The following is a 127,201-nucleotide window of genomic DNA, read 5'->3' as shown; positions in this document are numbered from 1 at the left end:
GTATGTTCTGGGGTGAGGTGGGACTGAATCCCAAGGCCAAAGGAGAAGCTTCTGAGGAACCCAGGCAGGCACAGCCCACATGGGCCGATACCACAGGAGCTGTGGTCCACGTGGTTGTCTTACTGTAACTTTTTACAATATTAACTAACAAAAAGCACAATTCCACATGCACACTGTCTAGAAGGCACCTCCAGACAGACTACTTAGGGCACTCTGAGTCCAAAAGAGGACCCAGGCTTCTTTCTTTCTTGTTTAACATGTTCGCTGTTGCCGCTGAAGTTTCTACACTGTGGGGTGGGAGGGGGCGCCGAGAGCTGCTGACACCACTCCTGACCCCCTGATGGCTCATCAGTGTGGACTCAGGGCCTGGACTCGAGCCCATGGAGCTGCTCCAGTACCTTCAGGCACCCCAAGCATGGCCTAGCACCCAGCTGGTCTCTTGTGCATAGAGGAAACGCAATGAGATCTCTATACTGACCTGGCCCAAAACCTTATTCTCCTTTTTCTCAGCCTCTCCCTGCCTCCCTTCCTCCCTAGGAACGCTCCCCTTTGCTTTACAAATCATTTTCTATGCTGTGTTCTCTCAGGAGGGGCTTAGAGCATGTGGGGCAAGCCTGCAGAATTTCCTAAACAATACATTTATTTTTCTGAGCAGCACTCTGAGACAGGACTTGAAGGGTGTTTAAACTAACGATGAATAAAATGCAGCCTGCCACCCCTTTGAGCTGTTTGCTTTCTGTCTGTCAGAGCCGCCTGCCTCCCCATCTCCTTGCTCATACCACCTCTCAGGAGGCCCCAGATTTCAGCTTCGGGATTGGGCCTGGGGAGCAGCTTCCCAGGGGAGTTACTCTGCACAACAAGAGTGACATCCTTCTGTGTTGGGGCATCACTGGACCTGGCATGTAGCTTGGCCAGACTGGGCCAAGGCCAGTTTCTGAGAGTCAGGACCATCAGGAAGAAGGCAGGAGGAAGGCAGGGGTGTGGAGGAAATCTGCCCTGGAAGATGGTCCCAGCTGTGGCCGAGGTTTCCAATCTGGCCATGCAGCAGATTCTCCCAACAGGAGCTTTAAGGGGTACTGATGCCAGCCCAGCACTCCCTCCCGACTCTGTCCTGATTTCAGTGGTCTGAGGAGGAGCGCAGAGAGGCACCGGAATAGTTCAGGAAGCTGCCCAGTTGGTTCTAATGGGGAGCAGAGTCTTGAAACTGGGCATCCACATTGCTCAGGTAGGGAAAGAAGCTACAAGTCTGAGTTTGAGTTCTGCATCTGCCAGCCATTCTATTTGCTCAGATCATCCATTTTCCCATCACTAAGATGAGATAATGGTTTTCTCCCCTCCCCCCACTTCCTAGAGTCTTACTTGACCATCCTTTTCCTTCGGGTAGCCAGAGAGATGAGAAGTGATTGACAGGTGCCTCAAGACAGACCTGGCCACCTCAAGTTACAAAATCACTCCCTAGCTTACCCCCTAACCCCAAAGTCTTCATATAACCGCAATGTTCGCGCAATGTGCTACTTTCCATTCCAATTGTTTCGTTTTAATGCTCAGTACAGCTATTAAATTGATTTCATGATCTACCTATGAATCACACCAAACTGTATAGAAAACACTGGCCTACAGTGTTTCTAGAAAGAGAACTTCCTATTACTCTGCTTCTGGCGGAAAAACCATTAGCTAGCTGGAGGGTAGAGAGAAGGAGTAGGAGGGGGAGGAAGGGTTTGCAAGAGATTTGCATATTTATCTCATTTAATCCCCTACCAACCCTGGCAATTTAGTTTTCCACTCCCCCCCCCCCATTTTGTCTTGGACCCAGAGAGGTTAAGTAATGTGTCTAGGTTGGGGCCAGGTGTGCGCGTACGCACACGCACACACACACCCCCACACACACCCCCCACTCCTTCCCCACTCCTCTGCCCCATAGTGCGAGGGGCTGGAGAGAAGTACAGCCTTCACTCCAGGCTGGCGGGAGGCTGACAGGAGACCACTGTCCTGCAGGTAGGGAGCTCTGGGTCATGGTGCAGTCCAGGCCAACAAGCTCACAAGAGCTGGAGGGGACTGTGTGGAGCTCCCAGGACTAGTCCTGCTGCTCTCCTGATAAAGAGAGTCTGAGCAAAGAAAAGCACACTCCTGGTCTCTTCATCCGACACTCTGAAGGAAATGTTCCCTGAAGGCGTGCTCGTGGAAATCACTAAGGAAAGGCGTGCCCCAAAGGCACCGAGCTTGGGCCATGACCGCTCACTGGGCCTGGCTTCTGCCCCTCTGGCTGATGGAGCCCGTTCTTGCCTTCACTAAGGCTCCTTTTTCTAGTTAACGAAAAATGAGGGGCTGGCCTTTGGGCTCTGCCACTGTAGGGTTTGGGAGGGGGAGGAAGGAGGAGAGAAATGTATAAGACCACAGGATTGTTGTTAAGCACATCTGCCAAGTGCTTGAACTAGCTTGGACACTTTTTTTTTTTTTTTTTTTTTTTTTTATAGAGGCATGTTTTATTTATTTATTTGTTTGTTTGTTCGTTTGTTTCGTTTATACATGCACTGGGTACAGTCAGAAGCGCGGGAGGGTGAGAGAATTCACCAGAGCCAGAGCGGGGAGCAGAGCAGGCAGAAGGACTGAAGTACACTGCTGAGGGGAGCAGCGGGTGGCAGGAGAGGTCTGCACACCATGTGGGACCCTCCTCTGGTGGCCGGGGAGCAGCCGGGAATCGAACCGGCGCTGCAGAGGCTGCGGGCAGCTTCGCAACCCAGCGTTCAACCGCTGCGCCACCGGGGAGGCCCCTAGCTTGGACACTTTGATCTAGTTCTTTCTCCATGGACTGGGCTGACTAGAACCAGTTATCTGAATGCAAGATGGAAGGACATAGGCCCCTCTGAGGATTGGCCAGCGTCCTGCTCAAAGCTGCGATTTCCACACATACATCCTGTGCTGTGAGAATCTTTATGAGTGAGCCCCAGTCACTGTTTTCATTGGTCTCTGCTTCCTCTAGGACAATGAAGTTCCACAGTCTAGAGTTGTGATGTCCAGTGGAGTAACCATTGGCCACACACAGCTCTTTAAATGTAAATAAATTTAAGTCAAATGAAATTTAAAATTCAGCTCTTCAATTGCACTAATCAGAATTTAAGTGCTCAATGACTACAGGCCAGTTACCATGTTGGGCAGCCAGACAGAGAACATTCTGTCAGTGCAGCCAGGTCTGTTACGTAGTCCTGCCATAGAGAGCACTGTGGTCAGAAAGCTTCAACTCCTGAGTGTGTGGAACCCCTTCACCTAGGAGTTCATAAGCTCAAGAAAGAATAAGGGGGCCTCCCTGGTGGCGTAAGGGGTTAAGCACTGCCTTATGAAGCAATCCACAGCCTCTGTAGCACGAGTTCAATCCCCGGCCGACCAAGGAGCAGCCCACATGGCACAGCAAACCTCTCCCATCTCACCCACTGCTCCCCTCAGCAGTGTATTTCGTCAGTCTGCCTGTTCTGTTCCCCACTCTGTCTCTGGTGAGTCCTCTCACCCCCCACATCTCTGGCCTATGCCCCAGCTCTTGTATGCATAAAGAAATAAATCTTTTAAAAAAAAAAAAAAGAAAGAACAAGGAGCAAGTTTTCCCTCTTACCATTTACTTAGACAAGTCACAACCTGTTGAGGATTGCTTTTCTCACATATAAAGTGGAGTCTAAAATGTTAGCACATACCTCATAGGGGTTTGTGAGAATTAAAAGGAATATTGGAAACAGCACACTTGTTAAGTATAAAATTTCTCCATCATCAACGACCGCCCCCCAGTCCCATCTGCTTCAATGCCCATGTTGGGTCAAGCCCTGGCTGGTGCTTGCTCACTTCTAGCCAAGAATAAAGCAACCAGCACACTGACTCAAAGACTTACACCCAGGAGGCACCGAAAGAAAACCAACAAGCACCCAGGCAAGCTGGAAGCTGCCTAAGAAAGAAGATTTCACCAGCAGCACCACCAGAAGGAAACAATCCTTTCCACCAGCTTCTTGGTGCTAAAAAATTGGTAAGAGAGCCTGCTGGAGAATCCTTGAGTCAAACCTAAGAGTCGGGTCCAGGCACTTGTTCCTGGGGTTCCCCAAGGCCATCTCCACTTCAAAGATTGCCTAGAATGACTTACAGAACTCAAAAAGCTGTTATATTCACAGTTGTGGCTCATTGCTGTGAAAGGAAACAGACACAAACAAGCAAAGGGAAAAAGAACATAGAGCAGAGCCCTGAGCGCTGCATCCACTTGTCTCCTCCCAGTGGAATCACATCCCAGTAATAATGTGTGACAACACACAAAGCTTGGCCAACAGGAGGCACTCCCTGAGCCTTGGTTTGGAGGTCTGTCACACAGGCTCCACGGACCCACCTGACTGACCTTCGCTGCTCATTCTTCAAACCCCTCCAGAGGTCAAATTATTACAGCATTGCCCACGCCCCAAGGACTGGTGTTCACCACCTATTTTATATTGTCAGCATGAACTACCCAAGCTCAGGTTCTCAGGTGCACAAAGATACTCTTGTGAGGCAGGACATTTCTCAGAAGCAGGGCAAATGTGCAGGGTGTGAGCCTCCAGCCTGCTGAGTTCACCCTCTACTGCACACACCTGCGCTTGGGGCTCGGTTCTCCGTTGGTAGGCAACCGCTGCCTACCCAGCTCATGCCACAGAAGCCAGTGGCCTAAAGGAGCAAGAAGAGCAGAGGAGGCCACAGCTGGTCTCAGCTCCATGCTCCCTCCCAGCAGAACCAGCACCAGACTAGCCCGCAGCCCCAAAGACCTCCTTCTCCTCTAACAGGGATCTGAGTGGCGGACGTGTTCTCTTCTTGGCTGTTAAAATTGTCTTGCTGTCCTTCTTGGCTGTTAAAATTGTCCATCAGTGGTGACCTTCATGACATACCTGTAGAAGCCTCATCACATCTTTTGGCTTCTACCTCCTGGCTCTCTGAGGCGACAGGGAAGGGCCCTGACGTGGTCCTGTCACCAACACTGTGGATGTCACTCCATTTACCTCCTTCAGGCACACCTCATCTCCTGCTTTTTTTTAGGGGTAAGGGGTCTCTCTCTACTAATGTTACATCCCTTAACAGTGTCCCCCAAAAAAGGCCTGACTTTTTCTTTTTCCTATAGCCTTCTTACTAAAGGAGCCAGGGGCAACCTGGGTCAAAGGGCATTCATGCAGGGATGCTATCAAATGGATTTGTAATAAGTAAATGTTTCTATGTAAATAACATCATAAAAATCAACTTTTAGGTGTTGACTTTGTGCTGGGTGGACTTTTAGAAGGCAATATTTTTTTCCATTCAGACTGATCTCTGAGTCTCATTAACGCAAATTCTTAATTTTTCTGACCATCACTTTCAACATCCTGAAAGGAAAACAAACCTACCTTATTGCATTGGTGTGAGGTTTAACTGAAATGATGCTTATGAAGTGCCAACAGGGCCTCCCTGGTGGCACAAGGTGTTAAGCACAGCACTATGAAGCTACCCACAGCCTCTGCAGCACCAGTTTGATCCCTGGCCACCAGGAAGTTAACCCACATGGTGCAGCAGACCCCTCCTCTCTCACCTGCTACTCCCCTCAATAGTGTATTTCAGTCAGTCTGCCTGTTCTGTTCCCCACTCTGTGGTGAATCCCCTCTGCCCCTGCCCCCTGGCCTTACACCTCTGGCCTGTATCCCAGTTCCTGTATGCATAAATTAAAATAAATCTTTACAAATTAAAAAAAAAGTGCCAGGGCCTCCCTGGTGGTGCAGCAGTTGTGCGCTGGGCTGCGAAGCTGCCTGCAGCCTCTGCAGCACCAGTTCGATCCCTGGCCACCAGGCGAGCGTCCCATGTGGCGCGCAGACCTCTCCTGCCGCCCGCTGCTCCCCTCAGCAGTGTATTTCATCAGTCTGCCTGTTCTGCTTCCCGCTCTGTCTCTGGTGAATCCTCTCACCTTCCCGTGCATCTGGCCTGTACCCCAGTTCTTGTATAAATAAATAAATCTTTAAAAAAAAGCGCCAGTGTCTGACAGAGACATTCAATGATTATAATTCACCTTTCCTTCCTCCCCCACCCCCATCAATCCACAAGTTCTATTTTTCTGTGCCAGCCAATTTATCAGGGGCCATCCATAGACCTATCATCCTACCCACCCACATTTCTGTACAAACATCCACCCATTCACCCACCCACCACTCCAGCCGACCACCTACCCACTCATTGACCCACTCATCCGTCCAGCCACCCACACCCGCATCCCTCCATCCAACCATTTACCCACCCTCTCGCCAACCCACCTGTGCACCCATCTCCATCTAGCCTGTATTTATATTACATCTTTCATGGATCACCTTCTATGAACAAGCCACTTCTATGAACAAGGAACATACAATCTAGAAGCAAAAATTAAATATCAAGCCAGGGTATAAATAACTTGGCAGAAAGCAAAAAGTGTCACAAGAGGGGTACAGAAAAAGTGGTGGGAGATTAAACACTCCCAGGCCTCTCTTCAAGCTCCAGGAGAAGGCAATTGCCAGGACTACATTGTATTTGATAAAACATTTCTCTTCCTCTAATGGAGACCACCAGGACATTTTTCCCTTTTACAGAGGAAAAAACCTCAAACACTAATTTCCTAACCTGGGTGATGATTATGCCTGCCTTTCATTTTACTGTGTTCAGACTTAGTTACTCCACTGAGAACAATGTACAGAGCCCAGATTTCTTTCAAAATTTTAATTGGACCATCCGTGAGGGATTTTGAAACCAACAAAATGAGCCAAATGAGGAGATAACAGATGCATTAAAGACATCTGCTGGGCCAGGCATTCCCTACACAACAGTGTGCAGGTGAGTTTCTGAGCTAGGGCTTTGCAGCGTCAGCAGCCAGCCTCCACGCTCTTAAATTCCTCTCCCCGTCACCCGAGTTCTGCCCACAATTGAGTCAAACCCAGGAAAAATGAGGGGGAAAATACCTCCCCATGAAAGTATCTGATGAACTGTGTGGAGCTGCATTTCTCAGGAATGAGAGGAAGAGCTCACAAATTTTGTTGCCACAGCGAGAAACAAAGTTCCATCAACATGACAAATGAAACCTGCCATCACTCACCTCTGCAGGAGGAATTTGACTGCCAAGACACGTTGTCATTGAGTTGTTTGGTACCGTGGGTGTAGACAAAAGATGAGCTCCACCACGTAGCAGCCTTGTGAGTGGGACAAGGCCTCTGAATCTCTGAGATTACAAGTCTCCGTGTAAGGAAACTGCCTTGCCTGTATCCCCTGGCTCCTCAGATGGTGACGGTGCCCTCTGAGCCACTTCCAGGAGGTGGTGGCATGGTGGGAAGCCAGTCCTTCCACCACTCAATAGTTCTGAGACTTTGAATGAGGAACTTCCCTTTCCTGAGTGTAACGGCAGGAGGACACAAGGCAGGATCTCTATGACCCGAGCTGGTGGGGTAAGGAGAAAAGTGTCCTGGAGTCCTCAGTTGCTTTTGCAGGCTTTTATTGGGATTTACCAGGCACATGGCAAGCAGGGGTGCTGGGGGCCCAGGATTCTGGTAGGCCTCCCAGCCCCCAGCAAGTCTTCACTCTTTCTGGGCTCTCCAGCATTCTCTCATGGCCTCTGCTGCTCTGCTCTGCTTCTCCTGTGGTTCTTCTGGCTTCCCCGTGACGCCACCCTTATAAGCCCAGCCTTAGCCCAGGTGCACCCACTTACGCATGCCCACACCCCACTCCAGGTGCCCACCATCAGGCATGCATTCAGGACCACAAGGATCCATCATTAATCCTAATGGCAGGAGGGCAGAAAAGCCTGATACTTTACTTATCCTACACTGAGCCTCCATTTCAGCATTGCTATAAATTGCAGGTTTGTGTGCTGATTGAGACAGTGTGCAGAGTGCATGGAGTCACCTAGGTTCCTAGTAGATTTTAGTTCCCTCACCTCTAGACCTTGGCTGCCCACACTTAGCAGAGCTCCACCAGCGTGGACAGGAGCTCAGGGTCTGCTGGGATCCCCAAGCCAAGGCCAGCAGTGTAACCTGGTGCTCACTTCCTTGAGTAACTTCTGTGAGGCCTCAGGTTGATTTCCACTTGGAAACCAATTCAGGATGAGTAGCTTCTGGATCCTACAAAACAATTTTCCAAAATCCTTCCTTACTTCACCATACACCAGCCACAGATTCACACTCCAATTCAGCATGCCTTGACAATGCTAAAGTATCATTTCCCCAGCTCTGGCCTTTGTAAGCTCCAGTATGTCCGGTACGTTAGCTCTTTACACCTCAGAAGAAAGAGATCCTCTTCTTCCTAGGGGCCATCGCTCACTCATACAGAGCCTTGTGGGAATTAGAACAGGCACCCCCCCCCCCCCCGAGCAAAGCTGAGGCCAGGGTATGCAGCAGAGTGAGGGCAGGCCACCTCGCACCAGGCACAGAGGACCCCACATTTCTGCTCCTGTTCCTGCCACGTTCTTCTCCTCTTCACCGCCAACCCCACTGGCATTTTAGCAGCAGCTGACACATAATGAAGGCTTGCAAAGCACCAGACACCGGCTCAGTTTTCCCTGCACCTCTCTTTTCTGATCATCACGAGTCTCCTAAAGATGTGGACATGTGCTGTTTTCCTCAGCCCAGGACTCCATCTTCATTTCTTTGATAATGGGACTCCCCATTACCTCCAGGGAATCTTTTGTCCCCCCTTTTGCATGATCTGGCCCCTGAAGAGAGAGGCCCTCTCTTCAGAGTGAGGGTTGTAAGGATTTGACAGCAGTGCTGTCTGTTGGTGGCCATGCCCCTTTCACATGCAGGAACCCAAGGTCAAGGGTAGTACAGAAACAGGCCAGGAGGAAAGAGGGATAGCAAGGCCATACCACACTGCTCCTGCTCCAGGTCTGAATTCAGCATGGGCCTGAGATCAGCGTGGGCCTGAGATCAGCAGCCCCCACCCCAAACAGTACTTTGATTAGTATGAGTTGACTTTCTCTCACCTGAAAGCAAAAGAGTTCGGATTATTAGTATACAGATAAGTAAATTAGACAGATTCTATTATTATCCTCATTTTACAGATGTGGAGACTGAAGTTAAGGGTCCAGAAGCAGAAGAGTCACTCTTGCGTGAATATATTTCATTCCTCTAGGGTGTCCAGTGTGGCCATCTATCGGAGGCACTACAAATAGAACACCGTCCAAGTGGCTGTTCCTTGCTAGAAGTAACAATCCAGAAAAGAGGTGCAGGCAAATATTACTGACATAGCCCCACTTGAATCAGATCCCTGTGCGCAAAGCCATATTTATCATTTGCATGATGCTACAAATCAACTCATATCAGAATTGCCTTAAAGCGTGGATGCCCTTGGTGTACTTGGAATCTGAGTAATTCACAGACATGAGTCTCCTATGTCTTTTCAAACCCACAAGGAGTGGGTTGTCATGGGTTTTCATCCTGGCTCAGTCAGTACATGAATCATCTGGGGACACATTGGTCACAAGCAACAGAAACTGCACTCAAAGTGGCTTAAACCCAAAGGGAATTGGTTGGCTTGGTGACTCAGAAATTCAGTGATGTATGTGGCCTCAGAAACCCCAGGGACTCCAAGAACACGGTCAACTCTTGTTTGCATATTTCCCTCATCAACATTGCATAGCTCTCCTGTCTCTGTGTGTTGACTCATACCGGGCTGGGTGGAGGTAGATGGAGGGAGGTAAGGGGCACAGACACTTCCAGGGAAACAGCCCAATTTAACAATCTTGGAGGAAGGAGAACTGCTCATTCTCAAAATCTGCATATACATACTCTGCGGTGGCACAGCTTGGCTCATTGCCCGCTCTGTGACTGCGACAGTGGGCCCTTTGACTGGCAGCCCCTTCAGAACTGCACCGAGGAATTTCATCAAGGTGGGGAGGGGATCAGATGTCACCTATCAGGTTTTAAAGAGTGTTCTACTCCCAGCTACCCCAGACACGCAGGGCTGGGACCACACAACTGCTTATCATCTCCATTCTTGGTAATCTGCTTCAGCCCACCTGTGTGACTTTGGACCCTTTGCTTCCTTATATCTAAAGCAAGAGTTTGAAATTGATTGAGTCATCTGATGACCACTGCCCCCATCACCCTAGCTCTGATCAACTAAGAACTATTACAGGTAGAAGAAATGGAGCCCTCTGGGAAGGGGTGCCCTGCCACAGCTTGAGCCCCAACATGTGTAGGAGTTGTTACTGAAGTAGGGACCGAACAGAAGCCGACAGAGGAAAGGTCTTGGGCCAGGACAGAAGGCCAGCCCACCCAGAACTAAGATCAGGAAGCCACTAGGCCCATGCATAACTGGAAGATCAAATTGCTTGTGGACGAGGAAGAACTGGCGTCAAACTATTTGAAGTGGTGACCATGCTGTATATAGGAACTTGGACCTCAGGTTGCGTGGGATATGGGGGAGAAATGGGGCCAGGAAGGCAGATCTGGAAGTTCCATTAGTGGAAACAGGAAGAAAACCCTGTATACGGAGTGGAAGCAACTCAGCTTTAGGTCAAAGGGTAAGAATTTTCTCAGCTGCTGGTCTGGCATGGCCCTGGTAGGATGTAGGAGACAGTCTTTAATGTAAATAGCTGAGACCCCAGCTCTCTCTAAGCTGTCACCAGCAGCTCTGGTGACCACAGAACCTGGGCAGGGCTCAATCTTCTCTAATTTTGAAAGTTAAAACTTAAGTCATACTCAATTCTGAAGGATGCAGTCTGCTTTAGTTCCTTAACCCTACTAAAATGGGCTCTCCCCCAAAACCAGACTTAAGTGCATAGAGCCAGAAGAGGTTTAGAAGTACCGCTTTGGTCTCTGTACCCTGCCTTACCTTCCTCCTTATCTACTTGGAATTTATCAGGTCTTTTTTTTTCTCCATTTGATTCTAGTGAAGGGGAAAGCATCATCAACAAATACTCCTAAGCCTCAATATAGTTGGATACCAAGATCACAGATAATAAAAAACAAAGTGGCAATGTGATCTGTTAGAATTATGAGGTAGGTTTATTAGCACTTAGAAGTGGTTGGGGGAACAAGGGCAGAAACCACCAAAGAATGGCTACTTGGATGCTGGCTGACTAACTGCAGCAATGTAAAAAATTATTTTATATAATCATGAAATGGTAGAGCCTATCCCAGAGGGTACAAATGGTGGCTTCTGGACAGTCAGACATGCATATTTTCCTGGCCAGTGATGTTTTTATTTTTTTATTATTTTTAAGATTTATTTATTTATACATGAGAACCGGGGTACAGGCCAGATGTGCGGGAGGGTGAGAGGATTCACCAGAGACATAGTGTGGAACAGAACAGGCAGACTGACTGAAATACACTGCTGAGGGGCGCAGTGGGTGAGACAGGAGAGGTCTGCTTGCCATGTGGGTATTTCCCCAGCTGGCCAGGATTGAACCTGCACTGCAGAGCCTGCGGACAGCTTCACAGCACTGTGCTCAACCATCTGCGCCACCAGGGAGGCCCACCAGTGATGTTTTTAAATGTTTGAATGCTTTTAACATTTGGTTGGCCGTTAAGCCCTTTGATCTGTACCCTGTACCTACCTGGACTTGAAGCTATGGCATTTGAAAGTCCTAAAAACCCAACTCCTTCAAAAAAGGGGCAGTTCAGTCACACAGCTAAGGGAGCAAAGCAAGGACTAATCCAACTCAAAATTGCCTTCCTGCTACACCATCTCACTGCTCACTTTAAAGTCACCTGTCCAGCTTGCACACTTGCTCCTGGTTTATAAGCACCTATCAGACCAGAGTGATAGGAAGATCTCCAGGGTTGCCCCCTGTGGGTTCGCTAAAACATTTGTGGTTCAAGACCTAACCTCCAAGACAAATGGTCAGATTTGAGTGGACCAATTTCAACATCTTGCTCCAAACACTGCTGATGTTCAGCTCTTAACTCCTCACTGTCCAGGCTTCTGGACATCATCTCTGGCCACTTCTCATTTGTACATAACCATTTGTGCAAACAGGGTGCAGTGCAGTCACTTGATTAGATGTCAGCACTTGGTGACTGGTGAACTGAGAGGATGGAGTGTCTCAGATGCCTGGTTTCCACGGGGCAAACAAGTCCCAGAGAGTGGCCTTGTATCCGGGACCCAGGAGGGTCTACTGACAGAATTTTCCCTTCCTTCTAAATTTTGCCATTTGTGAGTTTATTTATCTAACTCTGAGGTGAACCAAAGGTAGCAGCAGTGTGGTCTTTGACTTGCCAAGTCTAGAAATAAGATCAGGGTGTCCAGTGGAGGCCTCCCAACAGTCCACACGGCCACATAGTCCGCACCACTGCTGAATTTCCCACACAGCTGACGAAAGACGAGTGTGGGCACTTCTATTTGGACAAACCACATGCCAAAGCAAAAATATGCTAACATACATTGAATTTGGATCTTGTTCTGAATGTTGTCTGACACCATGGAACACTGCTTCCAAGGAGGTGGGGAAACCGCTGTGGCAGAGATGAGGATTCTACAGTCGTCCTTCTACTGCCATCCCTGAGAATGTTCCCGAGAATAAGAGGCAGCTTACTAGCAACAGGATGCCGGCTGCAGGGCACTGCTTCCTCCGCAGAACCCTGGCACTGCTTCCTCTGCAGAACCCTAGCACTGCCCCAGGATGTGCAGACACCTGAAAACTGGCCAAATAGCTAAGTTCTGAAACAGAAACAGAACAAGAGGAAAGCAGGAGCTTTATTGAGGGAAGTGGGATGGGGAGAACATCAGGCAGAAAACTTTTGTGGTGGGCTCCACTTCTAAGCATTGGTCTGTGTTATCATTCTGGGCATTTTCATCACATTCTGCAGCTTCTAGCTCCTTAACCCAGAGTCTAGGAAAGCAGTAACAGATTTCCTTTGTATATGAAAATTCTCTGATTTGTTCCTCCCCATAAGCTAATTAACATTGATTTGTTTCAGACCAGGGACTGGTTTTCTTCTAACTATTCATTTTAATCAACAGAATGTAACTAACAAGCTTAAAGAATCACTCAGTACTGAATCAGCAGCTCATACCATATGCTGTGGGTAAAAACATACTTCCCCAAAAAGCTAAATGCAGAAAGACCAAGGATAGAAGGTGCATTTAATACTCAAAAAGTCTAACAGGATGTGCCTAGTATATGGAACATTGAGATTCTTAAGGGGAAAAAGTTATTCTTTAAATATATCTACCCTAAAACATCTTTCTTCTGCTTTGTCACAATTTTTACCCTTGAAACAGTATGGTAAGGGGAAAAAAACCCAATGAATTACAAAAACAACTGTATCTTGGATGGATTCTTTGTGCTTTTTAAAAAAGAAAAAAAAATCATATATTTTCTCAGAAACATGGTTACGTGGCCAACAGATTTCATGGTAACAGTATGGCTGAGTTCTAAATCTTACATAATATTTATGTAGTTGGCTTTACTCTGGCATTACCCAAGTTCTTCTTTGAATGGAGAAGAAAAACCAAACCACATTACAATTAGAACTGTAAAATGCAACTGTCTTTGACAGGTCAGAAATTAGTTTATTTTTGCTTTAGATATATCCACTATTCCAAAAGGAAATTAAATGAAGAGCCTGGCTGTTCCATTATCATATTCATGTAATAAGCACAGCTTAAGTCAGAGACATCTTAAACAGGTTTATTACTTCCCCCCCCATTGTCAAAAACAGAATTTTTTTTTTTTAGAAAAATGAATGCAGTCTGATTAGCAATGGCTTTTAATGAAAAGAAATTATTAATTTCAGTATAATAAGTCTGTCAAACTTTAAGATGGTATCTATGACTTAAGAAACTGTTCCTAAGCTGAGGTCATAAAAATAATTTCCTACATTATCTTCTACAGAACTATAAATCTAAACATGAAAAGCTTCATATACTCTCTGATATATTTAGGTTGAAAATTCACTGGATATATTTTTTACATGACATGGAGTAGGGATCCCATTTCATTTTGTTCCTATTGGATATCCCATCATTATCCCCCCACCATTTATTGAAAAGATTATTTCTCTCCTCTCCCACCTGACTCCACATTTGGCAGGGCCAGCCACCAACTCTTAACTGTTCCACCTCTTTCCTATAACTCAGAGAGGTAGACTAAATCAGTGTTCCCAGTCTGAAAAAGTTTTGCTAAAATCCGGATTTCAAAGTCTCACCAGGAGTAGGAGAATGGTAGACAAGGTGGAGGGTCACATCAGGATGCTAGATTTACAATAAATACTTGGACTAATATACTTGCAGTCAACCTGGGTCCTGCTGTCAGACAGACACTCTGGGAAATCACCTGGGGCGATTTCCATGGTTCCTTCTAGCTTTAAGACAATATCTTTGCAAAGTCTCTACCTACTTCATTCTTCCATATTGCTTAATAAATATGTATAAAATACCTATTTCAAATAAACACAAATCAAATTAGCCAAATTTCACAAACTACATGATTTTATTTATTAGTCACTGTTGCCCATATCCATTTAAGTATTTCTCAGTTACAGTTCTCCTATTTCAAAATAAAGATCTTTAAAAATGTAGTAGGTAGAGCAAAGCATTACTAAATATTTTATTAAGTGGATTCCCCCTTGGGCATCTATTGCCAACACTAAGAAAAAAGGTTAATAAAAAACAATACAAAAGCATTAGATAATAGTTTGTCAATATTATCGTCAGTCTTCTCACGTAGTAACCTTTATTCGTGAAATGATTTCATTTACAAAACTATTATTTTTTGCTACCACCTCAGCTTTCAGTTGTCTTAACTTTACTGTGATGTTTTCCTTCGACATTTCAGTAAACGGCATTTGTTTCACCTTAGATAGAAACTCTTGGATAATTTTTTCACCTTCCTGAAAGACATAAAAACATTCCATTAGTCTTAAAAGTGTGTATCCTAAAAGTCACATTAGAGATAATAAATTATTTCATTAAATTTCGACCAAAAAGTACCATCTAGTATTTAAAGAACATCTGTACTATTTAAATATGCACTGTTTGTAATATATAAGCAAAGCCCTTAGTTGACCATATTTCTTCACTTCCATGTCATTAAAAGGATATTTATAATTTCAGCAGCTAATGACAAAGAGGCTGACTATTTGAGTAGTTCCCTAAATTCCTCAGCTTCTGTAATTGATATATAAACTTAACTTTCTGGGGAAAAAATGAATTCAAAGATACAAATACTATCAGGCATAACAGTTACTGAATATTTAATACACACCAAAGAGGTATCTCTTTGTTGTTTATTTTACTGCCCAATTATTGTTGTTCTGAAAAACATGGTCATTACTTGCCATATAACCCTTGGCAAATCCCTTAACCCACGTTCCTCATCCACAAAGTGGATATAATATTACCGGCCTCATAAGACTACTGTAAGAATTAAAGAGTTAATGTGTAAAGTGGTTAGAATAGCACCTAGCAAAGAGTAGCATTAAATATATATTTACTACTGCATTATGAAGGAGAACTAGAAGTCTGCTTTTCACACAGGGAATTAGTTGGTAATAAATACTTTAAAGGTGAAAGGTAGAAATCCAAATGATAAGATGAAGAATAATTACTACCCTATTAAATAGAAAGTACACTTTTTTCAAACAAAGATTAAAATCTAGAGTAAATGATACATTTGTCTCCTTAAGCTGTAAAAAATTTCAAAATACATTGTAATTAATATTAGCAAAAAAGAATTTTTTAATCAGAATATTAGAGATGACATTAAAAAAAAAAGTCTGCTAATTTCAGATCACTGAGAGGTGTGGCTGATACCAAGACTACTTATTCGGGTTGGCAATCTTCCATGCTTAAAACTATTAATAAATTATAATACCTTTCTCTTGCCTGTAGGTAGAATAGGTAAAATTCCATACCTTTTAAGCTCAACAAACCATATATAACATCTATTATTTTAACATCTATCCTTCAAGTAAGAACAGTGACAGAAAAAAACCTCACTGGGTAAAAGTTAATGGAACAGGAAGATGTCACAATGTGTAATACAGTAAATGTTGCCAGGACCCAGCAGTGAATTTTAATTTTCATTATTATGAGAACTAATAATCCTGCTAGTCATTGCTTCCTTTCTGTGTGATCACTACAATTCTCCTATCACTCATAGAGGGTCCAAGTTAAGATTCACTTCTCCCATGAGAACTAAAATATCCTGCCCACAAAAAACTTCCCCAAATATTTGTCATATGCCACTTTATTTTCTATGATATTTTCATTATTCTTACATCAGAGTTTAAACAACTGAAGGGCAGGAGCTATGCTTATTTTATTTGTTATTTTAACTAAGCACTAAGTATGCAATTTAACTGGACTTGATCTATTTATTCATGAAAGTATCAAAAAAGTGCTTCGGAAATCTATAGCTCCTCTGAATTATTTTAAACCTAAACTAATATTCCTTTCCTTCTTTTAAATCTGGTACTTGATCATGCAGACATATGTAGTACAAAAATGATGCAGATGTATCTAGTACAGAAATTTAAATCATACAGGATTCTTTGCTAGGCAAGTAAATGTAATGATGAAACAATGAATGATGAAAAAGTAAACACCACAATTATATAGGGAAAAATAATATTTTGGCCACTTGATATATGTAATGATACAGAAATGAAGTAACTACAAAAACTAGCTGACTAACCTCTCTTTCCAGATAGCACCTCTTTGCTGCGGGTTCCATTTCATCATATTGTGACTCTCCAAAATTCTGAAACTCCTCCAATTCCAGGGCTTTTTGTTTAGCACATTCTATCACATGTCGAGGGAAATTAGCAAGCTCTGCAACGTGAATCCCAAAACTTTGATCGCAGATACCTACAAGAATTTTAGTGGGCATGAGGGGCAAAAGTAGAAAGACACTATTTATGTAAATGGAACATATCCTTCTTACCATCATTAAGAAACTTGATTTTGTATTACTTCAAATACATCAGCCAAATGTTTCAGAGCAATTTAATGGAATTTTAATTAAGTTTCCAATGAAAAGCAATTAGGACTAGGTACCATGTTTTATCCTTGACAAATGAAGGAGGAAAAATACAAATAGTGGAGGAAAAACTTGATAATCCTCAAAAAGCTAGACAAATATCTGAATCTGAAAAAAAATTAACTCAATATTTCTCTGAGGTTTGCTTATTTCATAAGGTAGGTACTAAAGTATTAAGAAAAAAAAGTGCAAGTATCACTAATTAGAAACATTTAATATCCTTTCCTATAATCATTTTCTAGAGATGGGTATCTCAAAAACTGGTTGGATAAACATTTATTAAAAAATGAATGGGGGGCACTTAGTTATATATCCCATCATTCTGGAGATGGATACCTTGCACAACTAAAAGAAACAAATAAAGCAAATGTTTGCTGAACATCCATAGTGAAAATGAACTTGTTCTTCTCTGTACTTCATTTGGCCTTTTTTTCACAACCCTGAACCTATTTCTATTATCACACAAAACAGTGACTTAAAAAAGCAAAATCTCAAATTCATGCTAAATGCCAGGTTTAACTAAAAAGTATCTAAATTCCGTTATCAACAATAATTACATAAATGCAGTAACTCAGGATTCCCACTGAAGCGTAAGTAACAAAGGCTAGAAGACCCAAAAATAATCATCTCATTTACCTGCAAACCAACTGATGCAGAAAAATGAGTTCACTGAAAAGCAAAAAGTCATCTGAAAGTTCTCATGGGTGAAATGTTTAAGTAATCAAAACTTTATAGCACATTAATCTCATCAACTCAGTAATATGATTAGTTACCAAACTTGCAAATGACAAACTTTTCAGAAAGTATGAAATGTCAACAAGTATGTCATTCCATATGTGATAACGACTAACAATTTCAGGATTTCTGGAAACCTGTTTTAAACAAACCAGTTTATTAACATTCCTTAAAAATACAATCAAATAATTATAATAATTTATCCATAATAACGGAAAGAGCCTAGAAACCTCAAGTTTACTGTTAGTACCTAGCAGCTAAATTGATCAGAAAACATACTTCCATGAGAGGTAGTACCAAATTCCTTTGAGATGATGTTTACAACACAGACTCAAGAGTATAGATTATTCTTTCTGTGACTGTCTTAAAATGAGTGGTACTAGGGAGACAGAGACATATAGATAATGGGCATATAGATTTCCCTGCCTCTAGACTATGAATTAAGAGGTAAATGTATCTTCTAAAAACAATTCAAACTAACTTAGATGAAATGGGCAGTTACTGATGATCCAGGGTAGGGCATGTCCTATTGCCACAGTCTGGCTGTGCAGTACATCAGTGGTACATGCTCACCTTTCTTCACCTGATAAAGCATGGTCAAGGTCTCCTCAGTGGTCAGTGCTGTGACATGTAGATTATTAACAGTTGGTATCTGATTAGCCAAGGCAGTAAGTTCATGAAAATGAGTTGCAAACATGCAAAAAGCCCCAATCTTGGTTGCAATGTACTCTGATATTGCCCATGCTAATCCAAATCCATCGTAGGTAGAGGTTCCTCTTCCCAACTCATCTATGATTATTAAAGAATCTTTGGTTGCAGACCTGAAACACATAATTACATGAAAATTTCCCATGACATATTAATGTGATAGTGCAAATAAAAAGGGAGAGAAGGGACAACAAATATACCAGATTATTTTAACACTGAAAAATTCAATGAAGTTGATAATTAGCACTAAAACTTCAGAAGAATGGGCACACACACAAACAACTGATGGAAGAGAAAACAAATGCGAAGATATTTTTTAAATTATCAATCTCACCACTAGTAATTAAATAATTTCTAAATAATGTAACTATTCATTTCCTGGCAATCAAGATTTGAAAAAAAAGTAACACCATGTAAAGATTGGACAGGGGGCAATGAAACAAGTCTTACACATGGCTGGGGGTGATGTAAATTTGTGTGCCTACCAATACTAAGAAAGTTATCAGCATTCTTTTCTCATCTTTAACCAAATACACTTTATGACTAGAGAGTCTGATAGTTCTTCACGTCCTACTGATGGATATCTTATGCTTATTTCTTTAACCTCTTAAAGCAGTGAGTATTAACTTGTTGACTAATTACTAAACCAAACATTTTATTGCTTTTAAAACTCTCCCAAATCAAACAATAAATACATGCTTTACGAAGCATCTACTAGATGCAAAATACTTTAGAAAATACCAAGAAAAAGGCATCAAAGCTCCTGAGAAGTGAAATAAAGTCAAAAGATTTCAATAACTTCTAAAATAAAAACCTAATAAACTACATGCATGACTAGAACAGAAGAAGAAATATCCATGATCTTAGGCACATGTGAAAAGAAGCAGATTTTCCAGCATTAGGTTTTTCAAGATTAGAAAAGACTTGGGGAAAGAGCATAGAAGGGCCATTCCAGGTTGTGTGAACAATGCAAGCAAAAGTATGGGGGTGTGGGGGGAGCAGATTTATAAGGTGAACACCAAACAGAAACCTAAAGGAGACTTTAAAAAAATCAAAGCAGCTCTCCTGATCAATTTTTAACATCATCTAAAGTTCATGGGAAAACTATTTAACTAGATAAAAGTTCTCAGATGTTTTATAGATGGGTCAGCAAGTGGACTTCTCACAGCACAGAGTCATTCATTTCCATTCAGGGACTGGAAATGCACTCACCTGAGAATAGCAGCCGTTTCTAACATTTCAGCCATGAATGTGGAGACTCCTTTCAACTGACTGTCACCAGCCCCAACCCGGGCCAGGATGCAGTCCACAATGGATACTTCTGCTGACTCGCAGGGCACAAAACACCCAATTTGGGCCATGAGAACTATCACCCCAGTTTGGCGGATATATGTTGATTTACCTCCCATATTGGGACCTAGACAACACATTATGTCAAAAGGCAAGATTATTAATTTATTTCTTCTACTAGTAAACTGACTATTTCTAAATTGCACATTAGTGACTAGACACCTGGGTCATATGATAGGGGATACATGGCCTATCATTATGGCTTAGAAACACCATACATACACAGTTCTCCACAGCTCACAGAGCTACCTATCTGCAGGATAATTTCATGACATCCCCAAAAAATGACTAATGAACTAATCATTACTCAGTAATAAGTAGGGCTAGTATTAAATGGATCCATATACTCAAATCCTTCCTATCACTTCAACTCCACACTAAAGCCTCAAGGCTTGACCCTACTTTGGAAAATATGCAATTTATTTACCTAGGTTAGATTCTAAGAACATCTTGAAAACCCATTTGGGGAAATAAAATACAATCAAATTCATAACCCAAAGACTCCTTACCCTACCCCTAGTCCCTTTTTTTTCTGGATGTGAGTTAAGATCTCTCAAAACACGTTAGTTTTAGACACATTACATTAGTCTATAAGCAAGTCTAATTTTTTCAAGTTTCACATGAATGTAGAGCCATATCTTTACAACACTTACTATCCTTAGTTGAGGTCACTCCAGCAGCCAATACTGCTTGACCTTCAATGACCTGATTATTTAAAGATCTGACTCAAGCATCTAACTCAAAAGGTAAGCTTTGAGAATAAAGGACTATACATTGTAAAAATGCACCAAACCCCTGGATAAGAAATTTCACATAAATCCATTATAAGCTTCCTCCAGTTTCAAATCTTCCCTCTAATTCAAATGTGAATATATTACTAGTATGAGTAACACATTCTTTTTCTAATGTCAAAGACTAGGATTTTCATTATCAATTTTGAAAATTCTTCCACTCCATTAAAAAGAGGGAAACACACCTGCCTAACCCCCAATCTACCAATAGGTGATTGTTGTTGTTGTTGTTGTTTTTTTTACCAGTAATGATGTGGAACATCTGTTTATCTTTTTCGAAATGAACATCATTAGGAATAAAGGCAACTTCATCCTGAACTTCAACACAAGCATGTCTGGATGCTTTCAATGTAATTCTTCCTCGTCCTTTCTCTAAGATGACTGGTCGTACATATGGGACAGGTGCTGCATTGGACACATGAGCAAAGCTGACAACGGCATCTAGCTGAGCCAACACATCATTGAGTGTTTGCATTGGTTCGACATATCCTGTACAGAAACAGAGAATGTAAACAGGAAACATATTAAATAATAAAAAAATAAAGTCCATTTCTTAGTTTATTTGCTTTTAAAAAAATTAAGAGAACTCTGTCACAACTAAACTTGAAATAACTGAAACTCAGTGTGAGATTAAAACAGTGTGCTACATCTTACACTACAAACAGATTTCACAGGGTGTGATGCCCTCCATTACCAAAATCCATTAAAACATAAATGTACCTAGTTGCTTATGAAGAAATGAGATGCTGTTTTTAAAAAAACTTAGTAAGGAAAAGTTTTCACAATACATCCATAAGATAAGAAAGAAAATGCAGGGTGTGTGCAGTATCTGAGGCACACTCTCAATTTTAAAATATACTAGTTTCTAAATTTTAAGAGTCTAAAATGTAGAACTTCACAATTATCTTAAGAAACATGCAAACATCAGATGTTAAGATAGAATGTGACTGTAAGGCCTGTTCATATCTAAATCTGATTGTGTTACTTGAGCTTTACTTTTTCCCATCAGTATCACATGCAGTTGAATTTCAGCATAAATTTAGATCTATAATTGTCACTTAAAATACTTCCAATAAGACCTACTTTGCTGGAACATTAAAACTAAAAGCTATTATGTACATTAAAAAGTTCTTGACACATGCTTCTAGGCAATAAAAATGGTCAAAATTTTCAGAATAGATTCCAAAATTTTAATAGGTTGGAGGGGTTAATGTAACAGGCCACATGTTATGTTGAACTATCACACCAAAATCAATGTGTCAAAACTTTCAAAGGACATTCATGAGATGTGTTTTAGAAAAACACTAATATATGAGTTTAATCAATGGCAGGAAATTTGCCTTATCTTGATTTCCTTGATCCCTGAATATTTTAAAAATAAAAACTAACTCGGGAATGCTCAAATACAAATAATTCATTTACTCTGTCTTAGCACTATTAAATTTGTTCCTGCTTTACCTAACATGTACATTTTCTAAAGGAAGACAGTGTTATATTATCCTATCATGTAGCAACCTATAAAAACTACTTAAACATTAGTGGAATATTTGTTTTAAGTACTTTAAAATTCATAAAATTTCTAATACGTCAACAAGAATAGGTTAGCGGTAAAAAGAAAACCAAATTAATTAAAAGTCTATAATTGTTATCTCACATTATCAAACTCTGAATAGCATTACCTTTTCTGGTTTAAAAGCAAGAGAGAAAGCCACAACAATCATCTATCGTATTTCAAAGTAAAGATAATTTATAATATCTGTATTAGATAAAGAAGAGGTTTTGTTTAAATGCAAGGTGACTCAAATATAAAAGCTTCAATTTGATGGTTAAAATCTTGTAGTTTTAACCTACCAACAATTTAATTTAATAAATATGAGTTAGTGCTTTTTTTTTTTTTTAGGAATATGTATGCTTTTCACCCTTAAGTAATTCAGGATGCCCAAGAAAAAGGACACCCTGCTACTTAATCACAATATATATCCAAGAAATCTGACATGGATGCCATATTGCCTCATCTTAATGAATCTTGTTAAATTGTCCCAACAGTCCTTCACCGTTTTGCCAAGTTCACCCTAATTCCGGATCCAATCAAGGGTTGTCTGCTGCCATTTGATTATCCTTTCTCTTTAAGTGCTATTTAACAGAGATTCTGCTCATTTCTTTCTTGCTTCCACAACACTGACATTTTAAAAGAGTTCAGTCCCAGTCTGAATTTACCTTTTCCTTCTCGTTTATAATTAGGTTAAACATTTTTGTTAGGAACACTACACAGCTAAGTGATTTTGTGTCCTTTCTTCTGCATCATGATGGGAAGCATTTAATGTCATCTGTCCCCTTATTAGTGATAAGTAACTTTGACCAACTGGCTAAAGTAGTTATTTTTGAAAGGCACTATGAGGTTAGAGTCAATATACACAGGATGACAAGCAAAGTCTTTCAGCTTAACATATGTAACCACTATGCTGTGCTAAAAAACACACATTCACTCCATGCTAAGGGCAACACCACAATGCCAAGCCATGCTGCCCCTTTCGTTGTAAGACAGTGATCTCAAACAGAGGCTCTAGAATGGAATGCAAAAATCTATGAAATGGCACATGTAACTCAAAAAAGTTTGCCTCATGCAGAATTTCTATTTGCTTTTCAATGGATTTATTTCCACCACTTAGTGTCTATAGATAACACAAAATATTAGTGCCTGTAGCCCTTTTTGCTTCCTTTCCTTGTTTAAACTATAGTATAAGTTTTGTACTTTTCTGCATACCTGTGCTCTTTAGGGTATTCCCATTCCTTAGCCACACCAGCTTATCTTTCTATGCACAAGAGTAATTTCCAGTTATTGTTCTATCACAATATAGCATGCATTATATTATAGGTAGTCTCAGGTAAATATTCATTATGTATAATGGCATTAAAAACAGTCTTCAAGCATCCTGATATTTTTTCTATTACCAAAACCCAGGTAATATTCAAAACATTTAGTGTACTGGTTCTATTAAATTTACCTGAAGAAATATTCACAATTTCTTTAACAATGGCATTCTGGGCTTCCTCATACTCAGATTTATTTTTGGTATACTCTTCATTGAGAGAAGTCAATTTACTGCAAATCAAGATAATGATATTATTAAAAATACTAAAACATCTACTGGTGGTAATACATATTACATAAAATTATCAGACCATATACCATATAAAGCATCAAAACAATAATTAAAATGGAAATATCAGCCAAGTCAGTCCAATCTTTTTTGTATATAACTAATCAATGAGTGATTGATAATGATTTAAAATACCCCTGGGCCTCCCCTGGTGGCGCAGCGGTTGAGCACTGGGCTGCGAGGCTGCCTGCAGCCTCTACAGCACCAGTTCGTTTTCGGCCGCTGGTGAGGTCCCATAAAAAAAAAAATAAAATAAAATACCCCTAAAGTTCTGTCTCATCATTTAGCCAAAATATATGTATTTCTTGAATCAGGGATATAGTGTGCTAGATAAATAACTATTAAATTTGGCAACAAAGACAGACTTAAGAATCTAGCATTATTAGCTATCTAAAGCTTGGGAACTGGAGTTCGAGCTTCTTCACCCAAAAATGAGAAGTACAAATTAAACAGACTGCTTTCATTACTGAAGCGTTTAAACAACTAGAATATGTCTGCATGTAACAAACACTCAAATACTTCTTAAATAAATTGATGGAATGGGATTGCACATATAAACAAAAGCTAGTGAGACTGGGAATACGAGGAGGGTGGAAGTAAGACTGCCGTAAGTTCTACTCCAGTATAGAAGGAGAAAGGGTAACTGATAGGACCCCACCACCACCCCGGTCACAGATTTATTTTTAAATCTTTTTTTTTTTTTTTAATCTATGAATAATCAGTCTCAGGAACTTTCTGGTACCAGTGAAGGAAAAGACAGAAAATGCTGATGATATTTTTGTCAACAAGGAACATGATTTTTTAAAAGTTGTAATTTATGAGGGTCCTCAACAAGGCTAGTACACATCCCCCAAACTAATCTTTATATCCAACCAACATAAGGAAAGGACACTTCAGACAATGAAAAGATAGTTTAACAAGTGGTATTAGGATACCTGACTAGCCTCTTCTAAGAAAATAGTTTCAACCTTACCCTGTACCTTACATAAATTAACAATAAATATGGTAAAACTCCTTACCATACAACATTTACATTTCACCAGAGAATTTACTTCCACGGAACTATTTAAGGTTTATCAACATAACATAGGCTTACAAACCTGTTGGTAAATTTAACACCATTCTTCTGGATATCTACTGTACTGAAGTTTTTATTGTTACGAAGGACTTTTTCTTCCTTGCAGGTTACACGAAAGTAATATCCAAACTGTGCACTAGAATCAAGTTTAATCTGTTTACCAGGATCCAAGCCTTCATGGTAAGGAAAAAAGAAAAAGTAACATATGCAGATAGTTTACAATGTAAATATTTTAAAACGGTAAAATCTAAATACTAAAAAAAACATTTTTATTATATGACAGCCTACTGGAAATTATTATTAACTAGCTGGGAAAGATAGTATTTCAATTATATTTATACTTCACTCAAAAACAACATAAGATATTGATAAAACCTTAAACTCCCTTATTTTATGTAAACTTCAAGTGGAAGCACCTTCTGGGTAAACCAATCCGAGGCTGCAAAGTGCCAATGGTGGGTAGCACAGGGGTTCTTGCCCCTGACGCGTTTTACGAAAGCGTTCTTCAGTTAACCAGAGCATTTCTCCAGAAATAATACAGAATATAATTAAAGTGAACAAATATACTTCCCAAACAAAAACTTAACTATGACAGTGCAACTCTCAGAAAACAAGACATATATTTCCTGTTAACTATAGGAAACTCACAAAGCAAGCAATGACTGACTCGCTAGGCTTCATGCAGCACCCAAGACTTTGGGGGTTTTTAAAGTCTCTTTTTCATAATCCCATTTATCAATATGATTTTTTTAAAAGATTTATTTATTTATGCATACAAGAGCTGCGGTGCAGGCCAGAGGTGCGGGATGGTGGTGGTGGTGAGAGGCTTCACCAGAGACAGAGTGGGGAACAGAAAGGCAGATTGACTGAAATACACTGCTGAGGGGAGCAGCAGGCAAGACAGGAGAGGTCTGCTGCACCATGTGGGTCAGCTCCCTGGCGGGGATTGAATTCATGCCACAGTGGCTGCCAATAGTTTCATAGTGCTGAGAATTAACCCCTGCACCACCAGGAAGGCCCCTCAATATGATCTTTAAACCACAAACCAGGAGCACGGACACCAACTGTTAGTAGTAGCAAACAACTAAAGACAGGTCTCACTTGATCAGGGAGGAAAGGGACTGTAAAGATCCACTCAGAAATAAAACCAGATTTTGAATAAAGGAATCTTTCAAAACCTTCAAAGGGAAAAAGACAATTTCACAATGGAAGACTGCATCAATCAGTTATCAAAGTCTCAATCTATCTCATGAGTATGTGATGCAGTTTGCTACTCATGTGTTTCAATATAGTATTAACAAGCAGCAGCTTCCCTACACATGAGAAACAAAGGTATTTATAGGATAAATACTGCATTTATTTAACACTAGCATATTCAGAATTTCATGAGGTTTACAACTTAATTTAAAATGAAGTTCATGCCCTCAAAGAGTTCTGAGGACAAGGTATGCAAGGCTAAGGACCAAAGCACTAAATCCAACCTGTTAGTTTTACAAATGACTATACTGACAATCAGAAAAATTAAATTATCTATAGAAGTTTTACAAAGCTGAAACTAGAGCTTCAATTTCCCAATTCCAAGCCTAATGCTTCTTGTACTACCCTTATACTTTGTACTATCATTACACTTTTCAGTTTGGTTTCAATGATGTCCACATGGTTTCTTTATAAAGCAAAGTAATTTAAAATGGAACTGAATTTTAACTGCAAAACACAGGAATCTGTAGATACATTAACTTTCTACTAAGTCAATAATCAGTAAGAAAACATTAATTTTAACTCTGTATAGCTAAACTCTTCAAACCTCAATTAATATCCTTAGCTACAAAATAATGGTAGATTTCGATATCCTTTAAAACAAAGCTTCTTAACCAAGGATCTAGTCCATATATGCACCCTCCATGGAAAGTATTGACAATGCTTTTGGTACATGTAGGTATGGGTTTATTTCTGGGAAGAGGATCTGTAACTTTTATCAGTTTCCAAAAATTTAATTAGTACTTCTCCAAGGGGTCCTCTAGTTCAAACAGAAGATTCACTCACTCATTCAAATACATATGTGAAATGCTTAGAAGAAAGGTTTAAAAATTCAAAACAAAACAGTGTGAAGAGTATTAGACTAATTAGGGAATTCATAATCTATCATGGAAGGCAGACTTTTTTTTTAAAGCTGATATTAATGAAGTGTTCAGAAACCTCATAGCCAAATTAATGAACCATTCCTAGGAGAGTTAGGATTACAAGAGGAAGCGACATTTTAAAATGTCTTATTTAAATGCATGTAAAAGCCATCATGATTTGTTTGGCAGAAGTAGGGTCATCTAGGGGCTGGAAAAGTTATTAAGAGATGAGTCTGGAAAGGGGAGGTTAGACTTAGAATATAAAGAATGCTGTATGTCATCTTTAAGTATTTGTAATTTTATTCTGTAAAGAAAGGGGCTGGCACAAAGATGACTTCTAGAAAAGTAATTCTGCTATACACACACACACACACAGAATTATTGACCTTGACTTCCGATGGGGTTACACTCCAATAAACCCATCATAAGTTGAAAATATCTAAGAGTAAAAATGCATGTACCTACCCTAGGTCCATAAAGGACCTAGCTTCATTTAGCCACCTTAAATGTGATCAGACCATGTACATTATCCTACAATCAGGCAAAACCATCTAATATATAATAAACTTTTGACTATCTCACATAGCCCATTGAATACCCCATGCCATAGAGTATTGGTTGTTCACCCTCAGGGTAACACCCCATGGCTGACGCATCACTGCTACTGCCCAAGATCATGACAGAATATTGCACAGCATATCACTAGCCTGGGAAACAACTTATTCAAGCCTCCAAGTAGAAGGTCTACTGGGTGCATATTGGTTTTGCACCATCATAAAGTTGAAAACCCTTAAGTAGGGGACTGCATGTTTTCAAACCTCCAATGACCCATTCTTACCTAGATCTCTAGCTGCACTAACTAATGTTGACTGCATCTTCTTTTCCAAGTCATCCATTAGTTCTCTTAATTCACTCAGATTAGGATCAAACGAAGGTTTTACAAGGAATTCATGGTTTTCCACCTACAGACAGAACAAAGAGTAGTTAAAATTTATAAACGATGGGTAAAGATGTCATTATGAAGCAAGTATGTTCTTTTGTTAACTTAAATTTAATATTTTGGTTAAGTGATTTGCTATCCTTAAGTTACTCAGTCAGAACTGCAGGGAATTTCATTTACCAGAGAGATAAAGTTCCATTCACTAGGAGCTTAGAGTTCTAGAGGTACAAAAATTACTCATATAATCACTATCCATTCTATTGGAACACACTGCTTTCATATACCAAAAGTACTGTCACAAAGAATAAGAATTAAGAAAAAAGAGTCAGCCAAAAAAAAAAAAAAAAAAAAGACATTCAAATAACTTTCTCAATTTTAAACAAGATAATAAGATTTATATAAAAAAATAACATTTAATTTCTTAATAAGCCCATTTTATGAAAGACCAAGAGATTCACAAAAATACTTTTGCAAAATCTGAAACTTCAGTATAAAAGCTAACATTTTCTTCTGTAAGGACATTTTGTTCACATGCATCAAGGTCAAGTTAAAATGGACAAGTTGAAAAAAAAAAAACACCACCACCACCAATCACAGATGAGAAAATTAGTAAACTAACATATAGGAAAATGCTAAAGCGCTGTAACAGAAGACAGGAAATCAATCTACGTAAATAACGTAAAGCAAAACAACACAGAAATGAAAAAAAAAATCTCTGCAGATTTATCTATTATAGCAAAATCCAGAAATAAAACATCTTAATATTTACACAATAGTATATCAACAGATTAGAGTATTATACAGCTATCTAACTAGATAATGAAGATTATCTAGAAACCAAGAGGGGAGGAGAGAAGGGATGGAAATGGAAACAATTTCCAATGGTCCTTGATTTAACCAATCATGACTGTGGAGGAGGCTCCATAAAAATCCAAACTTAAACAGCACCACACAAAACTGATTGAGGTAACCACTAACCAATTCTTTCATTTAAGAAAATTCTAGTATTATAACCAAACACTATAAAGAATAAACCGTCACAGGGCCTCCCCGGTGGCACAGCGGTTGAGCGCTGGGATGCGAAGCTGCCCTCAGCCTCTGCAGCGCTGGTTCAATCCCTGGCTGCTCCCCGGCCACCAGAGGAGGGTCCCGCATGGCGCGCAGACCTCTCCTGCCGCCCGCTGCTCCCCTCAGCAGTGTACTTCGGTCCTTCTGCCTGCTCTGCTCCCTGCTCTGGCTCTGGTGAATTCTCTCACCCTCCCGAGCTTCTGACTGTACCCAGTGCTTGTATAAATAAATAAATAAATCTTTAAAAAAAAAAAAAGAATAAACCATCACAGCCTTCTCACTACATAAGGTGCTTTGTCACAAAGTACCCTGAGTTTTGTCACAATATTCCCTGTTCTGGTTTGAGTATTCCCAGGTTTTTAGAATGTGTATACAATACATTTAATAACTACTACCTTGGTGATTCGTTGGTTTCATTTCAACCATTACTGACCTTCTGATTTAAAAATTGTAGGACACCCAGCTCTGTCATATGAATTGTTGAATGTGAGTGGGAATACCCCCTCTAGACTGGAGATTTGGTCTTAGCACCTCAAAAGACCACTTCCCACTCATGAGAATGGCTATTAAAACAAGCAAAATCGGGCCTCCCCAGTGGCGCAGTGGTTGAATGCTGGGTTGTGAAGCTGTCTGCAGCCTCTGCAGCGCCGGTTCGATCCCCGGCCACCGGGTGAGGGTCCCACATGGCACGCAGACCTCTCCTGCTGCCCGCTGCTCCCCTCAGCAGTGTATTTCATCAGTCTGTCTGTTCAGCTCCCCGCTCTGTCTCTGGTGAATTCTCTCACCCTCCCACACTTCTGACTGTACCCAGTGCTTGCATAAATAAATAACTAAATCTTTAAAAATAAATAAATAAAACAAGCAAAATCAAAAAATAAGTATTTGCAACAATGTAGAGAAACTGGAAGCCTCAATATATTGCTGGTGGGAATGTTAAATGATGCAGCCACTTTGTAAAAGTTTAGTGATTACTCAAAAAGTTAAATACAAAATCACCCAATGAGCCAGCAAGTCTACTCCTAGGTATACCACTCAAATAAAAATGAAAACAGGAGTTCAAGTACTCCTACATGACTATTCATAGGAATACAATTCATAATAGCCGTAAGGCAGAAACAACCTAAATTTGATCAAAAATTAAACAAAAGGAAATAGGGCAGTGGGGTGCCTGCTAAAGGGGGTGGGTATGAAGAGGGATGTTCAGGCCGAGTAAACTAACTCCATCTGGGTTCTGACATCCACCTAATGGAACTTTTTAACTCTGAACGAGTATACTCACTGAGTCTCTCTGCCATCCACCTGCATGGCCATAATGGTGGGCAATTTGAATGTCCTGACTTGATGCTCTCACCAACAATGAAAAGAGAAGCAAACGCCAGGAGCTTATTAGGCTGTGCTCCAAAGTCATCACCTGGTTTCTAACTGTGATGATGAAAGATAGTTACACTGGTAAATTTGAAATTAGGATCATAGAACTGGGAAAATTTGCAGTGAACTTCACAGGCAAGTTAAACAAGTGTGAAATGATCAGCCCCTGATTTGAGGTGCAACTCAAAGATCCAGAAAAATGGCAGAATCATCATCTCCTGTCCTAACAGTTTGGTTTCAGCTGTACTGACCACCTCAGCTAGACCTGATTTTGAAGAAGGAAGATAAAATGCAAGCGGGAAAAATCCTTAATATTTTTAAAGGGGGGATGTTGTAGATATGTGCAAATACTATTCCTCAGTGAACTAAATAAATCAATCAATCACTGACTGGCTAGAACTGGTTTCCCACTATAATAGGCCTTTCTCAGAACTTTGCAAAGAACATTTCCCCCTCTCATTGAGTAAAAACCAATGAATTTAAGAAATGTGATCTATAACCAATCAGTCTTTGCAATTCTATACTTCTCCCTTCTCCCCCATTTTTCCCCTTAAAATCCCCTTAAACAAAACCCCCAAATTAGAAACAATTTGGACTGATACCTGAGTTTGTGGTTCCCCAACTTGAAAGACAACATTGAAATGATGTAGATTCTAAATTAATCTTTAGAAGCAATTTCAACCAAAACATTAAGACAATATTATCTATGTTATTTAGAAATAATACTATTTTTTTGGAGTGTTGGGACCTGACTTTTTAGCAAGGCTGCAGTGGTAGCTACTCCCTACCCTCAAGATAGAAGAAAAAGACCCAGTAAATAAATCTGGTACACCCTCAAAGTTTAACAAAGCCGTAATTACAATACTCAATATCAAGATTTGTTAGAGAATAAATTCAAAAACCAGATATTATCAAACATGAAATAATTCAAATACTATAAAACCCTCCCCAAAATTTCTTTTGAAAAACAAAAAAATCCCCCAAAAACCCATAATACCTGAAAAATGAAACCAGCCAAATAAAACTGTAATTAAACCATTTAAACCCAGGAACGAGGCAGCCATGGTTACAAAACCGACTGAGCACTGAATCCATTTACATATAAACATTGTAGGAGAGAAAAACTTGCCACCCCAAAATGGTACAGGGATTATTTTAGGATAAATATTTTTAAAGAAACAGCAAACTCAGGAAGTTTTTATTTCGTCCTTAAATGCTTAAAAGAATTTAGATAGAGGGCTGGGGCAGCAAGAAAGCCACTGCCAGAGACTCCCAGAAGCAACTATAAAGTGTATGAGCTATAGTAATGGGGGGAGAAAGGGGGATTCGCAGGACATTTCTGTGTTCCTTTGTCCCTTCCAAGGTATGGCAAATACTTGTTTACCAAACATTTGCTCTTTCCATCCTCCTGTGAATTATCTTCCTGTCATCTGAAGTCCCAGGCCCCTTCCCTCCTCTACTTACTTCTCCCTAGCTCAGTTTCCTACCTTTGTGGCTACTTTATGGAGGAAATTAATTTTTTTTTTCCCTGTTAATCTGTCTTTATTATCGGGAATGTCTCAATCAAGAACCTAGAAAGATAGAAGGAATCTTACTTTCTTCCCCTACAACATGAACATTAAGCAACCCTGGAAATTGGGATTAAGGCTATATAGACACTTTGTATATATTTTAGACCTAGATAATATGAAAATATAGCTATGAAAAACTAAGAGGTATGAGGAAAGGTAGAAACACATAAAGTGTTCAACTTTCAAGGCAAGGAATTTAATGTCCAAAATTAAATCACTCAAAGAAATATCGAATCTCTTCATACTTTTTCTAATTTAGTTTCTTAAACAACTCTTATTTCCCACCTCTCATGGTGAAAAATAATTCATTTGAAGTCCAACAATTCCTTCCATAATTTTGTTACACTAAAATAACATTAAGTTGAAATCCCTTTAAGATGAACATCAACAGTAAGAGCCGATCCATGCATCTGTCTACATATAACCATAAAAAGACTATTCACAATCTGTCTCTCCAGAGGGACACTACTCCTACCTAGCATTTTGAGTGGGACAATACTTTGTTGTAACGGACTAAAACACAAAATTTCAACACCTATCCACAAAACCTTCCATACTACCCACACTTGAGAACAGACTAAAATGTTAATGAGGATTATTTCTGGGTGGTAGATGTAGTGGATATTATTAACTTTCATTTCTCTACCTTTTTGCATTGTTTACATTCTTTATATAGGTAGGTACCAGCTGTAAAACAACAGTATTTTGTTGTTGTTTTAGAAGATTACGTAAGAAAAATGTCAACATGTTTTAAGAGTTAATTCTAGGTAGGAGAATATGACTACTTCCCACTCTATTTTTTTTGCCTCCAAGAAGAAAAATTTTTAAGCATTTATACACTAACTATGTAACTTAAATATACTCATGTAAATGCTGTTGTATCAAAGATTGTAAGAGAAACATCTCGTAACCAGTGGGTTAAGGCTCAAAGGCAACTGGATGCCAAAAAGTGGGGCTTTCCAGACTCCACCCTGATTTCCTGAACAGGGGCTGCTAGGAACTAGGGGCAGATTGGAGCTGCCATGGGAACGTTTAAAAAGAGCACAAGAGGACAGCTCTGTTTTGGCTGGTTTCCAATTGGACCCTAGCCTCTGCTCAGCAGATACTATACACGGACAGGACAGGTGGTGTCCGGCCACAGTAAGTTTTCTTCTCCTCTTTCCTAGCTCTCTCTTTCCTTGCTGCATATGTAAATAAATCCCTTTTCTTATTATCCATGTAACTAACTTTGGGTCTTTCCCCATATTCCTAAACACTGGTGAGGATTCACAAACGAAATCATCCCCTTTTCCCTTGGGCTCATACAATTGTGGCTTAAAAAAAAAAAAAGATTTAATTTTTTTCTGTCTCACAATCTTCACTAAAAATGTATCTAGAGTTACTGTTTTTTCCAATGGTTGATGAAATAGCAAAAACAAGTGTATGTAAAAATTAATATTCAAAGACATTCAAATCTCACTCAAAGACAAAAATGGTTCAAATACAGTACCAAAAGGTTAAAAAAATTCAGACAGCTCATCCAATATTATGGCAGTTTTGATCTACATTTACTTAGAAAATCTTTCTATAAGATTTACAGAAAGCAGTCACAAAAACACCTGAAGCATTATATACAAAGCCAGTGGGTGGGTGGGCTGGAGAGACCAACGCAACTACTTGTGTAAATGACTGCTCCTTTCATCACATGAATTCCTAAGGGCATAGCTAGAAAACATGAGCTAAACTTTCAGAATTCATACATGAAACAATTGATATCCTCTTGAGGTTCTCTCAAAGTGGCTGAGTCATGTAATTTAAATGCTTAATTTCATTAGAAACATCTACAATGACAATGAAGAGTTGAATTCACCTTATAACCCGAGACAAGTTTAAAGGTGTGTAATGAGAGTAACTCCCTAGAGAATCAAGTGCAGATTTTAACAAAGACTCTGATTTATCTAAAAGACAGTATTATACTGTTAATCGAAAAATAAAGTTTCAAGAATAGTTAGACAAAGCGTTTATAAGAATACTAATGCAGGGAAGCAGCCCACCAGATTCCACTCTATGAGAACTGTTCTGATAAACTTTGGAATTTAGTTTATACAGCCAGAAACCGTGAGTCATGGACACCAAGAACATAACTGTCCCAGACAGATTCTTCTAATTCTATAGGCTCTAAAATGTCCAGATCCATAGATACGCTGATGCTAGAGGAAGGCAATGCAGGACCCAACTTCCTTTCCTCAGAAGAATGCAAAGGCTGGATGCTCACTGCTCAATCCCTTTTTTTATCTGAAAGACAGAATTACACCTTTAGATTTCTGCATACAAGATGGAGCTTTTGAAGCTCAGTTTTGCCTTCCAGACCAGGGGGTGTCCCCAGAAAATTTTACATTATGCTTACAAACCTATAAATAAGGAAAACCTATTATTACAGGGCAATATGTTAGTAGATACTGGTAGTTAACATAAGTCATTCTCCTTCCCAATAGTGTTTTTGTATATCTCCCACCATGGATAGTCCATCCCTGGTTACTAATACCAAGGTATTCTATTTCCATGGCTACCACTGTTTAAATGATCCAAAGAAGGCAAACTGCAGGGCTCTTTACTTGGAATATAGCAGTAGCTACAGATAGGTAGCCACCCTAGGACCAAAGGAGGAAGAATCTTAGATAGAAATCAAAAATCACAAAAGGTAGAAAAGATCAAGGATTTAGGTGCTTTGAATAACCTCACTGTGATACTGCATCAAGCAAGTTTGAATAAAGTCTACCCTATCCAATTTTCAAGCTCAGGATTTAAAGTGTACTGAGTTTTAGTTTACTTGGAAAACAAAGTTCTAACTGATATTAAGATTAACCTCAAAGAGTCTACTCACAAAAGGGAACCCATAACTCACATCTTAAGGCACAGTACTTAGCACTGAAGGATCCAGAATATGCCACTGTGGCACAAAAAATTATTTTGAGATGAAAGCATTTAAGAATAGACATTTCTGAACCCTCATCTCTCTAAATTTAAGCAGAGCCTCCTGAAAGAACACAAGTGTCACAAATCCCTTGTTAGGAAGTCAAAATGAGTGTATCTCCCATCTGGTCTCCAAAGGGCTCATTTATCTTGCCTAAAAGTCATCTGTTTCCTCGCGGGTGCCTTTCTCCACCTCCCCTTCCTCTATTAAGATAATTTATAAGCCCCAAATTCGAACACCCTGAAGGAACTTTATGCCTGAGCCTATGAGATCTCAGGTGTTGATGACAACACCCAGCATGCCATGAACCTGACTTTCTGAACAGGGGCCACTGGGAAACAAGGGCAGAGTTAAAGAGCCTTATATCTGAATGACATAGCTGCTCTTGCTTTTTTGGCTGAATTGCATCCTTGTACTGCTGGAAGGAAACAGAGGAGAGAAATGCAGGCAAGGGGTACTAGGAGAGCCTCGTGGGCGAGACGCTTAGGGAGGCTGTTCCTGGTCTTGTGCAGAGACAATGGCAGCAGTTATGTGGTATATATTGAATTTTGAGCCTCTCCTTCTGCCCTGGCTCTCTGGGATGTGTCTAATCCCTTTCTTGTAGTTCCCTGCCAGAAGGTACCTTAGACCTCTGTCAAGTTTTTGGGCCAAGCCTGTTTGGGCATTTGCCCATAAAAGGATGGATGATTTTTGGAGTTTTATTGGGAAACTTATTTGAACTCTTTCCTTCTCTCTAGGCACACCAATTCTATTAAAAATCTTTCACACTAAGAGCATGATTTCTTTCTCTTTGTGTGCATGGATGGCCAGGTCCCTTTTAGAGCGTGCACCCCTTAACAGTTTGGGGTCGCTGGGTACCCCTTAGTCATTTACTAACAGCTCTAACAGCATGTGTTGACATTTATAAATAGAAAAGCTTCAAATAAAAAAAGACAACTTTAAAATTTATGTTCTCACATTGTGAATATTACTGATGCTGTGGCCCATCCAACATTAACAGAACAGTCGAGCATGGTTAACTATGTTGCTTGCTACAAGTAATAGAGCTCTGATGTGAGCATATAGCCCACATGTGCAGAAGTAACTGACCTTAAATCAGCTTCCCTAACCAAGAGACCACTAACACAGAACCAGAAAGACCAGAAATAGGGAATACCTACGCCACATTAAAGAAGAGAGGGATCTATTCACCAGGAAAGATCTGGTTTTTTGAAAAGCACTTGTCTCAGTATGGGCTGATTTGTAACTGTCCAGTGAACTCCAGTCAAGTCCACATTCCTTTGTCACTAGCTATCCCTTAGTCAAATTTTAACTCCTTTGTTCTCAACCCCACACCCACGAAATCAATATAAACCCTGTCCGGTTTCTTAGGCAGGGAGAATGAATTTGAGCTTGGCTTCTGTCTCTTTGCTAATGGACTTGCAATATAAACCCTTTTCTTCTCTCAAAATGCTGGTGTCCTGTCACTGGCTTTTATGCAGTCAGGCATCAAGCCCAGTGGCTATGTTATCATCATTTTGAGAAGTGACCCACAAACACACTAAATGAAAACAATAAACAGGAGGCCATTCAGTCACTAATGGTACATCATTTGTGATGGAATGTTTTGGCATGTTTGCTGTCAAACAGATACAGATCCCAAGGGCTTGAACAGTGCATTCAAAACTATTACATAAAATGAAGGGAGGGAGGGAAAGCCATAATATAATGTACAAGTATCCAAGATTTTATGATTCTACTGCCTTTTGTAATTATCTGGTAGCACTTAATACCCTGTGCATAATGAAAATAAACTGCTTATTACAGTTTTTACTGTCCAAAAGTGGAAGGGGGGGGGGAGGAGGGAAGATCTAAGATAAGGATTTCTGCATCTGCTCAATGTGTAAATTTGACAGCCCATTTAGAAAGACAGCTGAGCTGTAGGGGGTTCTTTAATAGAGAGGATCTGTACATTGATAAGAAGGACTACATATGTTAAGAAACTCAAACACTCTCAATTATGCAAGCTAATTTTTAGCAAGGTATTCCAAGAGTGCAGTGTTCCAGGCAGGCAGACTATAAATTATTGTGGGGGAGGGGAGGAAATAACTCTCATTCTCTTTGAGCTATGATTACACTAATTTATTAAGCAAATAGTTCTCACTGTGGGGTCCCCAGACAAACAGGATCATCAGTGTACGTAGGTCTCCCCAAAAATGGTCAGAAAGACTTTTTCTAAGATGTCCAAAGCAGGCTTTCTCCACTACATATCACCTTGGTATGCAGAAGTCAAGGTCTCATGTGACTTAGGAAAAACTGTTAGCATAACCTTAAAGGATGCATATTACCTAGACTTAAGGTCATCTGCAGATTGGAGTAACTTATTTTAAGGCTGGGCAAACACCTAGATATTGTCATATGAGATCTCCTCTCTTCTTGAGGTCCCAGTTCCCTCTTCCATCCTTTACCTCAGTATTTAAACCTTCAGTTTGTCCCATTTACTTTAGTATTTATAACTATACAGATCCAGCCATATATAATTAAAGTGGGTCTTTTTATCCTACTAGTCTGTCTAATGTTAATTTGTTTGCTCATTCAGCTTGAAAAGAATTCAGAAACTGTAGAAATACAAATTCACCAGTCCTACCTCAGACCTAAAGAATCTAATTCTGGGAATGGAGCCCAGGAAACTGTTCTGACAAGCCCACCAGATGAATGTTTTTGGTTGCTTAACAAACAAGTAAATGGAAAAAATTGTGCAATCAATAATAAAATATTATCAGGAAAGAGAAGCAATATACCTACCTCTATAGACAGACAGAGTAAATGGATTTTAACATCATTAAGCCTGTTAATGATCTAGTAAAAACAAATCAACATCACACAGGACAAATGTTAACTCAAATCCAGTTTTTAAGAATCCAAAGACCCTAACAACTATTAAACCAAATGATTAACTTGGTCTGAGTAAAATGAGTGCATAATCCCTGCATAATCATTTTTACCAGGAAATTTAGTACAGAAAAATTTCAACATCTCTAAACCCACATAATTTAAAATCACTACATCTGACAGCCCAATCATACAGAATTCTATAACAAACTTTTAATACAAAGCAAACCTTTACAATTTCATAAATTTTGTTCTCAAATCCATTTTCATAAGGATATTTTCAACATCATATCTATAAATTATTAAAGACCAAAGGAAATAGATCACTTAAACCCTATATATTCTTCTCAACTTACACAAAATTAAAGCCAAACAATATTTAAAGTTAACATTTTAGTAAGATTAAACAACTACTTGAGAGATATCTGTATATACTATAACCTTCCCTTAAAGACCTTCCATATGTGATAAATAACCAAAAAGAACTATCCTCTCTTACTTTCTACATTCACCTTTATCCTTTTCCCTTTTTCAGTGACTATGATTTTCCTTCTCTCTTGGAATTAAACAAAACAAAATTCAATTTGCATGTGCAATCTTTTATGTATGAGTTTTTTGTTAACCAGGCCAGTCATTTATTTCCCGTTAAGCTTCTTAATTTTCATCCATTGAAACAACTACTATTCAAAAAACCAAAAACTACTTTTTACTTATGTTATCAATATATCCGATGTCTCAAAGGTGTCCTGCCAAAGTGCACAAACATTAAAAAGAGAAATCTTAAAAGTTTTCTGATGTGCCTTTGCTTTAAAAAAATATTCTGCTGCTTGAATTAAAAATTATGTATTGCATACCTGTTCCATATCTAAAGTTGTTTCAATCATCTCCTGGAACTTGGAGAAATCAGAACGAAGATCAATAAAAGGAGTCACAAAAATTGCCAACAACAATGCCTGGTGTTTTCCTAAAAGAAAACAGAAAGAAAAATATATGAAAAGATCCTCCTATTTAAAATAAGTGACTACAGATCATAAACATTTCATTGAGATAAGATGCAAATTTTGAACCAAAGATCAGGTCTCCAAAGTTGCTATTCAAATGTATTTAGTACTTCATTTTATAGAAAGGGAATAATCTGAAATTCAAAATTCCCTGTGAAAGGGAATAATCTGGCTTTCAAAATTCCGTACTAATAAAAGTGTCTTCTCCACCGGTCAATAATCACCTCTGTATGTACTGAAGATGCAGAAACATGACATTGATTATAACCAAATGAAATTGCATTTCTTTGCAGATTTTAATAACCCAATGTCAAAATCATTAAAATAACTCTAGCTTACCTTTCCCCCTAATTGCTATTAATAACACAATGCTCGCAGAGATTAAATTAAGTCAAGTACTGGGCCACCGTGGTGGCATAGAGCTTAAAGTCTCAGCGTTATCAAGCTATTGCCAGCCACTTAGGCATGAGTTCGATCCCTCACATGACACAGCAGACTTCTGTCTTCTCCTGGGTCACCTGCTGCTCCCTTCAGTAGTGTTTCTTAGTAGATCTGCCTGTTCTGTTTCCCACTCTGTCTCTGGTGAATCCTCTTAGCCCCCAGGACCTCTGGCCCACACTGAGTTTTTGTATACATAAATAAAAATAAATCTTAAAAAAAATCATCAAGCCAAGTACTCATACACCAGAACCTAACTTGATGTTATTTAAGAGGATATGCTGGGGGGCCTCCCCTGGTGGCCCAAGGGTTGAGAACTGGGCTGCGAAGCTGCCCACAGCCTCTGCAGCACCGGTTCAATCCCTGGCCACCGGCAAGGGTCCCACATGGCAGTGTATTTCGTCAGTCTGCCTGTTCTGCTCCCTGTTCTGGCTCTTGTGAATTCTCTCACCCTCCCGCGCTTCTGACTGTACCTAGTGCTTGTATAAATAAATCTTAAAAAAAAAAAAAAAAAAAAGAGGATATGCTGGGGAATTGTGAGGAATAAGTGAAGAATGTCCAGTGTGAAAGGCATGAGTACAGACTTGGAGCCATTTTTCCTTGTCTAGTACAATGAAAATAACAACTACCCAGAAGATGAATAAATGATAACGCCACACAACATTCAGGACAGTACTTGAGGCTCAATAGAAGCTCAGCAACAGTTACCACGTTTTATTATTGTGATAACCCAAGGACTTTTTCCCCTGGTCTCCAATAAATTCCCTTGGAAAATTCAGCAAGTAATTATTAGCACACTAACTTTCACTTCAAAGCAACAGATTCCCCACCTTTTCCAGAAATATCAGTAGCTTTTGATTGAGAAAATGATGAAAAGCTACCATGAAGTCAGCAAAATTGTTAAAAGATTATTAATCACAACAGCATCTACACATATTTAGAAAATAGTACATATGTGTGAAACATTATTTAGACAGTCTATAAACAACACTTTGCCCACATAATGTCTGTTGTGCTACAAAGCCTGGTTCTTTATTCCAAATGAGCTCTTACACTATTGGTAAATAGGGGAATGATGGGAGGAAAACTCAAAGGTGGCATTGGTTCACCAATGTTATTTTCCCCCAATCCATTAATGTCTTGAAGCAAGCAAGGGCAAGCTTTCATACAATTAAAGAGGAAAGTTAGTAATATATGAAGACTTCAGAGTATCTGGTTTAGTACAATTATACTTTCTACTATGTTAACATATATGGAAAAGCTACATGTAGACCAATAGTACAAAATCATATGCTAGCGTTTTAAAACTCTAATTGAATTTATATCCTAGTTCAGATTTTTAACTTTGATGAAACTGACCTTTAATAGAAACAAAATGCCTTGGAAGGACATCTCAAAGGAGGACATAAGTCCCGGAGTTTAAGGCTACAAAGAGGCACTGAAGCTGGTGCTAGGTGCAAATGCAACGGTGATTTACATTGGCTGTTCTTATTAAAATTTGGTAATACTTTTCTTAAGAATCATTAAAAAATTTCACATAATTAACCCTATTTTTTCTATCAGTTCTGTTATATTTTGTAGCATAACTTTGAAGAAGGTAAACATGTTCTCTGGTACCTCAAACACATAGGCCCACCTTGGTGCAGTTCTTTCCAGAGCTTATAAAGCCCCTCCTGAGCTCATCTGCTCTACCCTAATAGCTTTCACTGGCACCTTGAATTATTTCTCTTACTTCAATTTGGACTGAGCTTCCATTACCTATTTTCAGCTGGGTTTTCTTTTTTCCCAATCAGTTACGGTTTAATTATGCTTTATTGCCATATAATTCACATGCCAAACAATTCTCTATTTTAAAGTTAATAATTCAAAAGTTTTTAATATATGTGCAGATTTCTGCAACTATTACTGCAATTTTGAACAATTATTGGTCTCAAAACAAACAAAGAATCCTGTACTACTAACAGTAACTTTCCACGTCCCTCCAACCTCCTGACCCCTCCCCACTCCAAACCTAGGCCACTTTCTGTATCTGCAGATTTGCATATTCTGAACATCTCCTAGAAATGATTAATGATATTGTGATTGCTTTCTTTGACTTAGCATGTTTTCAGGGTTCAATCACACTATTTGTGCATTACACTGATACTTCATTCCTTTTTTTTTTTTAAATAGAGGCATGTTTATTTATTTGTTTGTTTGTTTGTTTTGTTTATACATGCACTGGGTACAGTCAGAAGCGCGGGAGGGTGAGAGAATTCACCAGAGCCAGAGCGGGGAGCAGAGCAGGCAGAAGGACCGAAGCACACTGCTGAAAGGGAGCAGCGGGCGGCAGGAAAGGTCTGCGCGCCATGCGGGACCCTCCTCCGGTGGCCGGGGAGCAGCCGGGGATGGAACCAGCGCTGCAGAGGCTGCGGGCAGCTTCGCAACCCAGCGCTCAACCACTGCGCCACCGGGGAGGCCCCTTCATTCCTTTTTATTGACAGTAATATTGCAGTCTATGGGTGTACTACATTTTATTTACCCATTCATCAACTGATGGGCACAACTGGATTTTGATAAACTCCATTCTCCACCAGTTTCCACAGCCTAAAAGTCCTATAGGACCTCAACCCAAAGAACCAGGGTCTAAACCCAAGGACCACAGACCCTTGAATTCAGGATAACATATTAAAAATAGGAGTAAATTCCATCTCTATTTTCTCTAATCTCTACTTGGAACATAACATTTCCTTCCATTACAAATGTAGGTAATACATTACCAGTATCTGTATGTCCATGTTTATCAATCAAAATTCCAGATAGTTTTCAAAGTATTGTTTTTGGAAATAACTTGAAGTATCATTTAAACTATATATAGTTCAAAATTAAGAAGTTAGAACTTTATTCAGATCATGTTATTCAATGCATAAATAAAAACATCAGGAATTTGTCCTATATTTTGGTAAGCATATTTCAATATAACTGGTTTCTTTTGTAAGTATGTGTTTTGTTTTATGCATTTAAAAACACCATTCTGAGAAGGGGATCACTAGAAACTTTTATTAGAAAACGTTATTAGAAACTGAAAAGGGTTCAGAGTGTATACACACACACACACACACACACACACACACACACACACACACACACACAACTCAGATGGGGTCAGAGTATAAGAGGTCTTCCAGTCCTGGGAAGATTCTTCAGTCACAATGTCAACCAATATGGATGCTTATCTTTCTTCAGAAGATTAAGGTCAGTGATCTAAAATTTATCCCAAAAGCTAAAGAGGCATCACTTGTCCCCACTGAAGTGGTAGGTTTTGCATTAATTGTTGCTTATGGATTAGACAAATTGAAGAGCAGAGGAAATACTAAAATGTCTACTTGATCCACATGCATATAGCAGCCCAAGGTTTTACTGGGGGAGCAATGACTCTTGGTATCAGGAATTATGGTCAAACACTAAACCTTAGAAGAAATGCTGCCTTAGTCTTGGTAGTACTTTATTTTTTTTTTAAGATTTATTTATTTATGCATATAAGAACCGGGATATAGGCCAGATGTGAAGGAGGGGGAGAGGATTCACCAGAGACAGAGTGTGGAACAGAATAGGCAGACTGAAATACACTACTGAGGGGAGCAGCGGGCGAGGCAGGAGAGATTTGCTGTGCCATGTGGGTATCTCCAAGGCCGGCCGGGATCGAACCAGCACTACAGAGGCTGCAGACAGCTTCACAGCGCTGCACTCAACTGCCTGCACCACCAGAAAGGCCAAGTCTTGGTGGTACTTTAGTTAGACATCTTATATTGAGATTATGTTTGTGTTAAAAATAAATTATCTGGAAAAAAAAAAAAAAGTGGGGCAAAAAAAATCCCTCATGCCTCACCTCTCTGGCCTCATCTTCCAACTTCACCAGCCTTAGGCATTTGCCAATAGTTTGTCTCACTAATCTCTCCCCAGATCTTAACAGCTGGATCCTCATCATTCAAATGTCTTCCTAGTCTCTTTGAGAGGCCATCCTTGCCTACTGGACCTACTGAATCTCAGGTCGCCAGTCAAGTTACTCTACCATATCAACACATCCCCCTTTCTTTATTGTACTTATTACTACCTGAAATTTTAGTTCATTTGCCTATTGTCTGTCTCCCTCCATTCCAATATTGATGAGCCTCTGTAAGAACACAGATCTATCTATCATACCTACTCCTGTGCCTCCTAGAAAAATGCCTGGTGCAAAGTAGCAATTGATAACTATTTGATTGAATAACTTAGTAAGAAAGGGAGTAAGGGACCAATGAAACTATTAGTCACTGGTCATTAGTTTTGATACACACAACATTAACTTACCAAGGATTCCAAAGATCAGAGGGAGACAATTATTAGTTTCTTAAATTTGTAATCTCTAAGTAGTCAGGAAATAATCTTTGTAAGATCTCCAGATTGACAGTCCCTAAAGACTCATTTACCACTCCTTGAAAACTACTTTCAAGAATGTTTCTGAGCTCCTTATAAACTGTTACTATGTTTAGGTCAACAAATATTAAGTGTTTACATTTCTCTAACAACCTAAAGCTTAATTTAATCACTATTAAGCATTTATCATTGCTTACAATAAAAATTGTAACCAATTGAAAGCTGTAAGTCTATCAGGTGAAAATTATTCATTCAGATATATTTTAGGCCAGCTTCTAAATTTAAACCTTATGTGGTATTTCAACACAAATTCTGAGTCTTATTTTCTCCATCTTGCCAATGTTTGTATAGTATTGAAAGCAATACTATACAGTCTCCTGACAAAATGTACTTTGCTTTCCTAGCTCTTTTTATCCTGGCTCCACTGATTATTTATGGGTACAATTTTACACTTGTGTTAGTACCAATTTCATTAGATTACTTTCTCCATCTCACCCATCACTTCTTTTTTTTTTTTTTTCTTCTTATAGAGGCATGTTTTATTTATTTATTTGTTTGTTCGTTTGTTTTTGTTTATACATGCACTGGGTACAGTCAGAAGCGCGGGAGGGTGAGAGAATTCACCAGAGCAGGGAGCAGAGCAGGCAGAAGGACCGAAGTACACTGCTGAGGGGAGCAGCGGGCGGCAGGAGAGGTCTGCGCACCATGTGGGACCCTCCTCCGGTGGCCGGGGAGCAGCCGGGAATCGAACCGGCGCCGCAGAGGCCGCGGGCAGCCTCGCAACCCAGCGCTCAACCGCTGCGCCACCGGGGAGGCCCCTCACCCATCACTTCTTACAGTAATTTTCTCATCTTATCTTTTGGTAGCACATTATTTAAATGCCTTCATTACTCTTTGTTACTACTTAGATCATCACCTTCACAATCTTCACCTTCAAAGACAAAAGCTGTCGCATTACAATTAAGTTCTTGGGCCAGTAGTTTTATTAAACCTGTGTCTCTCCATTCAAATTACCCTGTACACCCATATACCATTAAACATTTCCAGTAAAATGAATTAATCACCATAATAAAAACCAAACAATCATTATTGTTGAGAATGCAAAGTTTTTCTTGTACACTTTACTATTAGACCTCTAAGTTAGTACAACCTTCCTGGAAAAGTAATTTGTCAGTATATAATAGCCATTAATATACAGACCAGAGGGGAAAAATCTAAAGGATAAAAGAAAAACTCAAAACAATTATTTTTCTTCTAGAATTAAACTGCTGACATTTTAAAATTATTTTCATTATTAAAAGAGAAAATCCACACAAATTCTTTTTTTTTGTTTGTTTGTTTTTTTTTTAAGATTTATTTATTTATTTATACAAGCACTGGGTACAGTCAGAAGCGCGGGAGGGTGAGAGAATTCACCAGAGCCAGAGCGGGGAGCAGAGCAGGCAGAAGGACCGAAGTACACTGCTGAGGGGAGCAGCGGGCGGCAGGAGAGGTCTGCGCGCCATGCGGGACCCTCCTCCAGTGGCCGGGGAGCAGCCGGGGATCGAACCCGCGCTGCAGAGGCTGCGGGCAGCTTTGTAACCCAGTGCTCAACCGCTGCGCCACCGGGGAGGCCCCACACAAATTCTAATTTCAGGAATTTACTAGCAAACAAAAATAAAAATGACAGAAGGGTGTACAACCCTTTGAAGTTTCTATATAGTAATTCCCTAGAACTTTAAAATAATAATAGATATCAGCTAAATATAAACTATAGTGACTAATTAAACAAAGGAACAGACAAAACTAAATTAAGACAAATCCAAGAAATCTGACTATAGAATTGAGGCTATTTAGAGTGGGAGGGTAGAAGGGGCCCAATTGGTTGGGGCTTATGCGTTACTGTGAAATGGTTAAGAGCTGTCTGAAATGGAGTGCAAAGTCATAATGCCAGATGTGTGTATGTATGTGTGTCTGTAGGTTGTGTGTGTTTCTACAGAGCTCAAAATTCAGCTGGGTGCAATTTTCTACATTCACCTCAGGTTTTCCAAGGACAAAATTGTACATAAGCACATTATGCTCAAACTGTCTCCTAAAATATCAACCACCTTGAAGAAATCTATATTTCAAAACAAGTGTTACATAGCAGAATTGACTGTATATAATTCTGCTTAAAGACTGAAACAATATACCAAAATATTGGTAATACTTATGTCTGGATTAGGATAATTGCATATGAAGAATTCACATTGCGTTTATAAGCTGATAAAGATGAAATTTAAAGAAAATATCTCCAAATTAAAAAATCCAACCAAATCCTAGGTTAAAGTTTTTAAAGTATTAAATTAGTAAAGCAAACTCCTTTCCAGAAATTCCAAATAAACTGCATTTAGTCTTAGCCCCCATCTAGAAGAAAATTAATCAAGATAAACAAATGTCATTATTTATTACTCACTTATGTTATTTAGGCTTAAAAGGCAATGGAAAACAAAACAAAAAAGACAATGGAGAGAAGCACAAGTTGCTATGGAAACCAAAGAAACCACTTATCTCTGTATAAACAAGGCCAAAGGCTTCATAGAAAGACAAACATTAGAGTTCAATCTGGAGATATTAGTAGGGGTTCATTACACAGAGGAGAAAGTAAAAGGGCAGTTAAGACTGGAAACGCATAAAGGACACAGCAGGTGTGGAGAGGAACCACTGCACCGAGACAGGGAAGTAACTGCTAAGACAAAGGAAGGAGACTTTTCCCTATAGATTATGGGAGGCAATTCATGTGTTCCAAGCTCCAGGGGAAGAAATGACATGATCAGATGTGCTAAGATTAATACCGGGTTCAATGAGGAGGATACACAGATCCAGGAAGGGAAAATAGGCATGTGGGGTATTTACTAAGTATATCTAAACAGAAGTGTATCTAAACAGAAACAGACGATTAACTGCATATGGGGAAAGGGGAAGATACCTCAGGTATGACAGACACGACAATAAAATTATCAATAAAACAATCTGAGAGAAGGTGTTTTAAACAATAAAGAAATTTGCACTAAATACAGAATACTATTATTTTTAGGTTTTGTTTTCAATGTTACATGCCTGGTTGTGTTTTTTTATTCTTATTATTTTAGGTTTTACCTCCACTTTTTTATTTTAAAGGATACAGGGAATAATGGGGGCCAAGTGTATTTTTCAAATAGCTTTTCTTACAGGAGATAGATATTTAGAGAAGAGGTTTTATCACTCAACGCAAATCTTTCTATACTATTGCTGCCCTCTGCTGTCTCTGACTGTGCTTTATTTTCAGGAATAACATTAGGATAACCCAGAATTAATCAAAAACATCAAAAGATGATAGGAGAACATACTCAAATTAATGCGATAACACCTAAGATATTTTTTTTAAAAACTTGTCACAATATACTTTTAAAGATAGTGCATTTGGTTTATTTCCTTCATAAATTATCCTCAGTTTTGGCTTTCTCCCTGAAATCAGTAGAGTAAGGAGCTATGCTGCACCCTGCAAAATGCCATTCTATTATTTCTATTAAAACTCAGAGAAGCCAGTCAGGTTGCCAATGACTAAGGTGCACCTATAATCTCCATATTCCACATTATAGGAAACAACACAGTTTTTAGCACTATGATACTTGGGACAATTTTTTTCCTCCAATATTTTCTAGGCCAGTTGACTTCAAGGACCTGAACTGGTCACCAGTTGCCAAACCAACAATGTGAAGCATTTGACTTATATAAGTACTTTATGATTGCTCACAGGTCTATATAACTTAAGTGCATGGAATTAGAACATTAAGTGACACAAGCACAGGGACACTGAGGAAGAGCCAACCCATTCTTAATTTCAATTCCTAATTTTCGTATGTGTCTCAGGGAATGAGACAGATTCCCCTAAAAATATGCAAAGCAGTATTTCTTACCCTTTTTTTGGGAGGTGGAAGGGAAGGATGCAGGGGATGTTTACATGTACTTTTAAATATTTGATGATGAAAGTTATAGATCCTTTCCCCAGAAAAAAAAAAACACATAAAACACAAAATTCTGCATAAAATTTCAGGACGCTGCCAAGAACTCATTCATGAATCCTAGCTTTAAAGTTCTTGGTACTGGGCCTCCCCAGTGGCGCAGCGGTTGAGCACTGGGTTGCGAAGCTGCCCGCGGCCGGTTCGATCCCCGGCTGCTCCCCGGCCACTGGAGGAGGGTCCCGCATGGCTCGCAGACCTCTCCTGCCGCCCGCTGCTCCCCTCAGCAGTGTACTTCGGTCCTTCTGCCTGCTCTGCTCCCCGCTCTGGCTCTGGTGAATTCTCTCACCCTCCCGCGCTTCTGACTGTACCCAGTGCATGTATAAACAAAACAAACAAACAAACCAGCAAACAAATAAATAAAGCATGCCTCTATAAAAAAAAAAAAATAAAAAAATAAAAATAAAAAAAATAAATAAAGTTCTTGGTACTGAGGAAAAAAGAAGGCCAATAATAGAACTGGGTGGGGGTACCACTTAAGAGGGAAGAAAAAAAAAAATAGAAGGATCCAGCAATTGCACTTCTGGGTATACATCCAAAGGAAATAAAATCATTATCTCAAAGAGATACCTACACCCCCAAGCTCACTACAGCGTTATTTACAACAGTCAAGACACAGAAATAGCCTGTGTCCACTGACTGATGAATGGATAACAAATTATCCAGGCATTAAAAAATCAAAAACAAGGAGATACTGCTATTCGCAACAACATGGATGAACCGTCATGTTAGACGCTTTGTCAAGTCAAACAGACAAAACCAAGTAATACATCAGATGGTGGCGGCAGGCAGCAGGGGAAATGGGTGAAAGCTGTCAAAATGCACAAACTTCCAGCCAGTTCAAAGCAAAGTGCATGCTGGGGATGTAACTGTATGGTGACTACAGTTAATACTGTATTGTATATTTCAAAGTTGCTAAGAGATTAAATCTGAAAAGCCCCATCACAAAAAAAAAAGCAACTGTAATATGGATGTTAACATATTGTGATCATTTTGTAATATAAACAAACATCAAATTATTATGTTTGTTATACATATATATATATGTATCAATTACAGCTCAATAAAACAAAGAGAAAAAAAGATCATCAAACTCAATAGCTAAACCCGGTAAGACAGGGGTTGCATTTAGGCAACAAGCAAGTTAGTTAGCACTGAATGCCATTTCAGGAGTATGGTTGGGACTGAAAGTGAAATGAAAGTTTTGAGAATATTGACTGGGAATGGAAATGTAAGAGAGGGAAGGAGAGAAACAATAAAACAAAGATAAAGATTTACTATATGAAGGAAGAGAAGCATGAGAAGAGAAAAAAGGTTCAAAATAGCTCTTGTGAAGTGCTCCCAAAGGCCACTTCCTATCTGATTTTTCCCAGTAAACAGGCAAGCAATAATAAGGTCTCTCACAAGCATCCAGTTGACTTTTTCTTCCTATACAAACAAGCAAGCTACCAGTGCGAGGCTGGGGTATGCTTGTCTTAACATTTCATAGCATCTTCTGTGTCAAAGAGAAATGTCAAAGTTCTCAGTATGAAAAATCTGAGATCAAATGTTGAGGTAAGAAAAGTCCTATAGGGGCCTTCCTAGTGGCGCAAAGGGTTAAGACGCAACCGATGAAACTATCCACAGCCACTGCAGCACCAGTTCGATCCCCCACCAGGGAGCTACCTACATGGCACAGCAGACCTCTCCTGACTCGCCCACTCCACTGCTCCCCTCAGCAGTGTATTTCAGTGGATCTGCCTGTTCTGTTCCCCGCTCTGTCTCTGGTGAATCCTCTCACCGCCCCCTTCCCCCACACCTCTGGCCTGCACACCAGATCTTGTATGCATAAATAAGTCTTTAAAAAAAAGTGCTATACACCCAACAGCAAACCTCTGCACCCCCCCCCAATAAAACAAATGGATAAAAAATGCTGGCTGTATATGCCTTTATGACATTTCCTTGGTCCTCCAATAAAACCATTTATGTATAAATTAAACAACTACAAATAGTAAAAATGTCTTGCCAAACAAATCAAACAATAAAATGAAACAGCCTTTGTAAGTGGTAAGAGTGAATTGTTTAAAAGTCTATCTTCATGATTAATCCCTAATTCTGGTGAATCCCCTGCGTTTGCAGTTAATCCCATTGGAATAGAGCCAGAGTACAGAAAAGCATAGTAGTAGAAGATTATCATTTAGAGGAAATTGAGACACAGAGTAAATGTGTATTTAAGCCACACTAAAGAAATGTGGAAACAAAAGTTAAAAGACTCATTTTCTTTAATTCCATTTTGGTGGAACTAAATGCAAGGGCATTTAAGTCTCATCAGTTTAATGAGGAGCCTGACTAGAATGGGAAGGTTTTTAAATACAATGGTACTTTCAAAAGGTAGTCAGGTAGCTATTTTTCACACTTTGCTAGACAACTAAGGAAAAAGGTTACCATAAAATTGCATCAAATCCATAGTTATTCTTTATCCTGTCATCACAAAGCTGAGTTTCTTTTTTAGTCTACCTACAAAATAAAGCTCATTGGACTAGCTGCTGGGGAGGAGACCATGAAGGCAATGTCCTCTGGGGAGCTGCTGAAGAGGTGCCCTGCTGAGACTGAGGAGGAAGAAGGGGAGGGACACGCCTGGTGTGGAGGTCAAGGAGTAGGTGGCACTAAAGAGGGACATGTAGTTCTAAGACAGACAAAAACATCTTTGTGCTCTTCTCTGCTAGAAAAATATTCTGGCTCTACACTCATAACTGGTATAGAAAATAATGCAGGAGCATTTTGTCATGAATTCCAGAGTCTGGGAAGACACTAGTTATGCTAAGTTCTGGAATGAATGTAGCAGAACCACAGATCCTACACCTATGTTCCCTACAGAGGCTTGTGTGTTTTATCATTTCAAATGAAATTCACCAGTTTTCCTTTTTCAGGGCAGTTGCTGTATAGTATCAGTGCCTGGCTGCTGCCCAAATAAGAGCATGCAAGTACCCATTCTCGAATGTCCACGTTATCAACCATAAAACATCAAAATCTAAGGGCCTCCCTGGTGGCAAAAGGGGTTAAGACACAACCTATGAAACTGTCTGCAGCCACTGCAGCATGAGTTCGATCCCCTGGCCAGGGAGCAACTCACATGGCACAGCAGACCTCTCCTGACTCGCCCGCTGCTCCCCTCAGCAGTGTACTTCAGTCAATCTGCCTGTACCCCAGCTATTGTATAAATAAAAAAAAAAATAAAGCTTTTAAAAAAAATAAATCTAAAACAAAACAAGCAAAAAAACACTGTAAAATCTAGTAGCAGCGTTCATTCACCTTTCCTGAAAGCCCTGAAAACACAGAATTTCAAAGACCCTCCATGTTGTTCAATGCTAGAACAACCGAATATTGTCCACATTCTTCCTGCAGTAGTTTTGAGTTACTGTCAAGTGCAGAAATTTCCTGCAGTACTATACTTGTGTTATACCGATGTGCTAAAATCAGACCTCATTACACTTAGATGCTTTTAAGCCTATATTTTCGTCCAGAAGCTTGAAAGGCTTGGTTAAGAATATCCCCAAGAGCACAGAGATAATGAAGAAATTGATGACCACAAATGAGATTCAGAGTAACATTTATACATGATTCCAAAGATTATTTTGTAAAGGGTGTTACCCATCCATTCCTTTAACGGGAGCCATGTGCACTGTTTTGAAGCTTAGTTTTTTTCAAGAGGGTATTCTGAAGTTGTTAAAAATATAATTTATTTTAAATACCAAAAAAAAAAAAGGAATAAAATTCATAATATTGAATTGTTCTAGGGGACAGTGATTTTTAGCTAAAATTTAAAATGCTTCATGTATTACACAGATTTATAATTATGAAAACATTTATTATATAAACATTCACTTAAAAACTGTTTGTCTGAGCAAGTAATCAATAATACATTAACTAATATGTGACTTTATTCTGGTACCTTCACTTTGATTTCAAATGTTTGAAAGCACCAAGACCCTGCAGTTTTCTTAAAGTTCCCACACAGCAAGGTATAAAACATAAAGTGTGCTATTTTGCAAGCAGGGGTCCCAGAATACTCAGGATAGTTTGTTCAGCTTGTCAGCACGGCATATTGTGACAGATGACTTTGCATCTGGTCTCAGTGAGTCCTCCCAGAGGACTCTGATGTAGAGCCTAACTATGAAGCAGAAATAAGCCCACGAGACCCATAAAATATTACAATATCCAGCCAAGACTCCATCTCAGGCTTCCTGGTCTCAAGGTGCTCAGCACACACTGGTGGTTCCTGAGCTGAAATAGTGCATCTCACCAAGGACCTTTCAAAAGGAAGGAAAACAGGAACCCACACCCAACCTCCCTGGCCCCCCTGCTGTACAGTCCTTGGCTGTGAATCATATCCTTACTTTAGTGCTTCTAGGTTGTATCCTTTTCGAGTAATAAACTACATATTTTAAGTACAGTCATTTGGGTCCTGTGAATCTTCTTTAGCAAGTGAACCCTTTTCAAGTACTACTTTTAGTGCAATAGTCCTATTAATAAACTCAGTAACCCTAACATTCATTTCTGAAAAGCAAAAATTCTAAATTGTCTCATGAATCATGGCCTTCTGTCATGTAAACTACAGAGTGATAAGCACCTAATACTAGAGAACTTATTTGTAAGGATAGCACATTTCCTAAAGTACAGTATTAAGAGTGAAGGAAAACAAACAAAATCACTGTTACCTTCATACTTTTCCAGAGCCTGAATAACATTAGGCAGTTGATTTATACCCTGATAGAGTCGGTAGCAATCTTGTAAGTTTGCTGCTTGTCTTTGAAATTTCTTAGCAAGTCGGTTAAGATCTGGGAAACGACGAAGTAAATCTTCTTGTAAAGTCTGCCTCAACTCTGCATCTTCAACAAAAGCTTCCACTAAATTTAATCTGAAATAAATTGCACTAGAATTAATCTTAAAATGTTTTAGTATAAAATTTAAAATCTATTAATTAGGCATGTGAGTCTCAACTAAATGAACTCAAATATCCCATGTAAGAAGTTTATATCTATTCTGAAATGTTAGATTTATAAGGATGGAAAGCTGCAGAAGATTGTGATGCAGTTGCTGATTAGCTAACCAAATTAATGTTTAGTTAAATAGTACGCTAAGCTACTGAAAAGTAACCAATTTTGTTTGACTTTCATCAAACTAACATTTCTTAAATTGAAGAATTTCAATGAGGCAGAAATTCTTGAATGTTGCCAAATGTAATACTTACTCTATCAGATCTTAAAATTTTTCACAATGCATTCTAAAATTACCAAGACAAATACAAATCTAAGATTTTCTAATTAAAAAATGATTTTATTGTCTCCCAAAGTCAATAAAATCTCAGTTTTAAGAATTATAAAACATGCAAGAAACTAAAACCAAAGACAAAAAAAAAAAAAACCTTGAAAATAACAAAAAAAATTTATAAAACACGCAGCTCATATTGCTTTTGTAATTTATTGGAAATTAGTGACTTTCCCCCCCATTATAATCCACAGAATGGAAATGTTTTTAATCCCAGCACATGTATGCCGAATATATTTGTAGGGGACAGAATATGCCACTTCAAAATGTGCCACTATGGCACTGGGTTATTTTGAGCTGAAGACAATTGAGTAGATGCAGAAAGAAAAATTCTCTGCCCTCCTCCTCTTATTTGCATAAAAGCGGGAAATAAATTTATAATGGTTTCATTCCTTCCTTCTTTACTAGGAAGAACAAGAGTCAATCAAACTTAAGAACCTTCTGAAAATGGCTCCAGAAGAACAGCTACCATTAGAGTTTCATACTTTGCAGCCCTAGGAATATAGTTGTTTCCCCCTTGTCTTGACACTACTCTAAAAGTGCATAGGTTCTTTACTATAATGCTACATAAACCAAAGTTCTAACCAACCCCAGGGTTACTCATGTGAGTGTTCCCCAATGTAAGCATAAACTTGTTTTTATTCTTGCTAATCTTTTATTAGTATAATGTATAGACCACAGCTTGAGAACCTAGGAGGGTAGTAGCAAAAATAAATTTTACTCCCCTACAAAATAAAAATAGATGTCATAAAATACTCTTACTATATGTGTGAGACACTGTCATTTTTCTATTATATTTAACTTTTTCCAAAATGCTGATTATCACCATTAAACCAATTTCACAAACTACTGGCATACACCCTGCTGTCTGAAAAACAAAGGCTGGTAAAATGGTCATGGATATAACTTATGATCCAAGAATCAAAAGGCTGGGCCTCCCCCGGTGGCGCAGCGGTTGAGCGCTGGGTTGCGAAGCTGCTCGCGGCCTCTGCGGCGCCGGTTTGATCCCCGGCTGCTCCCCGGCCACCAGAGGAGGGTCCCACATGGCGCGCAGACCTCTCCTGCCGCCCGCTGCTCCCCTCAGCAGTGTACTTCGGTCCTTCTGCCTGCTCTGCTCCCCGCTCTGGCTCTGGTGAATTCTCTCACCCTCCCGCGCTTCTGACTGTACCCAGTGCATGTATAAACAAAACAAACAAACAAATAAATAAATAAATAAAACATGCCTCTATTAAAAAAAAAAAAATCTAAAAAAAAAAAAAAGAATCAAAAGGCTATCATTCTCCTATACTGAAAGCAAATTCAGTCCTTTCTAGTTAAGCCTCTCCTTCTAAATTGCATGTCTTCAAAAATGGTCAAAAGGCACCAGCATCAAAATCACTTGAAGGTGTATAATATTACAGAAGCCCCATAGCTGGGGCTGAGCTTGAAATTTCTATGAACTCCTTGATACACAACTCTTATTTACACAACAGTTGGAGAAACTAAGTTGCTAGTTGGAATCTTGACAATCACAATAAAACCCTGGTTCTCATGATAGCTGGAGAGAGGTGTAACAGGCTGAGTAAAAGATGAAAAAACCTGAAGCTGGCTGACCTTTCACCTTTCTTTTTTCCTTCTTTCCCTCACACTCATAAACTTTGGTCAATTGCAGGTAAATGGAAAGAATCCAGGGAAGATAGTTCTGATAAAGAAATCTTCCTATACTTCTTCCCTGTTTGAAATATCACTGTTTCCTCCCAATCTAATGGGAGTAAATCATAAATAATCAATATTCTTCAAGAGCACAAAGTTCTAATAAGAGTATTAAGTAAAACAGGAATGAAATAGCTTGTAAAACACAAAGCACAAAGTAGCATAAATTAGCACCCTCAGTCTTTGGTCTGTATAACAGACTAGGAGCCTAATAAATTGCTAGTTTCACAAGTCAATTCAGTGTGCTATCTCAGAAATAATTATAGTGTCAGTTTATGTTCTGGCTAACAGAAATTTTTTTTTTTTTAAAGACTGCTGTGCTGTTTCCATGACAATGCCACTTTCAACTCACAATTTTAAAAATACCAAAGTTACTGTTGGCATAACAGTATACTGTCAATCTTACCCAATAAAATTACTCAGTTGTACAAAGCTTGATAGATAAATCTGCAAGTTGACTGGAACACAAGACAATTTTTCAGGGTCAGTTAATCTCTAAAGCTCCAACAATATAAATCATGAAATTAATCATGATATGTTTGGTTACTTTAAAAATAAACATTCTGTCCTTTTTTAAAAACAGCATTTCTGATCTCATTGTAAGAGCTGACTAAATTTTCATAACCGTATACTGATAGGGCTGAGGATAAATGTGGTACCCAAAGAAGTGCAGTTACAAGTTTTTAATTCTCTTCTTTATTCTTCAAGTCAGAACCATTCATTTGATACATTAAGCAGCAGATGCTCTGCAAGGAGTGAGAAGATTCTAAAATGGAGTATGGCATGATACGAAAGAAAGGAACAAGCTTTTAAGGAATATTCAATCCAGTAGAAAAGGACATGTATCATCTTACAGTTAGGGCCAGGTAACAACTGAGATACAAAATAAAATTGGAATGTGACATGGACCCAAAAAAAAAAAAAAAAAAAAAACTAACAAGAAATTGCTATAGGAGCTGAGAAATTTCACTTTGTCTCTATCCTGAACAGTTGTAATTTATAGAAATAGGACTCTGGGGAGACTATTTGGGAGGGAGAGGGTAGCAGCAATAGCAGGGAGTTTAAGGAAAAATGCAGGATAACTAAGAAAATTGAAGCAGAAAACAAACAGGAAAAATCTATAACCAGAGGTAAAAATGGGAAGGTTAACTTTGGAAAAGAAAAAGCACTATTTTCTTCTGAGAGATAGGGAGTGAAAGAATGAAGATACAGATACATTTTGAGATAGTAGGAATTAAGGAGGAGATCATCTGTTTGAGGGAGGAGGAAACCGAAGGCTTTCAGAGAAAGTAAAAAATTTTGTAACAAGTTAAGAGATAATATATTAGGTAATAATAATGAAAATGAAATAGCTTGAAAGTACCGTGGGTCTAATCAGCACTGGTGATCTTCTCCAGCAATATTTAACTGAAGAGGAAAACTAAACAGAGAGAGGTCAGTATGACACAGGGGCAGTGGGACAAGGAATTGTCTGGTCCTGGTGAAAGCACTGGATAAACAGTTGCTGTTCTACAGAGAGCAGGAGTTGCAACAGTCCCCACCTGAGACAGGGTCTGTAACAGCCTGACTGATGAACCAGGACCAGAACGCAAGGAACACACAAATCCAGGCTGGCAGCAGAAGCTGAAATAGAAGAACCTGTCAGTAAAGCAAGAGACAGCCTGACTGAAAAGGTGGCACAGAAGGTCATGTCCAAACTGGGTCTTCAACAGGTTACAGGGGTTACTAGAATCACTACCTGGAAATCTATTATAACAATATCCTCTTTGTCATGACTAAAATAGATACCTGCAAAGAGCCCAGCTTCATATCCCACAAAGTTTTGGGGAGGCAAAGATTGAGAATTTATCTCGGCAAGCACAGCTGGCAGCTGCCGAGAAATTCACAGTTCAAGGTGAAACTGTCTCAAACATTCAAGAAAACACACAGACTCCAACCGTGCAAGAAAAGAGTGAAGAGGAAGAGGTTGATGAAACATGCGTGGAAGTTAGTATACAGAATGGGTCATGTCACAAGTAAATGTGTCAAGTAGAGGCAGTGAGAGCCTGAAAAACAGTAATAATACTGCAAATGCTATTGTAAAATTAACACTGTACATCTAAAAATGGACAATTTTGTATATGTTTGAAATGAGTGACTGAAGCTTGGTTTGAAATCTGCACTGTTTCTACCATTAAGAGTTATGGTTTCTTGTTTGAGGAGGAAATGGGGGTGGGGGTGGGTCCTAAGACATCAGCCCAGAGACCAGAATGAAAGATTTACAAGTGAAGAAAATAGAGGTGGGAAAGCAATGTCCTTCTATTCTCCCTCAAAGACTAGAATAATGCTTTGCTGTTGTAAATAAACTGCACTCACCATGTAACCTCCAGACCTGTTTCCACACAATATGGGTATCATTGCACAAAAGGATAATATCACGGAGAGAAGTCTAGGATCCCCAGGTGTATGAAGCCTTATAAAGCACTATATATCATCCATAAGCACCACCACCATTTCTCGATTCACTGGAGCCATACTTTATTTGGAAACTTATGTTTCTAACCAGACTGCTACATCATCATATTGAATTTTATATGATATATTTAATTTTAAGCTAAAAGGCAGTAAGAACGCCAAATTCAACAGATGCAAATCATTTATTTCCTTAGCAATTTTATAAGAGTGAACATTTCACATACTAATATATAGTCAATGTTCTTTGGAACTTTGAAAAATGTGGGGAAATTATTAGGGTTTCAAATGAATCTATGAAACAACAACAAAAAAACACTAAAAGATTAAAAGCGATAGTCCTAATATATTGCTAAGGGCTCTTGGTACCTATCAGAAAGTATGTAAAAAACAAAAAGGACAGTGTTATTATAATTTCTAATTTGTTAGATAAATTACAAAAAGAAATATCTAGAAACTCACAATAATAGATTTGCATCGGAGGGCAAAGTATCTAACCCATTAGCTAAAAAGTGCACAGTTTTAGTGCAAATAGATTTTAGTGAATGGAGAGACAAGCAATACAATGAAGTGAGTCCACTGATACAAAACTTAAATGAAAACCAAAATAATATATCTCATTTCTGATATAATACAATTTGAATCAAATAAAATACAACTGATAGAAGCAATAAATGCAGTACAGTAATTAAGGGTGTGGGCTCTGGAGTGAGTCTGGCCTGGCTTTAAATCTAGTCTCCACCACATTAAAACTAAGTGATAATGAGGTGCTCAGCAAAGTCAGGAACAAAGTAGATACCAGTCTTATCACTCTCCTCCTCCTAGTTCTGACAATAAAAGTAATCCTGCCTTCAGTATTACTGATCCTGCCAAAGGCCCACCTGGACAATATGTATGCACCAAAGACAAAGATCCATTCACATCCGTCCCTATGTCTGCTCTTAAAAAAGGGAAATTTTTGCTTTCCTTAACGGGGTTCACCCCTTGTTTAATAGCTCATGAGAGCAAAAGGAGATTAATCCCAAATGCTTAGAAAGGATGATAACAGATTTGCCCTGAGAACCCTGAGGAGGAGTAAACTAGGAAGCATGTGGTCCACAACTAATATCTTATCAAGGCAGCAGAAATGCACAACTTTTTACTTTATTTCCTCAATTTTAAAGATTTCCTGAAGTGTATTATACCTTAAATCTTTTTTAAAAAGAAGAGTTAAGTGCTTCCTATGTGTCAGACCTTGCTCAAAGTACTTTATACATACTAAATCATCTAATCTTAACAATCCTATCAAGTAATTGTGCTTATTTACTGCCATCTTAAAAAGGAAGAAACTGGGACACAGAGATTAAGTAATTTGTTGAAGATAACGCAACCAGTAAGTGGTAGAACCAAAATGTGAACCAAGTTATTGTGGCTCCAAAGTTCATGCTCTAAAAACCATCCACAACAGCTTCCTAATAAAATTTTTACATTTTTATAGTGAAAAAATGTAATTAGAAAGTAAGTTACTGATATATCACCAATATACAACTAATTACAAAATTATTTTAAATCAGTATGAATCAATACCACTCTTAGTAGTTTCCTGGACTAGATGCTAACATACAGGTGCAATATTGCATTATCAGAGTAAGTAGTATAAGCATGGAGTAACTGCAAGTTACTATAGGATTACAAGGCATAACTAGAAAATATACCTCTCTTCTATTCTGTTCTTGTCCATGAGTGGCTGCTTAATCCACTGATTAACCAGTCTTTGTCCTTGTGGGGTTTTGCACTTATTTAGCAATGCAACTAGAGACTGAGAGCCAGAGGTATCTTCTACAGAACCCTAGTAAACAAAAAATAAGATAGAAACGATGACACATTCATTAAATAAAAACCTTTGTATACCACAAAAAATTAAATGATTTTGGGTATAAGAACCTATTCAACTAATTAAATGATTAATTAACTATTAAATGAAAAATTGGCACAAAATTTCCTCTTTTGAAGATCAAACTTTTAACTAGTTAATCTGTACCGTCTGCTATATATATTCCCCAAATCAAAACCATTTTATATTACTGCAGTTTATACATAAAACTTCTTAGAATGTAATTTTTAAAAACTGTGTTAACATACAAAGTGATTCATAAAGTCAGGACAAATACTATTTATATCATTTGCATACTACAAAAATAAAGTACACAACAAAGTAATTCAAAACTATGTATATTCTTTAAAAGTATAATGTTTCAAAGTATTTAAACTCCTAAATAAGATTTTTCAGGGACTTCCTGGTGGCGCAGGTGGTTGAGTGCAGCGCTGTGAGGCTGTCTACAGCCTCTACAGTGTGGGTTCAATCCTGGCCAGCCAGGGAGATACCCACATGGTGCGGCAGACCTCTCCTATCTCACCCACTGCTCCCCTCAGCAGTGTATTTCAGTCAGTCTGCATGTTCTGTTCCCCGCTCTGTCTCTGGTGTATCCTTTCACACTCCCGCACATCTGGCCTGTACCCCGGTTCTTGTATGCATGAATAAATAAATCTTAAAAAAAAAAAAAGATTTTTCAGTGTATATCAAAGGAAACATTTTTTAAAAAATAATTATTTTTGTAGAACTGGGACACAGGCCACAGATGTGGGGGTAAAAGGATTCACCAGGGCCTCCCCGGTGGCGCAGCAGTTGAGCGCTGGGTTGCGAAGCTGCCTGCAGCCTCTGCGGCGCTGGTTCGATCCCCGGCTGCTCCCCGGCCACGGGAGGAGGGTCCCACATGGCGCGCAGACCTCTCCTGCCGCCCGCTGCTCCCCTCAGCAGTGTACTTCGGTCCTTCTGCCTGCTCCGCTCCCCGCTCTGGCTCTAGTGAATTCTCTCACCCTCCCGCGCTTCTGACTGTACCCAATGCATGTATAAACAAACAAACAAACAAAAAATAAATAAATAAAACATGCCTCTATTAAAAAAAAAAATTAAAAAAATAATAATAAAAGGATTCACCAGAGATAAAGTAGGAAGCAGAACAGGCAGATTTACTGAAATACACTGCCGAGGGGAGCACCAGGTGAAACAGGAGAGGTCTGCTGCATCACATGGGGGTTAGCAACTTGGCTGGGGATAGAACTCAAGCCATGGTGGAAACAGTGCTGAGATTTAACCCCTAGGCCACAAAGGAGGCCCTTTTAACCATTGTTTTTAACCCAATTTTTTTTTTTTTTTACCTGGAAAAGATTAAGAGCTCTGACTGCTGCAATATCCAATCTCATGTACTGGCCGAAGTCAAACGTAGTCAGTTCAAATTGTCCAAAGTTTGAGTCATCTGATAAGATGTCTAAAAACTTGATTACTGCAGACAATGATGAAACTGCAACCTGAAGTTAAAAATTTTAAAGAGATTGCAATCTAACTAGAACTAAAAAAAACAAATGGCAAAATGAAAAATTACAAACAATAGCATTTTCCTTAATGTTCCTCCCCAATCAAACCCAAGAAAACAGATGAAGTTTAAATAATTTTCTCACGACTAGTAAAAAATATTCTGTGAAAATTCAGTCACAGCAGTACTATTTACAGTAGCCAGTCAGGTGTCTGAGAATTCAACTCAATTCTGACAATAAAATCAAATCCATGTTTCTTGTTTGATGTTCGTATTCGACCTTATATAAAGCCTATCTGATATTTATGTTTTAGGGACAGTGACAAAGCTCAGAGCATTCATACTCATTTTATAATTTCCAGATTGCTATTAAACTGTGATTTTTAAAACCACATGCTAAGGAGCATTAAATGCTCAAAGCATTTTACCATTACAATGTGGTTAAAATGGTCAAAGTATACACATATAATTTGCTCACATTTTTTCTTTATTCTTAAAAATAACTAAAAGGAAGATAATTGCCTTAAATGCCAAATACCAATCATTCTCCTTCGAGGCCTTATGTCCCACTCTATTCTTAGAAACTTCAACTCTATACTGACAAACTAGATCTTTTACAAAAAATTAAATATTGCTTGTCAGTGTGGGGAAGCCTATCCACACCCTCATGGGAACTAGTTTGCCAGGGCACATCAGTTACGAACTTTGTCACACACATGAAAAGTAAAACAGGCAAACTTACTTTAAAAGGATTGAGTTATTAATATGATAAATAATCATTGCAAAATCATCATAGTAACTACTGTCTCAGTTTATTTTAATTCAAAATCTACCTTGAAAATGTTATAAATTAAGTTCTAAAGTTTATCCTTATTTAAATATATCATTTATCAGTAACCCACATACACCCTTGTCAATGTTTCCAATATTTTACCATAAAAATAATTCTCCAGTCACTTCTACCTCACAGATATAAATAAATTCTGTATTTAAATACTCAGTTTCTACCACTGAACACACAAGACCAGTACCAATTATGAGTCACTGTTTAAATGTAATATTTATTATGCAATTATTATATGCTATGTATACTTTCATGCTTACTACTTCCTAATCTCCACAACAATCCAAAACAGGTTTTTTTTAACCTTATTTAACAGATGATGAAAATGTTTCTCAGGAAGTTGAAATAATTTATTAAAGACCCCATAGTTTGCGCATTATAAAGCTCTGTTAGGATTTTTTCCAGTAGAGTCACTATGCTGTCACATCTACTTAAGTGATAGAAATCAGGCTCTTTCACACAAAATCAACAATACTCTTTTTTGCCCTAGGGATAGCCATAATATAAATATAATAAATTTATATTTAATGTTAAGTTTGAATTTTCTAGTCATTTCCTCAAGTTTTTCACAAGTTTTATCATCGATAAAATAAGCTCAGCGACTCACAATTTAGTTCTGAGATACATGTGACAGAAGTAATCAAAAAGCCACTATAATTTAAGAATAAGGTCACATTTGTAATCCACATACCTGATTCTCCATTTCTGGCAAGACAGCACTGTTCACCTCTTCTCCTTTTTTGCCTTTCAACAACCGGTTGAGATCCTGATAAATATCTTTTGTGGAAAAGTCAGCTCTTTTTCTTTCTGTGATCAGAATTCCTCCTCTCTGGATAACCTATTTTTATAGGAAATACTTTAGATTATTATTAGAACACCAATAAGAAAAGAAAAATATTTATATATAAAACTACAACACCTTAACAAATTATAAACCTACATTAAATGTTCATAAAAGGCGCAAGAAATTGGTGACATTATGTATTAACACATTTTTTGATTTTTTTTTTTTTTAAAGGTTTATTTATACATAGAACTGGGCTGTAGGCTAGAGGTGCGGGGGTAGGCTTTGAAAGGATTCACCAGAGACAGAATGGGGAGCAGAGCAGGCAAGTTTACTGAAATACACTGCTAAGGGGAGCAGCGGGCGAGACAGGAGAGGTCTGCTGTGCCATATGTGGGTCAGCTCCCTGGCCAGGGATCTAACTCAGGCCAGAGCAGATGAGACTTAACCCCTAGGCCACCTTAGCACATTTTTAAATCTATAATTTTCATGTAGATCTAAAATTATGTTCACATAAAGTTTTAAAAAGGTCACAATAGTAAAAACTTAACAGAAAAATATTGGTGGAAAGTTGCTTATAAACCACCTATGCTAAAAAGACCCATCGTAGATTTCCTATCTCTCAAGAAGTTCTCAGGTATTTGAGGCCCACAAAAAAGAATCTTCAGGGAGTATATAAATAATGAACCACAATACTTATATAAATGGCACAAACAAAATTTTGTTAAATCAGTGAAATAAGAGGCTAACGTTCAACTTGAACTACCAAAAAATAATTCTGAAAAATTTATTTGATAAATCCATGTTAAATACAGTATTTTTTTTTTAGTATAAATAGTATAAATTCCCGTATATTTATATACGGGACCGTTTTTCTTCAGTCCTGAAGGACTTAGCTTCTTTACATGAGCTTTGGTAGAGATAATAGCGCAGCACCCACAGGTCTAAATTAGACTGGAGGATCAGAAGGACCAATCCCTCCCAGCTTCATGAGAACGATTCCTGGCTACCTGGTTGTAAATGGCATAGTTCACGAAGTAAGCAATTTCACACAAGGCTTGGGAAGGCATCAGAGATGCTTGCTTTGAATATGTCCCCATGACTGCGGCCTCCACTAGAGAATGATGACCTCCTTAATGGCCTTGCGCTTGGGCAGGCAGTGAGTGCCACTGGTGCAGCCAACAACCTGCAAATGGCTAAAGCCCTTTTTAGCTCAAACGGTATTCCTTCTTTTCTTGGTCATCTTGGGAGCAAAGACTCCATGAATAGGTGGTTTTAATGACCCTAAGTCATCTCCTTTTCTCCCTGAACTGTGAAAGCATGCTTGCTTTTTTCCCCCTCCCTCCCCCCCCATTTTATTAAAGATTTATTTATTTATTTATACAAGCACTGGGTACAGTCAGAAGTGCGCGAGGGTGAGAGAATTCACCAGAGCCAGAGCGGGGAACAGAACAGGCAGACTGATGAAGTACACTGCTGAGGGGAGCAGCAGGCGCGGCAGGAGAGGTCTACGCACCATGTGGGATCCTCACCCAGTGGCCGGGGATTAAACCTGCAGAGGCTGCGGGCAGCTTTGCAGCCCAGCGCTCAACCACTGGGCCACCAGGGGAGGCCCCCTTTCTTTCCAATTAGGATCACTTTGAGGTTGACATTCTACAACTCTTTGCAAAGGAGGAAGAGAGGGAGGGAAGGAAGATACGAGGCAGAATACAAAAGTTTGTTCTGAATTCTATTAAAGATACAAAATTTCTGTCAAAGATAAGGCAGTCCTCCAAAAAAGTATTACTGTAATTAGATATAACAAATATTGATATTTTAGTTATTTTTGCTCCATAACCAAAGCCCTGGCAAGTTAAGTCTTTCCTAGGTTTAGATTCACCTCTATCACCAGACTTGATTCCCTTACCTGCCTCAGTTTTCCCATGTCTCCTGAAGTCTCTCCTCCTGGTAAAACACATTCCTTTGGTCCAATCTGAATCAGCAGAGCCTCCAGATTGGAGAACTGGTCATTATCAGGGAACTCACATAGTCCTAACTTCCTCTGTGTGGAGTCAACATACCCAACTCCAACCTGTCTTTGGCCGTCAACCGTAGACATTTTAACACCCACAACACCAATGGATGCTGATGTATCATTGTTACCAAAGAGAATGTCTTCAAACTGAGAAAGATTACCTGGCGAGGCCTAAGAAAAAATAAAAAGTTAAAAAATTATTTAACATACTTTAAAATTTACTAGCCAGCACTAATTATCCAACCCTAATGAATTAAGAAAATGTTTTCTTACCAAAAACTGCTTTTAACCATATATTCCAAAGATTATTACCACATTTTCTACAAAGTATACTCCCTATATCTCCAAATATCTTCAGAACACTTGGGCACAGCTATAAAAAATTTTATCAAAAGTGATTGCTAGTTTGGAATTTGCAGTTGGGTTTACACACACACAATCAACAAGATGACTACAGTGATAATCCCTTTCATGTGCTTAAATCTCTACATTCTGCTGTCTACCTATTGGTTGCACCTATCAGTATTTTTACTGAGTTACTATCCCACATAGCAGAACAGTACTATCAAGCTTATACATGGACCTTGAAAAGTCATCTCCATATCAATATATTTATTTGTAAAATGCAGTGATTGTTCTAGATCAGCAATTACCAAATAAAGGGTCTGTGAACTATTGTCATATTTCAAAAAAGCTGGAAATTTCTAAGGCTATGTAAGCTAACTAAAAGGACAAGTTCGCTTTTGATGAACTTATGTCAAGTTAGTGGGTGACAATTCTATAGACTTCAACCTGATCAGAAGCTGGTAAATTGCTGCTAATATGAGGGACTTCTGGGGCAAATGGTGGACCAGGGTATGAAACATAAGACAGTAACAAATGGGCCAAAAGAGCATAGTGACAGCCAAATTTAAGCAACTAATAGCCACAAATGCCATGATTATGATTATCATTTCTTTTCCTGATATGGTTCTGAATCCCTTGTAACTATGAATAAAATCTAGACTAAATCTAGATCTAAACTAAAATCTAGACCTAAAACGAAAAATGTGTTATCTGATATTCAAGTAAAAACAGCGCTGATTCAATCACAAGCATAAGCACTGTAACTGCCTAAAAGATAGAGTTGAAAGACATGATGGAATAGATGATAGGATGACAAGCATGTATTCATTAAACTTATGATTGCACATGTTGCTGTTGTTACTAATTGATTTTTGTGGAAAATTAACATCACTTTGTGAACAATTTTCAATTATAATCTTCCAGGACAAAGGCTAAAACTCTAAGTAAAATTCTACTTTTCTCAGTATAATAGGAAAATAAAAATTCCTAGGAAACCCTATAATGTAGAATGCTAAATTCTCCCAAATATAATCTTTAGTAAATGTCTATATTTACAGGGGCTGGGAGCAAAATGGAGCAAAGATTGAACAGTATTATATCTCAAGCTGCACCAACATCAAACGTTTAAATATTATATTCAATCTCACAAGAAAAAAACTTACAGGACTTTCAAGACAGAAAGCGTCTTAATTTTCTAATTTTACTGGTTATGGAGAAACATATACAGAAGATTGGAAAATTTGCCAAGCTTCACCCAGAGAAGAGGAGAAAAGAAATGCAATGTGCTGACTACAAGTCCAAAGCACTGTCCCCCTTATCTCACATTTGCTCCCTTTAATAATAAATCTCATCATCCCAACATTTTAACTATTCGTTTATTCTAGTATTTATTTAGAACCTATCCTGTAAAAGTGTTGTGTAAATAAATAAAAACACGACTTTATAGAGTAGTAAGGAAGACAGTCATTAAATACATTTTTAAAAAATAGCACTACTATGTTCTTGAAGGCCTCAGACACATGCATGTCAATAAGCCTTTCTAGGTATACCAAGGAAAAAAATGAGCATTAAACAAAGATATAGACTTATAAAAAGTACAAGCTAGTGGGACAGAATGGCACATACAAAGGACAAATGTGTATGAAAGGGACTTGGGGGGACATTATAAATTTGTCCTTGTTTAATGCTGGTATTCAATCTTATATAAAGGCTATTTGTATTTCAGAGACAGTGACAATGTTCAGAGTACTCATACTCATATAATTTCTGAATTGCTATTAAACTAATTTTAAAAACCACATGTTAAAGAACATTAAAGTCTCAAAGCATTTTAAAATTTAAAAACACACACACAGAATTATCTCACTTTAACTCTTAAAAAATAACTAAATTTAAAAAATATGATTACCTTAAATGCCAAATACCAATCATTCTCTTTGGAGGCCTTATTTCCAGCTTTATTTTTATAAACTTCAACTCTATACTGACGAACTAGAAGAAGATCTTTTACAAAAGATTCAAAATTCATTTTACTAAGCACAACACTCTCCAGAGTCTTTGCTCCTAAAGAAAAATATTAAAAATACATGTTACAGATTTGAGGATTTAAAAAAAGGTATTTAAAAAATACCTAATTCCACAAGGAACACTGTTCTCTCAGTAATTCATTCATTCATTCAATTAACTGTTTAGCAAGTACCTATTATATGTCCTGGGAACTTTTGTAAATAAAGGGCAAAAAATGGTGAAGAGACAGCCTCCTGCTCCTGTGGGGTTAACACATTAAAACAAAAAAATCTTGAGAGGAGACAGATAAAAGAGTAAACATATACATAGGTAATCTTACTTTCTTATATTTATTTTTCACAGGTTTAAATTAAAAGTCTTAATAACTACATAGTGTTTATATGGAATTAATTTTTTTCCAAAAGGGAATATATTCCCAAACATAGTCTATGCACACACAATAAAAAGCATTACTTTTTGCTTTTAATGAATAGTTGTATATATGCTTCATCTTACTGGGTTTTAATATATTTTGGAGACTTCCATCAGTAATTAATCAGTTTCTTCCTGTTAATAGGTACAAACATTCCAATGACTCTATGTTCTATAATTTAGGCTCTTGTTGATGTACCTAGTGGTTCATCCTAGTGGTTCCAGTCTTTGCCATTAAAACAATGTTGCATAAAGAACCCTGTACATGATTCATTCTCCAAAGATGAGAATATCTGTAAAATCCTAAAATGACTTCATCAAAGGGTTTTATGATTTTAATAAATATTGCCAGATTGACCACCTGGTTGGCTGTGCCACCTAACACTACCATCCATACAGTATGAGTGTATTTCCCCTATCCAGTCAACAAAGTTCTCAAATTTTCAGGTCTTCATCTTATATCACGACTCTTAACTGAGAGAGACTTTGCTCCTCCCTGAGCAGATATTTGGGTTGTCACAACTGACAGGGATATGTTAAGCACTTACAGGCCAGTCCTTCACAATGGTCATTCCGCTCAAAATGTCTATAGTGCTGACCCTGAAAACCCACCTTAGTGGAAAAGAGTCTCACCGTAGTTTTGATTTACAAATCACATTGTTAAATCCTTGGTTACAATTCCCTTTGGACAGTGAAAGCTCGAAGAAACCAGTCCTGGGAAACTGTGGTATATTTGTGGCTTTGAGCCCCTTCCTTTTTTAGATGTTTCTAGTCATTTCAGCAATTTTTAATAACAAGTTACCCAACTTTTGAGGCTCCCTGGTGGCACAAGGGGTTAAGTATTACCCATCTTTTAATTATACTAGCTAAAAAAATAAGAGAATGAGTGAGAATGGTCCAGGTGGGTGGGATGGGATGATGGAAGCTTTTATACTGTGCTGAGATGTTGATATTTTATACTGTAGGCAATGAGAAGTCTAAGCACAAGTACAGTTCTGGGTGGTATGTTGGAGTACTTTGGCTGTAGTGTGGAGGATGGGTTAGAAGGTAGAGGTATTGGGGACATTATTATACTATCTAAAAAAAAATTAGGACAGTCTTTTACTTAAAAAAGTAAAGTATTATGCCTTTGGTATAAATGTCTTAGGTAAAAAATTGATACTTGGAAAGAACTCACATTTAACTGCCAATCTCTGCAAAGTTAAATTCACCTTTAAACACATTCTCAATTATAATTAAGATGGAGTGACTATCGATTATTCTTAGAAATTTCCTTGGTAAATACTCATATTTTGACCCTCAAAGGCAACAAAAGGGAAAACAGTGTGTGTGTGTATTTTTAAATCTACACCCTTTCTACTTCCTCCAAAAATCTACACTCAAAATATAAGATTCCTGGTTGTCCATATTAAATTTCCTTCCCAATAAAAAGATGTAATGCTTAGCATCCAGTATTCCTTTCACAATTTAAACAGAAAAACAAGTGTTAGAACAGGTACTTAGAAAAACCAATGATCCAATTTACCAATAACCAAGTATGTTCAGAACTTTTTACATCATTTCAAACGCTTTAAATTAAGTAAATGCTTAAATTTTTATAAAATGCATAATACAAGGATATGAGGAATTAAGTGCACCAGCCTTGAATAATCAGGGTCATAATTCCTGTAAAACTGGAAAACTTTGACCATTACTAACTATGAAAACAATGAGTATCTTTGCCTGGTCTTAACTGGTCCCCAATACCTTTACCTTCTAACCCATCCTCCACACTACAGCCAAAGTACTCCAACATTCCACCCAGAACTGTACTTGTGTTTAGACCTCTCCTTGCCTGCAATATAAAATATCAACATCTCAGCACAGTATATAAGCTTCCATCATCCCATCCCACTCACCTGGACCATTCTCCTCACTCATTTTCTGCTCCAATTAAAATACCAACATTCAGGCTTTCTCCCCAGCAAACTCCTAGACCCCACAACTCCTTATTCCCCCTACGATTCTCCTATCATGTTTCTCTTATCATGATCACAATGTAGCCAAGAGGGAAAAGAGATCACAAGTTAAACAATTCCATCCAGGGTGAAAAGAGATGACGGTGGAGAGAAGGGACTGAATTCTGAGCTGCAACAGACAGCTCACAGGACCAGCCCAAGGTAACACACCTAGCAAGTGCAACAGCCAGGACATGATTCCATGCAACCTGGCTGAAGTCCCAGGTCCTGAGCACTCGCCCTACTGCCTTTGCACATATCACAGGCGCCGTGCAGCTCAGCAGTATAAATGAAGTGTGGGCAAAACGACGCTGGTGACATAAAATGGTCTCCCCCTTTCATGCTGAACCTCACTCCCGGCCTGGCGTTTGTCCTTAAAGATGATGGGCGACATTTCTGATGCGATCCAAAGGGCCAGGGCGAGAGACCCACGCGACGGATGGAAAATTAAACAGAAAAACGTATGAAAACGCCTGGCAGACGGTGAACACTTCTCCCTACGTGCTCGTTGGCAGCTGACTAGAGGGGCGGCCGGGGGTGGGGGGGACACACTCGGGGCGGAGGCAGCACAGGACCGAGCGGCCTGGGGCAGCAGGTACCCCACTTGCCCGGCGGGGGCCTGAGCAAGCCTCTTCCCACGAGGCCCCAATGTCCCCCGCCCCCTTCCCGAGCGGCGCCCGCCTCACCTGCGGGGCCCAGGTACTTGACCACCCCCTGGGTCTTGAACACCTCCCGCGCGGCCAGCAGCGCGTCCTCGCCGTGCGCCGTGTAGAAGTCGCCCCGGTCAAAGAGGCGCACAGTCGTGGCCGGCTTCTCCGGCATGCCCTGGAAGAAGCGCACGAAGCCGGCCTCGGTCGCGCTCTCCAGCTGCAGCGTGTCCTTCGGCTGGACCGCCATTTCGGAGCCTCCCCGCGGCCCGACCCGGAGAACTGCACGACCCGCGCCCGCCGGGCTGTTTCCCGCCTCCCCTCCCTCTCCCCCGGCGGCGTCAGGCCGCCACCGCGACAGCCAATCAGCAGCCAGCCCTGCGCTTCGGTAGGTGGGACTTCACCTCAGCAGCCAATCATAAGCGGGCGCGGCGCAGCTTCCCGCGCACGCTGGAGTCTCTCTACTGCGCATGCTTGAACCTAAATCGCGGCCGACCCTGGAGAAACCTCTGTTTAAAGGATTTAAGTTCTCCGGGTGTTGTCGCCTGCGTGGCCTGCAGCCGGGGTGGAAGCTTAGTTAAAGCTGGACAGCTGCTGGGATGGTCTGGCGGGTTTTGAATTCGTACCCGGAAGCAGGAGAGTGAAATCAGAAAGAAACTTGAAAACAAAGAACAACTGGTCTTCCTCTCGAGGCCGGTGTTTGTTGTTGTTTTTTTTAATCTGCTCCCTTCGCAGCCCACTGTCTCTTTTTTCCTTCTTAAACTGCAAGCATCAAATGCAGGTTTATTCTCCTCAAACTTATTAATGCTCACTTCTAGCCAATTTTTTTCCCAGTTTGCCCATTCCTTGATTGAGTCATGCAAAAATGTATTTATATAACCTGCCACGTGCTTCTAAGATCTGAAGTTCACTAGCAAAGAAAAAGACCACTGCCAACGTTAAGCTCATATTCCAACGAGTGGCTGCAGAAACTATAGTAAATAAGCTTATAGTAAGTACAGTTGTTCTTTGGCATGCACCTGGGGACTGATTTCAGAAGCCTCTCGGTTGTCAAAATCCCCCCATGCTCAATTCACATATAAAATAGAGCAATATTTTCATAAAACATGCGCACAGCCACTAGCTATACTTTCGGTCCTCTCCGTATTGTTTTTAATACTTAGTGAGCTATGTAAATAGTTGTCTTATGGTACCATTTAGGAAATAATGATAAGGACAAAGTTTGTACACGTTCAGGACAATCATCCTAGGCCAAACTACATGGTACAGTCTATTTTTAATCAAGGATTGGTTAAGTAGACGGATGTGGATACAGATGTAGAGGAATGAAATCCTCCAAATAAAACTTGAGTGTTTAGGAAAAAATAAAGATGAGGGGTTGAAAAAGTTTTTTTTTTAATACAACATGCACATTTTTTATTAATTTTTTATTTTTTAAGATTTATTTTTTTTTTATTTTTGCGTACAAGAACTGGGATGTAGGCCAGAGGTGCAGGGGTGGGGTGGGATGAGAGGATTCAACAGAGAGGGGAGCAGCACAGGCAGATCTACTGAAGAACACTGCTGAGGGGAGCAGCAGGTGAGACAGGAGGTAACTGCGCCAAGTGGGTTAGCTCCTCAGGCCACAGTGGCTAGTGATAGCTTGATAGTGTGAGACTTAATCCCTGTGCCACCAGAGAGAGCTGAAAGTTTGTTTTTTTTAATGCTAAGCAAAGACCTGAAGGAGGTTCTAGCTTTCAAAAGATTTGTGCTCACCCTTCCCCCATGGAATCAGGCTTCAAACCTTGATTTAGCAGCAATTTACCCCCTGCGGTTTTTTCAACAGTAATCTCAATCTCTGGACCCCACCCTTCTGAAGGTGAAGTCTTGTGTCTTTTTTTAAAGCTCCCTCTGTACTATTATTTTGTTCAGAAACTACTGATCTAAAGGCTAAAATTTAAATACATTCAGAAACTGGGCCTCCTGGCCCAAGGGGTTAAGACGCAACCTATGAAGCAATCGGCAACCACTGCAGCATGAATTCCATCCCCCACCAGGGAGCCACCCACAGGGCACAGCAGGCCTCCCCTGACTTGCCCGATGCTCCCCTCAGCAGATATTTCAGTCGATCTGCCTGTTCTGTTCCCCACTCTGTCTCTGGCGAACCCTCTCACCCCCCACACACACACACACCTCTGGCCTGTACCCCAGTTCTTACATGCATAAATAAATAAATATTTAAAAATAAATAAATAAATACATTCAGAAACTAAGTTTAGATCATGAGTCCACATCACCTACAGTTGGAAGTGCTTCTTTTTCTCAACCAGACTCTATGATCTGATGCAATAAATTCTCCCTTAAACACGTGTTTTTACAACACAACCATGTCCATCTGTCGGGGAATGGTACTTTCCTGCTCTTCGTATAGCAAACTCCTAGTCATTCTCTGGTCCTCAAATGTTTCCTCAGCAAGTCTTGCTCATTCTTCCCAGGAGTAATTAGTTGCGTTATCATCTGTACTCATACCTTATTCATATCTCTATTTTATAGTTATTGCATTAAAACATAAATCTGTTCACCTGTCTCTCTTACTAAAACCGTGGGAAGGAAAGAAGGTATTTGTAGTTCTTCATAGAAAATAATAATGGCTAACGTTCATCAGCATTTATTGACTGTCAGGTATTTTCTTTATTTTGACATGTGTTTACTGTTTAAGCTAAGTATTAGTGTTACAGGGCAGGAAGAGGGGCACCCCAGACCCTGCAAACCTGCCTGTTACATTAGGAATTATTGCTGTTCTTATATTACAATGAGAAAACTGAAAGTTGAATTTGTGAAGAATTTCCTTAAGAGCAGAGGTGTTGGGCCTCCCCGGTGGCGCAGCGGTTGAGCGCTGGGTTGCGAAACTGCCCGCAGCCTCTGCAGCGCCGGTTCGATCCCCGGCTGCTCCTCGGCCACCGGAGGAGGGTCCCACATGGCGCGCAGACCTCTCCTGCCGCCCACTGCTCCCCTCAGCAGTGTACTTCGCTCCTTCTGCCTGCTCTGCTCCCCGCTCTGGCTCTGGTGAATTCTCTCACCCTCCCGCGCTTCTGACTGTACCCAGTGCATGTATAAACAAAACAAACAAACAAACAAATAAATAAATAAAACATGCCTCTATTAAAAAAAAAAAAGAGCAGAGGTGTTATCCGTATCTGCCTTTAAAACTAAAAGAGTAGAGGGGGTGAGGAAAGGAGAGATTGGGGTCAGAATAAGGGGGTTGCAATTGTATGGGGAATATAAAAATAAAAAAAAAACCCACAAATAAAAAAAAAGAAAATAAATAAATAAATATAACTAAAAGAGTAAAAGGAACCCACAACAGGGCCAGATAGCGAAAAGCCTAGTATGCCCTTTTGAGGAAAGGGTAGAATTTTTGTTGTATAAGAATGTTATAAGACAAAGAAAGACAAACATCACATGACTTCACTTATATGTAGCACATAAAGAAAATTTAAAAATGAACTAAATAAAACAAAAAAACCTTTTGGACTATTAAGACTGAGTGGTTACCAGAAGGGAAGAATGAAGAGGGGTGGGCAAATTGTGTAAATGGAGTCAATTGTATGGTGAAGGAGAGAATTAGACCTTTAGTGGCGAACATAATGTAATATATACAGGTGTTGATTATATACAGGTGATTATTTTTTATTTTTTAAATTTTTTTTAAGATTTATTTTTATTTATTATGCATATAAGAACTGGGGTGTAGGCCAGAGGTGTGGGGAATGAGAGGATTCACCAGAAACAGAGCAGGGAGCAGAATAGGTAGATTGACTGAAACACACTGCTGAGGGCAGCAGCAGGAAACACAGGAGAGGTCTGCTGCCATATGGAGAGCTCCCAGGCTGGAGACTGAACTCATGCCTCATGCCTCAGTGGCTGGCGATAGCTTGATAGTGCTGAGACTTTAACCCTTGGGCCACCAGGGAGGCCCCTACAGGTGTTGATTTATAATGATGCAAACCTGTAGCCTATGTGTTGTACTTCAATGTTACTTCAATAAAATTTTTGTGTTTTAAGTGCTATGATCAGCTTTAGGCAAATCATTCTGGGAGTAATGTAGAGTTTTACTGAGAGAGGGAATAGTAAGAAGGCCTGTTAAATTTGGCGGCACATTTATTCCTGAGCTAGAATTACAGGGCCTGGTGACCAAAGAGAGAAGGTGACAATGCCATTAACTCTGATTCTAAGAATATAAGAGGTGAACTAGGTTTGTGAAAGAAGATGATGAGATTGTTCAAGGCTAAGTTAAGTAAAACATAGACAATTCAGTGTTGAGCTCAGGGTGAGAGATAGTAATAGAAATGGTATTTATCATCTAGGCTTAGATGGCAATCAAGGCAAAGAAGTGATGAAATCCTCCAGGAAATCCAAAATTAAGAATACATCTTGGAAACAGTATTTTGGGGTCAGTAGAAGAGGAAAATAACTAGGGGAGACTAATACCAGAGAAGCCAGAGAAAATTTCTATAACCAACATCTTGGGATAGGAAGTAGGGCAGTCATGGTGAAAAAGCGTGAAGAAATCAAACGATTACACACTGGGGAAAGAGTCCATTGGAAATTAGTAATTCAGTATTAACTTTAGCAAGAGTAGCTTCAGCAGACCAGAGATAGGACAGAAATCAGAGAACACTAGGTTAAAGTGCCACTAAACTTCAAATTAGCCTTTACTTGCTATGTAAAAAAGTGAATTTGAAGCTGTCAGCAGAGGGAGCTAGAGAGACACTGCAAGAAAAAAGGGTATTGTTTTCCTTGCAGTACCGAGGCTTCGCCATCACCTGGTTCTCTTCCCTAGCACCCTGATGCTCCAGCAGCAGCTAATAGCTCCCTAGCACCTCACCCACACACCAATTATAGAAGGCAACTTTATAGAGTGCCTTTGGTATGGAATGAGACATCTCCCTATAAACAGCTTTCACCCTAGTACTCTAGAGCAGAGGTCAGCAAACTTTTATGTCAAGGACCACAGAAAATATTTTAGGCTTTGCTAGCCATTCGAGTTTGTCAGAACTACTCAACTTCTGCTGATGTAGTTCAAAACAGCCACACACCTTATATAAATGAGTGTATATGTACTCCAATAAAACCTTTATGGACACTAACATTTTCTCATAATGTTCTTGTATCATGAAATTTTTTTTTCCAACCATTTATAAATGCAAAAACCATTCTTAGCCCTATGCTGTATTGAAACAGGTTCTGGGATAGCCTACCTAGGCTGTAGTTGATGACTCTTGCTCTAGAAGGCATTTCCAGGGCCTCCCTGGTGGTGCGGGTGGTTGAGTGCCGCACTGTGAGGCTGTCCGCAGCCTCTGCAGCATGGGTTCATTCCCGGCCAGTCAGCGAGAATCCCACATGGCGAAGCAGCTCTCTTCTGACTCGCCCACTCTTCCCCTCAGCAGTGTATTTCAGTCAGTCTGCCTGTTCTGTTCCCCGCTCTGTCTCTGGTGAATCCTCTCACCCTCCTGCACATCTGGCCTGTACCCCAGCTCATGTATAAATAAATAAGTCTAAAAAAAAAAAATAGAAGGCATTTCCAGCACGTTCCACAAGGCAAGATTTCAACAAGTTCTGCCAGTGCCCCACCACGGTGACTTCTCTGCTAGTCAGTGAGCAGAGTGCCCTCTCCCACAAGGTCTGCATCTTAGGGTATGGGGGGGGGGAGTAGAAAAGGTCTCTTCTTTGGATGTTCCCTTAGCCCTAGGAAATAGTTGCTACTGCTTATATCTGCTAGTCCTATTGTCTTTAAAGAGCCTGGTGTTTTAATACTTTCTGTATTAAATTCTGCTGCAAATTTACCATCTAAGACAGTAACATTTACCTGCTATTACGGGTTAGGATACCAGCATAAATAACTGGGTCTCCAGGTCTCCAGGCTGCAGTGAAGGTATCAGCCAAGGAAACAAGCGCTTCTGGAACTGGGTCCTCTTCCAAATTCACTGGTTGACAGTTCAGTTCCTTGTCATGGGACTGAGATCCTCGGCTCCTAGTCAGCCTATTAGGTGACCTTCCCTCCAAATGGGTTTGTTTTAAGGCTAATAGGAGCATCCCTGCTGTTCCTACGTGTCTCTTACCTTCCGACAAGATTTCAAAAGGCTCACCTAATTGGGTCAAGTCCTCTCCTTATCTCCCTTTTAATTTAAATTATTAGGGATCTTAATTACATCTGCAATTCCACATTAATGGAATTGCCACATTAATGTATCCTTGGGAGTAAGAGGCGAATATATTCATAGGTCACACCCTAGGAGAGGGAAGTACATAGAACATAGACATCCGTGGTAAGAAACTTTGGGGGATATACTAGAATTGTGCCAACTAGAGGAGTGATTAAAAGTCATAGATAGGGCCTCCCCGGTGGCGCAGCGGTTGAGCACTGGGTTGCGAAGCTGCCCGCAGCCTCTGCGGTGCTGGTTCCATCCCTGGCTGCTCCCCGGCCACCGGAGGAGGGTCCCGCATGGCGCGCAGACCTCTCCTGCCGCCCGCTGCTCCCCTCAGCAGTGTACTTTGGTCCTTCTGCCTGCTCTGCTCCCCACTCTGGCTCTGGTGAATTCTCTCACCCTCCCGCACTTCTGACTGTACCCAGTGCATGTATAAACAAAAAAACAAACAATAAATAAATAAATAAATAAAACATGCCTCTATAAAAAAAAAATAAATAAAAGTCATAGATAATTGTTTAAATTTAGTTCTTGTTCTTTCATGTTCTTTAAAATTTACTATGAAAGTATTTCAGGATACTCTGATTTCATAGAAAAAGTTTGTACCATACTTTTTATGTAAAATGTTGAAAAACTTGCTTTTCATTCAAGCATACAATTCATAATTCATGGTTCGTAACATTCTCTATTTCTGCTTCAAGGTGTTTGCCAAATGTCAATCTTTGTCTGAAACAAAACCTTAGCTTCAGAGTAGAACTGTTTTCTGTGTAGAAGTTACATGTTATTGATTATACAATTTACACTGAATATACATTAGTTAGCATTCAGAGCATTTCTTAACCTATCATGGATATACTGTGAACTCTGATTCAATGATTCAAACAAAGGAAATTTAGTTTTTGGAATGTTTTATTTCATAGTTCATAAAAAAAGTATATGTACAGTGACTCAAAGTTAATAGGCAGGCGTTAATCACAAATGGATGAAACAGAAGTCTTCAAACTCTACTGTGGAAGCATATTTAATGCACACTATTTAATATCATGCCTAATTTTAGTATGCAAAATTGCATAGTAAAACAAGTTCTGGGTTTTACATCAGATCTACATATATATATAAAATAAGTGTGGACAAATTTTAAGATTAATAAGCAATTTCAAGATGCTTATATTTAAGTAGAGTGAAGTTTCACTATTAAAAATATATAATGTTAAGCTAAAAAGGCAGATCTTTAAGGGATCTTCTTGTCCCATGCTCACACATTTGTAATGGAGTCCAAATTTCCCTTTTAATAGTTACTCTTCAAATGACAGCAGCTATGCATGGCGGGTCCTATGCATCTCACCCATCTCCTTTATCTGAAATAAGGGAAAAAGAAAAAAATTAAATGCTTTCCAATCTTTTTTTCATTCTGAAAATATTTTATTTTTTTAAAAAAAGATTTTATTTTTATTTATTTATGCATACAAAAGCTGGGGTATAGGCCAGAGGTGTGGAGGGTGAGAGAATTCACCAGAGAGTGGGGAGCAGAAAAGGTGGATTTTACTGAAATACATTGCTGAAGGGAGCAGCAGGCAAGGCAGGAGAGGTCTGCTGTGCCAAATGGGTTAGCTCCCTGGCCAGGGACTGCAGCAGTAGCTATGATAGTTTGATAGCATGAATACTTTAACCCCTGCACCACCAGGGAAGCCCTTACTGAAAATACTTTTAAAATTATTAAAGAGGAAGGCAAGATGACTCTCTTCTACATTTATGACTTCTTTGAATTAACAAGTTTATTATTACAAGGAAGCATACCTCTCAATACATAATCTAACTGCTATGTGGATAAGATGGCCAAGGTAACCAGAAATAGCACTTTTAAAAATAATTCAGATTCTTACGAATGCGTACCACGTTTACATCTAGAAGAACCAATTCATTTCCTATTACCACTCTTTTTACAGGTGAGGAAACTGAAGTTCAAAATTAGGTGACTTGCCCCAGGTCACATAATTAATGACAGGTACAACTGAGACAAGATAACTGATACTGCTGACAGACATTTAGGTCTGGGTAAGTGTGGGACCAACACTTTTCAGATTACTTTGCTTAATTCCTAAAATGGGTTTATATTATCCCTACCTTACAGATAAGCAAACATGGAGGCTTAAAAAAGTAAACTTGCCCAGCAAATAAGTGGTCAAACCCAGGTCCTAACCACACTACATTGTCATTTTTACTTTCTTCTGTTATGATTTAGTTCAGGGATACTTCCTGAGACCCATGGTCACCAAACCAGGTAACCCAGATGATTGACTATGGCATGGAAAGAGAATGCTAGAATTTTCTAGTTTGTTTTTTTAAAGATTTATTTATATATGCATACAAGAACTGGAGTACAGTCTAGACGTGCGGGGGGTGAGAAGATTCACTAGAGACAGAGTGGGGAGAAGAACAGGTGTATCTACTGAAATACATTGCCTAGGGGAGTATTGGGAGAGATGGGAGAGGTCTGCTACACCATGTGGGTTAGCTCCCTGGCCAGGGATCGAACTCATGCTGCAGTTGCTGCCAACAGCTTCATAGTGCTCAGACTTATCCTCTTTGCGCCACTAGGGAGGGCCTCACAATTTTTTAGTTCTGTTAGGTTTTTTCCCAACATTCTTTTATTTTCTGTGTTATTTAGTAAAATATTAGTAAGCAGCATACATAGTATTACAAATACATATGCAAAATATGGGTATAGTGAAAATGTTATTGATAGGATTTAGAGACAAGTGTGCTCGGATCCAATTCCAAGTGACTAACACATTAACAGTCTCACACTTTGAATCAAACTAGTGTATGTGGCTATTTAGTATGTAAGATTTACAAGGTCATATAGTAATTTTGTTTTTAATGATTATTTCACTGGTGTAGAGACAATATATCAGGTCATGAGTTATACTGAGTTTCTCAGATGTGAACTCACTGGAGTATGCATCTAAAAGATTCCAATCAATACTGATATTTTGTAAACTAAAAATCAGACTTTCTAACTCCCTATTTTATGGGAGAGAATTCAATATAAAATGGTCTGCTATGTAACTCATACAAGGAAATTTAGGTAACAGCCCCTTGTAAGACTGTTCTTAAAACCCTCAGGACTATACTATGAAGGAATTTCACTGTAATTGAGACCAATGATGTCTAGGAAGGTATATATTAGGAGCAAGAGATTAAATGAAGCCTTTTTATTAAGTAGTCCATTTACCTCAGCCTTCTCATATTTTGGTGTTCTATTTCTTCTGGAAATAACCTGAATGAAAGAAAAATGATTACTATTTTAGATGCTACCCAAACAAAAAGCTGTTCTAAATTGCTTTAAATGGGCACAATTCCTACCTGGACAAATTCAATTAAAAAAATCTTTCTATATAGTTTTTCTAAAGTGTCTCTATTAAACTTAAAAAAAAGTGAAACACCGAAAATAAGTCGAGAAAACAATGAATAATCTATAATTAAATTCAATAGCATGGTGTGCATTCTTCCACATATATACATTTGTCTCCATACAGGTAAAAATGTATATATACATAAACATGCATATAAATTTGGGGGGGGTGTCTACAAATGGGACATGGAAAATTATTTCCTCTCTTTATTAACATCATAAGATCCTTCCAGATCAAACACTAGCAATGCTACAATATATAACCTTGACCATACTCTTAAGTACTTTTGTTTTCATTTCTACTGGACAATTAGATTTCTATGATCAACTTTCATGTGTTTACTTGCCATGCATTAGTCCTCTTCTGTAAATTGTCTATCCATACCTGTTGTCATTCTTCCTTCAATTTCTTCATTAATTTGTAATAATTCTTTACATCTATTATGCATAATATCCTTTTGTGCATTGTGACTTTCCCCCTAGCCTATCACTGATGTCTTTTACTTTGCAGTATTTTTGCCAGATAAAATGTTTAATTTTAATGAAGTTAAATGTTTACCATTTCCTCAACAGACTCTAGATTTCTTGTCTCTTGCTAGGTTTCCTTTAGCCACAAGGTTGTACCAACATTTCCTAAATTAATTTTGAGGCTTGTTTTGAATTCTACCACTTTTAACTATGATCCAGCTAGAATCTGAACATGGGTGCACTGTCCAATTCCTTACACATTGCCATGCTCCGTGACGTGCCATTCACGCACAGCTGAGCAATATGGGCAGCCCTGTTGGGTGAAATATGAATATAACTTTTGAATTTTCTTCTAGATGGATAAACAAGTGCAGTAATTTCACTAAGCTACATACCCTCAAATATATTTCTGAAATCTGATATATAGGTAAGATTTGCTAATGCTGAAGCTTCCTTACATTTTTAGAATAAACCCTGCATCAACAGGTGGCACATTCATTTGAAGCACAGCTAGATTCAATTTGCTGCTCTTTTACTTAGAATTTTGCCTCATATTTACCACTTCTAACTTTTCTATGCTAATCTTAATTTTGTATTCCGTATTTTCATTTCATTGAACAATTTGGAAGTTCAGGTAGTTTCCACTAATTTTGGTACGAGTTTGTTAAACTACTTCTAGTAAGAAGAAATGATGAATACTTGCTGCTTGAGGAAACCCACTAAGAGACCTGTGAGGTACTAAGTTTTTTTCCAGAATGGTATTCTTTCTTGTTTTGTGACTGTTCTATAAAAAGGCACCAGATGCAATAGATTCATTCATGATAGAGAATTGTTAAAAAAAGATTTAGTTTCATCAATGTGTTTTGAAATGTGGATACAGACTTTTCATACCATCACCTTATCTTTAAATGAAATTTTACTTGCTCTATACTCACCAGCACAACAATTCCTGCAATAACTGCTACAGTCACAACTACAATGACAGCAATAATACCAGCCTGTAGACCCTGCATTGTGAATTCTGGTGGTTTTTCATCTATATAGTAAATGAAAGCTTTACTAGCATCCAGATCTAGTTGTTCCCCATTTACTTTTAGGTCCAATTTTTTGGAAAGGAACAAAGATTCATCTTTAACCTGTATTGAGAAGAAGAAAAGTAATTTAAAATATGCAAGAAGACCAAGCACAGCCACATATAATTACACACCAATTACAGACCAAAACAACTGTTGGCCAAGAATCTTTAAGGTTTAGTGATAACAAGCTCATACATTAAAACTTTAAAAGAAACTTCATTAATAGGAAAATTTCAAGCATATACTAAAGTATAAAGAAAAGCATAATGAAGTCTGTATGCCTTTCACCCAAATTATAATCGCATCTTATTTTAGCTATTCTTCTATCCCTTCTCCCCTTAGCTGTCCCCAAGCCAGAATTCCCAGATATCATCAGGAAATAGCTCACTGTATTAACATCTAAATGAAATATCTTAATCATTCCAGTTATACAGCTTTTTTCTTTTATAGTTTCTTGTTCATGGTAGTTATAACAGGATACGGTCATAAAAACTAAGCAACTACCAAGGAGGTAACTAAGCATCTAAGATTTAGACAGATCAACTTGATAAAAAGGATAAACAGAGCAAGAAAGGTATTTAAGGAAGATGCATGTGAACAAGAGAGAACAAAATTATAGCACTGATCTACTTGGAGAGTATGGTTGATCTGCAGGAGAAATACATGATGAAAAACTTTGAGCTGACTGATGCATGATACATTTCTAAAAGGAGAAACAAAATGAAACCACTCACATCTTTTTCAATGTAATAAGCCACATCAACGATATCCACCTCACCATGAGTTTTTTGAGAAGCATTTTGCATCAGGTCAATAGTGATAACATCATTCTCATACTGGGAAAAAAACAGAATAATACAAATTAGTACCATAACCAAAGGTATCTGAAAATATCATTAGCCTGAAATCACAATATTCCGTGTATAACTGAGTTTATCATTAATAATTTAATAAATCTTTGGGAGGTCTTTAAATCTATCCAAGGAAATTAAGACAGCAATGTAAATGATGATAATTATAATGCATATTTTCTCTTCAAAAGACAATTTTCTCTTGAAACATTTTAAAAGATATTAATGTATCTTATTTGGCTAGAACTACTTTAAAACTAAAATGCTAAAGAAAATGCGCTATACATTTACCATGTTCTCAATTTTAGAGAGCAAATAAGTATTTTCTGGGCCTCCCTGGTAGCGCAAGGGGTTAAGATGCAATCTATGAAGCTATCCATAGACACTGTAGCAAGAGTTCAATCCCCAACCAGGGAGCTACCCATATGGCGCAGCAGACCTCTCCTGACTTGCCTGCTGCTCCCCTCAGCAGTTTACTTCCATTGATCTGCCTGTTCTGTTCCCCACTCTGTCTCTGGTGAATCCTCTCACCCCCCACACCTCTGGCCTATACCCTAGCTTTTATATGCATAAATAAATAAACCTTTAAAAAAAAAAAAGTGTTCCCAAACACACACACACACAAATAAGTATTTTCCTTCCAAAAAGTCTTTTTAAAAAAATGACATTGGGGCCTCCCCTGGTGGCGTAGCGGTTGAGCGCTGGGCTGCGAGGCTGCCCACAGCCTCTGCAGCACCGGTTCATTCCCTGGCTACTGGTGAGGGTCCCACAAAAAAAAAAAAAAAAAAAAAAAAAAATATATATATATATATATATATATATATGACATTGGTTTTAATTTGGAAGCATTTGAGAATAAACTCATATTCCTGACTCTGACTTGAACGAATTCAATCACACTATTAAGCATTTTCCAGCTAGAGTTCAAAGAGTTCAGGAAGGGCTAACTAACTGGTATAGAACTAGCTCCTTAAGCCAGAAGCTAGGAAGCAAGCTAAAACAAATACATGGAATCACAGAGAGCACTTCTCCAGAGCAAGAAGACTAGCATGTTTTAGGGATACTGAGAGAAAAGACATTTTCTTTAAGCGTAAACAGATTTTCAAAGGTCATGGAAGGAAAACAGCAAAAGGGAATTTGTATAAGTGCCCAAGACTGTTAGTCAAATGCAGTTTAACCACTACCAGAAAAAGCATACCCAGACCATATTGACCCATCAACTTGCTGCTAAATCTTATTACTAAAAAAAGAAAAAAAATCTTACCTCAATATTTGTGATATATTTTTGATCCAGTTGATAACGAGTTGAGATTACCTCCTTGAATGCACTGTAAATAATTAAAAACCCGTATTTTAAAAAAAAAGAGTACCTCACAACATTAAGAAACAAGGTTGAACTGTCATTAACCACACTTACTTAAAATTGTATGTCATTTTGCAACTATCATGATAATAATTGAGTATTCATCCACTGATGCTAAAAATTGAGTTCCAGTTTTACTAGAAACAGGATGTTTACAGTATCCAAGTATTTGCCCATGGATTATATTGATCACAAAAAGGAAAATGCAAGTTTACATTGGAGAAACCTGAACGCCATCACCTTAACCAGTTAGCATCACTAGTAAAGGGACAAGCTGCCATCATGTGCCTCCTGATGTAAAGTGCCCAGAACACAAGATCACCGAAGTAGTTTTTCTGGCAAAAATGCATAACCTGTATTTTATTAGATGTCAGACAAATCCACATTTGAGGGATACTCTATAAATCAACTTGTCTACACTCTTCAATATCAGCGATGTCATGAAAAACAAAGGCAAAGACCATGTTCCATATTAACAGAGACTAAGCCATGATGACTTCTAAATGCAGTATATGGGTCCCTGAGTCAGTGGGGGAAAAGTTGCTACAAAGGACAACATTGGGAAAGTTGGCACAATTTGGTATATGATTCAATTCCCAGGCAGCAATCCCACTGCCCACCTGTGACTATGCAGGTGCCTTTTTTCACCAACTCTATCCCTCTGCAGTGCAGCAGCCTTCCTGCCTGCCTGTGACCTGTCAAGGCTGCCTGCCTGCAACCATGCAGGCCTCTCTTAGCAAACATGTCCCTTCTGGGGCAGCTCTTCCTGCCCGCTTGTGTCTATGCAAGTGTCTTTAACTATTTTATCCCCTCCCTAATAAAGCTGCTCTTTAAATATAAAAAAAAATTCAATTTCCATAATTTGATAACTGCACTGATTATGAAAAAGTATATCTTTTGTTCCCAGGAAGAGACACTAAAATATTTATGTATGAATGGGCACGATATCTACAACTTGCTTTTTTTTTTTTTTTTTTTTAAAGATTTATTTATTTATTATTTATACAAGCACTGGGTACAGTCAGAAGTGCGGGAGGGTGAGAGAAGAGCCAGAGCGGGGAGCAGAGCAGGCAGAAGGACCGAAATACACTGCTGAGGGGAGCAGCGGGCGGCAGGAGAGGTCTGCGCGCCATGCGGGACCCTCCTCCGGTGGCCAGGGAGCAGCCGGGGATCGAACAGGCGCTGCAGAAGCTGCGGACAGCGTCGCAACCCAGCGCTCAACCGCTGCGCCACCGGGGAGGCCCTCTACAACTTGCTTTTAAATGGTTCTGGGAAGCAAAATATTTATGTGTATTTAGAAAGTACACACATATACTCAGCACATATTTACATATAAAAGGAAAATGGAGGAAATATTTATTGGTGACTGAGTGAAGGGTACTATAAGAGTCTATACTATTCTTGAAACTACTTCAAAATAAGGTTAAAAACACAGTATTTTTTTCAGAAATACATGAAAAAGCATTGAGAGTTTAGTTTTCTAATAGTACAGAAAGGGAGATTTGTGCAAATATTCAACAGCACTTACGTCCTCAAACTTTCTAGATCAAAGGGTTTTTCTCTTGCTTTGTGTTTTAATTCAATCATGATCCAGCTGTAAAGTAAAAAGACAGTATTGACTATAACAACTCAGTTTATATTATTTTCCTAAAGGGTTATTGCTAAAATTTCCAAAATTATGAATTACAATAGAGGTAACAGAAAAAGGATTTATACATTAGATGTGCCCTTAATTTCTTTCTTGGCCCTCACACAGCTTTCATGAGGGACTTTTACAGGAGGGAACACCCATTCTAACATTGACCCTCCAGGTACAACACACAAGGTCATGTAAAGTTAAGGATTAGCTGATTGTATTGGGCCATATTCTAGAGAAAAGACAAAAATGGTACTGAAATAAAGAAAGTGACCCTGAGGCTCCAAAGGAAAGATGTGGGGGAATGCCTGGTTTGTCTTCAGATCTTTACAGTTTCTAGTCCCTGCCAATAAAATCTTTTTGCTTAAGCTAGTTTGAGTCTGTTTGTTCCTTTTCATTACATAATCTGCAAGACAACCATTTTGCACTTTAATACATGAGGCAAATAAATAAATAGCTTAAATTATTCATATTCATTTAACGTTAACCCAACTTTAAGTGCAATTACACGAATCTGAAAAAGCATGAAAGGCAGCCCAACTCACAAGGTTCTCACAGGTTCAGAGCAGGTTATTTCACTGTCCTTATCGGTTCTTCTGACTCCGGCAGTGTTCACACACCAGCAGGTGGAGGTGCCATTGCACTGCTTGGCTTTAAAGAGCCCTTTGTCATCACAGTCAGGGTCATAGAGCCCGTCGTTATTCTGGATAGCTCCCTCAGGTTTCACTCTCCTCCCAGACTTTGAGCCAGTCATTTCTGCCTTCATCACCAAACATTTGGCAGCCACTAGAAAGGAAGCTTAATGTCAAACTGAAAAACCACTGCAGTTTTGTGTTTAAGGAAAAAAATTTTCCTTAACTCTGAACTCCTAGGTCCAAAGATTATTGAAGACTTGCATGTTTTCACACTCACTTTCTAAAGATAAAAAACTTCAGATATGACATCATCCCAACAAAATAACATGCTTCAGATATGATCCAATAAAACACTTCCCAACTTAAGACATCCATTAAAGGAGTATAAGTCAAAATGAAGTTTAAAGACAAAGAAGATATCCTACTCACGTTTTGAGCAGCTGACGGTAGTTTGTGAACCAATTGAAGTACACTGGCATTCATTCCCGATCTTAGTGCAGTTTGTAGTCAGTTTATAGTTTTCACAGTTACAATCTAGAGGGGGAGAAAATCCCCTTTAAAATGTGGATCACGGGCCTCCCCAGTGGTGCAGCGATTGAGCGCTGGGTTGCGAAGCTGCCCGCAGCCTCTGCAGCACTGGTTCAATCCCGGCTGCTCCCCGCCACCAGAGGAGGGTCCCAAATGGCGAGCAGATCTCTCCTGCCGCACCCACTGCTCCCCTCAGCAGTGTGCTTCGTTAGTCTGCCCGTTCTGCTCCCCACTCTGGCTCTGGTGAATTCTCTCACCCTCCTGTGCTTCTGACTGTACCCAGTGCTTGTATAAATAAATAAATAAAAGCTAAAAAATTAAAATGTGGATCACTCTCAACTCTAGTGTCCCAGCTACATTATGTTCTGATAAAAATGCCAAAGAAGAAAAGCTTTAAAAAGTAGTCCTGAAATGTTTTGTTTTTCATATGTACTTTGAGTGGTTGGCACTATGCTAAATATATATACTGCATAGACATAGTCTAATTTAGATTTTTTTTTTATTTTTATGTAAGAACCGGGGTACAGGCCAGATGTGCGGGAGGGTGAGAGGATTCACCAGAGACATAGCAGGGAGCAAAAGAGGCAGACTTATGAAACACACTGCTGAGGGGAGCAGTGGGTGAGACAGAAGAGGTCTGCCATGCCATGTGAGATTCCTGCTAGCCAGCTGGGATCCAACCTGTGCTACAGAGGCCGCGGACAGCTTCACAGTGCAGCACTCAACCGCCTGCACCACCAGGGGAGGCCCAACATAGTCTAATTTACAGGTATTCTTGATTTGAGTTTTTAATATAGCCCTCCAAACATCTTTTTTTAATTGAAGTGCCTTATAATATTATATAAGTTGATGTGTGCATCACTGAAAATCAACGTGTTTACACTACATTAAATTCACCTCAAATAATTCAAGTCTATCCTTCACTACACAATTGCTTCCTTTGTCTAGATTCCTCATCAATCCGTTTTTCCTTCCCTCCTGGGTAACCACTGGGTCTTACAGTCCAAAGGTTTATTTAGTTTACTACTTCCAAATATGGCTTTATGATCTTCCCAGTATCAGCTCCTTTCTTCCTTCTAGATAAACCTGTGTCTGTCAGTCACTGACTCTTTCCAAAAATCAACAATTCCAGTTCTAGGATCTATAAATAACTTACAATCCAACACTTGTCCCACCTCATTTTTAAAAATAACACAAGCTTGCTTTGGGACTTAATAAGAACATATCCAACCTTTGGACTATTTTGTATCCCAGAAAAATTATACTTTATACCCTAGAAAAATTATAATTCCGCTGGAGAGGGGAGAACCCTCTGAAAGTGGATTTTCTAGCTAAATTAAACCCTAACACCCAATTTTGAAAGTGATACTAACTAGCCCTTGCCATTGATGTTAATAGTGACATCTCAGAATGTCATTTTAACTTCAAATTGGAAAGTTCATCTAACTCCATCTGTGTAGCTACCAGAGTGTAATCATTCAAAACTTGTATGACAAGCCAAAGAATTTTCATATTGAGCCGTCAAACCCCAAGTAAGCTTTTAATTTTCCCCGTTTAAATGATAATCAATATGAACCACCAATTAATTTGCCCAGCAAATTACATTTCTCCTATAGCAGCTGTCCTCAGGAGTTAAAATCGTACGCAGCATTACACTACATTAGCAAAAGCACATTTTTTCATGGGCAAACGATTTGAAACTTAAAAAGACTTTCTGAACATAGCTCATAGCATCTAACATTACTTTAAAGCAATTAACGAGTAAGATTTTAGCCTCAGACTGAAGCTAGGGTTGACTAAACTGCATTTATTTTAAACGGTAATGAATTAGACCATAACCTCTGGGTGGAAATTTAAAGGCTTTTCCAGAATGTTCTGGGCAATTGCAATTTCGCTTCCAGCCACCATTTTACAAATAAATCAACAGGTAGCAGCCAAGATGTTCGTTCCAGGGTACGAAAAACTGGATCAAACTGTATATACAACATTTGGATAATGGTGCAACCTTCCACACTACAGACTGCTCTGTCACCATCTAAATCGTGGTTTTGAAGGAGAAGGGGAATGGAAAACTCTGGATGCTATGGGGGGGAGGGGAGGAAGACCATCAAGACACACATCCCCGCGGTTAGATTTGGCGTACTCAACTGTAAATTATGGGATTTTCTTGAAGTGGTAGGAATTACGGGTTTTTTGCTTTTTATGGTTACCGGTTTTTCTGGGTTCCCTACAATAAACTTGGCATTACTAATACGAACCCTAGAAAAGGGCAACAAGCACACGCCTAGCAAAGCCCAGAAGGACTTTCTCCCGCCAGCAGGTGCACAGCGGCCTCTGGGCGGCTACGTGTCCCCGCCGAGACCCACATCCGGGGCCCGCGGAGGTACGGGGAGGGGCGGGCGGGCAGGTAGCCGTTCGCCGAGGCCCCCGAGCCCCCCGGCCGCGCCCCGAGCCCCCGCGCGCGCCGGCCCGCGGTGGTGGGCGCGCCCCGGCGGGAGGCGCGGGCAGGGCGCCCCTGGGGCCGTCCCGAGCCCTCCTCCCCGCTCGGGGGCCGAAGGATCCCCCGGACCTGGCCGCGCGGCCCCCCAGCCCCTCCTACCCCGGCCCGGTCGCCTCCCCGAAGCGCTCAGAGCCACAAAGCGCGGCTGCTCCCCCGGCGCGCGCCCGCCCCGCGCCGTCCAGGCTCCAGGCGGAGAAGCGGCCGCCGGCGCCGCCCCCCACCCCGTTCCCGTCTCGGACGCCGAAAGCCGCCCCCCAGGCCCGCCCCACACCCCCCACTCCGCTCCCACCGTTCAGAGCCGCCGCCGTCAGCGCCGCGAGCAGGAGGCCGAGCGCGAGGGCCTGGGGGCGCGCCATGCTGCGGAGCCGAGGAGAGCGCGCGCGCGGGCCGGGGCGCGGGAGGACGCGGCTCCACGGAGTCGGGGCGGCCGGGGGCGCGGGGCCGGACGCGCGGGTCGGCGGGCGAGGGCCGCGGCGGGGTGCTGGCGGCCCGGGCCGTCGGTGCGAGCGGGTCGAGGTCGCTGCGGGATCTGGGCGCGGGGCGCGGCGGAGCAGACCTGGACGCCCTGGCGGCCCCGCCCCCGGCCCCCGCGCGCGCACTGCTCACCTCTGCCCCCCTTTTTCTCCACGTGAGTCACCGCCCGGGGGCGGCGGGGGCGGGGCAGGGAGCGGGCTCCCCTCCCCCACACCCGCTGGCCGTTGGGGTGCCACCCCCTCCCCAGGTGTTCGCCGGGGGCGCCCCGCCCGGCCCCGCCGCCAGGTACTTCCTCCGCGGCGCAGGTGAGGGCTGGAAGGGCGGTGGGCCCGGGGCGCGCCGCTGACGACTGCGGACCCGGGGGCTGCGGCGAAGGACAGAAAATGCCGAGACTTCCTTTTACCGGAGAGGACGACCCTGAAACCTTGAAGAAAGGGGGCAAAGAGAGTGGGGGTTAGGAAGAGGAACCCGAAAGTTCAAAGAGAGAGAACCATCCCAACCACAATAAAAAAGACGACCTTTGAGATTTACCTGCAGTTGTTACTCCTTTGATACTAGAAAACAAATCTCCCTGACTCCGGGGATGACAAATTCGTGTGTTCTTTACAATTGTTCTCAATAATTTTTTAACCCCCATTTTATAAGCGCTTTTAGCACTTGATTGTAAGAAAAGTGAGCCCCACAGCTCCAAATATTGGGAATTGAGATTCTGGTTTTGATTAATATTAGAGAATAATGTTGAGTCCCTCGAAATTACAGGAACGTAGAAATGAAGAACCAGAATTTATCTCAGTGCAAATGAATTCAAAACAGCACGCTATTATTACAGTCTTAAAATAATTGTAATGACTTGAAGATTACACCCTTAACAATTATTCATTGTTTTAATGTTGTATTTGTTAACTCTAATGTCATTAATATCTGTTTTTAAAGGTTTTTTCTGTTTAAGAAATCAGAATTCAAAAGAGGAAAGGTAGTTGTAAGATTCAACTAAATTTGCTTAGTTTTTACATGTATATTTCAAGTCAAACCCATACTTTTATTGAGCTATAATTTGAATGTGTTGTTGCAACTATCCTGTTGCAAGTTGATTAATGTGAATACATACATTGTCACAATAATGACCTGTATAATTTGGATTTTGCATTAAATAAGCTATTTAACTTTGATTATTGACATCTTAAGGAGATCCTATCGGTGTTTTAAATCTGTACATCTGAGTTTCTAGACCTAGTTTTGGAACTTTGTTATCTAGTTAGCAGTTTAAGTGAAAAGAATAGTACTGTGAAATCAAGAAGAAGTTAGCAACCAGCTGTTTATTTTCTTTTGAATTTTGGATGTTTTCCACACACTCCTGCCAGCCCCCAAGCTACACATACTTTTTCCAAGAATAATTTAACTGATTATTGTGGTTGAATTTGCAAAATATTCCATTGCCAGGTCTAAATCTGTTACTTAGTCAAGAAGAACCTCATCTTTTCATTTGATAGTGTTTATTAAATTGCTCATTGCAATCAAGGGACTTGAGTACACATGATTATTAAATACATGACAAAATACCACACTAATCTCTGACTCATAGTTTCTGAGTATACATCCAAGACATTGTTTATTTTTATACCTCTTTAACAGCTTCTCAATTTGTCACTCATTGCTCAAAAGTACTCTCATTTTATGCTTTGTGAATCTTTTGTAGTTCCTGTGCTAATATTTATCAAGAGTTCTTAATATTTTTGTGAGATTTCATACCCACATATATTCCCAAAATTATCAAATTTTACAGTATAGATGTTGCTTTTTAATTTTGAAAGTAGTTTGATCAATAATATTTGACTAAGGAAGAAGTATGATAAGATTAAAAACTGCAAACTTTTTTGACCAAAATCCTGCAATCCAACCATCCATTATGAACCTAGTTAAAAAGCCAGCATCAAAGCCAAAGAATGAATGAAAAGGGAGAGAAACCAGTTAAGGAAAGACGTAATGGGTAGTGCAAAAGATTAATTGATAGAACAGGGATTTTGGTTATGATCAACTTTCTTTTGAATGTTAGGGGATGCTTCCAAATCAAACTGATAATATATTAAATACAAACAATATTGGAGAAGCTAGTATCATGTTCCCTAAAAAGAAACAATAGGACTGCTATTCAATACAATTACTTAGTTAAATAGCCAATAATATAGTTTCCTCACATAGAACTGAAGAGAGGGAGAGATACAAAATATAATGAAACCTTAAATGAAATAAATATTACTATTACAAATGGCTAGAGGAAAGTGAAATGTGTAGTCGTTTGTCATAAATGGGCAACTTGTTCCTTAAATTTGAGTTATTTCATGATTAATACATGAGTAGAAAGGAAAAAGTGCATTATATAGAATGAAATTCTTCTTGACCATAACCTAGCAAACCACTATCTCTTCTAGATAATCATTGTTAGCAATTTAGAATTCATGCTACTGCTTCAATAATTCTAATTACATAATCTAAAGAACCTGGTTTTATAGGATATATTCTCTGCAGAGTGGAGGATATTATTTATTTTGGTTTAGGTTTATAAAAATTGTTTATACAGTCAGAGTCCATGCACACACACACATACTCACACACACATAGTATTTTTTTTTATCAAGTGTCAATATATTTGTCATTAAAATTTATCTCTAAAAGCACAACTTCTAACCATGAAAAAACCCTTCTTTTATATAAAATATGAGATACTACAAAATAACATTTAGTACACTGGTTAGTTCATACATATATAGATGCTTGTTAAGTTGTATGTTATAATTTTAAAATAAATAAAAAATAATTTAAATAAATCAAAAATAGTAAACTTACTTTTATCAAAGATATACAGGTACATATTAAAAGAATCAAATAGTACTACCAGTAATTTCCAAATATTTAGGGGTTTTCTAGATATCTTCTTGTTAGTAATTTCTAATTTAATTTCAGTGGGGATAGAGAATAAACTGGGTAATTTCAATATTTCAATCCTAAATTTATTAAGACCAGTTTTATAACACAGCGTATGGTCTGTCTTGGTGAATGTTCCATTTGTACTTGAGAAGAATATTTTGTACGGTGGAGTATTCAGTTAGGTGATGTTGGTTGGTGGTGTTGATCAAATCTGTGTGCTCCTGATTTTGTGTCTACTTCTATCAGTTACTGAGAGAAAAGTGTTGAAATATCCAACTGTAATTGTGACGACTATGGACAAATCTATTGTAAACAAGTCTATTTTTTCCTTTCAGTTCTATCAGTTTTGTTTTTGAAACTTTGTTGTTAGATGCATATATATTTTATTTCCAACATTTTATTATGAAAATATTCAAACATAAAAACTTAAAAGCAGTTTACAGTGAACACATGCATGCCCACTTAAATACCATTAACTTTTTACTGTACTTGCTTTATCACATACCTCCTCATGTATCTTACTTTATTTTGATACATTTCTAGGCAATGGCAGACTTCAGTACATATTTTTATGTAACTGCTTAAAGTAGTTATTTATATTTATTTTTTAATATTTTATTTTTATATACATTTTATATTTATTTATATTTAAGTATTTAAATACTTAAAGTATGTATATCATTAACTAGAGATCAGTGTTCATATTTTTAATTTTGGAATAATCTTAGATTTGAAGAATTGAAGATATACTACATCGTTCCTGTGTGCCCTTTACCAGTTTCCCCTACAGTTAATATCTTACATGATCAGAAGAACTTAACATTGGTACAATATTATTAACTAAGTTATAGTTTTTATTTCAGAATTTCCCAGTTTTCCCACTCGGGCTCTTTGTTCAGGATCCAAGATCACATCTTGCGTTTAATTATCCTGTCTCCTTAATCTCCTCCAATCTGTGACGATTTCCCAGTCTTTCCATCTGCCCGTGGTCAGTACTCTTGTACACTACACTTTTGTAGAATGCCTTTGCACTGGGTTTCACTGATACTTTCTCATGAGTAAAATGGGTTTAATGGTTTTTAGGGGAAGAATGCCACAGAGGTGTTTAGCCTTTCTCGTGAAATCCTATCAGGCAATACATGGTATCAACTTGCTCTAGTCCTTGCATGCCTTAGGATTCTATTCCTGGGATAACTTGCATCACTTGTATAAGGTGGTGTCTGCCATTTTCCCCACCATAACATGACTACATTTCCCTTTTCATACTCTTCACTTGAAGTGGGTTGCTGCATCTAGCCCACACTTGAAGGGAAATTAAGCACTAGCTCTGGAATGGAGGAAGGTAAAAGAATTTGTGAAGACATTAAAACTGTTACTAAATGCATGACAAAATACCAGTAATAATAACAACTATAATATTGGTAATAATAGGGCCTCCCCTGTGGCGCAGTGGTTGAGCGCTGGGTTGCGAAGCTGCCCGCGGCCTCTGCGGTGCCGGTTCGATCCCCGGCTGCTCCCCGGCCACCGGAGGAGGGTCCCACATGGCGCGCAGACCTCTCCTGCCGCCCGCTGCTCCCCTCAGCAGTGTACTTCGGTCCTTCTGCCTGCTCTGCTCCCCGCTCTGGCTCTGGTGAATTCTCTCACCCTCCCGTGCTTCTGACTGTACCCAGTGCTTGTATAAACAAACAAACCATCAAACAAACAAACAAATAAATAAATAAATAACATGCCTCTATTAAAAAAAAAAATTGGTAATAATAAATATGCTGTGGGAGATATTTTGAGGCTATGTAAAGATTCCGTTTTTTATTAAATGTTTATGTTATGGAATATATAATATATACATGGGGGAGGAAAGGAAGGTTGAGAGCGGCATTATAGAATGAGAAAGTGAAATTTCCTGGGAAGCTTAATATTATTTGCCAGGCACTGTGGAGTATTCATTTGAAGTTCATTTAAAGGGTCACCAGTTCAAATGAAACCCATCAGCTAGATTGTGTGATTTCCTCCAGCGATCATCAGCTGCTTGGGTGCAGGAACAGAGAGAGTGGGGAGTTGAGTACAAAGAGAATGGGACAGTCCAGGCCAATATAACAGAAGAGACAGACAAGATCATTGAGGACAGCGTTTGCAAAAGTGGGATGAAATTGCTGGACCATGGACCCTAAACAGGATTTAGAAGCAAAGACAAGAAAGGAGAGAGAGAGGAGAGGCTATTTCTCCTCTCTGAGGTTGAAAAATTGTCACAATGGGGGCTCTGGCGTAGGTAAGCTGAAAGGATAGAAGGTGGGGGTTGAAGGAGGGAAGCAAAGAGTTTGGAAATGGCAGGCAGAACACCTGTCACATTCCCTGGCCCTGAGGTGCCTGCGATATGAGAGAAAAATTTAAAAAAAAAAAAAAAAAAAACAACTTCTAGCTGAAAGGGCTGCTCAGGATATGAGGTTGTCAGTGACTGTCTGGTCCATTTTTTACCAGGAAGAGGAAGGAATGTTCAAAGAAGAGGAGGAGGCTACCAAGAGGTGTGAGAGTGAGGAATCCGGAGTTGCAAATGGCACAGTGGGAGAGTTTGGGGAAGGCAGAAAAGATTGGAGCCAACTAGTCAGGGCTACATTGTTGATTTTGGGTGACCTAGAAGGCTTGTTCTTCTGGCAGTGACTAGGGGAAATGGAAATGGAAGAGAGTTGTGAGCCTCGCAGCTCCACCACTTGACTTCTTGAGCAGGGGCAGCTGGAACCCAGGGGCAGAGCAGAGACTTGGGGTAGTTTCTAGGATGTGGGTGAGGGACTCCTGTTTCTCCTCAAGCCCCATGCTTGGCCCTTCAGTCAGCTTCTGCCTGCAGCTCTTATTCTGTCTTTAGGGCTTTGGCAGACTGCATGATCTCCCTCTCTTGAGAGGCTATGGCAGCTGCCATTTTGGGCCCTGTGCAACCTCTTGCTTGTGTTTCCTGCTGGGAGATTGCCTTGGAATTGATCTCTTGGCAGCTCTGCTCTTGGCCTTGGCCATTCTGCTTTGGACACTGCATGTTGTGCTGAATGTTTGCCACAAGGGGATGGTTGGTTTCAGACTTTGATTGAAAGTCCATATTTTAAAATCCTTCTCTCCTCATCACTCTTCCCCATCTCTCTATTCCCTATGAACCTCTCATTAATTAAAAATTTGGGGGCATATTAGAATTTGATTACTTAATTTGTATGCACTTGGGTGGCACAAACACTTAGAACGGTCAACATAGGTTTTTCTTTTTAACAGTTTGAGGTCCCCAGGCACCCCTTGGTTTTGCTCAGCATTGGGAATAGAAAGCATGACAGGGTTAGCCTGCCAGGTTTTTGGAGCCAGATGGGAAATAATCTTGAGTTGTGTGGCTTTTAAACAGTTAGTAGGAAGGTTGGGGAACTTCAGGATGACTGCTTCCCCTGCAGAGTATAATGATCGGGGCAGTCTCTGTAAGGAGGGGTGGAAATGCTCTTTCTGGGAGGATGTGGTATGGCTATGGATGACCAGTCTTAGTTGAGTAACCACCTGAATGACCGAGTGATGATCGTGACATGACATGACCGAAACATGATAACAGCATCAACTTAGTGTATGACAGACATTCAACACTGTAAAAAGAATGCAGTGTTCTTGGAGTCAGCAGAGAGAGGAAACTACTTGGTTCCAGAGGTTGTATTCTGGCCTCGACAGAAGGAAGTAGAGTGTGACAGAGATGGACCTTAGCCTTATCCTTATGAGGATAAGAGAAGGGTGAGGTCTTTATGATAGGTCATTTACATTATAAACTACCCTGATAAAACCTGAGAGCTTTTTTCAGACAATATCAGGTTTCATGACGTCTCTGGAGAACCAAATATATGAACACGATTGTGAGGAAGTCCCCTCTCCTGATGACTGGAGAGGGTCAGTCCCCGCTGTTACCATGGGCTCTGTCGTTGCTGGTTGAGAACTAATTCACTGATGGCTTGCAAGGCATGATAGTGATAAACAAAGGACAAAAACACACTTAGATCGCTTTCCCTTCTGGAATTATCTGTAGGCTCTTATAAGGTCTCCTGAGATGTTCCTAGAAAATAAGACTGTGTGATAAGAATTGGTTCTCCTCCTCGATGAGTAACTTGTCAAGTGCCATAGTCCACTCAGCCATACAGGGCACACACCAATATATATAACATCAACTCAGAATGTACCCACCTTGATAATATTCCTGGGAGTCTGCCCCCGCCTCATCCTAATGCTAAAGATCAGCTGTTATTGAGGACTTATTAAGAGGGAGAGTGATTGCTGTGTATTGGAAATGAAGTAAATAAGGGAGATAAACATGAGCAGGAAGAGGAAGAGAGGATATGTCACCTCTCTGTTTGATCCTGTTTGAAAAAAAAAGTGTGGGGGTCTTCTAGGAGTCTGTGAATTTATAAAATGATAAACGTATTACTATTTTAGTGACGGCATTGTTAGGTGAACTAGCAGCTTATTAAAACAGTGGTGGTGATGGTGATGATAGAAGGTCCTACAGAAAGCAAGTCTGCATTAGCATTTCCCCTGTGGCTAGCAGCTGACAGATCATGCTGGAATACAGTTAATGGGTGTGTCAGTTGAGTCACTTGCACAGTTGAAGTACTATGCGGACCACAATTCCACCTTCTCTTTGGTAAAAAATATGGCCCAGAAAAAAACAGCATGTGGGCCTATTAGTGCAGATTATGAGAGACTGACATAGGGTTAGTTCGCCATCTGAACCTTGAGGACATAACACTTTGCTTCTATTCCTCGGTTCACAAGTTTTCATGGGTCTACTGAATGGACACAGATAACCAGTGCGGTTATACAAGTACAGAAAAGGACATAGGCAGATCTTGGCTTGTGTGCCACCCAGACCAGTTCAGTCCTGTAGAAATAGACTAAAAGCACAGGTAAACATTTGATGCATGTTGTTGGACATAAAATGGGGGCAAAAATGTGAAGGCTGACTATGAATAAGCCTTAAGGGGGTCAAAATTAACTAAGAAGAATGACATTTCAGAACCAATTGGGGAGAGAGAGGTAAAGTGAGTCCATTTCAACCAATAATCAAAATTGAGCTCCACACAAGTTCTGTGGAGATTCAGATTCAACAGACATATTGTTAGGGTTCTAGGTCCTCATACATTCCCTGGAGTTTTTAGCTTTAGTGCAAGGCAGACACCACAGAGATAACTCTAGTCCACAGAATTAAGAGAATTCATGTGACTCCTATAAATGTTAGTGAAGTAAATAAGGGAACTTATTTACTTTCCCTTATTTACCTTCTTTTTTGCAGCTTATTTTTTGGATTCTCTGAAACATGAAGGGCTCTCAGAGTCTTATTTGGTTCCTAGTCAAATGTCTTCCTTGGTAGCTTGTTAATTCAGCTGAACATTTAGAAAAGAAGAGAAGGGGAGAGAACATTTGCTAAATACTCACATGTGCTTTCTTCACATCATCTTATTTATCTTCATGGGGACGGTGACCCAGCTATCACTTAATTCCATTTTACAAATGAGAGAACTGGTTTAGCCAAGTTAGGTTAACACCCTTTGATCCTATGGAAGAATGGCAATGCTAAGACTAGACTTTGACTGCAACTCCAAAACCTCACACCACGTAGCTTTAGTGTTTTCAACCCTAAAGTCTATGTCTGAGTAACTGAAAACAGAGAGAGAGATCTACTTGTGTAGTAGAGAAGTGCTGATGGATTCCACAAAAACTTTCAGGAGGTGCTCATCTTTATAGGGGGGCTTCATACTTAGGAATAGGGTGGCATACTTGCCCTCTGAATGATCATAAACTATCTTGGACTTTGCTTACATGCTATAAAAACACCCATAAGAATGAAAGTAATAAAGCAGCCAAACCCTTGTATTCCTAGGCAACCTCGCTTGTCTGCTTCCTGCTGGGGACAGTTAGAAAAGAGAGGGCCTTGCCTGGTGGCCATGACCTCCCCTCTCACTCTAGAAAAATATTTTTAGAAAATCCAGGTTATATGTATTTATATACACATGGAGGCGTTAGACAAAATGTCACACACAGGCATAAGTATGTTCATGTGCACATCACTCAGAATTCAGAAGCTCTGAGGGTTGTGGGTCAAGGACCACCTCCCTTTAGCCTTCCCTACATTGTTCAAAGGCAATTCCAGGTGAGAACTTCAGTTAATGAAGTAACCTACTTGCACCACAATTATCTCTCTTCTGCCCCACTTTGACTTGCATTTTAATCACTGTGAGTTCACAATTATTTCTAAAAGTCAACCAGCCAGCAAAGAGTGCAGGTCTAGCTCCTAGCCACTCTTCGGACAACACTGAATACTACCTTGGATTGGTCATTTGTCCACTTTGGTCAGATGGAAATTCCAAAGCAAATATCTTGGTTCATGCCCAACAGTGCTGTGTTGATTTGTGAAGATCAGTCTGGTTGTGTCCAGCAGCACTCTGAACCACATCGGCTTTCCCCTACCCCACCCCAATGGGTCCAGCCCAGCGAACTGGAGTTGAGGTTCACAGCCTCTACTGTTCAACCCTCACCTGGGTGTTCTACCTAACCCAAAATCCAAAGTGGAACCCTAGGTTATCTGCCTCTTTTCTAGGCCCAAGCTCTCTGCTAGACGCTGTCAGAGATGGTGTGCCAGCAGGTGACACCTCCAGGGTAGATATTTATGTTTCAGTACAGCCTCCTGGAGACAATGTGTTATCTAAAGAGGAAGTGACGGTGGGACTCTTAAGCACAGAAGCATGTCTTTGAGGGAGCGGTTTGAGGCAGCAAGTTGTTTCAAAACCTGTCACATCACTTCACTGAAGCATAAGACTGACATGGGATTAATTTTAATTAATAAATTTAATATATATTTAATAAGTACTCAACTCACTTAGCTTACATTATGCAACTATGCACTAAGCATTCATGGTGTTAATGGCATCCAGTAAAAGACACGGGCCCGATCTCTAGAATGTCCAGCTTGGCTGGGAAAGACCAGACACTCAAGTGAAGTTAGAAAACAATTATGCATTTTAACACTGGAAAACACTATTTAGGGTAGAACACTGACCTTCTCAGAAGAAAGGTACAACCTGGTGCCTAAATCCTAAAAGAACCTTCTTGGGGAAGTTAATTGCTTTTCTTTCAAGGCTCCAAAGTCCACTCTGGTTTATGACCTTCTCCTGAACATCAAAGAGTATGATGATTATTTGAATACATTCATGTCAGACTAATGAATAAGCCTTTCAACTGAGAGCAATTTGGTAATAATTAAACATAATTATTATTGCATTTTAATTTCTCATGCAGGTCCATTGTAATAATATCAACATTAAGTTATAAAATGATTTTCAATCATTTGTGAACTAAAAGTTAGCATGTATGCATTAATTCAGTGGATCCTGTTGTGTAACCGAAAGTTTAATCTGAGTAGTGTGAACTAAGAGAAACATGCACTTGGGCATTGATAAACTAACTTTCAAATAACTCCAAAAGCAGTCTGCAACTCGTGCTCATCTTTACAAGGCACCTTCATCCTCTGGAACATGTGTAAAGCACATGACTACCTCCACTTATAAATAATCCCTATGGTGCTATCAGGTAGCTTCCTAAGAGTAGAGCAGGTGGTGAACAGTGGCAGAACTAGGCTGGAACCCAGGGTCCTGCACCACTTCCTCTTAGCTAGGTCTTTCCAACAGACATGCCTGGTTGATAGCAGCATAGTTTTCTAACTGATGCTATCTTTCAAATTTCCAGTGGATGGCAAGATAAGGAGTGAACATGGCATCACTTGTAAACACCTGTGGGGCAGTTGGCTTTACCTGATGGGCCTCATCTCCACATGCACTTCAGCTTTCCCTCCAACCTACATATGTCAAAAAGCACACACACACAAAATCCAAAACTGATATATAATTATAGAAACAACACATGATCACAAGACTATCTAGAAGTTTAAAGAAAATCCTTAAAAAAGGAAAACCCTAATCAGCCATCATTTCAAATATTATTTAACCCATTTATATTTATTTTCTAGAACTGTTTGCTTATATTCATATTTAAAATGTTTCAGAACACTCATTTTTAAGAAAAGTTTGATCAGAGAGTATATAGCTTTAGATATTATTATTTAATTAACATTACATCACACATATTTCCTATGCCATTAAGTGTTTTCCAAAGTCATGATGTAAACAATTATTCCATAGTATTCCATTGTGTGCAGTTATAATTAATCAATGATTCCCTAATATTGGATATTTAGGTTGCTTCTCTTTTTCACCATTAAGTGGGATGTCAAGGGCCTTCCTGGTGGTGCAAAGTGTTAAGCACTACACTATGGAGCACTCCGCAGCCTCTGCAGCATGAGTTAGACCCCCAGCAGGCCAGGGAGAAACACACATGGCGCAGCAGACCTCTCCTGTCTCTCCTGCTGCTCCCCTCAGCAATGTATTTCAGTCAATCTGCCTGTTCTGTTCCCCACTCTGTATCTGGTGGGTCCTCTCACCCCCCTGCATCTCTGGCCTGTACCCCACTCTTGTATGCATAAATAAATAAATCTTTTAAAAAAATAAATGGGATGTCAAAATAAATGAATTTTCAAATAAACATTTATCTCCTCTTTCTTTTTTTGTAGAATGCATTCTTGACATAGAATCACAGGTAAGAGAATATAAGCATTTTCAGCCTCTTGATACTCATTTTCAAATGGCTTTCCCCAAAGTTCTTTCTCAGCTTCTCCCTGGTGGACATGATGTGTGGCTCAACCTCATTTTCATTGACTATTGTCATCTTTGAAATCTTTGTCAATTTGATAAAGAAAAAGTAGAATTTAACCACTGCTTTAATTTATATTTCTTTGATAACTAATTATGTTAATTTGGTTATTAACTATTAAATTTTCCTTTTTAAATATTAATGTGTAGAGGTGCTTGCTTATTTTCTATTGAAATTACAGTCATTTTAAATATCAACTTTTTGATTTTAAACATATGAAAATCCTTTGACATATTTATAGACAAGTGTTCTTCCCAATCTGTTGTTTGAATTGTAATTTTATCATTTTTGCCTTACAAAGATTTACATTGTCCCATAGTTTTAGCTATCAGTCTTTTTCATTAGGTTTTTTCCTCCCATTACTTTCACACATTTAAGGAGATATTCTATCCAGAAAGCAAATAACCATTTGGCAAAATTTTCTTATACTTTTTTTAAAAAATGGCTTTATTATTTATTATTTAATTCATATGGCCTTGATAATGGACCATATTGATATTGGTTCATGAAAAGTCACACACTTTATGAACAAATGGGACTACATCAAGCTTCTATGTATTAAAGAAACTATCATTAATTGCTTTAGATTTAAAAAATAAAAATTAAATTAAAAAAGAACTATCATGAAAACAAAATTACACCCTACTAAATAGGACAAAATTTTGCACATCATACATCTGATAAGAGGTTAATATTCAAGATCTACAAGGAATTCCTACAATTCAACAAAAAGAAAAGAAAGAACACAATCAAAAGTTGGGCAAAGTACTAAAAAGATTTTTTCCAAAGAAGACCTACAGATGGCTAACAGCCCACTTGAAAAAAATGTTTCGCAACACTTATTAGGCAAGTGCAAATCAAAATCACAACGAGAGAGGCCTCACTCTAGTAAGAATGACTCATAACAAAATAAGAAAAATAGAACCACAAATGTTGATGAGGTTGTGGAGAAAAAGGTACCCTCATGTACTGTTGGTGGGGATGTAGGCTGGTCCAGCCCCTACAGAAAACAGTATGGGGATTGTCAAAACTGTAAAAATAGTTACAACACATAATCTAGTAACCCCACTTCTAGGTATCTACAGAAGAACACAAGAACACTCAGTAGAAGGGATAGATGCACTCCCACAATCATTGCAGCACTAGCCAAATAATGGAAACAACCTGAATGCCCACGGAGAGAGCAGTGGATGAAGTGGTTGTATACTCTCCTCCGCAGGGCTTCTGCACTCCTTACTGTTGGTCCCTAGGCCAAAGCCCTGGCCAGAGGTACAGCGGATGCGGGGTGTACGTGGTCGGGAAGGCTCGAAGCCCAGCCCCCTAGAGGGACTGGTCAGTGCCCTGCCAAGGCTGCCCTACAGCTCTCCTAGCCTGGCCCTGGCTCATGGAGTCTCCATGTGTCGCGGAGCCTCCCGGGGCAGCGGAGCCTCCCAGGGCCGCCGAGTCCCCCGGCGCCGCTGAGCGCCCAGATACTGGCGCCCTCGGCAGCCCCGGCAGGCGGGAGACCCCCAGCCCGCGCGGCTGCCTGCGGAGACTTCGCGGCGCGCTGCCCACAGATTGGCGTCTGGAGGTGACCGAGCTGCTGAGAATAGCGGGTCCCGTGTTCCTTACAGAGTTGATGATCTTTCTTATTAGCGTCGTCAGTTCCATATTCTGTGGACGTCTGGGGAATGTGGAGCTGTGTGCGGTTATGCTGGCAGTGTCGTTTGTGACTATTTGTGGGAGTTCACTTGGACGTGGCTTGGCCTCGGCTTGTGATACTCTAATGTCTCAGTCCTTTGGAGGCAAAAACCTCAAACGTGTGGGGATCACACTTCAAAGAGAAATCCTCATCCTGACACTGTGCTGCTTTCCTTGCTGGGCCATCTAAATCAACACCGAGCACATCCTCCTGTTGCTAAAACAAGACCCCGAGGTCTCCAGACTAGCCCAATGAAAGGTCCATGCAGGAGGCCGGAATGCAAAAACCCACCAGGTAGCCCACCTGGGGGCAGGAATGTGGAAAACCTGCCTGGAGGATTCAGACAATGAGCCTTCCCCCACCCCCTACGAGTCTCATCTCAGACAAAGAACCTCTACCTGCCCTACAAACTTTTCCCGCCGTACGAGCCCAACTACCCACCTGACCTCTATAAACCCTGCTTCCCCCTAACAACGTGAGCGGCTTCACTGACCCCCACCGTGGGTGCGTGAGGTCCACCTGGGGCGCAATAAACTTTGAGAAATTTAGCCTGGCTCTCCTTTTCTTTACCACGCCGAACATTTCACCCAAACTTATGTGATGATTTTTATTTCTGGTCTTCCTGTTAGGGGAAAAAGGATGTCCCAAAGCGCGCGGGTGAGGACCCACAGCCAGGAACCCGTTTAATATCGGGGTTGCTCTATAACATTCCCACAGCTTTTCTGTTCCGGCTCCTGATGAGATATTTACAAAATCAGGGTATCATCCTGCCTCAGGTTCTCACTGTGTTTGTAGTAAATGTCATCAACGCGGGCATGAACTACCTGCTGGTATTTCACCTGGACTTGGGAGTGTCAGGATCTGCTGGGGCAAACACTATTTTCCAGTACTTGCTGTGTGTGCTGCTTTTGCTGTATATTTGGAGGAGAAAAATTTATATCAACACCTGGGGAGGTTGGAGTAGGGACTGTTTCCAGGAGTGGGGCTTCTTCATCCGCCTGGCAATTCCCAGTATGTTCATGGTTTGCATTGGGTCTTGGGCCTTTGATATCAGAATCTTACTAGCAGGACTGATTAATGTGACAGAGCTTGGAGCTCAAGGTATCATTAACATACTGTCCTTTTCTTCCTACACCATGCCTATTGGCCTTGGTGTGGCAACCAGTGTCGGCATGGGCCATGCTCTGGGGGCAGGGAATGCTGTGCAGGCCCGGCAGTCCTGCATCACCGTCTACCTGTGTGCTTGTGTGTGCGGACTTATATTTGGTGTTTCACTTATAGCATTGAAGGATGTGATTGGCTTTGTATTTACCAGTGACAAAAATGTTAGTTCCCTTGTGAGCCAAGTGATACTGTAACAGGGTGGTCCCCAGGAAAGGGGGAGGTTCCCTGCCCCACCCAAGGGAGGGTGGAGCTGAGCAGGAAGAGGAGAAGCTGCAGAAGAGACTGAGGAAGGAAGCAGGATGGAGCCAGGAGACCTGGAGGAGGCACATGGAGCCTAGAGACACGTGAAGAAACTGAGCTTGTCTTTTGGTCGTGGACTGGGTGACACAGATGTGGGTGAGACCCGTGGGGAGGTGACAATGGCAGCTTTTATCTTGATGTTGATTTTGCTCTTTTCCTTCCGGGCTTGTCAGGTTGTTTCTGACCCTTTTCTGTGGGTCCCCACTGGAAGATGCTTTAGACTTGTGGCAGGCCTTGGGGCCTTGCTCTGGGCCAATCCCATATGGATGGACTTTTACCCACGAGGGGACGGGTAACTTTGGGTGCTTCATTTAGAAACTAGACTCTTTGCCTTACCTGTATTGTTTCCTAGTTTTATTAAAGTTCCTTCCCCTTAAAGTCTCCTATGTTTTGTGTTGATGCGGCGGATGGCAGAACCCATTTAAAATAGGCAGGTTTGCGGGGTTTGGGCTGCCCCTCTCCCTGCCCTATAACAATACCAATTTTTGCTCCATTTTGTCTAATTTTCTTTCTATTTCTCTGTTAATATTTAAACTTGTCAGTGAGTGTATATTAAATGTCTGTTTAGCTCCTATCTCAGGTATTGCCATAAAAGCTTTTATAAAATAACACCTCAGGCCTCCCTGGTGGTGCAGTGGTTGAGCGCTGGGTTGCGAAGCTGCCCGTAGGCCTCTGCGGTGCTGGTTCGATACCCGGCTGCTCCCCGGCCACCAGAGGAGGGTCCCACATGGCGCGCAGACCTCTCCTGCCGCCCGCTGCTCCCCTCAGCAGTGTACTTCGGTCCTTCTGCCTGCTCTGCTCCCCGCTCTGGCTCTGGTGAATTCTCTCACCCACCTGCGCTTCTGACTGTACCCAATGCATGTATAAACAAAACAAACAAACAAACAAATAAATAAAAAAAATAAAATAAAATAAAATAAAATAACACCTCACCATTAAAAAAAAGAAAGATGTGGTATATATACACCATGGAATACTACTCAACTGTAAGAAAAGATGACGCTTGCTCTTTGGGTTGGCATGAATGGGATTGGAGGAACTGTGCTAAGTGTAATAAATCAGAAGGAGAAAGAAAAATACTGCATGATTTCATTCATGTGAAATACTGGGGGGTAGGAAATGACAAAACTAGACCAAAATGAACCCTAAAAATATGACGGCAGAATTAAGACTGTTAGAAGGGGAAGGAGAGTTGGGGTGGGACAACTGTGGGAGGTGTGAACCTCATATACAGCATGTAAACCAATGTTACCTCAATTTAAAAAAAAAAATAAAACAACTTAAAAAGAGATAAATATAGCACTTAAGGAAAGTAATTAAAAAAAGTAATAAAAATTCAGCAATCTCATTTCTAGGAATCTATTCCAAGAATACAAAAGCACTCATCTGAGGGGACATATGCACTCCCACATTCACTGCAGCACTAGCCAAATTATGGGAACAACCTAAATGCCCATCGGCAGAGCAGTGCATGAAGATGTGGTACACGCTCCTCCCCAGGGGTCCTGCCCTCCGTACTGTCTGATCTGCAGGCCGGAGGGCCCAGCCAGGGGCACAGTGGGCGGGAGGGATCCCTGGTCCGGGTCCGGGTCCGGAGGGCAGCCTTCCGTGCTCTGGAGCCCAGCCCTGTGGGGCGGGGCGGGGCCCTGCCAACCCCGCCCTGTCGCTCAGGGCAAGCCTCACCCTGTCATGGAGACTCCGGGGGCCACGGAGCCTCCCGGGGCTCCCAAGCCTCCAGGGACCGCGGGGCTCCCCAGCGCCGCGGAGTGGCCCCCTGCTGCCGCCCTCTGCAGCCCCAGCAGGCGGGAGGCCCCCAGCCCGCGCGGCTGCCTGCGGAGACTTCGCGGCGCGCTGCCCACAGATTGGCGTCTGGAGGTGACCGAGCTGCTGAGAATAGCGGGTCCCGTGTTCCTTACAGAGTTGATGATCTTTCTTATTAGCGTCGTCAGTTCCATATTCTGTGGACATCTGGGGAAGGTAGAGCTGGATGCGGTGATGCTGGCAGTGTCGTTTGTGAATGTCACTGGGATTTCCGTTGGACTTGGCATGGCCTCGGCTTGTGATACTCTAATGTCTCAGTCCTTTGGAGGCAAAAACCTCAAACGTGTGGGGATCACACTTCAAAGAGGAATCCTCATCTTGACGCTGTGCTGCTTTCCTTGCTGGGCCATCTTCATCAACACCGAGCACATCCTCCTGCTCATAAAACAAGACCCTGAAGTCTCCAGACTAGCCCAAACTTACGTGATGATTTTTATTCCTGGTCTTCCCGCAGCTTTTCTATTCCGGCTCCTGATGAAATATTTACAAAATCAGGGTATCATCCTGCCTCAAGTTCTCACTGTGTTCATAGTAAATGTCATCAACGTGGGCATGAACTACCTGCTGCTGCGTGTCCTGGACCTCCGAGTGTCAGGATCTGCTTGGGCAAACACTATTTCCCAGTACTTGCTGTGTGTGCTGCTTTTGCTGTATATTTGGAGGAGAAAACTCTACATGGACACCTGGGGAGGTTGGAGTAGGGACTGTTTCCAGGAGTGGGGCTTCTTCATCCGCCTGGCGATTCCCAGTATATTCATGGTGTGCATTGAGTCTTGGGCCTTTGAAATGGGAATCATACTTGAAGGACTGATTAATGTGACAGAGCTTGGAGCTCAAGGTATCATTAACACACTATCCTTTGCTGCCTTCACGGTGCCCATCGGCCTTGGTGTGGCAGCCAATGTCCGCGTGGGCCATGCTTTGGGTGCAGGGAATGCTGTGCAGGCCCGGCAGTCCTGCTTCACCGTCTACCTGTGTGCTTGTGTGTGCGGACTTATAACTGGTGTTTTACTTATAGCACTGAAGGATGTGATTGGTTTTGTATTTACCAGTGACAAAGATATTATTTCCCTCGTGCGCCAAGTGATACCAATTGTTGCTCCATTTTGTCTGATTGATGCACTTGCAGGTACTAGTAGTGGGGTCCTGAGAGGAACTGGAGATCAAAAGATGGGTGCCATCTTGAACGCCATTGGTTATTATGCATTTGGTTTTCCCATTGGACTATCTCTGATGTTTGCAGCTAACCTTGGGGTAATAGGTTTTTGGTCTGGAATGGTCATCTGTGTCTTGTTTCAATGTGTTTCCTACTCGGTGTTCATCTATAAGATAAACTGGAATAGAGTTGCAGACAAGGCACAGGTTAGAGCTGGACTAAAGGGATCTAAAGAGACCATACTTATCCCAACAGCCCTCCCTACTCTGGAAATAGAAATAATAAATGGAGTGATTTTACCTGATAGCATCAGAGCAGAGGACCAGACTATTCAACTGATGGAGACAGAAGAAAACAGCCAGCACGGATTGTCCACCATTGGAGAGGTTTTGACAGTGAGACAGCTGATTTTCTATCGTGGAATAGCACTAGCTGTTGCTGTTGCTGTTCTTTTAGCAGGAATTTTAATAAGAGTTTTCATATGACTACGGGTAAAATACAAATGTCATCACCAGCCCACAAACTAGAAATATATTTTAATATTAAGTGAACTTTTTCCCCAACATGAACTCTGTCATGGTTTTTAAATCTATAAATGTGTTTTCCCTGTTGTAAGTGTTCTTTACTTTTTTTTTGCTTTTCTTTTTCCAGGAAAGCAGATCGATATGTAATAAGGTTAAATGTCGATTTAGTTTTCTTTGTATTTCTCTGTTTAATATTTAAACTTGTCAGTGAATGTATATTAAATGTCTGTTGAATTCCTATCTCAGGTATTGCCATATAAGCTTTTATAAAATAAATACCTCACCATTAAAAGAAAAATGTAGTATATATACACCGTGGAATACTACTCAACTATAAGGAAAGATGAACCCTTGCTTTTTGGGATGGCATGGATGGGACTGGAGGAGACTGTGCTAAGTGTAATAAGTCAGAAGGAGAAACACAAATAGAGCATGATTTCATTCATGTGTAATACAGTGGGTAAAGGGACTGACAAAACGAAACCAAAACTAACCCTAGAAATTCAGACTCAAGACTGTTAGAAGGGGAAGAGTGGGTGAGGGTGGGAACAAAGGGGGAGAAGAGACCCCATGGCCTTGGGGGATCAAACTTGTGCTGCAGTGGTTGGTAGAGTTTACAATGCTGAGAGTTAACCCTTTGTATCACCAGGGAGGCACCACCTGCAGAGCATTAAAAGCATGGCTGCTGGGCCTCCCTGGTGGCACAAGGGGTTAAGATACAACCTATGAAGCTATCTGCAGCCACTGCAGCACAAGTTCGATCCCTGGCCAGGGAGCTACCCACATGGCACACCAGACCTCTCCTGCCTCACCTGCTGCTCCCCTCAGCAGAGTATCAGTCAATCAGCCTGTTCTGTTCCCCACTTTGTATCTGGAGACTCCTCTTACCTCCCACACCTCTGGCCTGTGTCCCAGTTATTGTATGCATAAGTAAATAAATCCTTAAAAAAAAAAATAAAAGCATGGCTGCTGCTCAGCTCCCATCTTTCAAATTTATCACACAAATTTCTCTTGTAATCACTTACCTGGAATATACAGGGAGGGAATGCTGGGGAAAGGTATTTCCAGCTCAGCTACATTAACACAGAACAAAGACCCCACATTCCCACACCACCAAACACAGTGACTGAGAACAAATGGTTTATAGAGGGAGTCGTATAAATTGTGGGGCTTTGCTGTCAAAAATAACTTTAGCCAAACTACAAATATCTGCAACAAAATGGGTGAATGTCAAAAATGTTTTGCTAAACAATAAAATCTGATAAAAATAGTATATACTGTATGATTCCATTTAAATGGAATTATAGAATAGGCAAAGCTAATTTCTGATAATAGAAATCAGAACAAAGTTATCTGAGACAGGGTGGACCTGGGAGGGGATTGATTGAGAAGGGACACAGGGAAATTGGAAGGAAGGGGGTAATGGAAATGTTCTGTATTTTTATAGTGGTGTGAATTATACAAGCAAATGCATTTGTCAAAACTCCTTGGACCATGCCCCTAATGATCCGTGCCTTTTATTGTATATAAACTATTTCTCAATATCAAAAAATGAAAAGTAAGGAAAAACGGTGCCATTATTGCTAATGACAGACAGCTAAGATCCAGGAAAGCATAGTAAATACTGTTCTTTTATCTACACACCCAGCCACTGTTAAAACTCTGGCTGCATCAATGCACATCCTTACTCAAGGACTGAAGAAAGATTACCAAGAGTCTATGACTGACTTTGCTCTCTTTCAACCAGAAGATAAATTGGAGGGAGGAGGGCTGTGTTGAAACTCAAGGCAAAACTAGTAATAAGAAGGCTAGGCAAATAAACTCAACATTGAGTCATAAAACTGGGATTTACTACTTTGCTTCAAAATTTAAATTCATTCAACAGAAATTTTCTAAGCTGAGGGATATAATGGAAATAATGGAAATCCAAATAATGGAAATCATCATAAAAGTGAAGCTGCAGGGAAGTTCCACTGTAACCAGAGGAAAAGGCCTCCACAGTCATGCAGGAACATGAATCTGTCCTGCTTTCACCAGTCCTGTAGACTAGCCTCATTTTCACAATATCTGCATCAAATAACAAGAAATCAGAACAAAAAAAAAATCAGAACCCCTCTGTGGTGCCCTAGGGGTTAAGTTTCAGTACTATCACTACTAGGGCTTGAGTTTGATCCCCAGTGAGGGAGCTGACCCACATATGGCACAGCAGGCCTTGCCTGCTGCTCCCCTCCGCAGTGTATTTCAGTAAATCTGCCTGTTCTACTCCCCACTCTGTCTCTGGTGAACCCATTCACTTCCCGATTCTCTGGCCTACACCCCAGTTCGTCTACACAAAAATAAATTTAAATTTTTTTTTTTTCTGGGCACCCTGCTTCTGGTCCATCAGCAAAGGGACAAGCCATCTTCACAGGGTCCATATTATAAGCAGAATTTTACTTCCTAAAGGTATCAGTCAATCTTTCCAGATAAAAAAGGTTAACAATGGGCACCCAGCCTTTGAACCTCTGCAGGGTATTCTTTGGAAAAGGAGATTAAATCCGGCATTGGGGCCTCCCCGGTGGCGCAGCGGTTGAGTGCTGGGTTGCAAAGCTGCCGGCGACCTCTGCGGCGCCGGTTCGATCCCCGGCTGCTCCCCGGCCACCGGAGGAGGGTCCCACATGGCGCGCAGACCTCTCTGCCGCCCGCTGCTCCCCTCAGCAGTGTACTTCAGTCCTTCTGCCTGCTCTGCTCCCCGCTCTGGCTCTGGTGAATTCTCTCACCCTCCCGTGCTTCTGACTGTACCCAGTGCATGTATAAACAAAAACGAATGAACAAATAAAAAAAAAAAAAAAAAAAAAAACATGCCTCTAAAATAAATAAATAAATAAATAAATAAAAAATAAATCCGGCATTGCCTTCTTTCAGCACCAGCAAATCTTTAAATCTGGACAATTTGGAACCAGAATCACGAATCAAAAATAATTACATTCTTAAAATCAATGACTCACTGTTTCTGCCTCTATAAACTAAATTCAAACTTGTGTTTATCAGAACAGCTCTCACAGAGTAAAATCTGTTGGGTTGCTTCCCAGGTTTGAATCCTCACTTTGAGTATCTAATAAACTCTTTGACTATTCTTTTTTTTCCTTTATAAGATTTTATTTTTTGCATCCAAGAACTGGGGTACAGGCCAGAGGTGCAAGGGGCGAGAGGATTCACCAGAGACTGTGGGGAGCAGAACAGGCAGACTGACTAAAATATACTCCTGAGGGAAGCAGTGGGCAAGACAGAAGAGGTCTGCTGCACCATGTGGGCAACTCCCTGGCAGGGGATGGAACTCATGTTGCAGAAGCTGCTGACAGCTCATTTTGCTGAGACTTAACCTTACCCTTGAACCACCAGGGAGGTCTAAATATTCTTTTTTTTTTTTTTTTTTTTTAAACAAACATGCCAGGACCAAGGACAACATTGTTTTTTTTTTTTTTAAACATTTATTTATTTATTTATACAAGCACTGGGTAGAGTCAGAAGCACGGGAGGGTGAGAGAATTCACCAGAGCCAGAGCGGGGAGCAGAGCAGGCAGAAGGACCGAAGTACACTGCTGAGGGGAGCAGCGGGTGGCAGGAGAGGTCTGCGCGCCATGCGGGACCCTCCTCCAGTGACCGGGGAGCAGCCGGGGATTGAACTGGTGCTGCAGAGGCTGCAGGCAGCTTCGCAACCCAGCGCTCAACCGCTGCACCACCAGGGAGGCCCAGGTCTAAATATTCTTGAGATGATTTTCTAGAAAACATTTATCCCAGGCACAGGGGACTGCAACTTAAGGCATAAATGCAAAGATGGAATCAGAGAGAGGACATTAGCCCAGAGATGGGAGGGAGATGGGAGGTGACACCCTGAATAGAAAGAGCCAGACCTAAAAGGAGGGGCTGGAGGCTGGAGCGTTTCCCTTGGTTCTCAGCTGGGCTGATCCACAGGACCACAGGTATCCTTAGAGGTGCTGGCAGGTGCCTGCACTCACTCAAGAGTCTGTCTACTAGCTCGGGTTGATTTTTTTTTTTTAAGATTTATTTATTTATACAAGAGCTGGGGTACAGGCCAGAGGCGTGGGAGGGTGAGAAGATTCACCAGAGACAGAGCGGGGAGCAGAATAGGCAGACAGACCACAGACCGAAAGCACTGCTGAAGGGAGCAGCCAGGGAATAGAACCCATGCTGCAGAGGCTGCGGACAGCTTCACAGCGCGGCACCAGAAGGCCCCTCAGGTTAACTTTTAACTTCCTTTGGGTCATATAAAAAAGAAAGGCAGAAACTCACACCCAGGAAGCAAGGCACTTTTACCTTAGGGCGAGTTTCTACAGCTCTGCTCTTTGTCCTCAGGACTCCGCCCCTCTTCTTTGTCTACCGCCCCAAGAAGGCTGCGGGAAGTCACATGGGGTGTCTCTGGCAGTCCCCTGGGCTTCCTTCTGGGACCAGGTTTCCTAGTATTTCAGCTAGCTGCCCCATTTTTTGTTTTTGTTTTTCTCCATTCCCTTTTTGTTTTTCGTTGTTGGTGAGGTTGTGTGTCCACAACCCTGGGATTCCCTCATCCTCCGACATTAGAACCCAGTTTCTTAAATTTCAGTGTTTTTAAGGTCAGTGGAAAAATTTTTAAAAAGCAACATTAAGATACATAGTCTTTTTTAAAAAAAAGCTAATATAGTCTTATTGCAAAAAGGAAGCTTTGTCCTATTTCTCCCCTAAAACTGATGCTCACTAGCAGCTCTCAGATACTGAATGATAGGCACCCTAATTATTGGTAAGGAACGAAGCAGACTGAGGAGTTTTGAAAACGAGTCACTCAGAATCTTTTTCCTCCCCGTTGATACCCCCTTCTCAAGCAATAAAATCACATACCACCCAAATAACTGCAGTTCAAAGAATTCTTTCCCCAGATGCTTTAACTCTGATGTTGAATGACTAATTTTTCTTTTTTTTTTAAATATTTTTCTTTATTTATGCATACAAAAGCTGGGGTGTAGGTCAGAGGCATGGGGTGGGTGAGAGGATTCACCAGAGTCAGAGTGGGGAGCAAAACAGGCAGATCTACTTAAATACGAGGCTGAGGGGAGCAGCGGGTGAGGCAGGAGAGGTCTGCTGTGCCATGTAGGTCACTCCCTGGCTAACCCCTGCCTGGGGATTTAACTCGTGCTGCAGTGGCTGCGGATTGCTTCACAGTGCTAAGACTTAGCTCCTTGCACAGGGAGGCCCACCAATTTTTCATTAGTACTTTTCTTCCTTTCCTCATGGAGATGTTACATCTTGGAGTCAGCCTGAGTAATATTGTACAGAAAAAGGTTCTTAACCTCTGTATACCTCCACACTAGGGGGCTTGTATCTAGTAGGTGCCAGACAAATATTTGATGAAAGAATGAAGAACAGTCTGGGAGGAAAGAAGAAGTAGAAGATTTCTAAATTGGGAGAATTCTTCCTAAAATAATCAAGAATAGACTGTCAATGAAAGTACACTTTCCCCTTTTTGCTTACTAGCTTAATTATAGGAGAAATTTTCAAAGACATTATTGCAAATAGAGGAAGTTTTAGGAGGCTTAAAAGCCCAGAACTGCTGGATTCCGGCAGAATGCAGAGATCTTAGACTTGGTCACTGCCCTCCACCCCCAGCCTGCCCACAAGCTCTTGATTATTTTGTGTTTAAAAGAATGTTTAGTGATTGAAGTTCACTCATTAAAAACTTGTCATGAGCCTGGGGAATGGATAGAGGGAGGTTGGTATTTAAAACGTGGTAACATCACTTGCTGCTCTGGCTGTGTGTCCATCCCTGCAGGGAGGCCAGCATCACTTAGTGAAATGTAGTCCAGAGCCTCCCTCTCAGACCCCTGGCTGCTCTGGGAAGAGGGTGCTGGTAGCTCAGTTGACCACACAGACCGAAGTCCAGAATCAGACTGTGTCCTGAGTTGTATAGCCTGGTAAAGGATAAACAGACTCTGTGAGGCATGGTATTAAGCTTTAAAGGAAACTCAGACAACTTGTTTAAGCACTAGTGAGTTAGTTGAATGGAAAGATTTTCCTGTGAAGACCATGACAAGGAGATGCTGGGGTGATGGTGGGCAAAATTGCACAAGGAAAAGGGATTCACAGTTCAGGACTGGCTGGTCTTAGGGGAGCTGAGTATGACTGATTGCTGGGTCTTGAGTCCATTTGTTGAGACTGCTGAATTTGCTATCAAGTAGTTTCTGTACTGGTACTGACCCATTTTTTTCTGGATGCAGTCACTCTGGACCCTTCTCGTGTCCTTCTTTGCAGGGTCAGCATCCTGCAGCTATCCAAGTACCATAGTCAATCTACTAAGACTTCCATTTATCAGACTTGGCAATGCTGACATTTGAGGCAGGATCACTGTCGTGGCGGCTCTCCTACAGGACAGCATCTTAGGGTATTTTGCAATTGACTTGGCCTCTACCCACTGGGTGCCAGCATCCTTTCCTCCTGTGATGACAACCAAAATTATCTGTAGACATTGCCAAATGTCCCTGGGTGGCAAAATTACACCTAATTGAGAACAACTGTCTCAGACAAGTTACCCTCCATGAAATTCTTCACATAAACTACTGTGATGATTGGTAGTAGCTCATTCAGTTACCAGAAGCAAATCAATGTCAGTTCATGTTGCATTCATAAAAGTAGTACTCCACTCCCACCCACTCAGCCTTAGGTTCAGCTAAATCTAAGGGTCAGCCCAGGTCTTCCAGCATCCTTCTTTAAGCCTATATCCGCCATGTCCCTTTCAGAGTACAGAGTCAACAGAGCCAAGAGAAAATGTCCACTGGAGCCTCTACCTACCTTCTAGACCACATTCTAGGTATTCAGGAAATGAAAATGCCTTGTTCAGAGGCTCCCTGGTGATGCAAGGGATTAAGTCTCAGCATTGTGAAGCTGTTGGCAGCAACTGCACCATGAGTTCAATCCCAGGCCAGGGAGGTGACCCATACGGTGCAGGAGACCACTCCTGTTGTAACAGGGTGGTCCCCAGGAAAGGGGGAGGTTCCAGATTTCCTGCCCCACCCAAGGGAGGGTAGACCTGAGCAGGGAGTGAAGAGGCTGCAGAGAAGGGACAGAGGAAGGGATGAAGCAGGATGGAATCAGAAGGAGCCCTGGAGGAGGCACATGAAGCCCAAAGACACGTGAAGAAACTGCGATTGCCTTTTGGTTGTGGACTGGGTGACAGAGATGTGGGTGAGAGACCCATGGGGAGATAACAGTGGCGGTTTTGTCTTGATTTTGATTTTGCTCTTTTCCTTCCAGACTTGTCTGGCTGTTTCTGATCCTTTTCTGTGGGTCCCCACTGAAAGATGCTTTAGACTTGGGGCAGGCTTTGGGGCCTTGCTCTGGGCCAGTCCTGCTTGGGTGGACTTTTACCCACGAGGGGACATGTAACTTTGGGTGCTTGATTTAGAAACTATATTCTTTGCCTTTCCTGTATTGTTCACTAATTGTATTAAAGTTCCTTCCCAGTAAAGTCTCATTTGTTTTGTGTTGATGTGGCGGATGGCAGAACCTATTTAGACAGGCAGGTTTGCAGGGTCTGGGGTGCTCCTCTCCCTGCCCTGTAACACTGTCTCACCTGCTGCTCCCCTCAGCAGTGTATTTCAGTGGCTCTGTCTGTTCTGCTCCCCACTCTGTCTCTGGTGAATCCTCTCACCCCCTGGCCCCACACCTCTGGCCTGCACTCCAGCTCTTGTATGCATAAATAAATAAAATAAATCTTAAAAAAAAGAAAGAAAGAAAATGCCTTGTTCAAAAGGGCTGAGCATTCAGGGCCTACGTGACTTCTTCTCCGGTCCCTTTTCCAGACTGTGGGCTATGCCACTGGCGATGCCCAAATGGGTTCCAGAGTTATCGCTCTTTGTCAGTGGGGACAGAGCTCAGACTTTCAGGCTCTCCTTGAATCCTGCAAATGTCAGGCAGGAACTTTCTCCTTCTCACACCAGCAGCTCTAACAAAATGCAGCTGATCATTAGCAGTTCTACATCCTCCTTGTACCTTCTCCACATGCCCCACCTTCCTTAACATCTGCAGAAGGGGTTCAGATGAACCCTGGCCCCAAGTAGAGAGCTGGAAGGGAAAAAAAGAGATTCCAAGAGCCCAGATGATCATCCCCGGCCCAGGTAGGTGCCAGATAGCATTACAACTTCCCACTGAGAAGAGTGCTACTGAATTACTGATGAAACACTCCCCAGAAAAACACTAGTTTTCTCTAACAGACACACAAGAGCAGCTAGTCCCCTAGCTGCAGACTCCACAGTCAGGCACTATTTGGTGAAGCTGCTGGGCTGATCCTCCCATAGAGGGATCACTCTTGATTCTGAGCCCCATAGTCTGCTGACAAATCACACACGTATTCCATTACCTTGCACTGATGTCAGCCTTATTAGAAAGAGCTCCTCAAAGATCATGCACAACTGAGTCATCTGGCTTCCTCCAGTGGGCCTAGCACAGATGCTGGGGTGATCACACACACACACACACACACACACACACACACACACACACACGCCTTATGCACTGAATCAATTGACTTTAAAATTCAGCCTGGCTGGGATTATGAGAAAACCAGTCCAACCTGTTCCCTCCTGTGTTTTCCCACATGGCTCTTACACCCTGAGGCTGGTTTATTTTGTCAACTTAGAGTCCTGCTACCAACAAATCACATCAACTAGCCACACAGGGTTGGGTTTCTTTCTTTCTTTCTTTCTTTCTTTTTTTTTTTTTGGTCTCTTTTGTTTTTTTACCTTGTGAAGATTGGGAACATTAGGAACAGTGTGTTTTAGGGGTGATAGGCAATTTCCAGGAATGCGGTAACAAAGAACCACAAACTTAGTGACTAAAGATGATAGAAATAAGTCCTCTCATGGTTCTGGAAGTCCCAAATGAAGGTGTTGGCAAGATCTTCTTCCCTCTGAGGGCCCTAGGGGAGGACCCTTCCTTGCCTCTTGGGCTTCTGGTGGTGGTGGTGACCCCCAGTGCTCCTTGGCTTACCGACTCAATGCTCCCATCACTGCCTTTATTGTCACATAGCACGTTCCCTGCGTCTTCCCTCAGCGTCCAAACTTTGCTCTTTTTGTGAGGACACTAGTCCCTGGATTAGGGCCACCCTCATCCGGCATGGCCTCATCATGATCACATCTGCAGAGAACCTATTTCCAGGTAAGGTTAGAGTCGTAGGTACAGGGAGAGAGAACTTGAAGATATCCTTTTCAGAGGACACAATTCTACCCACAACAGGGATGAAACAGCTAGCTCCCCACACTTTTTGGTACAACTCTGTGTTGGAGCGTGTATGGCTGTGTGGGATCTGCTCCCATCTCCTCTCTCAAGTAAGATTTTGCAATCTGCATGATTTGAATCCCAACTCCACCAAATACACAACCTCAGAGAAACCTCAGGTACCCTAGAATACCTTACAATGTTATCATGTTATTTGCTGCTCCTCATAAAATTTAAGAACCTTACAACAGGGCCGCCCTGATGGTGCAGGGGTTTAACTCTCAGCTCTATCAAGCCATCTGCAGCCACTGCAGCACGAGTTCTATCCCCGGCCAGGGAGCTACCCACTTGGCGCAGCAGACCTCTCCAGAGTCACCCGCTGCCCCCTCAGCAGTGTATTTCAGTCAATCCGCCTGTTCTGCAACCCACTCTGTCTCTTGTGAATCCTCTCATCCCACACCTCATCCTACACCTCAACTCTTGTGTGCATAAATAAAATAAATCTTTTTTTTTAAAAAAGCTTACCACAGTTATTTTCATTTCTTCTCTCCAATCCTTTGGGCTAGGATAATCATATATGTTACTTCTACATATGTTACAAATAAAACACATTGCTATTATTTTTTACTTTAAATAGTATTTTTGGGAAAATGTTGGTGATTATTTCTTCAACTATTTTTTCTGCCCTCCCTCATTTTGGGGGAGGGGCTTCATGAATATTATAGTGTCTCACAATTCTCTAAAAGTGTCTTTATTTTTAAGTTTTTTTTCTCTCTGTTTTATATTGGTTGGTTTTTATGGCTATGTCTATCTCAAGTTCAGCAATCTTTTCCTTTACAGTATTTAGTCTACTGCTAATTCCACCTCTAGGAATTCAATCATTAAAAAAATATCTTCCATTCTCTTTTCACTATGTTCCTGTTTTCACAGAATTTTATTCTATTCATATAAACATTCCTAGTCATCAAAGATTCAAGCTCTTTTTCTTGTAACTCCATCTTCCCTGGAATTCTGCACTACAAATTCCAGCCACTCTCCATTGTACCTCTGAATTCTTTTTTTTTTTTAAAGTTTTTTTATTTATGCATACAAGAGCTGGAGTACAGGCCAGAGGTGGGGGTGTGTGTGTGAGAGGATTCACCAGAGACAGAGTGGGGAACAGAACAGGCAGATGTACTGAAATACACTACTGAGGGGAGCAGCAGGCGAGACAGGAGAGGTCTGCTGCGCCATGTGGGTTAGCAACCTGGCCGGGGATCGAACTTGTGCTTCAGTGGCTGGGATAGCTTGATAGCTTTGAGACTTAACCTCTGCAGTACCCAACAGGTCCAGATATTAACCTCTTGTTGGTTAATATCTTTAAAGATTTATTGTAATTTCTCTTGATGTTGTAATTGCTGTCTTTTTTTTTGGTTGTTAATCGTTCACATAAAGAATGATATTTAGGTAGATAACTTCCTCTATTTAGGCATAATTAGATGGTTATTTTGAAATATCTATATATGAGTAACCACATAAATTAATATATTTCATAATCTTATCTCTTAACTCAACCTATATGATGTTTTTCCCCTTTGACATGTTAAATTACAGTTTTGTGCAAAACAGTAGTGATGCTATTCTAATGAAAATGTCTGGGTGTTTCTCACTTCTGTTTTTGCCTGATGTGCTATGCTACCCCCTGGACTTGTAAAGTGTGGTCTGGATGGCTCTCGGGCAAGCTATTAAGACTTGGCCCTTATGCTGACCACCTGCCATATAATTTATAATGTTTTAATTTGCTTTATTTATTCAGCAGGAAAACATTGACTCCCGAAGGAGGACTATCATCTTACAGATGCAAGCTTCACAAAATGTCTCAAGGATGATGAACACAAAACGTTGTTTGGAGAGCAGGTTGGTAGCCATGACTAATCTTGGACAAGTCTTTTCTTATACCAGAGAAAGACTGGATGTTTCTTCTAGTCTGTTTGCCGATAGAATGATAAGCCACACATCTCCTCTACATTCAGAACTCCCGTGGGAGCTGAGGCAGGGTCCATAATGCTTTGTGTTCCTTGGTGAGAGCCAGTGTATATGTAAATATCACACACTGGAGTTCGTAATGGGAGTGTGTAATAAAGTCTGACATCATTCTAAACCGGCAGTGTTGCTCAACGGAGTGGAACTATAGAAACGACCCATTCAAAGCCCATAAAAGGAAGGTAGGTCTTGGGAGGAGGCACCTGGAACGAATCTTGGGGTCTGTAACTGGGCCTTCTCCAGAGCCAGGAGGGGGGGGATATAGGCGCAGCTCCGGGATACACTGTCCCTGCAGAGGTCATCAGCAGTGACTGCTTGGGACAGCGGCAGAGAATACAGCCTCTGTGCTGAGATCACCTGAGACTCTTGAAAGAAAGCATGCTTGGCAGAGGTGGTTGCTTACCCAACCTCTCTGGGTGTGTTTGGCCCTGTATTATCAGCTTAGATTCAAGGCTGGCTTCAGTGACAGTGAAGAGGCAGCCACCTACATGGTAACCTAGTTTCCTGCATTCATCCCCAGCAAAGCCAGGAGTTGCACCTTTAGGACTGAATTCCTTTGGGTTTTCCCCTTGTTAAAATGTGGACACTGGGCCTCCCTGGTGGCTCAAGGGGTTAAGCACTGCAGTGTGAAGCAATCCACAACCACTGCAGCATGAGTTTGATCCCCGGCCAGCTAGGGGGCAACCCACATGGCGCAGCAGACCTCTCCTGACTCACCTGCTGCTCCCCTCAGCAGTATACTTCGGTCCCTCTGCCTGTTCTGTTCCCCACTCTGTCTCTGGTGAATCCACTTACCCCCCACATCTCTGGCCTGTACCCCAGCTTTTTTATGCATAAATAAATCTCTTAAAAAATAAAATAAAATGTGGACACCTTGTCAGGAATGGTGAATGAGCTTTCTTGTCCCCCAGCAGGAGTTCAAGTAGAGAACTATACCCAAGCAGATGAGAGCTACAGAAACAGATCCAGAGCAAGCCTGGGAGAAAACACAACTTCAGATTCTGTCTCCCAGGGAGCGAAGGAAGCCAAGGAGGGATCTCACAGTCAAATACCAGCATGTAACTGGGTGATGATTTGCTAATAATAGATTAGGATAGGAGGAAGGAAAACATGTCCGACAAAAGAAGTTCCCTGGCTCTCATAAAGCAAATCGACACTGCACTGAGTAACAGGAAGACATTTGGAATCCATGACCATTAACCCCCAAGAAGAACTGAATTCAGAACTATAAGGCAGGATGCTGGTGTTCAAGGGACCAGGGACTCTGAGACTCATACTCTACAGGTTTGACCTGCCTTCAAGCTATGACTGATGTCAGGCATGCTGGGCTTTCCGTGCTCTGAAATGTTTTTCCCACCTGCTTGCTGATGCCTGACATTCCTTTTAGAGAGGAGCAAAGCTTTGCAACATAGAACCAAACAGCAAGCTTAAAATGACCCTGAAGGGATAGAGACAGAGAGAATGACGTACATTTGACTTTAAAGGAGACTAAGTCCTGTTGCCCTTGGCTTGGTGGTGGTGGTGGAGGGTGTCTAGGATGGTTTACTTGGGTCAAATCCATTCCAGTGAGGAAATCTGCTTCTCTCCCTCACTCCCATATCAGTTCTGAATGGCCTTAAGTTTCCCTGAATTAGGAAATAGAAGAATATTAGGCCTTTCTTCTAACCAAATAACCAAGAATAAGGAGATGGAAAGAGGAAGAGGCGCAAATTCTTTATTTAAATTCTTCAATGGGGTTCAAACGGCCTCGCTAAATGCAGTACTTCCCTCTGCTGGCCGTAGTTGGGTATAGCACATCGAAACCCGGGCTGACTCTCAAGGCCAGTGCCCACGTAGGGAAAGACGGAGGAATTGATTCTCAACATGAAGTAGGAGACAAATCAAATAAGGAATTTGTAATCACTACACCCCCTCAGAAAACACCCCTGTTTTGGGGCTTTGAACTTAAACAGGTATGTCTAGCTTCTCCAGCCTGTACTTAGCAAATTAGGTCACACTGGCATAAAGATTCAAAGAATGAATTCCAACCTCCTTCCCCACCCATCGCAGGACCTTGGCCTTCTGGCAAAGTCTCCCCACTCTGCAATGCTTGGGGGTTGGGGGCACCACAAAATGTCTTGATCAAAAAAGTCCTTTGAAGAATGTTCTAGATACACTGTTGAATGAGGTCCTGGCACTGCTGCCTCTCTACTCTGCACCCTTGCCAGTCCTGCTGGGGAAGATTTTGTACAGTATAGGAGAAAGGGGCCCTGCAGAGGTGGGGGATTTCTGCAGACACAATTGTGTGACCAAATAACTCAAGTGGACAAACAAGGAATTTCTCAGTTACTGTTTGAATATTAAAACAAGTATCGTGCTTAGGAACATTTTTTTTTTATTCTTGTGAAAGTAGATCTCTATAAATTCATTCTGAAAGCAAGGTAATAACTCTGCTAGTGTGTTTTCTCAATTCCTTTATAATATTTAAGTCAAAACCTGCCTTTTAGTGTCTTTATCAGGATCCCCCCCCTGCTTTTTTTATGTGAACAGGGGACCCTGTGTTTTCATTTTGTACTGGGACCTGTAATTTAGGAAACTGGCTCTAGATCTAGGCAGGGACCCTCTTTCTGGTTCTATTTGGCATGAAATTACTGGGCTATTTTTAAAGATGAGTTATCAAGTCTTCACAGGTACAGATAAACTTTGGGGGCCATGGGATAGGGGATCACACAGGTAGCCACTGACAACCTGAGAGTAATGAATGAGAATAAACATGCTTAATAAATTAAGGAATGAATAAAATAACAAACAAAGGGAAACCAAACACTGATGGGCTCAAAAATATCCTCCTGGATTTACTTACCTAAGAATAGAAGACAAAGGCTAAGCAGGAAAAAAGTATGACTTAGCCCTGGGGGCCTTTGGAGGGAGGGCTGCTCCTGAGTCTCCCTGGGACTGCTCTGGGGCAGCCCTGTACGGGCCCATCTTTCCCCTGCACTACAATTCCCACTCATTGCAGATGTCCAGAGCCTATGCTGGACAGGAAAAAGACAGATGCCTCTGTAGGGAATTCTTCCTCTGGGAGGAAACACTTGCACATTATGAAGCTCTGTGGATTTGTCTCCAAAAATCTCAAGCTGCAATAATTCCAAGTTTCTCAGGCACAAAGAATGTGCCTGCTGTTTAATACATGTGCCCTATGGCATGCACTGTGTCCACACTCCCTGCTCCCTGCCTGTCAATAATGCCTTTCCACCCGGTCTCCGCCTTTCTCTTGAAACCCGCTCTGTCTGCTCCAGTAACCTGAGCTTTCTCTCCCAAACCTGCACACCATGGGCTGGAAGTCCATCTCTTCTAGGTGTGCTGTTACTTTAGCTTTTGAGACTCATTGCCTCTTTGTGACCCAGAAGTATGTCTGTCTTTTCTCTTAAATTGTTCCGAAGGCCAAGCCTAGGCCTGCACACCAAGTACTTAAATTCTTTTCCAGCCATTCAGCCCCCACTGCTCCCATTCAGCCCCCATTCAACCTCGTCTTGGGCCTGCCTCCACTGCAGGGCCTTTGCACTTACCTGGATAGCCCTTCCCTAGCTATTTGCAGGGCTTGATACCGCCTAGCTTTCAAGCCTTTGCTCAAATGTTTGCAGTCAATGATCCCTTCCCTGATTGCATTTTCGAGCATTCCAAACCTTCTTTTACTCCCGTCATCCTCTATCCCATTACCCAACTTTATCTTCCTCCAAACTACTCTCACTATCAGGCACACTAAATATCATACTTATTTATTTCTTCTCTCGAAAGGACAGCCCATGAGGGTGGCGATTTCATCAGTTTTTTCACTGACCTATCCTTGCTATCTAGAGCAATCCCTGACGCAATTAAAAAAGTATGTTGAATTGGTGAAAGCACATATTCAACAGGTTATTGTTTTCAGTTGAAAATCCACTGCATGGTTTGTGGCTCTTGCAGACTATTTCCCCGTCAGGGCCAGAGAGAATAAGGGCATAACCTGGGAGGGAGAGGGAATCATTTCTACCTAGTGATTAATTCAGTTTGCTACTTACAGAATTCCTGCAGAGGAATGAAGACTCGCTGTTGGTTTCATCAGTGCCTGGCCATGCTCCCGACCCTGTCAGCTCAGCTATGCCGGGTCTGTGCTGGGGAGGCCAAAGTCACGTGGCCCTTCCCTGTGGGGGTCACGTGCGTGGCTCAGTTCCACGGTCCAGCCAAGGATGCTGGGTAAAGGAGAAAAGATGTGCTCAGGAGCCTGGGAGAGGATGGAGCTGTGCCAAGCAGACGTTTGCTCATTTTTTCCTTCCTTCACTGACAGTACAACTGTCTGCTGTTAGAACTGGGAAGGAATGGGGGAAGGAGGAGGCTGTTTTCTGTCACTGACCAGGTTGGAGTGCCTTCCTGGCTAGAAACCAGCTGACAACCAGAGCACCTGCTCCACATAAGCCCTGGGGGAGGAGCTGTGAGCTGCGAAAGGTTGGGACCTTCAGGTGGGCTCAGCTCTAAGGGCAGCATTGGTTATGAGGACACAGTCAGAGAACTTGCTATTCTTGCTGCTAGGAATGGTCTTTTTTTTGAAGCCACACTTACTAAAGCTTATTCATCTTTTGGTGACTTCCTGAACTCTCATGTTCTAGCCAAAGAGGGTAGACAGGACGACATGGGCTGCTTCCAAAGCAGTGGGCATGTAAATGTAGGTATGTGCCCAGGGGTGGTGCTTCTGCTGGGGTTGCTGATGAAACCCCAGGAATCCCAAAGTGCATACCTTTCTCTTGTGGGGTTGGAGCGAGCACCCTGAATCTTTCCTTTCTGTCCTTGTTGTAATTGAGTGACTGTCGGTTAATGTCTTTTTCCCCACTTAGGGCAGGGCTTCATTTTTTCTGGCCATCTTAACTGCAGACTAGCAGAGAGCCAGGGGCCTGGACAGTACCCAGTGTTTGTTAAATGACTTTATTCTTTGTTTTGTTGAGCAGTGCCTGAAGTGCAGCTGGCATGTTACTTTCATTTTTTTAAATATATATATATATTTTTTTAAAGATTTATTTATTTATTTATACAAGCACTGGGTACAGTCAGAAGCGCGGGAGGGTGAAAGAATTCACCAGAGCCAGAGCAGAGAGCAGAATAGGCAGACTGACGAAATACACTGCTGAGGGGAGCAGCGGGCGGCAGGAGAGGTCTGCGCGCCATGTGGGACCCTCGCCCGGAGGCCAGGGATCGAACCGGCGCTGCAGAGGCTGTGGGCAGCTTCGCAACCCAGCGTTCAACTGCTGCGCCACCAGGGAGGCCCTGTATATATATGTATTTTTAAAGATTTATTTATTTATGCATACAAGAATGGGGGTACAGGCCAGAGGTGCGGTGTGGGTGAGAGGATTCACCAGAGACAGAGTGGGGAACAGAACAGGCAGACTGACTGAAATATACTACTGAGGGGAGCAGCGGGCGAGTCAGGAGAGGGCTGCTGTGCCATGTGGGTAGCTCCCTGGCCAGCCAGGGATCAAACTCGTGCTGCAGAGGCTGCAGTGGCTGTGGTTAGCTTCATAGGTTGCATCTTAACCACTTGCGTCACCAGGGAGGCCCTGGCATGTTACTTTCAATTCACATTATTCTTGGGGTTTAGAGATCACGGACATCTGTAGAAAGCTGCTCTCAGGATCTTCAAAGTTGTTTTCTTTCTAGTCCAAGGTTCAGAACCCCCCATGAATTTGAGATGCTCCAGTATTGGGGATGATGAAGCCTATTTTTGCTGACCAGAGTGGAGGGGTTGGGCTCCCAGGAGAGATGCATGCTGGGGTTTGAATGGTTGTCAGGAAGGAGACTTCCAACCTGGGGATGGGTGGAGTCAAAGCAAGGCCCAGGCATCCGGCAGACCTGTGATTCCCTGTTCAGCCACTGAAGGGCAATGTTGCTTCACAGGGATGACCAGGGTGGTGGGAGCAACCAGGTGCAAGTGTTGCCACTGGCTAGTATTTCCTGAGCACCAAAGGGGCGCTAAAACTTTTGAAAACTCTAATTCCATAATCACACAAAAGAGGGAGGATGAAATCTGATTTACAGATGAGATAAAGAGGACCTGGAAGAGTCATGATATTTTCAAGGTCCCATGACTAGTGAATCGCCAAGCCATTGACTATTAATATTAAGTCTGCCTAAATCCAAAGCACAGTGCCTCCCCCTGCATGCCCTCAGCCTTGATGGCAAATCTTTTTAGCTTGTCCTCATAGCAGCCACCTGCAGGGCTGTTGCCCACAGCAGATTCCTCTCACTCAGCTTCACCTACTTTTGATTAGCTGAATGAATATAGGGGCCACTGACTTAGTTCCACAATTTTTAATTGGGTCATTAAAATGATTTATTTGAATCCAGAGATCATTACTCTGAGTGTCTGTATGGGCGGGGGAGGAACAACAGATCTGCCCTTCCAGAGCATTCTCTTCTGGTCTCATTCTCCCTCCTCCCAGGCCCTCTCCAGCCCTCACACAGCTGCCAGAATGCTTTCCCGTAGATTTGATCAGATGACTCTTACTGCTGTCCTTCAGTGGCCCCTGGAGCTTCTAGAAAAAAGTTGCATTCCTTAGTATCCAAGGCGATTCATGCTGCAACCTGCCTGACTCCCTTAACTCCCACCCCCACTGCTCATGACATTCTCAACTCTAGCCCACCCTAAGCTTTAGCACCTCTGCACCCCTCAAAACTGCCCCTCATATTGCAAACCTGGAATAATGATTCTGGCCTCCCAGGTGGCTGTGAGCCCCTGTAAGCTCCTGCCACAGCACTGACACTCGTGGGAACAAGCTAGGGCACCTAGCTTTCTCTTGCTCAGCCCTTGACAGTACATACATGCAGGACAAACAGCAAAGGCAAATGTACGTGGTATAATGAGCCACACAGAGCAATCCCTGTGTAAATATTTCCAGGCACAGGCAAATGTCATTAGCAAGATGTTATGTTGCTCAAATGGACACTGGTATGGCATTTCTTGCGCTAGGTTTTTTTTTTTATTTTTTCCTGTGCCCACAGAGAACTCCAAGGTGACTGGACTTCCACCTGGATGCTGAATTCCTTGAGGACAGGGGCAGGTTTGTGAGCCTCTGGGTATTCTCTGAGGGCTAACATAGCCTGGGTCATCGGGGGTGTCTCAAGAGTGTTAGCTGATCAATTAATTATTGACTAGGTGCATGAGAAAGCAGGGATGGGCAGGTCATTTCAGAGTATCATTGTGTGAAACAGAAACAGCATTGTTGAAGTCCAAAAGAGATACAGTATTTTCTTCTTCCTGTTGCAGAAGCTGTTTAAAACCACTGGGCATTAGGCCAAGAGAGCCACAAGGCTGACCAGTGAGTGGCTTCACTTGGATGGGTTGAGTCCACCATGCTCAGATGTGGAAATCAGCAGGACATGCACCAGGGGTTTGGGTCATGAGTAGGCATGGCCCAAACACTGCTCTGCTCCCATTTCTCAGCTTAGTCTTCTTATTCTGAGGTTCAAAGAATGTAAATAGCCCTTAGACAAAGTCTAGGTTCCAGAAACTCCCAAACCAGAGGGAGCAGGATCATGGAAATCAGCTTTTTCTAGGAAGGGATCCACAAGATCAGATGAGAAGAGGGGATTCCCCAGCCCTGGCTTCCCTGCATCCAAACCAAACTCAGTCTCACCCTCAGGATTCCAGCTTCCCCCCATCCAAAGTCACATGGGACATAACTGCTATGGATTTGCATGTCAGGAACATTTTATGATCAATATGCATTTACCTATTCTTGTGTCATGAAGCACTTTTGATATTGGCCGGTCTGCCCGCGTGTGTTCTCATCAAAGACCCCTTGAATTCTGTGGACATGTTATGTACAAATTATTCTTGCTTTTATTTATCTCAGTCACTCTCTATTTGATGTGGCATTTAGACCATCTAGATAGTCTTGTATATTTTACCTCTTTTAGAATCACAGGAAAAACTGACTGCAGTTGTCCCAACGGGACTCTTAAGGGACTTGTCCAAGGTCAATCTGCAAGAAAGTGACGGGCAGGACCTTTGGTTCTGTGTCAGCTGCCCTGCCAACGAGAGCTCTGTCCCTACTCTGTAGAAGAGTAGCTCCCCTCAGGGCTACATGAAAATATATTGCTGCTGCAGCTGCAAACTGAAGCAATTGCAGAAGCCTGGGAGTGGTATGGCCAGGGGTGGCCAGGCAGCCAGGCAACTCTGGAGTGGGAGGCTGCTGCAGGCTTGAGATTTCTGGGTCCTGGAAAGAGTTCCCAGCTCACAAGTACTCTCTGTGTGGTCTGGAATCTCCTTAACAGGGACTAAATGTTACAGGGCAACTCCAATGTGAAATGGGTGGCCTGACTGTGGGTCCTCACCCGTATGCTTCAAAGGGACTTATAATGAGACTCAACTGCAAGCACACACAAAAAGGTTAATAAAGGGTTTATTTACAAAAAGGGGAAATTGAAGAAAGGAATGACTCAGGAAGAGAGAGAGAGAAATTGGTGAATGCGTCCTACTCCTTCCACTGAGCTGGAACTCCAATAGCATGCTGAAAACTGGCGAAAAAAAAAACAACAAAACAAGGGGTCCCCAAAGCCCACATGTCTGGTTATATACCAAGCCTGGCTGCTTAACTCCACCCTCAGTTCCCAGCATCCTCCCTCGGTGGTGATGATATGGGATTTGTAGTCCTTGGTGTCTTGGATCTCTCTGGTTTGGGATGGGTGTAGAGTCCATAAGCCTGTGTTTGTGGAGTTTGTTTGGGACATCCTTTCCCCCCAACAAAAAGGCTTGCAGTCCAAGGTGAGAGATGAGGTTGCATCCCCCAGCTCTGCTCCTTATTGGCTGTGTGAACTTGGGCAGCACACCTAACCTCTCTGAGGCTGTTTAATCGTCAGTTAGATGGGGTTTAAATAATACCTATGTTATATAGATTAGGAGGATTAAACTTAACAATGCAAAGCACGTTTGAGCAATGCTGCCTAACTTAAGCAACAAGTAATTGTTATGTAAATCTGCAGATGTTGGGGCTGTGTTGTTTTTTATGTTTTCTTTTTTGCTTTTCTGGGTTTTTAGCAAATTAACAGGCACT

The 127,201-nt window shown here is 40.8% G+C and overlaps 4 protein-coding genes across 5 annotated transcripts; 2 read left to right on the top strand and 2 right to left on the bottom strand.

Moving 5' to 3' along the window:
• Positions 1-14,645: 14,645 nt before the first annotated feature.
• Positions 14,646-69,711, bottom strand: MSH2 (mutS homolog 2; the record flags this gene model as incomplete). 2 transcript variants are annotated; one of them, XM_084235754.1, is made up of 16 exons in its annotated part: positions 69,446-69,711; positions 66,233-66,387; positions 63,871-64,149; positions 61,872-62,018; positions 60,182-60,331; positions 58,678-58,811; positions 52,231-52,430; positions 38,535-38,644; positions 27,748-27,871; positions 24,812-24,962; positions 23,556-23,653; positions 20,794-21,039; positions 19,622-19,826; positions 18,275-18,522; positions 16,622-16,794; positions 14,646-14,816 (listed from the first exon to the last, which is right to left on the bottom strand). In XM_084235754.1, the coding sequence occupies exons 1-16, from the start codon at positions 69,654-69,656 to the stop codon at positions 14,646-14,648; spliced, it is 2,802 nt and encodes a 933-aa protein (XP_084091880.1). In that variant the 5' UTR covers positions 69,657-69,711. The 2 variants fall into 2 exon arrangements, with proteins under 2 accessions (XP_084091880.1, XP_084091881.1); XM_084235755.1 differs by lacking the exon at positions 60,182-60,331.
• A 7,199-nt stretch (positions 69,712-76,910) lies between these two features.
• EPCAM (epithelial cell adhesion molecule) lies at positions 76,911-88,422 on the bottom strand (the record flags this gene model as incomplete). Its single annotated transcript, XM_084235036.1, has 9 exons — positions 76,911-76,952; positions 78,830-78,874; positions 80,413-80,613; positions 81,288-81,389; positions 82,669-82,732; positions 84,296-84,361; positions 84,949-85,189; positions 85,468-85,572; positions 88,356-88,422. 9 exons carry the CDS (start codon positions 88,420-88,422, stop codon positions 76,911-76,913), a joined length of 933 nt encoding a protein of 310 aa, XP_084091162.1.
• A 13,190-nt stretch (positions 88,423-101,612) lies between these two features.
• Positions 101,613-103,267, top strand: LOC311171724 (multidrug and toxin extrusion protein 2-like; the record flags this gene model as incomplete). The annotated part of the gene is made up of 2 exons (XM_084234788.1): positions 101,613-102,027; positions 102,627-103,267. The coding sequence occupies 2 exons, from the start codon at positions 101,613-101,615 to the stop codon at positions 103,265-103,267; spliced, it is 1,056 nt and encodes a 351-aa protein (XP_084090914.1).
• A 1,795-nt stretch (positions 103,268-105,062) lies between these two features.
• On the top strand, positions 105,063-106,835 carry LOC311171722 (multidrug and toxin extrusion protein 2-like; the record flags this gene model as incomplete). The annotated part of the gene is made up of 1 exon (XM_084234785.1): positions 105,063-106,835. One exon carries the CDS (start codon positions 105,063-105,065, stop codon positions 106,833-106,835), a length of 1,773 nt encoding a protein of 590 aa, XP_084090911.1.
• Positions 106,836-127,201: the final 20,366 nt, after the last annotated feature.

This window comes from Talpa europaea (assembly GCF_964194135.1).
Source record: "Talpa europaea genome assembly, chromosome: 6".
Taxonomy (NCBI): domain Eukaryota; kingdom Metazoa; phylum Chordata; class Mammalia; order Eulipotyphla; family Talpidae; genus Talpa; species Talpa europaea.
The sequence above is the reverse complement of the archived record's forward strand: the minus strand, read 5'-3'. Positions and strand labels throughout refer to the sequence as shown.